This window comes from Amphiura filiformis, chromosome 5, assembly GCF_039555335.1.
Source record: "Amphiura filiformis chromosome 5, Afil_fr2py, whole genome shotgun sequence".
Lineage (NCBI taxonomy): Eukaryota > Metazoa > Echinodermata > Ophiuroidea > Amphilepidida > Amphiuridae > Amphiura > Amphiura filiformis.
In genome coordinates this window covers 64169573-64289537 of record NC_092632.1, presented here as the reverse complement: position 1 = coordinate 64289537, position 119965 = coordinate 64169573, and the positions used below count along the sequence as shown (strand labels likewise).

The window sequence follows — 119965 nt, the reverse complement described above, 5'->3', positions numbered from 1 at the left end:
CCCATGCATGGATTACGTGCGTATTTATAAATACGTATTTTATTATAGTCGAAGCCTACTGATTCAGTATAAATTTACTATAGGCAATAATTATCATGCTCACATATTCTGCCATTATTTCAATAATATTCCTCGATTCACAAGTAGGCACTATTCAACATTAATCAAAACAGGATGTAATATTATGACCTTGAAATTTTTAATGCATATTTTAACAATTTTCAGCCGATTTTAACATGACATTATTTTGGTTTTAATGATCTGATGGTAGTGACAATTAAAATTTCATGTTTTTGGTGGATTGCCAAATGAGCATTGTGCAGTATTTTTAACAAATTGTTTTAGCAAACATTGGACAGTCTTTAAGCATATTTGCATTCCTTATATACATACACATATATGTTGCATAAAAATATCATTAATAATGAAAAATAATTTGACTACGAATGTCAATTTTAATTTGACGGTCAAAATACCGGCTGCTTCTATATAGTGTAGATAGAACTCGTTATAATATTGAAATGAATTATGACGGCATGTATAGCCGAATTATTCGCCAGGTGTCACCAGATGTTACGAAGGGTAACCTTGAATATCATCATCTGATACAAGAATAACTGATAGGCGAATAACACACTAAACGTTATATGGTCTATTAAAATCGCATGTGGGGAGGAAATATTGATAGATGTAATATTACAAATATTTATTTCAGGTGTTCTCCTTTGTTATACATATTATAGTGTAAACAAACATCAAAACAAAATCTCACCAAGAAATCCCTCCCAAAACGGTGTTGATGAGCAAGTAATTTTACAGCAGGGTGAAAGTACTACACTTTTTAGTTAATAAATACACAAAGATCACTTTCTAGGTCAATATTCCTACTCGACAGGGAGGAAAAATACTGTATAACGGGATTGGAATATTCCAGTTAAAATACATAACACACCCGGGATAACACACCCCCACCATGGAAGACATGACCTTAATCTCCCACACACAGCATGCACAGGGGGTTCATATTTCAAATGGAGTCAACCATTCAGGCAACCCCAATTGAAATTCACACTCCCTGTGTAGAGGATTATGATAATAGAGGATGTATGGATTTCAAGTGGAATAGCATCATTTGAATATTTATGACTTTTCATGCACCAATATTTTATGTTACTATAGTTTAATCTGTCTGCCCTCTTAAACTGTAATTTAAACATGCCCGGTAATAATTTTGCTCAGTCCCGAATTTCACCAAATGCTATAGAAATAGCCATGCAGACGGGGTAAAGCCATTTATTTAGTGGTAGCTCTCGGATAGACAATTGAGACGATATTGATACATTTTTAAAGGTTAAGTTTTTGTGAATGTGGCCTGGTGCAAAGTTGCAAAAAGTTGCCTAAACACTTTGCAAAATTGCCCAAAACCTTTCATAAAGTTGCATAAAATTGCGAAAAGTTACTGGAGGTAAATGCAAAGTTGCACAAAATTGCAAAAAAAATTACCAAAGTCGAATGACAACTTTGCACAATTTAGCACAATTTAGCGATTTTGTGTGTGTCAATTTCGACAATTTTTGACGACTTCCCCTGTGACACAGGGCTTATAAGCTTCCAACATTAACAAACAGTTTTAAAAATCCCGTGTGCTGGATTGCCACAATTCAAATCGCCTCCAATTACTCAACTACAGTATCATTATTGCGTAATTTGTGTATACTGAAGAAATCGAGCAATTTGTGGCAAATGATTATTATGATATTATTTATTTCTTATTTAACCTGGGGTGACCAGGTCAATGCAATTGCGGTGTTCTCCTTTGGTCCCCATAAGTGTCTACTTACGTGTGGGGTATTTGATGTTCCTTATTTAAATATTTGAAAATTTGGCCATTTGAATATGTTAATTCATAGTGTGTATTTATTTTATATGATACTTTATCTGTAGCATACAATTGCATGACGTGTGGTCTTCCTGTCCCGGTATTAACCGAATTTAAAGCGCCCTTCCTAAGAACCTGTACTTAGTGTAGATATATTTATATTTTTATAGAATTGTAAATAATGATAATTCTATTATGAATGTGAAGTGATAATATTCATATATTTTCCAGCGTGTTGTGTGATGACGTCAGTTCTTATAGAACTGCAATATGTATACTGTATATATTCATTCTGTGTCACCTTGCGTACCTTGCCCTTCGAACAAAAATGGCCAAGGGATCAAATCAAAACTCGACCGCCGGTTGACCGCCAGTTCCGAGCGGTTTCCGGCGGTTCTAAAACTCTACGGGAATATACACAGTAATGAGATCAGTCGTCACACCCTGGTTCACATGGCTGCGCAATACAATTTTCAAGTGGAGTGATTTCAAGTGGTTTTATACAAATGTAGTACAATAAGAAGAATTGATTTTCCTTTCCTGGAGTTCTTGTCATGTTACTCATGCATTCTTGAATATTAATATAACATTGACCTCTGACAACCGGACGGAACCGCCCAGAACCGGTGGTCAACCGCCGTTCCGAGTTTTGATTTGATCCTCAAATGAATCACCAGTCCGTGAATGATAAGACTTAAATTTTGGTATTCTGCCTGACATAATATTTACCACAAGTTTAGTGCGTACGTGTTCACGACTGAGAAGGGCAGCATCTTCTCCAAGATTCCCAACCACTTCCACTGTGTACGAAAAATGTAACCTCAGTCAATGTATTTTATAGGCCTATACACTAAGCCAAAAAAGAACATTTTTCACAAGGTCATATCTTAAAATCCTGTTCATCAAACCAAAATTACTGACACGACAGCAAAATGCACAGACATGGAACAGCTTCCTGGACCACATTCACAGTCCAATAATTGGCACCCAGCACAAGAAATCTATGCAAATGTGAACAAGGTCCTTGCACAGATAATTCCCAAAGAGTAGTGGAATAGTGTGGAACAAGACCTATTTCTTCAAGAAAGTGCGTGAAAAGCAGAACTGAAAGCAGCGCCGTTTTTTAAATTCTTATCTGTTCAACGATTCTCACAGATTTCTTGTGCCAATTAATTAAGTATTGGGCTGTGAATGTGGTCCAGGAAGCTGTTCCATATCAGTGCATTTTGCTGTTGTGTCAGTTGGACAACTGCTTGGTTACTGGCATGTGTTTAGAGTAGAGTATTGAGGCAATCCTGTGTGTAATTTTGGTTATTTTTGATGGACAGGATGTTAAGATATGACCTTGTGCAAAATTATAAGTTTCTTTTTTGGCTTAGTGTATAACAAGCGGCATTGTCTTGTGAAATACAGCCTGTCTCAAAAAAAATTGTGCAAGTGAAAAGCGCTCTCTTTGGCAATTAGAAAATACCGTTGTGACATAATGCTTATACCATTGTCAAGGGGGTAATCTTAGCTCTCAAATGCCGTTTGTTTTGTTCAATTTGCTTGTTTTAATCTCGAGATATGTTTAGTTAACAACGAAAGGGTCAAATCACAATTGTGCCACTTTTACTTGGGAAGAGGGCTGTACATGTAAATCAACGATAACATCAAGTTTATCATGAATTTGTGAAATCAAAAGAATGCATCAATTTATACACAACAATACAAATTGTTTTTACCGTTTTTACCATGGTACAGGTAGTAATGATTCCCGTTTTCCACTTATTAAACAGATTAAAAGATAAATACATATTTCACATTCTGCTGTAAAATTAAATACATGTGCATGCCGATGATTTTATCACGGTAAATACTGTTCTCTTTGTCACTCAAGCCATGTAAGAGCTTTTACGCATAGAGCTTGTAAACGTACGTGTGGTAGAAGTGAATAGAGAGATTGCGATTTCCAAACATACATATCGAACGTTCGTGGAGTCTATTCAAAACCACTCTCCTGTGTCGGGATTTTGAATAGATTCCACGTACGTTCGATGCTACGTTTGGAAATCGCAATCTCTCTATTACTTGGTTCAGTTTTGATAAGTCAAAGTTTTAACCAATCCTTGTATCTTATGTAAGTTCAAGTTTCAACTAATTCTTGTTGTACCTTGTGCGACCAATTACCTTGACATCAATTGACACACAAAAATGCTAAGAGAGGTTGGCAAATTAAATTATCCATGCATATTGGATATAAAAATGGCGTCGTTGAGCAGATGGTTTATAGCAAAATGAAAATGTATAATTAGTGTGGGCGTTATTGGAAATATTACGTGTTGTGAAAAATTGCCGATTGTTAAGATATAATTTATCGAGCAAACCACTGCAATTAAGCTAAAAATAATGTAAACTGCACACGATTATTTTTATGTGGATCGTTTTTACCGCACACCAGTCACACGAAATAATGGACAATTGGAGAACTGAGCTTAACATTTTTTTAAGAGAAGTAAAGTGGTATTACTTGCTTTATTGTAATTTTTATCATAGTATACATTTTTAAAACACATTTGCTATATTTTAGATAAGTAAACAACCAATTACAAAGTTTTAGAAAGTATTGTAAAGTTTGAATGCACGAATCAAATTTGTGATTTTTAATGGTTAGGGTACATATCGAATGCTCAGTGCCAGAAATAAGTAAGTGCAAATTACACGCATCATTTCGGCAACAAGTGGACGGTTAATTCTGCCCTCCATAATAAATGTAAGTGAATTTTGGGTCTAAGCATGGTCACTTGCGTCTATCTGTTTGGACCATGCATATACCCACATGCATTTATTATAGATGGCAGAATTAACCGTCCATTTGTTACCGAAATAAGTAACATGTAATTTGCAATTACTCACTTCCGGCACTGAACAGTCGAAATATAACTTCAATTTGATTGAAATTTGGATTAGTTTTTAACGAAAATGTTATCAATATGTGGAGTGTGGTGTTCAACCTGGTTGTTTTGTAAAACAAGTTTCAACATGTTAGGATAAATAATTCATAAAATAAGCCACAATTCTCTTGTCATGCTCGTATGAGTAAGTCAACACCTACGCAGCATTACAAGTCCACATGTCATATATTTTATGGATGCCATTTGGCAGTAAGTGATCATTACATAAATATGGGCCACGCATATCCTTCGCGCGCAAATGCTTGCGATTGTACCACGAGCGCGCGAAAACGTGACATACAAGTCAATAACGTGTGTACTTTAATTTCAATAGTGAGTTTTTGAGAAGTCGGACTTACATATATGAATAATGACATTAATACTAATGGGGTGTATTCTTCAAGTGGCCTTATATAAAAGAAGACAGAATTAACTAAGACTAGTTTACGTATGACGTATGACGTAGGTCAGCAACCAATCACGCCGCACCTCTGCCCTGACGCCAGACGCAAACTAGTCTTTTTTAATTCCGTCTTTACGTTTTATTGGTACAGATTTTAACTATGCGTACGTCAGTGTCAGTATCCGACTCTATAAAACCTTACGTTGATTTCGTTTTACTGTATTTTTTCTTAAATACTAATTTCTATTAGGCGCCAACATTATTTGTAACACATTTTATCCACAAACCCTGTTGTCCCTTGTCGATGTCCTCGACATAATTATTTTCAAATGAAGTCTTTATTGTGCAATTTATTTTTATCAGTAGGTAAGCCTTTGTATAAAAATCAATGTGTACATAAAATGTATGTAAGGTAGCATGTATGTATGTAACTCAGGTATGTAAATTTACGCTATAATGTTTTGTGCTATATAATGAGAAGAATGAATGGTAGAATGAAAAATTAACCCTTGTATAAAAGTATATTAGAACGAATAAATGCGGATAGTTTCATAGAACATTGCCGTTTCTTCCTTTCTTAATTCTAATCTATGTGATGCAATGGCCAGAGTTATCTACTCTGGTGTGTATACGAGGTGTGTTTTCAATACTTGTGGAAACCCATAACTCCAAGGTCAACGTTTTTTATACAGGGCTCAAAATTCAAAATTTAAAGTTGCTCAAATTTTGTTAATACCAATTCCGAAATAGTTTGACCTATCTGCGACTTACCGTTCCGGAGTTAAATTTATGAGCAAAAAGGTCAAAGGTCAATATTTGGGTTCCATATAGGTCCAAACAATGAATAAGGAATAGTTTGCAATACCTGAGAAACTTTGTTACCTAGATAATATAGTGAAATGGGTCAATACCAATCAGTCTATTGGTTGTGACCTATTTTGCTGTGTTTTCTAGGTATCTAGAAGAACTCTTATCTAGAAGTGTCATAGATAGTACAAACTAATCTTTTTCTTGGTTGCTATTAAAAGACAATTTTTTTTACCCATGTGGAGCACAAATGTTGACCTTCGACCCTTTTGCTCTTAACACCGGAACGATTAGTCGTAGATAGGTTAAACTATATATATTCTAAATCCTTATGACCAGAGGAATATTTTGGAATTGGGTTTTAACCAAATTTTAACAACTTTGTGAAATTTGACCACTGTATAAACTTTGAGCTTGGGAGTATTTCCCTAATAATTGCTTGCATCACTTTGGGCTCAATTGTGATACCAAAATTGATTAACCCGGTACTATCCGGTGACTCATAAGGCTGCGTTCACATAGAAGTATACTATTCGGGTACACGGTGCACGTTTTACAGGTGCACGCGTATATAGTTAAATCGAGCAAGGCAATTTCATAGTACCGGGTCACATAAGGCTACGATCGCATAGAAGTATACTATTCGGGTATACGATGCACGTTTTGCAGGTGCACGCGTATAGATTAAATCGAGCAAGGTAATTTCATAGTACCGGGTCACATAAGAGCTATTTGAAAAGGCTGTATACCTGCGTATAGTATAGTATAGTGGGAATCGCGCGTGTTTGATTTTAGTGCAGCGTATACCGTCCAAATTTTAAAAACCTAAACCATATGTGGGCAAATTCATTTTTTTAATAGATGCACATTATGACACTCATTGAATCATGTGACCTCAAGAAGTAAAGTTACAATGCAATGTGACATTTGATCAGGCTGAGTTCACATAGTATACCGCTATTCGCTAGAAAATTAAACGCATGCTATGAACGCTCAGCATTGAACTGAAGTTACAAGCTCCTATTTGATAAGTATAGTTGTATAGTATACTTCTATGTGAACTCAGCCTAAGAGTAGAGAACCTTGGGATTAGCGAAAAATAGGACTATTCACTACTTGCACGGTTCTGCCATTATGTACTATGTGCAAGGAGAGCCTCGAACTGATATATCATGAAAGGAATAATTACATAACTTTACACACAATGTAATATGACTGGTTCGATTCGCATTCATGTGTGCTGCCAGTTCGAGGCTCTCCTTGCACATTGTACATAAGGCTGCGTTCACATAGTAAGTATACGGTATGGGATTAGCTATAAAATAGGACTCATTGATCAGGCTGAGTTCATATAGAGTAGTACTATGTGAACTCAGCCTGATCGAATGAGCGTATTTCGTATAGCGAACAGCGAGTATGTCAGTTTACCCATTTTCTTCGTCTTATCAAATGCTTGTAACTTTACTTCTTGAGGTCACATTGCATTCAATGAGGTGTCATAATGTGCAGAATTAGATAGTGCATCTATTAAAAAAATGAATTGACCCACATATGGTTTAGGTTTTTAAAATTTGGACGGTATACGCTGCACTAAAATCGAACACGCGCGATTCCCACTATACTATACTAAACGCAGGTATACGGCCTTTTCGAATAGCTCTATGTGACCCGGTACTATGAAATTACCTTGCTCGATTTAAGCTATACGCGTCCACCTGCAAAACGTGCACCGTATACCCGAATAGTATACTTCTATGTGATCGTAGCCTTATGTGACCCGGTACTATGAAATTGCCCTGCTCGATTTGAGCTATACGCGTGCACCTGTAAAACGTGCACCGTATACCCGAATAGTATACTTCTATGTGAACGCAGCCTAATGGCGGAACCATGCAAGTAGTGAATAGCAGACCTATGGACTGGCAGATGTAGACTGTTAAATCTCCACCGAGGCCACATGCTATTATTAAACGTTCTATTTTTTTGTGCAGGTACAATTTATTAATTGACGGGCTCACTGACTTCACACAATGCAGTTGTTAGAAAGAGATCAATAATACCAATTTTCTTTAACCTTTTCCTAAAGCAGTATTCAGACTTTTTATTGTACGTACAATATTGTATGCAACATATCTACGTTGTTTAATCTATTGCCATTCTATTTCCAGTAATGTTTAAGTTCTAACGAATGTTTGATGACGTAAAATCGATAATATATTTCTACTAGATATTACATGTAACATATTATCGATTTTTCGTCATCAAACATTCGTTAGAACTTAAACATTACTGGAAATAGAATGGCAATAGATTAAATAACGTAGATATGTTGCATACAATATTGTACGTACAATACTCGGAGTCTGTGGAGCGCTTAACGTTCCAATGTATTATGGAATCAATTATAATCAATGTTGAAAACATCTAAACGCACATTTAGAATAATTGGATAATTGATTCACGGAAGTGTTCCATCCCCGATTGTCTTAAGCAATATTGTCTTGTGCCCTGAGTAATTTAATTTGAATATTTATATTTGTTTACAACTTAAGGGATCTGGAATGAGCGTTTTGAGCGTTTCGACAGTATTTTTTGTGGGACATGAGAGCACCTCAGACGTATCGAATTGCATTCTGAATACGAAGCATGTCTTTCTGATATCAAATAATTTAAATTTTTGAAATTCGCGATATAATACAAATTTTATGACAAATTATTAAAATTTGATATTTTTCAAATTTTGATATATAACAGTCCTCGAAGTACATTTTATAAATCTAATGATATATTCTCAAAGTGTATGTAGCTGGGAGGAAAAGCCGACGATCAATTGAAAATTTTGACCTTTCATATTGAAGATATGGATTTTTTTGCTGTTTTGGGAAAAAATCCACATCTTCAATACGAAAAGTCAAAATTTTCAATTGATCGTCGGCTTTTCATCCCACCTACATACACTTTAAGTATAAATCATCAGATTTATAAAGTTTACTTCGAGTACCGGTAAATATCAAAAATATCAATTTTAATGATTTGCCATAAAATGTGTATTACATTGCGAATTTCAAAAATCAAAATTATTTGATATCAGAAGGCCATTCTTCGTATTCAGAATGCAATTCGATGTCTGATGTGCTCTAATGTCCCACAATAAATACTGTCCAAACGTTCATACCCCTTCCCTTAAAGCTATGTCATGAGAAATACTAGAAAGGGCAAAAACCAAGAGTTTGTGTGTTATGACATGTTTTTGGGAAAACCCTTTTGGTTACAATAAACAAACTCAATCAGAGTTATCAATAATCTTGGAAAATCCCCACTATTCCAGAATGTTCATTGTTTTGCACAATTAGGAAATCCCCAAGATTGTAATGTGAATATGACATCATTTTGGGAATCCCACAGGAAGTGAATGTGACAGAATGGTCTATTAATAGATATGAAACAATTAGTTTGGTCTTTGCAGAATATGAAGAGATATTGTAAACTCTCTATATGTGTGTTGGTCGTCGTTGTGCTTCACAAGGAGGTACATTTGAACCAGTCTGCATAGCCAGTAATGTGCTATTTTAATAGAGCAACGAAGGAGGTTTTGAGAGATTTGCCGGAGTCTCGTTCTTAAAACAACACGTCTGTCAATAAAGGGGAGCAGTGCATAAAGAAGCCCGTTTCTTGGAGAAAGAGAGTGATTGGTAAAAGAAGCATAATTTTTGGAGATAGTCATCAGTGCAAGGAAATAAAAGTATTTGGAGAAAGCAACACCATTTCTGTGCGAGGATGTTATACGCAAAGGATTACAAATGCACGTGTACAGTGGACTTCGATGTGCAGTGATTTTCGAAGGACAGGTGAATAAGGATATATACATCAGCTGTCCAGAACATTGCAGTAGAACTCTGTGATCACCAAGAAGAAGAAGAATGCCGGCTGCCTTGACCACCTAAAGCAGGCAGATCTAACCCTTGCAGCACTCACGACTTCAAAACGTAACAGGAACTCCCGTGATTCGTGATCCACAGCCTCATCCCCCACTTTTCTCAAAAAAAGTTGAGATTTTTATATCACTGGAAACCTCTGGCTACATAATGTTTATGTACAAAATATTTCTTGCAGATTAATTCGTTTAGCAAAGATATCGTGAAATTTGAGTTTCGTTCTGGTGCACCAGAACGAAATTACAACGTATTGTCTATGGAGCAGTGTAATACACATAATCATGCATAACTCGCAAACGCAATACCGGAATCAACTGAAATTTTGGGAATATGCTTTGTTCGTGGATATGTACTGAAAAATGTCATAAAAAGAGGATGCTAGGATCACGAAATACTCCTTTAATACATACGATATAGAAAGAGACTGTATTTGGAGGTATGTGTTTGGACAAGCGTCCATCTAGGAGGTACAACAGTAGATTCCGTTTAACATTTTCGGAAAATGAGAATTCCTGCAATTCATAGAATAATAGTTCAAGGTCTTACACTAAATACAATAATGAACATAGACAGTGGCCTGCGAATCCAGCACCAAACACCTTTTTTTTCCTAAGAAATAGCCAGTTTCGCTACATAATGGTAGTCAGTTTCGCAGCTTAAAATAGCCAGTTTCGCTACTTAATGGTAGTCAGTTTCGCTGCTTAATGGTAGTCAGTTTCGCTACTTAATGGTAGTGAGTTTCGCTGCTTAAAATAGTCAGTTTCGCTACTTAATGGTAGTCAGTTTCGCTGCTTAAAATAGTCAGTTTCGCTACTTAATGGTAGTCAGTTTCGCTGTTTAAAATAAAATAGTCAGTTTCGCTACTTAATGGTAGTCAGTTTCGCTACTTAATGGTAGTCAGTTTCGCTGCTTAAAGTAGTTTCACTGCTTCAAAATAGACAGTTTCGCTACTAGCCAGTTTTCCTGTTTAAAAGTAGTCAGTTTCGCTTACCGTACACCATGTACACAAAAATGTATTCGACAAAAATGTCGTGAATAGTGCCTAATAAAACATCTGTCTAATCATTTCAGAAATTATCAACTTTCTGGTCCATCTACAGTGATCTACCTCTTCTACACTACCAAAAACAATTAAAGGATCAGAAATTGACAATCCTGATTTGAATTATTTCTTTGTCTGTTCTCGTGCTGACCAATGCGGTTTTTTTAGTGTCATTGGACTTTGGTACCCGTTAGTGCAAATGTCCTGAATGACATGATACTCATATGATTAACAATGTTAATGCTGTTTTTGAAAACTGATGTCAACAAGTAAAGTTTGATCCTTTAAAGGAGTATTTCGTGATCCTAGCATCCTCTATTTATGTCATTTTTCATTAGATATCCACGAAAAAAACCTATTTCCAAAATTTCAGTTGATTCCGATTTTGCGTTCGCGAGTTTTGCATGATTATGTGTATTACACTGCTCCATAGACAATGCGTTGTAATTTCGTTCTGGTGCACCAGAACGAAATTCAAATTTCACGATATCTTTGCTAAATGAATTAATCTGCAAGAAATATTTTGAACATATACATTATGTAGCCAGAGGTTTCCAGTGATATAAAAATCTCAACTTTTTTTGAGAAAAGTGGGGGGATGAGGCTGTGGATCACGAAATGCCCTTTTAAATACTTTGAGTAGTGTATGATTGTCATCATATTATATGTGGCAGCGTGGCAGGATATGCGGTTGTAGAATCGCGGGGGAATCCCTATAAGCATCAGATGTAACAGATTCGGTACAAGCTGCGTCCAACAAAATCCTTGAACGTTTGCCGGATTATACTAGAACTCTGTATTGTCTTTGAATGCTGGCTAAGCCACACTGTGTAAAGTAAGAGTGTCCGGCTGTGCCTCAATATTGGGGTTATTTTCGTCTGCGTCTTCTGGACCCATATATTCAGCATCAATCTCTCCTTCAAACATATTCTGAAGAGAAACAGTAACAGTTCTTGTTCCTGAAAAAAAAAAAAAAAAAAAATTAAAATAAAAAATTATATTTGAATAATTATTTTCAAAAAATAACAAACCATATGTTGCATTTGAATTTACGAAACAACAAGACTTGTATCATAGATAATTAATTTCATCTGCCTACGTAGCCGGAAAAAACAAACCCCACGAACTCAGTACCGGATGTGGACATTTAGATTTATGAAGGTCGGACGGACGGAAGGTCGGATGAAATAAAGGGTATTTGAAATTACAATAATATAAATCATGATAATGGTACAACGTTTAGTACTCTGCTCTGAGCTCATAAGGAAAATAAAATTACTCTCTGAAAGCCCATCATAACATAGAACTGATTTTACAAACGCTTACACAATTGTTTGGTGATCAGAGCAAATTGAAATGAAACACAAGATTAAAAAGAAACATGCATTTCACTTGTCTTGATTAAAAATGTAAATAACTTTAGCAATTCTCACATTTGACTATTTTCTAAGCTTGCAACCATTTATTTTCTTAAATTCAATATCAAGACTACTCTCCTCATATACAACTACAAAAGCACACATATTTAGGCGCCTTTCTAGAAAAAATAATGTCTGAAAAGAAAGAAAGAGAATAGTTTACCAATCCAAAGTGTTACAATTAAACAAGACAACAAATAAAAACAAATCCCGACCGGCACACAACCCAACTTAAAAAAAAGCAAGGGAATTTGCCGGCATGGGATTCGAACCCACGACCTTCCGATCTCTGTCTGAAAATTGAATGTTCACCAATTATAGTAATCGTCCCATGGTATTAAGAAAACGAACGTTACGTTTTCAAAGGTGATTGTCGAGTTGAATAACTTTAATGCCGAGACCATCAAGTCGAGTTGAATTGAGTCAGCATGGTAAGTAAATAGGGGAGTTAAGTGTCGAGTCGAGTCTTCTCGTTCTTGAAAATAATGTTGAGCCGAGTTTGCGTTAGTATAGATGAACGCGTCGTTTAACTCGTATTAGAGGGCACTTACTTTCCCCCAGCCTGAATCGGAGGCCTGTGTCCTTTGGTTCAGCTTCTTCCATTGCATCTACTATCGTAACTGCATCTTCCACCACTGGTTTACTGATATAGCCTGGATCATCCTCTCTGTAATACATACCGTAAAGATATGACAATAAGCATACAAAATGATTAAGAATAATGTAGAAGGTGTTGCATGCATTCGTTTTAGGATTGACACGTTCGTCGCAACAGAGAGTTCGGTCTATCAATAGTTCACGAGCAATGGCGGAAAAGGGGCAATTGGTCAACTCCTTTATCAGGTAAGTTTCCTCCTCTTTCTTCTTCTTCGCTTTCTTCTTTAATACATAAAAAGCGGACAGAAATGAGACGTGTCACACAAATTTATTAACACATTAAATCGTCGACTTAGCGAAAGTATTACATGAAAGAGGTGCCGCCACTGGTTGTCAGTGCTAGTTTTAGCGTTAAAATAAACTTACTCAGTCGCCAGAAGTCCCAGTTCTTGTATTTTCTTCTTTAGAGCACTTTCATGAACACTCTGAGACAGTGAAAATTCTACCATGAATATTTCCAGTACAAATGCAATGAAGATACTATGTAGGGAAAACAAATGCGATTTTTTTCTTAATATTTATCATCATGATTATTGTAAAAAAGGTTAAAGGAGTCGAACCTGCATTTTTACAAGACGTAGTGGTCATCTCTCTTTCTTTAGCGATTAGGCCAGACTCCACCGTGAAATGTTGCTGTGGGGGATCGCCACACCTCCTCCACAGCGAGTCGGTTACCTTCACAGCACTTAAAAGAATACCGGTACCCATTTATACACCTGGGTGGAGAGGAGTAATCGAGATGAGGCGCCTTACTCAAGGGCACAACACGATGGCGTCGCCGGGGCTCGAAACCGCAACCTTCTGATTATGAGCCGGACGTACAGCTCGGCCACGGTTTTCACAAAATGATTGTTGACAATGGCATCATTGTTATATTTTGTTTTATTTCTTTGATGTTCCGAAGCATACGCCCTATTGCATTTTAATCTATATACAGCAGAAGGTTCTCGAACAATTAAACGTATGCTCTATTTTATTATACAGGTACTCACTTGATAATGACAATAACGACAGTCATGTGGAAGAAGATAAAGTAGACCCTTGCAGCAGCATTCGTGATAATTACAAATCCTTCACTGATAAGTAGTTATCAGTTAAGGAATCATATCATTAGCATAATATTGTACAAATGCAAACCTATCCTTGACCAGGACTTGGACTTGGAACCTGCGGGTAATTTAAATTGACCCATATGGTTACCATCTGGCCTGATCTGGGTATCTTGTACTATTGTTGCCATCAGGTCACATAGGTAATCTATGTAAAGGTTAACCCTATAGACGTTTTTCGTAATTGACCACTTCGTTGCCGTTGGCGGCGTTTGGCTCTGCTAACTCCAATTTGGCCGAGCAAGAAAACTGAAAGCGAGGCCAAAAATTAAATTACATAGCCTACGCCTAATTATGTAACGTTAATTTGCCTAGTAACTGCAAGGAGACATGGGATTTCCGGGAACTTTTGATGTGTTATTAAATATGCTTTTCTGAAATGAATGGTGATTAAATTATTTTTCTTAATTTGACTACAATCCACGAACAAAAGGTTGGCACACTTTGCCTGTCTTTTGGTATATCTCTGCCCCCGCTCCCCCAATTCAATGTTGGACCAAGCCATGTTGTCAACAGGTCCGTGAGACCCTCCAACATTGAAAGATGGGGAGTGGGGAAGGGTGAGATATAGGGGGGAGTCTGTACTTCAATTTTAATAGGGCACGCATTTTCCATTGTTTAATGCAAGTGTGCCACCTATTAATTTCGCGGATTGTAGCTTATATGGCCGTGTAGCTCCTTTGCCCACCCGGGTTGCCCACACTCTCATTCCCGGACCACTACAGCTTGACCAATAACCTTAGTGTGATTAAAACCCGGATTAAAATGACTTCATCATTAATAAAGAAAAAGGATATCATGCCATTGATTAACAACAGTAAGTTCGAAGAGAACAATGAAAGCCTTCACGACGTCGTTGAAGTTATTGTTGCAGTAGTGGTCTCGATAAAAATCTGAACCTTCTAGTTTCTTATTCCCACAAAAAGGAAGGAATACAGGGTCATCTTCATAGCCGTAATAATCGAAGAGTCCGGCGTAAAGTTCCATTCCAATAATGGCGAACACGTAATATATTACCTGCGTGAAATTCAAAGCGAAGTTACGAGTATGACGTAAAAGTACGAGGACGTTAACCCCCTGAGCACTACCTGCCGATCTAACATTGCCACTGGTTGGTCAATTACATGATATCTTCACTTTAATCACCAATCAGAATGGAGCTTTGCAAATAATTCACCCTAATTTTTTGTGTGGTGAAATTATTCTAACAATGTTGGTGATTGGTCCAATCGATAATGAAAACTTCTTTCTGGCCAATCGGCAGGTAGTTCTCATGGGGGCTTTACACTTGATATTTCCCATAAAATGAAAAGGAAAGAATTTTTACTCAGTTAAATGATTCTTTAGACACTCAATTATAAACCTCTTTCTTTTTACTTACAAATATCACCCCTCCAAAAGTAACTATAGCTGGTCCGATGTTGCTTAATGTTGCAATTATAACCTGAAATCTGAAAAGAGAATTTGAAGAATTAGAAACAACCGTGACAATATCATGTCACGAAGCGATTCGCATACGAAGGGAGACAGCCAAAAGAATTTTGTACATAAAATATTTTAATAACAGGACAATACAGACAATATTGTATATTATCATAAACATCGGACACTGATAAGTTATTATTTATTTGATTGTCACCATGAACGCCAGAAATAACGAGAGAGATAGCGGCGAGTTATAGTAAAACTAGTCTACTTCACCGTCTAGAATATTCTCTATTTTAAAAACAATGTGAAACCCCCTACAATGAACAATGCAAGATGTTGACAGTTGACGTAAAAGTCGAAGTAAATGTGAAACGGCATTTCGCAAACTCCCCATTGTACAAAGACATGGCAACTATATGTAAGCTTATGTAGTCCAGAAGGAATGTGCCCAGGTGATGTGCGCCTTCACTGGTAGATGTCTCATTTAAAGGAGTATCCTAGCATCCTATTTTTATGATATTTTTGAGAAGATATCCACGAAAAAAAGCTTATTCCCAAAATTTCAGTTGATTCCGATTTTGCGTTTGCGAGTTATGCATGATTATGTTATTATTTTTGTTTTTACAAGAAATGTTTTGTACATAAACATTATGAAGTCTGTGGTTTTCAGTGATATAAAAATCTCAACTTTTGGTGGGATGATGCTGTGGATCACGAAATGCCCTTTTAAGACAGACCATCACGATATGCTAATTAGGGTAAGTGGTTACTTACTGGTTTGGATTAGATTTTCAGTTAGGGTACGGGTTAGGATTAGTAACTCCCGACCCTAATTAACATATCGTGATGGCCTGTCTTAAATGAGACATTTACCCCTTCACTGTCGAAATTACGTATGAACTTCTGGGTGCGCATACCCTGTTCGCATAACGTCTCAAGCTATCGTCCGCATTATCGATCTCAGTATATTGCCTAACGGGGCAGTTAGGACCTATAGCCTGGGAAGTTCTAGGCTACGCTGTGTATCCACTCGACTCTGCAATATTACCTAAAAGTCTTTACTGAGTGTAAGCTCTGTTCGGAGTACCTAGTATCTAATTAATAGCTAGAAATGAGGTATAATGCCTGTAAAGAGGTACGTTCAACTTGCTTGCCTTTATGAATTGACTCGCATTGCTGTTTGACGACAGACATTACCTCCGAGTCATTTCCATTGTGGTTCTAGTCTGAATGGGAACTACTGTACAGCAAGAACTGTACAATACTTAGATTTGTCATCGTTAATTATTGGTTTATAATGTTGTAAATTGACAAGGCCGGATTTACCTTTCTGGGGGCCCTCGGCGAGGCCAAAATTTGGAGGCCCCCAACTCACCGTGAGGAAGGCATGTGCAGTAAGTGGCCAAGTTTTGGTTTAGATATAAGAGAGATTGCGAAATTTACGTGAAACGTGACACGGGAACGCGAACAGCAAGCTACATTAGTCGAAAATCGGTTATTATGCCCTCTAGAGGGTGAAATCTATTGTGAATTGGTCAATCGTGGAATTACCGTAAGGCGAGTACGTTCCGGTTGGTAGTAAAAAATGACGTTCCAAAATGACAAAAAAACGCATTATAAAATGCAGAAAAATGTTATGTTTATCATGTTATGAAACGAATCAAAGTATCCTAAAAGAACAAGTAGAGTCCGACATGTAATAAAATCCATTTTGGGGTTAAAATTTGATCTCGTATAGACAAGAAGAAGTGAACAAATTTCGATTTTTTTCGACGCGAATTCGAACGGGCAGATTGCCTATTCATTTGTGTGTGGAAAATGCCGTCCAAAAATCAGCTTGCGAAGAGGCGTTTTAGGCAAGATTGTGTCGTGTAACGGCATAAATGCGGTATAATTGTCTGTTTGGGACGGTGAACAGAAGTTCGTGCAACGCTATTTTTCGTTCTGCATTAAACAGCTGTCAAAATGTTTTGCTTATGGATACTATTCAGCAAACTCCAAAATGTTTTTAAAACATGATAATGCATGTGTTTTTGGTTTTAGTTAAAACGTTTTGATAACATATCGATGTATGTTTATATAAAAATCATGAAAACTCGTGTTATACTGAAAAAATAATACAACAACATTTTAAGCCAAAATTCGAAATGCTATAGTAAAATATCATTTGGCAAACATATTTAAGTGTCTATTGTGTTAGAACGTTTATCAGCAAGTTTAGAACAAAGGGTTTTTTGAATGTTATTAAAACTTTTAATGCCCTTGACCCTCACATAACCTTGAACGTTTTCTGTAATATATTTGTGTTTGCTGGGTAGTAATCGAACTAGGCATATTAGATTATCTATTTTCATTTTGCTTTAGAAAGTAAACAGGGTATTATTTATATGATAATGGAGTTTGTTTCTTGTTATTCGAATAATATACACCAAAACTTATAGGCATCCAACACCAAACTCTGTTTAGATTATGTAGACAAATAGCATACACGTGTGAACATAGGCCTATGCTCATTTTCCAATAGCCTGCAAAACTCAAATATGGACTGAATGTTTAGAGCATTATAGATACAGCCAGTCGTATTTGCATATCAATACCGAGGAAAGTAGTTCGATGAAAGAAGATAATCTTCTCTGGTTCGATGCACCCAAGGTGAATCAATGGGTGCTTCCTATTACCTTTAGATTATTTGTCTCAGCATAGTGCCATCATGATTGCAATTGCGTTTACACGTAGTCTTGGTTCAGACTCTATGCGGCTATCACGAACATACTAGGAACGACGAGCGTTAGGACCGACACAAACTGGCTGTGTAGGAGGCTAGTTTGGATGTGAACGGGACTATGACGTTCTACCGCAAAATGCAGAAATCCGTAACCCGTATGGCGTTTGCAGTGAACGCCTCTCCGCAATCTCTCTATTGATCGACGGTGTCGGCGGGAGCATTATAATTCAGAGAGATTTACCTAGGACATTTGCGCGCGAAAAATTCCAATTTCAGACTATTTTAGCCCCAAATGAAGGTGAATTTTGCTATATAAAGGAGTATTCTAGCATCCTATTTTTATGATATTTTTGAGTAGATATCCACGAAAAAAAGCTTATTCCCAAAATTTCAGTTGATTCCGATTTTGCGTTTGCGAGTTATGCATGATTATGTTATTATTTTTGTTTTTACAAGAAATGTTTTGTACATAAACATTATGAAGTCAGAGGTTTTCAGTGATATAAAAATCTCAACTTTTGGTGGGATGATGCTGTGGATCACGAAATGCCCTTACGGGTTAGGATTAGTAACTCCCGACCCTAATTAACATATCGTGATGGCCTGTCTTAAATGAGACATTTATCCCTTCACTGTCGAAATTACGTATGAACTTCTGGGTGCGCATACCCTGTTCGCATAACGTCTCAAGCTATCGTCCGCATTATCGATCTCAGTATATTGCCTAACGGGGCAGTTAGGACCTATAGCCTGGGAAGTTAAGCTACGCTGTGTATCCACTCGACTCTGCAATATTACCTAAAAGTCTTTACTGAGTGTAAGCTCTGTTCGGAGTACCTAGTATCTAATTAATAGCTAGAAATGAGGTATAATGCCTGTAAAGAGGTACGTTCAACTTGCTTGCCTTTATGAATTGACTCGCATTGCTGTTTGACGACAGACATTACCTCCGAGTCATTTCCATTGTGGTTCTAGTCTGAATGGGAACTACTGTACAGCAAGAACTGTACAATACTTAGATTTGTCATCGTTAATTATTGGTTTATAATGTTGTAAACTGACAAGGCCGGATTTACCTTTCTGGGGGCCCTCGGCGAGGCCAAAATTTGGAGGCCCCCAACTCACCGTGAGGAAGGCATGTGCAGTAAGTGGCCAAGTTTTGGTTTAGATATAGATCGACGGTGTCGGCGGGAGCATTATAATTCAGAGAGATTTACCTAGGACATTTGCGCGCGAAAAATTCCAATTTCAGACTATTTTAGCCCCAAATGAAGGTGAATTTTGCTATATAACAGGCTAGTGCGCGCGGAGCGAGCAAAAAAGTGGCAATTTTACCCTATTTTGGCCCAAATCTTGGTGTTTGGGGGCTAAAAAGTAAGATGTACAGGCCAAATTTGGGAGCCCTGGCCCAATGGTAAATCCGGCCCTGTAAATTGACTCCCGGTCTTCAAAGATTTAAGTAAGAAGCAAGGAATCTGACATACCTCTCGAGATTTGCGGGAATTCTGACCAATCGTAAGACTCGAAGAACAAGTAGGAAATCTAAAGTGTACTCTGTGAATTCCTCTGAAATGATATTGCAATGTTATTGTACTCAGTATGTTTTGTAGATGTTTTGCAGATGTTTTTACAGGGTTCCGGCTAGACCAAGTTTTGGGGGCTTTTGCAGAGCTTTTTACAGTAAAATCGTGAGCATGGTGAGGGACCCTATCTTTTTCACATTTAAAGATTATGGGGTTCACCTGAACCCCATAATTTGAGACTATAAAACTTGATAACCACGTCAGAATCAGTGTGTCTATTATAGAGACCCCAAAATCATCTTTGGGACCCCATAGTTTTCAAATTTGGCGGATTATGGGTTGGCAAGATAAACCGCCTTCGTAGCCATTCATTAATTGCATGGCACCATCAGTCATTCGTAACAAAAACTTGTTTGAAAACGGTAATCTTTTCTGTAAGTTTTGAAGACTATCCTCCTTTTGTGTACGACATACTTCGAAAAGGCTATAATAATAATAGCCTTTAGCTTCGGATTTGCAGAGAAAGAACAAACAAATCACAGTTGATTATGAACATTACAAATGAATATTTCAATACGTAATCCTTTCGTTGGATATTCAATTAAGTCAAACTATAGACTTACACTTTGCCAATGTGATCCTAATGTACTTAAAACATGTCCATTGCGGGGATCAGCTAATAGTATATACTTACTCTTTTCCGCGATAACTTCAAATATACTAGCCACCCAAGCTGCAGTAATTACCGTAAAATCAAATCTGAAACGAATCGCGTAAATACCAAGGTATGATATCAAATTATATAACATTTATTCCAAAAATGTGTTAAGGAATCGGATAACAACGTTTGCACAGTATTTTTGTGGGACCTAAGAGCACATCAGACATATCGAATTGCATTCTAAATACGAGGAATGTCCTGATATCAAATAATCAAGTTTTGATTTTTTGAAATTCGCTATTACATTATTAGGCCCTATATATTCTATTTTATATTAGATGTTAGTACAGGTTTGGGATTTTTTATTCCTACATTGGTGGAACCAATGTTTTTTTGCATCCTTAAACCTGAAATAATAAAAATTTGATTCTACTTTTTTCTATGCCCCCTGTGGATCCCACGAGGGATCGGAGGTCGCAGTGGGGGGAAAACTTAAAAATAGTCCCATCATGTTGTAATGTATCTCAAATTGTTCCTCTTATCACACGAAATAAAAAAGTCGATTGTCATATTTTTCTACGATGCTTAGTTCAGGAATTATAAGGTCGAATAGGTCAAATGTCAAAAATATCATACACAGAGGTCAAAATTAAAAAATGGTCCGATTTCATGGTCTCAAATTACATTATTTTTGTAATTACATTTTATTCGTTGTCGTTTATCGCATGCATCACTAAACCAGCATGTGTTACTAATAAATTGCACATGTTACATTATAGTAGATCAATAAAATGTGCATTAAAGATATGTTTTGCAATAATATCTCTCAAAATCCTGTTCAAATATAGGATGGTGGTCCTAATTACCAAACCACACAAAAAAAGGCTAAAAACTATCTTTGAATGACAAGTAGTTTCGGACATTTTTATTTTGAGTCCGAACACAACCACACTTGAGTAATAATATTAAATGATATTCCGTATTCTTTTTAAAATTAGTAAAAATCGACCCGTCCCCGTTTTTTGTTTTTGTTGTTTTGTTTTGTTTTAAATTTTTAATTTGTATCATAATTATTTGTTTTTTATAACAATGGACAATCATATCTCGGTTGAATCAATTTCGCGAAACAAAGAAAAAGTACGTACATTGAATAATACACCATCCATTGAACTTTCAATCAGTGATACAAATTTACCGAGAAATTTACATACTTCAGTAATTAACGCGTTTTATTTATAAGTGTTACTCAGTATATTTTTTACAGTGACGTAGATAATGATTTTGATGACGTAATAAAAGTGTTTGTTTGTCAGTTTATTTTTGGTTGTTTGTTTGTTTTTGTTTGCTTGTTTAAACGGTCACTCCGTGTGGAAACACACTTGGGTCCTGATGGGACTGGGCTCAAGCAAAATGCTCAAGCCAGGCGCGGCTAAAAGGCTGGCCAATACGGGATGAAAGAGAGATAATATTTGACAAAAAAGATCACGGAAAAGTAGGACCATTAATTATTCTCATGCAGCCTTTTTCTCAAGAGAGAAGGAACTCTTTAATATCCAAAACTGCCACGGAGGCGTGTTACAATCATAATGGGATATTGCAGTCAAAATCCATACTCCCTTGTGGAAGATATTGGAAATATCTGCCAAAGGGGGAGTGTGAATTTCAAATAGAATGAACACATTAGGCAGCTCCATTTGAATTTCATACACCCTTTGAGAGCTTCTAAGAAAGATTCAACTTGAATCTTTCCTGAGGGAGAGTGATTTTCAAATGGAGCTACTAATGTGTTAATTCCATTTGAAATTCATACTCCCTCTGTGGAAGATATTTCCAAAATCTTCCACAGGGGTAGTGTGGGTTTTACATGGAATGGCCCAATGATACTTACAAGTCCCAGGGATTCCTGAAGTAAGCCTTGAATCCTATAGCGTACATTCGTAATAAGATTTCCACGGTGAATATGGACAAGAAGAACCATTCCGCCTCGTCAATATCAAGACCAATCAGAATGGCATTGATTATGATGATTGTGTCAAACGTCCAACGAAAGCCTCTGAAAGAGAGGATTTAAACCAATCAAAGGCCAATATTCTCTTTCTTTTCAATACATGGGAATTGGGACGTTGGTTAAGCTGATAAGTTCACCAAATTCAGTACACTACACTTGGGCCCCGGCCCCCAACTCAACACAAAAGTTGACAACCATGAGAGTTACCAAATCTTTCAAAGGCCCCCTTTGCAATGATTTTTCATCAAATTTACCCCCCTTTTTCATGCAAAATCGAGGGCAAAATTTGGCCAAAAAAACCCCCTTTTTTGTGGTTTTCAAACACCCCTTAACAATGACACTAAATATTGACATAAAATTTCTGGATTTTCTCAAGTACCCCTTTTATTCAAATTTCACGGACAGTGCAAATTAAATAACCCTATTTTGCTGATTTCACTGTCAAATTTCACGGACAGTGCAAATTAAATAACCCCTATTTTGTCAATTTCGCGGTCCTTGCTACTGGTAAGAAATTTACCCATTTTCCGCGCAATTTGGTAACTCTCATGGTTGTCAACTTTTGTTGAGTTGGGGGCCGGCACGCGTTATTTCTTTCTGCAACCATAATGGGCCGCAATGCGATAACACATAGTACATACATGTAATTAATAGGCCTATGAGGCTAGATATAACACGAGTTTATTACCATTATTATTTCCTCTTACTTAATAAATAAAAAGAAATCGATAGAATTAAAATTCTATAACGGTTTACCTGGGGTTCGAACCCACAACCTTCGTATCCATAGTCTAATGCCTACACGACTGTGCTATGATTCGTTGTGCCAGAAAGGTGTTTGTTTATGATACTTATTGATTACGGAATAAACTGCATAAACACAATATACTATTACTAGTATAATAAATACGAATATAATCCTAACCCTAACCCTAATCCCTAACCCTAACCCTTACCCTAACCCTAACCCTAACTAACCCTAACCCTAACCCTAACCTAACCCTAACCCTAACCCTACCCCTAACCCCTAACCCTAACCCCTAACCCTAACCATAAGACCCTAACCCTAAGACCCTAACCCTGACAATAATGAACCTTGCCTCGGACTATGCGGTTAGTGATATATTGCGGCCCATTATGGTTGCAGAAAGAAATTACGCGGCCGGCACTTGGGCACTTTTAATAGTGATAAAAAGCATGATGAGTTTCCACACATGAAGTACATACGGTTATTTTAAGATCAGGACCCCTAAATAACTATTGTTTTCAAAAGTATAGTTTGTACTATCTATGAGCTATTGTTACAGAGTTATTCTATACAAAACGTCCTATTGTGTCAAAATGACATTTTTGATTGTGCTCCGTATCATTAATTAAACTGGTAGAGAAAAGACGAGCAACATTCATGGCGTCTACTGTTTGACAGTGGCCTTGTGCATTTGAAATGTTTTCAGTATCTGCCACAGCGCCATCTTTTATGCGATATAAAACTTTTTGCGTGTTGACATGATTGAGGACAGTATAAAACTGCCAATGAAGAGGACTTTTCAAAATGACAATCGAATTTTTACCTGTGTTTTACTATTGTTCGTACTATTGTACTAAGTTTTGAGTTGAAGCATGTTGGCATCCATCTCTGGAAAAACGGCTGCTGGTCTTTGATTTCAAGTAGCTCTACGTTGAGAAGGTCAACCACCTTCAAAAATTCCCTTTTGCCTGAATACAACATGGAGCAGAATAACGAGCTGATGTTAAGGGGTGGGGTATGAACGTTTGTACAGTATTTATTGTGGGACATCAGAGCACATCAGACATATCGAATTGCATTCTGAATACGAAGAATGTCATTCTGATATCAAATAATTTTTGAAATTCGCAATGTAATACACATTTTATGACAAATGATTAAAAATTGATATTTTTGATATTTAACAGTACTCGAAGTAAACTTTATAAATCTAATGATATGTACTTAGAGTGTATGTATGTGGCCGATGAAAAGCCGATGATCAATTGAAAATGTTGACCTTTCGTATTGAAGATATGGATTTTTTCCCAAAACACCAAAAAATTAGGTCTTTTGGGGAAAAAATCTATATCTTCAATATGAAAGGTCAAAAGTTTCAATTGATCGTCGGCTTTTCCTCCCAGCTACATACACTTTAAGAATATGTCATTAGATTTATAAAATTTACTTTGAGGACTATATCAAAAAATGTGAAAATATCAAATTTTAATAATTTGTCATAAAATTTGTATTACCGTAAAACCCCGTCTACAAGCATATATAGTGTTTTTAATGAAAGCTAAATTAATTCGAAGCAAGCGTAAATATACCAAAACAATAGATTGGTCTTAATATAATACTTGTTCGTATATGCTTGGATCCGTAATTTATTTGCTCAAACTCCATAATGGCGCCTGTATGAATGTAGCTTTCATCAGAAGCATTCTATATGCTTGCAGACGGGGTTTTACGGTATATCGTGAATTTCATAAAATGAAAATTATTTGATATCAGAAAGACATTCTTCGTATTCAGAATGCAATTCGATATGTCTGATGCGCTCTCATGTCCCACAAAAAATACTGTCGAACGCTCATTCCAGATCCCTTAACATATTTGTTAAGAGACAACACACGTTAGTTATGTAATTACACCATTCTGCTTGGAATCTTTTTCGTTAAAAAAAATGATCTTCTATCTGTGTAGCCATCCCTCCATGAAGATCTGACTGGTAGATGGATTGATTGAAACTTCTAAAAAGTAACTCTTTTAAAAATCAATTTGTTAATCATGATGCTTTACTGATATTTTTTTTAATTCGTAAAGCAAGTGGTTGACCACTTTGTATATAATAAGCCCAATCGCCATTCTAACTTCCGGTTTTTGAGAGCAGTTTTGGGACACTTTGACCTCTGACATATCGGAAAAATTTACGTAATTATTATTAATTTTCTTATTATTGTTATAATGTTGATCATTAAAAATACTAAATAATTAATTTTTAAAATGCTAATATTTTTTATACTTGTTTTAATTATTGTAAAACATTTTAGATTATATTGTGTACGTACAAAAACCCAATATTTCTGAATTTTCTGAAAGGTCAAAGGACAAAGTGTCCCAAAACTGCAAAAACTGCCCTACAATGCATTGCAAACTTCCAATGCCGATTTGGCTTATTATTGCGGTGGCTGAAAGCTGCTGAAAGACTTTTATCATTCCCACAAAGTTAACAACTGATGCAATGACGGACCTCAGGCAATTTTAAAAGCGGACTCTGTGGGGCAAAAAAAGTGAAAATATCCTATTTGTGGAACCAACCCGAAGATGATATAACCAACCCGAAGATGATATAACCAACCGTCAATAATTTTATGTTAATGTCCTTTCCGGAGTTATTTTTGTATTCCGGGGGTATTTTTAGTGGCAACAATATCATTTGTATACCGCCTTTAAAGGAAATGGCTAATTCGCTGTCGAATGCTACCATAGCAATAGATGAATACAATTTTGACTATATCGCACGGCACTACAAGCAGGTTGCACTCAACACCTGTGTATGTCTGCATGCAATTGTAGATTGAATACAATACCGCTCTTTTCAAAGATACTTATCTTACAGGTGCGAGTGATCATAATGATATGGTTCAATACATAGGCACCGCGTCAAAGTTGTAGGGTAGGGCGATAGAGTCAAAATTGTATTCATCTATTGCTATATGGTAGTTAATCCGAGTATATTACGTCACTCTCTGGCAGTGTCAGCGACTTGCTGATTTGATTTTAGGGGTCTCAATCATAGGTGCCCGATTTTAGTAACTTTTACTCACTGACAAAGTCATCTGAGTCTTCATCCAGCACACGCCATATTAACCTGATTTGGCTCAGGCTTCGTTTGGGTTCCACTTGCTGGAGTAATATGCAGAACCGTTTCCAAGGTAACACAAAACAATTATCCTTCCACACTTTGACGATGTCCCATGCTTTGGCAAGTTTACGCCGCTTCATAAATACAGATCTTTGTACTTCATTCTGCAATCAAAAAATGCGACATGTTGATGGGTTCAATCGTATTTCAGCGATATCGATGTTACAAATTCGCAATTCATTGTGGATTTGACCTATCGGGAAAATTAGTTTAGTTATATTGATTATTTATTTATTACTGTAATGTTATCATTAAGGGGATACTACACCCATGCCCAATTTTGTGCCTATTTGTGCATTTTTCTCAAAAATTATAGCGCATTGGTGACAAGTAAGATATGTATATTATAGGGGCAAGGACTACAACTACTCCATTGGAAATTTTAATTTAGCACAGACAACAGTTGTGGAGTTACAGTCAAAAATGAGGGAAAACCAATATTTGATCAATAAATCAATAACTACTTGCCTTGAGTTGCTGAATTTTCAGTGCAATAGTTGTAGTTCTTGCCCCTATAATATACATATCTTACTTGTCATTAACGCGCTATAATTTGTGAGAAAAATGCAAAAATAGGCAAAAATTTGGCCAGGGGTGTAGTATATTAAAGAATATTTTCTAGCCATACAAAGGGTTCGGTTGTACCAAATTTGCCAAAACCGTTTAACAATGCATTAGCATTTGTAATGCCGATATCGCTAATTATTGTTAATCACATTCTCTCTCGCAAACCATCTCTACAAACACCCTCACCCCCACACCACACCCCCACACAAACGCACAAGGTATAACAATTATTTCGGATTTGCGGCAAATGGTAGGACCACGTTTAACATGCAAGGTTTGCTTTAGCAGTAACAACGGCGCTGGCAATGTAGTATTTCCGGATTCGCAATACCTCTGAGAAATAGTTCAATTTTATTAGAATCAGCGTTATATTCGTCCCCACACCAAAACACACGCCACCAACACCCTAGCATACATGCCCACACAGACACCCTACGAACAACCCTCTCCCGTGATATACGCTACTGTTAGGCCTACACTCCAAATAAAAATTGCTGTAAAATTATATGTTAACATAGCGCCCTATACATTGAATTGCCTTACGGTAGCAATGCGGGTACCAACTAATATAGTTTTTCCTGGTTATGCAACACCTTTGGGAAATAATTTGTTTAGACGGTTTTTAGACCCAACGTTATATACTTGTTCACACACCCAAATGCACCCCAACACGCCACCCTAATCAACCCCACCCCAACCCCACACACCCCCACCCCATTGCAAGAAATGGTACCACGCTACACACCCTATTCATTCTTTGTAGTGCAACATGAGAACCGTGTATCCCCGGTTTTCCCGTCTTCGTAATACCTTCGTATATTAACTTCGTTAGAAAAAAGAAAACCCTGTTCTACGGGCCCGACCGACCCAGATTTTACCAAAATTGGGAAACAAATTTTCCCTGTTCAAATGAATGCCGACCCAAATTTCAAAAAATTCAGGAACAAATTTTTTTCTGATATTTCCCCAAATTGCAAAATATTCAAAGATGTTGGTAATTTTAGGGTCATTTATAGAAAAATAAAGAAAAAAAAGAAAAAAGAAAAAAAAAGAAAGAAAGAAAGAAAGAAAGAAAAAAAGAAAGAAAGAAAGAAAGAAAGAAAGAAAGAAAGAAAGAAAGAAAGAAAGAAAGAAAGAAAGAAAGAAAGAAAGAAAGAAAGAAAGAAAGAAAGAAAGAAGGAAGGAAGAAAGAAGGAAGGAAGGAAGGAAGGAAGAAAGAAAGAAAGAAAGAAAGAAAGAAAGAAAGAAAGAAAGAAAGAAAGAAAGAAAGAAAGAAAGAAAGAAAGAAAGAAAGAAAGAAAGAAAGAAAGAAAGAAAGAAAGAAAGAAAGAAAGAAAGAAAGAAAGAAAGAAAGAAAGAAAGAAAGAAAGAAAGAAAAAAGAAAGGAAGAAAGAAAGAAAGAAAAAAGAAAGAAAGAAAGAAAGGTGGGTTTTTACACTAACCTTGAGATGCATCCGATAGTTCTTGTATATGACAGCAAGAAAAATACCGATGAATATATAATTGCACAACATTACAAATATGATAAAGAACAGCATATACCACGGGTTTTCGTCATACGCTGGCATCCTGGAAAATTATAAAGTTGAAAGTTTATTTTATGAGGCTTTCATTTGACACTAAACATAATTATCCGAGAGCACGTTTTCAAAATACCTATTAATGCTTTCAATCATTGTCATGATTGTGTTTAAGTAGGCCTACTATGCTATACCATTAGAATTTTGCATGTTTGTCTTTTTGTAAGTAATACAAACGGTTTTTTTAAATCTATACCGAAGGTAAATTACGAATATGGTAAAATCAAGATATCCCCATAGCTGCTATTATGAAGAGCTTATTTCCAAACCGTTTAAGTCCACAACCCCATGTGTCTCATTTACTTGTGATACAATCACAATTACTTTGACAAGTTTGACATTAGCTACAATGAGTTATACCATCAACAAGTCATTACCGTATTTACCATAACAATGCTGGATAACAATATGCAGACTATTGTTCTCATTTGGGAAACAAAGCCTCACACAGTATTGTTACTGTGCATCCATCCACTGTTTGCTTTGTAATGGTGCATCTGAAATTATAATACCTCCCATTGCAATATTGCACAGGTAAATCAGAAACATGGGTTTGTGGACTTAATACGGTTTGGAAATCAGCTCTTCATATGTCAAACCTTCATAGATATCTAAGTCTAAGTTTGTTTCTTTTAACCTCTCACCTTACAATCCAAAGGATGTTCCAAAATGTTTATCTTATATAGTACCTCCATACATATACGACAACATATAAAGTTCAATGTCTAATTTTTTGTATACAGTTTATAGCACAGGCTTAAATATCATGATAATGCATCTTGCTATCTACTGAAGATAGCGCGTACTATATAGATTGTACATTCTATTGAAGATATCTCTTATATGATCAAGTGGTAATCCTTTTGTGACACCTACACCTTATATCCAGAGAAAAGATGCTTAGAATTGCATACATCCACGATGTTTCATAGAGTGTTGCTTTATATGTTGTGGCATAAGTATGGAATCTACTCAGACCCTGATCGTTCGGGGCTAATTTTAGGAATTATATAGTTTGGTTTAGTGTACACTGGATGATCAACCGATAAAAAAAAGTCCTACTGGTCGGACTACTTTAGCTTAGGTCATTGATAACAACAACATTAAAGGGAGGTGACCTGATATATTTGGAAAATATAATTCTTAAAACTTATGTATAACATAAACTGTTGTCCCTTTCAAGCATTCATGCAAAAAGATCATGTAAATGTTCATTGTACTTCTTCATGGCATTACTGACATTAAATACAGCGTAAAATTGGTAGTCTACAGTGTTTTTATTAATGATAACCATCATGATCATGTAATAAATTGATATCAAATGAAAGATTCTATTTTTCTCATTAACATACTGAAATTAGGAGTTCCAAATTGGTGTATTTCCGAAGATATCATCAAAAAACTGCTGAATTAGTCAAAATGTGGTATACCACATTTGAGACTAATTCAGCAGTTTTTGATATTTTCTTCGGAAATATACTGATTTGTAACGCCTAATTTAGATATGTAAATCAGCATTTTGATAAGGTGAAGTTGGGGATGAGGCTGTCAATCCGGTCACCCACCTTTAATGATTGGTTTGAGTATTGAAACTATGGTACCTACATGATATCTGGGCTGTTGGCCGTAGTAACTAATACATAGAGATCCCATACGTTTTTAAAATAGTCGAGGAAATAACCATCATCACCGTTGATGTAATTTAAACCACTACAAAATAATAAAAAGGAAATAAGCAATAACATCGAAACGATAAAATCACCAGAAAAATACCGTTTTATATGGAAGGTACTTTGATGAACAACAATAAGAAATATGTTAACAATATTGATTGCAGTGCTTTGAATTACTGTAAATTTTACATTATATAAAAAGGCATGATTTGAGCCGTTGAATAGTTAGTACTACCATTATGTTACTTTTAGATAAGTCCATGACTATACTTACTCGTATTTAAAGAGTTCTCGTCCCAGAAGAGCAAACAGTGCAATAATCATGAATAGAAGAATGAGCACATTGATGATCTCAGGAAGGGTTCGTCGTATGTTCCTTACAGCTTGCCGTAACTTTGTAAAGAAAGATTAATTCAGTTTATAGCGATCGCAGTTACCAGATTTGCACGTTTGCCAATATTCAGTCAAACGTTGTTATCGGTGAAATCATAGCTATTTCAGTGAATGCTAAAGACACATCACCGAGATTCACGATCTATTCTCCTTTATACAAAAACAAAATCAAACTTTCTGACGTTGTGGTACAGGTTTTTGTTGTACTAATTATGAACTGTGATCCTAAATTAGCTTTCAAAATAGGCCTATAATTGATATAATTAGGATGCTTAAAAGTATCTTACCAGTCTCATTTCGGGAAAATTTATTAGAAGAAGAGGTCTGAGAACCCTTGAACCCCTGACGGCAACGTGTGCTCCTGCAAATTGTGCCACAAAGATGTAGATGATCATATCAAGGATGGTAAGCTGCATAATATCAAGCAAATACACGAAATGATCAGGTGAATTACTCTTATAATGTTAGAAACTTGAGTCAGAAACAAGTTACAGAATACCATGTATATTTCTTGCAACGAAATATTGATTATGATCAATGTCAGTATTAATTTTCATTGCAAGAAATATACAATACTAAATATTAACTGACAAAGGTAATGGGTATAATGCATTAATGGGAATAGGTAACTTTTCTTCATTCTTATATTAAAGGGCTCTCAAGTTCTAAGTTCCCCTCTAAGACTTTCTAAAATAAATCGAAAAGCGTTTAACGAAATGTTGGTCACCAGCTCCAGTGGTGATTGGCTGTTTCCATCACATCTGTCTGAATCGCCGGGTTGCTGCTAGGACGGCAGTAGATCTTACCAGATTTATATACTCCAGATTTATATATATACCGTACCAGATTTATATACTAGATTATATACCAGATTTATATACCAGATTTATATTGGAGGGCACGGTGGCTCAGTGGTTACGGCCTTGGACTCATAATCTGCGAGCTTGCTCGACGTGCGCGGGTTCGATTCCCCGTCCCACCACCGTGTTGCGCCCTTGGGCAAGGCGCTTTGCCTCGCTTGCCTCACCCCACCCAGGTGCAATGGGAAGCTGTTAGGGGTAGTCACAGTCGTTGTACTGATGGACCCTGCGCCACTTGTAGGCTGCAAACGTGGTTCCGACATATTCTAATGACGGCGGAATAAATGTAAAGCGCTTAGAGGCTGTTTACGGCATAAAGCGCTATATAAATGTCTACATTTATTTTATTTATTTATTTATACCAGATTTATATATACCAGATTTATATACTCCCACTTAAAAGTGGGAGTATATAAATATTCTACATGTAATTTTTTCTGTTGCGTCGTTTTTTTAAAGGAAATTCCTTCTTATATTGAACTGTGCGTTTCTACTTTTTACTCTTGGGTTTTCTTCACCGCAATAGGTATCTGCGATGCAAATTGCGCTCTTTACAAATGTTGGTTGATTATTATTATCCCCGGCTTATTATCACACCTGAATCTTTTCTACCAAAAAACTTACAGCAATGATTCCGATGACGACGAGATGCTTAGCGTCTTTCCACCAGAGCCTCTCTGAAGAGAAGGAATAGTTGTGTACCAATCTGAAGGTATAATAGCACATACAGGCTACCTCTAATAGCATTGTACCCTGTCAAACAAGCAACAAACAAATTAACAACAACAACAACAATAAACAAAACAAAAACAAAATGCATAATGTGTTATGGATATTTAAAAGATCATGAAGATTATTACATGATCAGGAAGTTTTACCAAGTGTAATAGTTTTTCCATAAATATTTATTCGGTCAGTACGCACCGTTCTCGAAATTACAAGAAGGTGTTGCACTCTAAAAAAAAGTTTGCAAAAGGTTGGTTAAGGAGATTACAGCCCAAAGTTGGGTAATGTTTTGCCCAATATTGGGTTTGGCTATTGGAATTTACACAACATTGGGCAAAACATTATCCAACATTGGACAAAACATTACCCAACTTTGGGCTATAATCTCCTTAACCAAGCAAACTTTTCTGAGAGTGTGGACCATTTTCTAAGTATAGTTCGGATCTGATTAGTTCAGATCGGAATAGTTAGTGGTTAGATACATATGATTTTGATTAGTTTTAATATTATGTGCAAAAAGGGTGTGTTTAGATTGACTTCACAACATTGTACAGCAAAATATCAAATATGATATAAGCAAAACAACATAGCGAAAAGCTTATCAAATAGAGAAATGAAAACTTGTCTGACGGTAATTTATCTCGTATATCCTACATACCCAATACGGTATTTCCCAGCCCGGAATGGCGGGCTTTTCGAACATTGCTAGCAGAAGGTTTAATATAACAAAGAAATACAACATCCATGATAAAATACGTTGGTTGTACAAATGGTATAATCTGTTGAAAGGAGCAAAAGTACAAATGTTTAGATCACTAATAAAGTCTACATAAAGCAATAACAAAATCAGATTAATAATCTAAATTAATCAGCAACAGCATGTACTTTAGCGTTCTGTCCACGTTAAATAAAGAATATTTGTTGTTGCTGTTGTTGTTGTTTATATATCCAACTAGTTAACTAGTTTCATATTAATACATTAATTGATTAATTAAACAACGGTTGTTTATTATAGGCTTACCTAAGGCTCCTAAGATCAGTTTTGAATTGGAAATTTCTATTGTATTTGGCATCTATGACGTAGGTTGCTGCTAAATATAATGACTGAAATTCAAGAAGAAACAGACAAACAGATAAACTTCGCGAACAAAATGTATGAAACGGAACAATCACGCCAATATTACAATATACCTCGTTCACAATAATTGGGAGAGCGTGGCCTAATGGTGAGGTCCCGGGTTCGACTGCGGTGGAGATTTGCTGGGATATTAACTTGGGAAAATATGTCTGAAATTAATTGGCAACCTCTGTAGATTAAATTCAGACTTCCGCTTTCCCCATGGTTCATCTAGAATTGGGTAAATGAATCATGAAAATACTCCGTCCTTCAGAGGGGACGTTAAGCCGTCGGTCCCGTGTACAGAGAGCCATACCTGTACATGTATCTCGCAGCCAGTTTCGAAAAGAGTAGGATGTAAAGCCCTGACTGTTCCCCAGCAAACACAAAACGTTTTCGACATCATTCGCAAAATGTCATAAAAGGTTGTCAGAAAACGTTTAAATGTCGGGTTATATAAAGGGTACATTAATGGTATAAAACGTTTTCATAACATTAAATAACAGTTGTTGGTAATTTACTGCACAGCAAACTCAAATGTTTTACAGAAAACATTTAAATGTCGGGTTATATAAAGGGTATAAAAACGTTTTAATAACATTCCGAAAACATTTTTGAAAACTTGGTACAAATCATTCTAAACAGAATGTTATTTTGGGGTTGAAAAATATTTTGCAAAAAATGTTTGCCCAAAATATTTACAATAACGTTTTTAAAATGTTTTCACGACCTTTATACCTTTATATAACCCGACATTTAAATGTGATTAAAACGTTTTGTAAAAAACATTTTAAGAACATTTCTGTGTTTGCTGGGTGCAAATATTTTAACATAATGTTATTTAAGTGTTGACAAAATATTTGGCCAAAAATGTTTGCAAAAATAGTTTAAAACGATTTCATGACCTTTATATAACCCGACATTTTAATGTTATTAAAACGTTTTTACCAAAACCAAAACCCAAAATATAACTTATTTAAAACAATAGAGGCTTTCTTGGGTTATCCAGGGTCATCAAAACCCGAACAAATCAAATCAAATCAAACGTCAGTATTATATGAAAGATAATTAATCTATACTGCTAAAACTAAATTACCAAATAAAGTAGGCAGTAGTTGGTAGATGGAGAATTTTATTTTCGGTATTTTGATCATACCTCATTCGGCACGGTGTGACTTTATTTCCCACAACTTATAAAAAAAGAGAGCATTTTAAAGTTGACCAAATTTACTTTTCCTTCAGACACGCTGCAATGAGCCCGTTACAAAACGGAGGAAAAGGCAATTTTTTTTATTTTTGAAACTCTATTTTTTCGTCATTAAATTGTGTATAAGTAATAAAGTCGCATAGTTACGAATGAGGCATTACAAACGCAGAACACAATTCTCCATCTATCGATCACCGTTTTATGTTGTAATCTAGTTTTAGTGTCTTTAAGGGATCTAAAATGAGCGTTTATTGCGTTTCGACAGTATTTTTTGTGGGACATGAGAGCACCTCAGACCTATCGAATTGCGTTCTGAATACGAAGCATGTCTTTCTGATATCAAATAATTTTCATTTTTGAAAATCACAATATAATACAAATTTTATGACAAATTATAAAAATTTGATATTTTTCAAATTTTGATATATAACAGTCCTCGAAGTAAATTATATAAATTTAATGTTATATTCTTAAAGTGTATGTAGCAGGAGGAAAAGCCGACGGTCAATTGAAAATTTTGACCTTTCATATTGAAGATATGGATTTTTTTCCCAAAAAGACCTAATTTTTTTTGGTGTTTTTGGGAAAAAAATCCATATCTTCAATACGAAAGGTCAAAATTTTCAATTGATCGTCGGCTTTTCATCCCACCTACATACACTTTAAGTATAAATCATCAGATTTCTAAAGTTTACTTCAAGTACTGTTAAATATCAAAAATATCAATTTTTAATGATTTGCCATAAAATGTGTATTAAATTACAAATTTCAAAAAATCAAAATTATTTGATATCAGAATGACATTCTTCGTATTCAGAATGCAATTCGATATGTCTGATGCTCTGATATCCCAAAATAAATACTGTCCAAACGTTCATACCCCAGCCCTTAAGAAATCACTTCTGTTTTCATAAGTGTACAGATACAGTATAAGCTAATTTCACTCGATTTTGAGGTCAATCATTGTAAAGTACAAAAAAAAAGTAAATGGTATGTGACAGGCAAAAAGTATGCAGAAAACTTTATATTATGTTACAATAATGTATAACTTTGATTCTTCAAATTCAACTTAAAGAGTGTTAAGTGCTATGACTTTGAGGTCGACGTTTGGCCAGAGAGCTGTCAGTGGCTAGTGGTATAACAGGCCATTTTAGCGCAGAACGGAAAGACGCAGTGCACCCGGCGGTCAAAACGCTACGTTTCAGTAACGCTCCCCCTTCTACGCAAACACCCTCTCCACCCCCCACACAAAGGAATTTAACAAAAATAAATAAAAACCATGCAGCGGAGTATTTACATGGCCCTTCAGTCTCGCTCGGTAAGTACCAGTATCAGTGATCAATGACCTTTGCTCAAGGTTCATCGTCAATCTTTAGATCTTCTTATCAATACAAACCGTTTAAACATGTGAACTATTTCCAAAGGTCTATGTTGTACGTTTTGAAGAAATAATAAACATGATGATAAAAAAAACAAAAATGCGATTCTCGATCATATTATTCTGATCAAATAAGAACTGATAAGTGATTTTCAAAATCAATTTCTGAGGCAAGTGACAATAGACAATACGTTAGTCTTACCGTATCATTGATAGGTGTTGTGTGTTGGTTAGTCTTACCGTTTCATTGATAGGTGTTGTGTGTTGGGTAGTCTTACCGTTTCATTGATAGGTGTTGTGTGTTGGGTAGTCTTACCGTTTCATTGATAGGTGTTGTGTGTTGGGTAGTCTTGCCGTTTCATTGATAGGTGTTGTGTGTTGGTTAGTCCTACCGTTTCATTGGTAGGTGTTGTGTGTTGGTTAGTCTTACCGTTTCATTGATAGGTGTTGTGTGTTGGTTAGTCTTACCGTTTCATTGATAGGTGTTGTGTGTTGGTTAGTCTTACCGTTTCATTGATAGGTGTTGTGTGTTGGGTAGTCTTACCGTTTCATTGATAGGTGTTGTGTGTTGGTTAGTCTTACCGTTTCATTGATAGGTGTTGCGTGTTGGTTAGTCTTACCGTTTCATTGATAGGTGTTGTGTGTTGGTTAGTCTTACCGTTTCATTGATAGGTGTTGTGTGTTGGTTAGTCTTACCGTTTCATTGATAGGTGTTGTGTGTTGGTTAGTCTTACCGTTTCATTGATAGGTGTTGTGTGTTGGTTAGTCTTACCGTTTCATTGATAGGTGTTGTGTGTTCGTTAGTCTTACCGTTTCATTGATAGGTGTTGTGTGTTCGTTAGTCTTACCGTTTCATTGATAGGTGCTGTGTGTTCCCTATGTTCAGGGTTCGTCGGTTGATTAGCGAAATCTATATTGATGGAATTCGCGGCATCCTTATGGAAACTAACAGTCTGTGGTTTGATAATATCTGCATGGTCCTCTGCAACCTTGGGTGGCTTCGTTAAGGCCGCTATAATCTTTACTGTTCTGACAGTTTTTATGAGATCCATATCAGCGGAGTGGATGAATGATAGCAGCTAATTTCCTTAGTGTGAGTAATTTGTCTTCTGCTTTTAGATGGCTTTAGAGCCTGTTACGTCTTCACTTCATGTTCTCATGTAACAGAGGTGACTGCTTTTCTGATCAAAATCTGTAAGATAAATGCAATTACTTCATGACATCTGTAGTAAAAACTGCATCAAATGATTGGTATTATCAGTTCCCAGTGCTACGGACATGATGGACAAAATGCATGAGAAAAGTTATAACTGGGTTGCAAGCCTTAATCACAAAAATCGCACGTCCTTTTATGCTCCTTTTTTGGTTTTTGGTCCCAAAAAGTTCGTCCCACAGATAAAAAAAAATCTAAAAAGAAAAAAAAACCCACATATTCCGCATTAAGTTTTTAACTTGGGAAGGACTTTGAGATGAACTACTAAATTAAGATGGCCTAATGTATGCTAGAATGTTATTATACATTTCCACTTACTAAGACATTCTGGTCGTCTGATGTGCAAGGGGTGTGCAAGTTCGGCGCATCTCGTTAATGAAGTAGGTGTTGTGTATTTACATCTGACTGCAGAGTGCAGAAGCAATAGTTCCCTATACAAATTGTAGCGGTATTCAGCAGCACTTGTGGAAGTTTCAGAAGAAACAACGTGCAGCATTTGACGTGGTGTCAATTTTCTTTCAATGCGAGTGATGAGCATATAGACAGAAAACTAATGAAAATGGATGGAACTTACCTTAATTCTTACCAGTCTGTCATCATATTACCGGTCAATGAACACACAAACACATTACTTGATAACCGTGTTATGTGTTTATCTTAACAGCATAATGAGAGGCACTGATTTGCTGTGTGACTGGTAGCCACTGGTGCTTGGTTTGAAGTGAAGATGGTTCCATCACTGATAACACACAGCTGATTGGTAGCTGATAAGTTGGCAAAATGTACTTTGATCGTGTAACTCCCGTCCAAAGTAAACAAAATACACGTGTTGTAGCAGGTATATAGTAGCGATATACAGACGTCAGGTAGATGTTGGAGACGGAGTACCAGAGATCGTTTAAATTTATATATTATTAAATATAATTTATATGAATTAAGTCCGACTTATAGAGTATTCGTAATGAATGTTGCCGACGTGATAATGTATTAATATGTTGTTAGGACTGGTTGAAAATAATTTCAAATGTATTACATTATAATCTTATCATTTTGACCAACTGATACTTAACACCGTGTGTTGGTACAATCACAGCATTCCTCCAGTAACGATAACATCATAATATGAAACAAATCTAAGTGATGATCAACATACAACAAAGACTCAAAGTTACAGATTAAAAAAAAGAATGATTTTACCATTTCACTATTTTCAACTTCAACTTTATTTTTCACAATCAAACAAACAGACAAATACTTATTAGGTACATTATTACAAACAAAGATTAGACGAAACGATTATGGAGGGAATGATTGAAAGGCCAATAAGGCCAGAATTGACCACCCCTTTTATAAGACAGAAAAAAGAAAAGCAAAATGAGAGACTATCACACAAGACACATACAACTTAAAGACTTGCTCCAAGAATTAAATGTATGATGAGAAAAGTTGCAATTTGTTTTGTTTTTTTCGAAAGTTTTTCAATGATTTAGCTTCTTTGATAATTTAAATGTCGGGTTATATAAAGGGTACAAAAACGTTTTAATAACATTCCAAAAACATTTTTGAAAACTTTTTTTTTTTTTTTTGAAAAATATTTTGCAAAAATGTTTGCCCAAAATATTTACAATAACGTTTTTAAAATGTTTTCACGACCTTTATATAACCCGACATTTAAATGTTATTAAAACGTTTTGTTTGCTGGGTGCAAATATTTTAACATAATGTTATTTAAGTGTTGACAAAATATTTGGCCAAAAATTTTTGCAAAAATAGTTTACAATGACATTTCGAAAACATTGAAAAAATATTTTTGTAGTGTGTTTTCATACAAAACGTTTTAAAACGATTTCATGACCTTTATAACCCGACATTTTAATGTAATTAAAACGTTTTTACCTAAACTAAAACCCAAAATATAACTGATTTAAAACGTTTTAAAAACGTTTTTTGTGTTTGCTGGGAAAGTACTAAGGAGATAACCTTCATGAGCCATGAAAGCACTTTTAAGTGCTTAAAAGCACAGTCCCTTGTAGACAGCACCTGTCAGCACCATATATCCAGCTCTATCTAATGTATGTTTAATGCCACATTTGATCATTACCATATAGTGCTTTTTACTTGCCACAAGGTGATTCTAATACGAACACTAATACTATAATTATTACCAATACTATCGTAATACTTAAAGGAGGATTTCGTTATCATAGCATCCTCTTTTTATGACATTTTTCAGTCGATATCCACGAAAAACGCTTATTCCCAAAATTTCAGTTGATTCCGATTTTGCGTTTGCGAGTTATGCATGATTTTGTGTATTACACTGCTCCATAGGCCACTGTTGTAATATCGTTCTGCTATACCAGAACGAAATTCAAATTTGACGATATTTTTGCTAAACGAATTAATCTGCAAGAAATATTTGGTACATAAAAAAACATTATGTAGCCAGAGGTTTCCAGTGGTATAAAAATCTCAACTTTTTTTGAGAAAAGTGGGGATGAGGCTGTGGATCACGAAATGCCCTTTTAATACTATACAACTAGGCCTAGTACTAATTATAATACAACTAAGTGGCGTAGCGTCATAGGGGCACGGGGAACGTGCCCCCCCAATCGATCTGAATTTTTTAAAAATCCCATAGGAAAATGGCCGAAAAACGGCTTGTGCCCCCCAATCAGACCCGGTGCCCCCCTCCCCAAATCGGATGATCCACGCTACGCCACTGATACAACCAAAACTAATACTAATATTAATACTGATATTATAATACTGTTTAATTAATATTATTGCTAATACTAATACTCGATATGTACGTATAAATGCTGACTATTGTCCGATTTGGTCTATTCCGACTTTTTGTCTTTGACGACCACTGTATCCTTTAGAACATTAAGTTAGAACATGAAACCTCGCCTTTCATCATCAATAACAAGCTACGACACATCCTTATACCCTCAGGAGAAGGGTAGGAGTATTATACACGATGTTGTTTGCTTTCTTTTATCCGTTCTTATGGCAGAATAATAAATCTATTATACTAAAATGAAGGGACATACAGTGATTTTGGCAGCAAAATAGAATGTAAATTTGATATTACATGAAAACCAAACATTAGAGCCTTTTAAGGATATTGAGATGAGGTTTATTTTCAAAGCTAAATGTATCTCGAAGACCTGGGAAAAGACCAACGCGTATACGGTATGTGTACCAATCTATCAATGAGTAATATAAAAACATTCAAACATGCATAAAGCTACCTACCCTTTGTTTTTTCTGTGGCCGTTATTTCTTAATTTAATGTGTATTTTTCAACGCCGTTTTTGCACCATTGATTTTGTATCATAGTCTTGGAATATCTTAAAACAATTCAACATCCCTAATTTTGAGAAATCTGCCTTTGAAAAAAGTGTAAACCTTTTTTACCGTCAGGATGCAGAGAGCACTTGAGCCTGGACAGATTAATCGTGTTATCTACTGTAGATAGCACCATAAGACAAAGTATAGTCATAGGTGCTATTGACAATGATTGCGACATATTAATCGAAAGTGCTATCTACAGTAGATAACACTTTCGATTAATATGTCGCAATGTGCTATACGATTAATATGTCTCAATATCTACTGTAGATAGCATATTGAAACATATTAATCGTAAGTGCTATCTACTGTAGATAGCACATTGAGACATATTAAATCGTAAGTGATATCTACTGTAGATAGCATATTGATATATATTAATCGTAAGTACTATCTACTGTAGATAGCACATTGATATATTACTCGTAAATATTAGCTACTATAGATGGCATATTGAGATATATTAATCGTAAGTGCTATCTACTTTAGATAGCACATTGATACTTATTAATCGTAAGTGCTATCTTCTTTAGATAGTACGTTGAGACATATTAATCGTAAGTGCTATCTACTGTAGATAGCACATTGATATATTGCTCGTAAATATTAGCTACTATAGATAGTATATTGAGATATATTACTCATCTAAGTGATATCTACTGTAGATAGCACATTCAGACATGTGCTGAGGCTTGTGGATCAACGTCTAGGCGTTGTGCCTGTGCGTAGCGCATAAATCACTGCACTGCCCTTTTTTTTTAAATCGTAAGTGCTACATTGAGACATATTAATCGAAAGTGTTATCTACTGTAGATAGCACATTGAGACACATTTTAAAAATCGTAAGTGCTATCTACTGTAGATAGCACATTGAGACATATTAATAAGTGCTGTCTACTGTAGATAGAACATTGATATATATTACTAGCTACTGTAGATAGCACTTTCAGACTATAGTACATGAGACATATACTGTAGATAGCATATTAAAACATAATCGTAAGTGCTATCTACTGTAGATAGTACATTGAGACATATTAATCGCAAGTGCTATCTACTGTATATAGCATTATTGAAACATATTAATCGTAACTGATAAGTGATATCTACTGTAGATAGCACATTGAAATATATTAATCGTATGTGCTATCTACTGTAGATAGCACATTAAGACATATTAATCGAAAGTGCTATCTACTGTAGATAGCATATTGAGACATTAATCGTAAGTGCTATCTACTGTAGATAGCATATTGAGACATTAATCGTAAGTGCTATCTACTGTGGATATCATATTGAGACATACTAATCGTAAGTGCTATCTACTGTAGATAGCATATTGAGACATAAATCGTAAGTGCTATCTACTGTGGATATCATATTGAGACATACTAATCGTAAGTGCTATCTACTGTAGATAACACATTGAGACATACTAATCGTAAGTGCTATCTACTGTAGATAGCACATTGAGACATATTAATCGTAAGTGCTATCTACTGTAGATAACACATTGAGACATACTAATCGTAAGTGCTATCTACTGTAGATAGCACATTGAGACATACTAATCGTAAGTGCTATCTACTGTAGATAGCATATTGAGACATTAATCGGAAGTGCTATCTACTGTGGATATCATATTGAGACATACTAATCGTAAGTGCTATCTACTGTGGATATCATATTGAGACATACTAATCGTAAGCGCTATCTACTGTAGATAGTATATTGAGACATACTAATCGTAAGTGCTATCTACTGTAGATAGCATATTGAGACATTAATCGGAAGTGCTATCTACTGTGGATATCATATTGAGACATACTAATCGTAAGTGCTATCTACTGTGGATATCATAATGAGACATACTAATCGTAAGTGCTATCTACTGTAGATAACACATTGAGACATACTAATCGTAAGTGCTATCTACTGTAGATAGCACATTGAGATATATTAATCGTAAGTGCTATCTACTGTAGATAACACATTGAGACATACTAATCGTAAGTGCTATCTACTGTAGATAGCACATTGAGATTATACTAATCGTAAGTGCTATCTACTGTAGATAGCATATTGAGACATTAATCGGAAGTGCTATCTACTGTGGATATCATATTGAGACATACTAATCGTAAGTGCTATCTACTGTGGATATCATATTGAGACATACTAATCGTAAGCGCTATCTACTGTAGATAGCATATTGACACATAAATCGTAAGTGCTATCTACTGTGGATATCATATTGAGACATACTAATCGTAAGTGCTATCTACTGTAGATAGCATATTGAGACATTAATCGTAAGTGCTATCTACTGTGGATAGCATATTGAGACATACTAATCATACGTGCTATCTACTGTAGATAGCATATTGAGACATTAATCGTAAGTGCTATCTACTGTAGATAGCATATTGACACATAAATCGTAAGTGCTATCTACTGTGGATAGCATATTGAGACATACTAATCATACGTGCTATCTACTGTAGATAGCATATTGAGACATTAATCGTAAGTGCTATCTACTGTGGATATCATATTGAGACATACTAATCGTAAGTGCTATCTACTGTAGATAGCATATTGAGACATAAATCGTAAGTGCTATCTACTGTGGATATCATATTGAGACATACTAATCGTAAGTGCTATCTACTGTAGATAACACATTGAGACATACTAATCGTAAGTGCTATCTACTGTAGATAGCATATTGACACATAAATCGTAAGTGCTATCTGCTGTGGATATCATATTGAGACATACTAATCGTAAGTGCTATCTACTGTAGATAGCATATTGAGACATTAATCGTAAGTGCTATCTACTGTGGATAACACATTGAGACATTAATCATAAATGCTATCTACTGTGGATAGCATATTGAGACATACTAATCATACGTGCTATCTACTGTAGATAGCATATTGAGACATTAATCGTAAGTGCTATCTACTGTGGATATCATATTGAGACATACTAATCGTAAGTGCTATCTACTGTAGATAGCATATTGAGACATAAATCGTAAGTGCTATCTACTGTGGATATCATATTGAGACATACTAATCGTAAGTGCTATCTACTGTAGATAACACATTGAGACATACTAATCGTAAGTGCTATCTACTGTAGATAGCACATTGAGATTATATTAATCGTAAGTGCTATCTACTGTAGATAACACATTGAGACATACTAATCGTAAGTGCTATCTACTGTAGATAGCACATGGAGACATATTAATCATAAGTGCTATCTACTGTAGATAGCATATTGAGACATTAATCGTAAGTGCTATCTACTGTGGATATCATATTGAGACATACTAATCGTAAGTGCTATCTACTGTAGATAGCATATTGAGACATTAATCGTAAGTGCTATCTACTGTAGATAACACATTGAGACATACTAATCATAAGTGCTATCTACTGTAGATAACACATTGAGACATATTTATCATAAGTGCTATCTACTGTAGATAGCATATTGAGACATTAATCGTAAGTGCTATCTACTGTGGATATCATATTGAGACATACTAATCGTAAGTGCTATCTACTGTAGATAGCATATTGAGACATTAATCGTAAGTGCTATCTACTGTAGATAGCACATGGAGACATATTAATCGTAAGTGCTATCTACTGTGGATATCATATTGAGACATACTAATCGTAAGTGCTATCTACTGTAGATAACACATTGAGACATACTAATCGTAAGTGCTATCTACTGTAGATAGCACATTGAGACATTAATCGTAAGTGCTATCTACTGTAGATAACACATTGAGACATACTAATCGTAAGTGCTATCTACTGTAGATAGCACATGGAGACATATTAATCATAAGTGCTATCTACTGTAGATAGCATATTGAGACATTAATCGTAAGTGCTATCTACTGTGGATATCATATTGAGACATACTAATCGTAAGTGCTATCTACTGTAGATAGCATATTGAGACATATTAATCGTAAGTGCTATCTACTGTAGATAGCATATTGAGACATTAATCGTAAGTGCTATCTACTGTGGATATCATATTGAGACATATTAATCGTAAGTGCTATCTACTGTAGATAACACATTGAGACATACTAATCGTAAGTGCTATCTACTGTAGATAGCATATTGAGACATTAATCGTAAGTGCTATCTACTGTGGATATCATATTGAGACATATTAATCGTAAGTGCTATCTACTGTAGATAACACATTGAGACATACTAATCATAAGTGCTATCTACTGTAGATAGCATATTGAGACATACTAATCGTAAGTGCTATCTACTGTAGATAGCATATTGAGACATTAATCATAAGTGCTATCTACTGTAGATAACACATTGAGACATACTAATCGTAAGTGCTATCTACTGTAGATAGCACATTGAGACATATTAATCGTAAGGGCTATCTACTGTAGATAGCATATTGAGACATATTAATCGTAAGTGCTATCTACTGTAGATAGCATATTGAGACATTAATCATAAGTGCTATCTACTGTAGATAACACATTGAGACATACTAATCGTAAGTGCTATCTACTGTAGATAGCATATTGAGACATTAATCGTAAGTGCTATCTACTGTAGATAGCATATTGAGACATTAATCGTAAGTGCTATCTACTGTAGATAGCATATTGACACATAAATCGTAAGTGCTATCTGCTGTGGATATCATATTGAGACATACTAATCGTAAGTGCTATCTACTGTAGATAGCATATTGAGACATTAATCGTAAGTGCTATCTACTGTAGATAGCACATTGAGACATATTAATCGTAAGTGCTATCTACTGTGGATAACACATTGAGACATTAATCATAAATGCTATCTACTGTGGATAGCATATTGAGACATACTAATCATACGTGCTATCTACTGTAGATAGCATATTGAGACATTAATCGTAAGTGCTATCTACTGTGGATATCATATTGAGACATACTAATCGTAAGTGCTATCTACTGTAGATAGCATATTGAGACATAAATCGTAAGTGCTATCTACTGTGGATATCATATTGAGACATACTAATCGTAAGTGCTATCTACTGTAGATAACACATTGAGACATACTAATCGTAAGTGCTATCTACTGTAGATAGCATATTGACACATAAATCGTAAGTGCTATCTGCTGTGGATATCATATTGAGACATACTAATCGTAAGTGCTATCTACTGTGGATATCATATTGAGACATACTAATCGTAAGTGCTACCTACTGTAGATAGCATATTGAGACATTAATCGTAAGTGCTATCTACTGTGGATAACACATTGAGACATTAATCATAAATGCTATCTACTGTGGATAGCATATTGAGACATACTAATCATACGTGCTATCTACTGTAGATAGCATATTGAGACATTAATCGTAAGTGCTACCTACTGTGGATATCATGTTGAGACATATTAATCGTAAGTGCTATCTACTGTAGATAACACATTGAGACATATTTATCATAAGTGCTATCTACTGTATATAGCATATTTAGACATTAATCGTAAGTGCTATCTACTGTAGATAACACATTGAGACATACTAATCGTAAGTGCTATCTACTGTAGATAGCATATTGAGACATTAATCGTAAGTGCTATCTACTGTGGATATCATATTGAGACATATTTATCATAAGTGCTATCTACTGTAGATAGCACATTGAGACAGATTAATCATAAGCGCTATCTACTGTAGATAACACATTGAGACATTAATCGTAAGTGCTATCTACTGTAGATAGCACATTGAGACATATTAATCATAAGTGCTATCTACTGTGGATATCATATTGAGACATATTTATCATAAGTGCTATCTACTGTAGATAACACATTGAGACATACTAATCGTAAGTGCTATCTACTGTAGATAACACATTGAGACATATTAATCGTAAGTGCTATCTACTGTAGATATCACATTGAGACATACTAATCGTAAGTGCTATCTACTGTAGATAGCATATTGTGACATATTAATCGTAAGTGCTATCTACTGTAGATAGCACATTGAGACATTAATCGTAAGTGCTATCTACTGTAGATAACACATTGAGACATTAATCGTAAGTGCTATCTACTGTAGATAGCACATTGAGACATATTAATCGTAAGTGCTATCTACTGTAGATAGCACATTGAGACATATTAATCGTAAGTGCTATCTGCTGTAGATAGCACATTGTGACATACTAATCGTAAGTGATATCTACTGTAGATAACACATTGAGACAGACTAATGGTAAGTGATATCTACTGTAGATATTACATTGAGACATATTAATCATAAGTGCTATCTACTGTAGATAGCATATTGAGACATTAATCGTAAGTGCTATCTACTGTGGATATCATATTGAGACATATTAATCGTAAGTGCTATCTACTGTAGATAGCACATTGTGACATATTAATCGTAAGTGCTATCTACTGTAGATAGCACATTGAGACATATTAATTATAAGTGATATCTACTGTAGATAGCACATTGAGACATATTAATCGTAAGTGCTATATACTGTAGATAGCACATTGAGACACATTAATCGTAAGTGCTATCTACTGTAGATAGCACATTGAGACATATTAATCGTAAGTGCTATATACTGTAGATAGCACATTGAGACATATTAATCGTAAGTGCTATCTACTGTAGATAGCACATTGAGACATATTAATCGTAAGTGCTATCTACTGTAGATAGCACATTGAGACATATTAATCGTAAGTGCTATCTACTGTAGATAGCACATTGAGACATATTAATCGTAAGTGCTATCTACTGTAGATAGCACATTGAGTTATATTAATCGTAAGTGCTATCTACTGTAGATAGCACATTGAGACATATTAATCGTAAGTGCTATCTACTGTAGATAGCACATTGAGACATATTAATCGTAAGTGCTATCTACTGTAGATAACACATTGAGACATATTAATCATAAGTGCTATCTACTGTAGATAGCACATTGAGACATATTAATCGTAAGTGTTATCTACTGTAGATAGCACATTGAGACATATTAATCGTAAGTACTATTTACTGTAGATAGCACATTGAGACATATTAATCGTAAGTGTTATCTACTGTAGATAGCACATTGAGACATATTAATCGTAAGTGTTATCTACTGCAGATAATACATTGAGATATATTAATCGTAAGTGCTATCTACTGTAGACAGCACATTGAGATATATTAATCGTAAGTACTATCTACTGTAGATAGCACATTGAGACACAATAATCGTAAGTGCTATCTACTGTAGATAGCACATTGAGATATATTAATCGTAAGTGCTATCTACTGCAGATAGTACATTGAGACATATTAATCGTAAGTGCTATCTACTGTAGATAGCACATTAAGACATATTAATCGTAAGTGCTATCTACTGTAGATAGCACATTGGGATATATTACTCGTAAGTGCTATCTACTGTAGATAGCACATTGAGATATATTAATCGTAAGTGCTATCTACTGTAGATAGTTCATTGAGACACATTAATCGTAAGTGCTATCTACTGTAGATAGCACATTAAGTCACATTAATCGTAAGTGCTATCTACTGTAGATAGCACATTGAGACATATTAATCGTAAGTGCTATCTATTGTAGATAGCACATTGAGACACATTAATCGTAAGTGCTATCTACTGTAGATAGCACATTAAGACACATTAATCGTAAGTGCTATATACTGTAGATAGCACATTGAGACATATTAATCGTAAGTGCTATCTACTACTGTAGATAGCACATTGAGACATATTAATCGTAAGTGCTATCTACTGTAGATAGCACATTGAGACATATTAATCGTAAGTGCTATCTACTGTAGATAGCAAATTGAGACATATTAATCGTAAGTGCTATCTACACTGCAAATAATGTTGGTCAAAAAAATGACCAACAGTTTGGTCTATATACAACACATGAAACAGTTGGTCAAAATTTGACCAACAAGAGTTGTACAAAAATTATGACCAACAGTTGGTTTACAAAAACTTGCTCAAATATTGGGCAAAGTATTTACCCAACACAGTTGGGCAATTTGTTTTACCAATTATTGTTCAAAATTTGAACAAACTGTTGGGCATTTTACACGGTATTGGTTCATATGTTGGTTTATTTTTGCATAACTGTTAAGCAAAATATTTGACCAACATAGTTGGGTAAATATTTTTCACTAAATGTTGGGCAATATTTAATAAAACTGTTGGGCAAATAGTTGATTGTACCAATTGTTGGACAAAATTTGATTAAACTGTTGGGCATTTTACACATTATTGGTTCATATGTTGGTTTATTTTTGCTTAATTATTAAGCAAAATATTTGCCAAATTAGTTGGGCAAATATTTTTCAATTGTGAGGTGAGTTTTCTCTAAATTAATTATAAATACATACAATATTACACGGTGTTACTTGCCTCATTTCATTCTGAACACTGTGTATGAAAAAATACTGAGAAATTTAGTGAAGTTATTTTCAAATACTTGATTGATTAATAAAAACTGATACGTAAGCTTATTAACTGCTCAGTACAGACTGCCATCATGCATGCATGGCTATGCGTGCATATCACGAGTGTCTGACTCGTACATGTCGTAAAACAACTTCACTAAATTTCTCAGTATTTTTTCATACACAGTGGTCAGAATGAAATGAGGCAAGTAACACCGTGTCATAATATATGTATTTATAATTAATTTAGAGAAAACTCACCTTTAAAGGTGTCAATTAGCTGTGCCAGCCCCACTCTGCCAGCACCCATGTCATCCGCCATTTTACGATAAGATCGAAAATGTGCTTTCCAGAACCGAACCGCGCGAATGTTGACCAACTGTTGTTCAATGAAAAGACAACAGTGCGCATGATCGAAAACTTTGCTCAACATTTTACATCTTTTTGCCCAACAACTTGTATTTCACGCAATTTACTACAAAGTTGCCCAACTGATGTGATTTATTTTGCACAACAGTCGTAGGCTATATAAATTACGTGGCCAAAAACTTAACCAACTTTACTCCTCTCGTAGTAAAATAAAGATAAATAAATGGTCAAAATGAGAGGTTGCCCAATAAGAATTTAGATTTAACTATTATTGGGCAAGCCGTGACCAACAAATAAGTAAAAGAGTTTGCCCAACCAAATAGGTAGAAAGATTTGACCAACTTTTTTGCAGTGTACTGTAGATAGCACATTGAGACATATTAATTATAAGTGATATCTACTGTAGATAGCTCATTGAGACATATTAATCGTAAGTGCTATCTACTGTAGATAGCACATTGAGACATATTAATCGTAAGTGCTATCTACTGTAGATAGCACATTGAGACATATTAATCGTAAGTGCTATCTACTGTAGATAGCACATTGAGACATATTAATCGTAAGTGCTATCTACTGTAGATAGCACATTGAGACATATTAATCGTAAGTGCTATCTACTGTAGATAGCAAATTGAGACATATTAATCGTAAGTGCTATCTACTGTAGATAGCACATTGAGACATATTAATCGTAAGTGCTATCTACTGTAGATAACACATTGCGACATATTAATCGTAAGTGCTATCTACTGTAGATAACACATTGAGACATATTAATCGTAAGTGTTATCTACTGTAGATAGCAAATTGAGACATATTAATCGTAAGTGCTATCTACTGTAGATAGCAAATTGAGACATATTAATCGTAAGTGCTATCTACTGTAGATAGCATATTGAGACATTAATCGTAAGTGCTATCTACTGTAGATAGCACATTGAGACATATTAATCGCAAGTGCTATCTACTGTAGATAGCACATTGAGACATATTAATCGTAAGTGCTATCTACTGTAGATAGCACATTGAGACATATTAATCGTAAGTGCTATCTACTGTAGATAGCACATTAAGACACATTAATCGTAAGTGCTATCTACTGTAGATAGCACATTGAGACATATTAATCGTAAGTGCTATCTACTGTAGGTAGCATATTGAGACATATTAATCGTAAGTGCTATCTACTGTAGATAGCACATTGAGACATATTAATCGTAAGTGCTATCTACTGTAGATAGCACATTGAGACATATTAATCGTAAGTGCTATCTACTGTAGATAGCACATTGAGACATATTAATCGTAAGTGCTATCTACTGTAGATAGCACATTGAGTTATATTAATCGTAAGTGCTATCTACTGTAGATAGCACATTGAGACATATTAATCGTAAGTGCTATCTACTGTAGATAGCACATTGAGACTATATTAATCGTAAGTGCTATCTACTGTAGATAGCACATTGAGACATATTAATCGTAAGTGCTATCTACTGTAGATAGCACATTGAGACATATTAATCGTAAGTGCTATCTACTGTAGATAGCACATTGAGACACATTAATCGTAAGTGCTATCTACTGTAGATAACACATTGAGACATATTAATCGTAAGTGCTATCTACTGTAGATAGCACATTGAGACATATTAATCGTAAGTGCTATCTACTGTAGATAGCACATTGAGACATATTAATCGTAAGTGCTATCTACTGTAGATAGCACATTGAGACATATTAATCGTAAGTGCTATCTACTGTAGATAGCACATTGAGACATATTAATCGTAAGTGCTATCTACTGTAGATAACACATTGAGACATATTAATCGTAAGTGCTATCTACTGTAGATAGCACATTGAGACATATTAATCGTAAGTGCTATCTACTGTAGATAGCACATTGAGACATATTAATCGTAAGTGCTATCTACTGTAGATAGCACATTGAGACACATTAATCGTAAGTGCTATCTACTGTAGATAACACATTGAGACATATTAATCGTAAGTGCTATCTACTGTAGATAGCACATTGAGACATATTAATCGTAAGGGCTATCTACTGTAGATAGCACATTGAGACACATTAATCGTAAGTGCTATTTACTGTAGATAACACATTGAGACATATTAATCGTAAGTGCTATCTACTGTAGATAGCACATTGAGACATATTAATCGTAAGTGCTATCTACTGTAGATAGCAAATTGAGACATATTAATCGTAAGTGCTATCTACTGTAGATAACACATTGAGACATATTAATCGTAAGTGCTATCTACTGTAGATAACACATTGAGACATATTAATCGTAAGTGCTATCTATTGTAGATAGCACATTGAGACATATTAATCGTAAGTGCTATCTACTGTAGATAGCAAATTGAGACATATTAATCGTAAGTGCTATCTACTGTAGATAACACATTGAGACATATTAATCGTAAGTGCTATCTACTGTAGATAGCACATTGAGACATATTAATCGTAAGTGCTATCTACTGTAGATAACACATTGAGACATATTAATCGTAAGTGCTATCTACTGTAGATAGCACATTGAGTCAGATTTATTATAAGTGATATCCACGAAGATAGTTAGACATGTATATAGTGAGAGCACCAGTTGATCATCCGTGGACAAAAATCTTTTTTGATGAATTTGAGGAAATCGTTGTATAATGATTTCAAAAGGATACTATATTGGTAAACCACATAGGCTACTTTGTGTTTCTGCGTTTCAATTTGGATTGAACTTAAACTATCTCGCGGGATACCATTATTTAGAGACACCCTATTTCTGACGTGAACCCAATTTAAAGCCTCGCCTGTCTTACGGTGGTTTTGGAGCGTATTATCCTACTGATTTTATGCGGTTTTTTTGAAAGACAAAGTGAAAAAGTTTTATTATGGGATCAAAGATCAACTTTCATTACATATGAACCGTCTCTTAATGTAATTGAGTGAAAACCTCACTCTACAAAAAGCTTCAAAGAGAGAGAACAGTGAAAATCACTCCAAAAAGCACATTGTCGGCGCGGCGGAAGCATATATTAAAATTCAGGGGGCGTCGGGGACGAGCATATTTGGTTCCGGTTTATAATACTGGGATTTTTTTACGCGAAAAATTTCAATTTCAGACTAGTATTAGCCGCAAAATGAAGATGCATTTTGTACCTGGCGGGTTAGCGCGCGCGAAGCATGTAAATTTGTGTTTACCCTATTTGGGCCAAAACACGGCAATTTTTGTGCCAAAAAGAAAGGTGTACAGGGTAATTTTCTTCTATTATGATATTTCCCCTTGCAAATAAATTAGGTGGGGCGTGTCCCATCGCCTATGCAAAAGCGTGAAACTCTCTCAAAAGAGTGAAAATCATCCACAAAATGTAGAAACCACTCTCTCAAGATATTATTACACTACATTGCTCTTCTTTTAGGAGTGGTAGGCCCTACACACTCTTTTAGGAGTGATTTTTACTCTTCTCACTCGTTTGGAAAGTGAGTTTTTCACTCTAAGTTTTACCATGCTTAAAATCCCTTTAATGTTAAACCTGTCGTTTCTTAAAGACGTTCTTATATGCGTGCCATTGGCGTGTTATACGGTACAATGAAGATGCTATTGAACTAGCCAATGATGACCTTGGCCTGTTATTGTCATCAATATAGCACCGAGCATCCTGTCAAAAAATATATCAATATCATCATTTCATCGATTTGTCTCAGACAACTCTCATATTACCAGGTGGTGTACAATAATCGATCCAGTGAAATATATAAAATGTATATAAATAAAAATACACTGTCACACACACACATGGATGGCAACAGCCAAAATGTAAATAATTTAGTATGCAGGTATATGCCGATTAGAATATAAACGGTAGGCCTATATACAGTTGTGCAGGATTTTATATTTTCCACAGAACACCGACTCTCCGACGTGAATTAACACCCCGGTATTAGATGGAAATATCAGATGTTCAGGTGGCAACGAGAAAAAAACGAAGTCATAACTGCTAAGACGTAAGTCGGTGAGTAGAAATGTCGACATAGCTTGTACTAAAATAACAGGAAAATGTCACAAAAACCTTTAACCAAATGAAAACATAGATATGTTAATATAATACCTTGAACCCTAACCTGGCACGGTGTTGGCAGCTGTTTTGTGTTATTAATAGACAAAAAAACCTTCCATGAATCCTACATGTGTAAATTTTGTTAATAATACCTTATTAATATTTCTCTCTCAACGGACATTTAACCATATACACAATTAGCTACAATTTCCTTTTGTCTGCTTATTAATTTAACAACGTTTATTTCTGAATTTGACAAACTCAAAAGCTATCATATGTTACGTATAGATAGTTTTATTGAAATTTGTCATATCAAATTACCGGTATTTCAATTCAAATTCAAATACAGTCAACTTTACGCGCAATAAATCAAAATTTAATGGTGTTTTTTTTTTTCTTGTTGAAAAGTATCCCCAAAGAAAGACAAATCCTGGTCAAAGAATGTCCTTGAACACCCCTACAAATAAGAATGGAATAGTCACCGGTCTATTCTTTATTCTGCCTTGAACATGTTGAAAAGGCACACAGAATTTAATACGAGACGGGACTATTGTGATCAATAGAACCTATCAATAGAACCTCTCAGGCTTCACTGATATATCATCAATACATAGTTTCATGGTTCACTGTCAAAATAGTGCTAGCAAATCATGCAAATATTGCGTTAATCGCACCACATTAAGGATGGGATATATTTATGTAACATGGATTTGACGGTACCAGACGAGGCAAGAAATACTGAGTAACGGAATATATTAATTGTCTTCTAGTAAGTTCCGTAAGTTTAAGCAAGTCATCTTGAGTCGAGGTCAGTGCTTATACATCATACTCTCTGATCATACATGTGTTCCTCATCTCATAGCAGTGTTATTTTCATATGTGATGGAGATACATTGGTTCTGAATATCTGCTGGAATCTATATAATTTGTGTATAAACATCTTTATCACTGTTTATGAGTGCAGTTGGCGGGAAACGATTGTCAAGTAATTTGTGAATTTTCAGCAATTTTCAATGCGTTTTGGACAACCTTATTTATATGATGGTATGTTTTGGATTTTGGTTGATTTGGTGAAGTAAAATGTGACGGACTAGACGGGAAGTAACATTGTCCACCATGTCCACTAGAGAACTTATTATAAATTCCATTAGGCGCTATGGGGTGAGCATTTTTCTGGTGAGGGAGGGTTGAGGGTCCGGGGTTGAGGGGTGGGTATGGAGTATATTGTGTGCGTAGGGTGTAAGTGTGCCAATGTGTGGGTATGCAAATGCAATGTATAAATGCAGCGTGGGCATATGTGTAAAAATCATTTGTATCAAAAATTACTATATTTAGTTGAGTTCATTTGTGAGTGTGGTAGTTACATACAAAGGCGTCGATGTCACGGTCTGTTCACAGATTTTGGCCTGATCTCTGTTTGCATTTTTAAATACCTTAAATACCTCAAAATACATGAACCAGTCATGAATTAAATGTGTTTGAAAAGAAGAAAGCACAAATTAAACACACCTATGACTTGGTGACTAAGTGATCAAATTTACAATGACCATGATGACCTGCCTGCACCTAGCACACGATGTAAACTATGGACTAGAAAAAAAGTAAGAAAAATATTTGTCTAGCTCTAATAAGGTGTAAGGTTTCTCTTCAATGTATTCAGGCTATAGAAAACTCTAGATTTCCGCTGTAATTGTGGCGATCCGTGTATTCCATTTAGGCCTATATCACGGATTTATTTCATTTTATCATGGAGAGTTTATATAGAAGCATTTCTAGGAAAAGTGATTTCCTGGTTTATCAGTTGACAGCAGCATGATGCAGTACCGTAAAAGCTCGATAGTTAGCATATGTGCTTATACTATCGAGCGCTTTTAAAACATGCAAACATGAAGTGCCCCATCCACAAAAGTGTAAAGGGTTTTGAGCAAATCATCGATACACATAGTTATATACGAACAAGTAAACTCCATTAGCTCAGTTGGTAATGCGCCGGTAAAATTTCATGTTTTCAAAAGCGCTCGAGTAAGCACATATGATAACTATCGAGTTTTTACGGTATGTTGATATGGAAATTTGCTGTAGACATATGTCAGCACTGCACTACAAAATTATGTATCAGAATAATTTGAATTGTCAAGACATTCTGAACAATCATATTGAAGTTTATTCAATGTGTTTGTACACACGATGCGGAGGGCAAAATAAATCGGCTATACAACAGAAAATGTTTGTGGGTACAACAAACCAGGGTTTGCACTTCCCTGAACAAACTGAATACATATTATGTAATACAAGTACGGTATATCGATAAAACGTGTTCCATCAGTGAAACTGATATTGCCTGCAGCCTCTATCACTCAGCTGGATATCAGCTCGTCTTTCTTCAAGATGTCAGGGTGTCTCAAATAATCCTACATGTCATAACTTTTATTAGATATCCTGGTATGATATTCTTATCGGATGATCAGGGCTGGGATGTAGGCTGGATGAGCGACAGATTTCGGGCAGTACACTCTTAAAATTAACTCCTCAAAAAATGAATCTATTCAAATTTGACAAATATGACTATTCCGAGGGGGATATAAACAGATTTATCTTCAAAATGAATCGAATATTCTCATCAAAATGAGTAGAAACTCATCAAATTTGATAAGATTGCCTTGTCAATTAAAAAATGAATAGTATCTTGTCAAAAATGAATAGGTTCTTATCAAAAATACCCCCCAAAAGAAAAGAAAAGACATTTGAATAGTGTGTCTTGTCAGAGGGGACTTAACAGAATCTTGTCAAAATGAAATGGGTAATCTTATCAAATAATGAGTTGGAGATTTTGTCAATTTGAATAGTTACTTGTTAAAACAAACTGGAAACTATTCATTTTGATAAGATTGTCAGCTCAAAGTGATAATATACCTAATAAAAATGAACAGAACATCTCATCAAAAGAAACAGTTACGGGATAAAAAATAAATGACTTTTTCGTACTTTTTTGCCTATGTCACATTTTGCTCCCCCCTTCTCACCCTAACCCTTCCCCGTTCTGAAAAAAGTCCTGTCTATACAACTGTATATAATTATTATAATTATGGACAGATCTGTATATTTGGGGACACCCTGTATATCCAATTTCAATCTAATCACCGGACTGTGTCCGACTATCGGAGACCTATGTAAACGTGTAAAACGATTTGTGTATATTTCTGACGGGAACAGTTTCAATTTTACTGTCAGTTTCCAATACTGCAATGTAAACAGACATCCTTATATAAACAAGATATATATTTTTTCAATCCAAACACGCCTTTTCTATCTCGCTTTTCGTTTACCACAGATTTAATTAGTTGGAGCCTTGATCGAGAACAGCGGAACAATATATCTCATGCAGCACTGAGGACTGTCATACATCGGTACAAGCATATGCTGAAAATGTAAGTTCAAGTTCAATTTCAATTTATTTTAAAAAATAACTTCGTATTAACATAAAGTATATTGATCCGTGTTTTGTTTTTGCTACTATCCCTACAATTTACTGATTATTACATAACCAAATACCGAGTAAGACTATTAGGGCGAGTTTCCCGACAGGAGTCTTATTAAGCCGTAGTCTTAAGGTGGCCTTGAGGCTACTAAGCCTAGCCCGCTCTCGAAGCCCGAGTCTTAACTCTAGCCGGATTTCTTCAACGCAAATTCAACCCAGTCTTAGTGGCCTTGCAGGCTTAACGCTTGACAACCTCGTCCCTTTCAACCAACGACTTAATTGTATAGGCTGTTGGAGGTAGATGTACATAAGCTGTGGTCCTCACGGTTTACCGTACTAACAAGGTTGCCGTCTCATTATCGCAATGTTCCCGACGCAAAGACTAGCCTGGACCCGCGGTCTTGTGCTTGGGCTTATACCGCACACAACTAACTTGATGCAAGAATATTGTGTCTGTTTTTGTGTCTTTTATGTATTATTTTATTTCCACTTGACTTTTTATGAGTCCAACTTGTATGAATGATACATCTATGCTTTATATACTCGTGATTTTTTCTTTGCATACCAAAAAAGGTAAACCTGTAAGCCTAATGGAAAGGAATCTGTGATTCCCCTAAAAAGGAAAGCAACCAACGTGCTATCTACTGCTGATATCAGTAGTCTTCTCAGATCTCACATGAAGTTATCTGTTGGTACAATATTTATAATTATTGAAGTAGAAGATATAGCAATATTATATGCATCTTATCCGTAAATTCAGTTTTAATACTGCATGCATTATTGTTTCGTGTCAAATATTTACTAATACTATATATATTTACCAATTTTCTTCTATTGTATTAAATTGATGTCCAACCTCAGACCTGGTATAATATAGGCACTCCAAAATAATATTGTAATAGGCCTACTTATGAAAAGTACGAGTATCAAACTATTAAGGCTTGGATAGGGACAGGTGGTATCATATAGGTCTTCATCATGATGATGATGATGATGATGATGATGATGATGATGATGATGATGATGATGATGATGATGATGATGATGATGATGATGATGATGATGATGATGATGATGATGATGATGATGATGATGATGATGATGATGATGATGATGATGATGAAAGATTTAAAAAAAATTATATTCGTTGTTAAAACAAAATCATTCAAAATGAGTAGGTCTTATGATAGCAACAGCTATAGGCCTATACTTAAAAAAAATTCAACTAACTCAAATGAACACTAAAATAAAATGCTGAAATGTTCAACTAAATCGAACAATTACTTACCCACAGTGGCGTAACTAGACATTTTCATTTGGTGGTTGGGTGGGGGAAAGCGGGGGCAACATTATAAATGAGGGGCAGGCATCGTTCATGCTGTTTGGGTTTGTAAGGGGTGGACTGAGTGGGACGTCTGAGGAGTTGTGGGATCTGCTTGGAATGTGTCCCCGGAACATTTCTTTTTGACATGGGGGGGAGGTGGGATTGAAAAAAATTATGGTACAAATGCCATATTTAAGCTATTAAAGCTGATGGTGACATATAGGTCAATGGTACAAAAGTTGGATAAATGCAAATTATTTAAGGTTAAAATGACCAAATATGAGGTTAATTAATAACTCTCAGAAGTAGGCCTAATTATTTTTTTTTCATGGGGGGGCGGGGCAAGAGCTCCCCCGTCCCCCCCCCTAGTTACGCGACTGCTTACTCATGTTAATTGAAAGACCGTCAAAAATATGAAAGATAAACTTTGCGTTACAATTTAAATAATTTGTAAATTGAAATAGACCAAGGCTTACGACCTAAGACCTGCTCTGAGGCAGGGCCAAGAAAAGCCGCTGTAAGCCTGGTCTAACAGGCTTGTGTAGACTACGGCTACAGAAGACTGATTTCGAGAAATGCAAATTTTACTGAAGCCTGGGGCTAATCCTACAAGCCTGGCCCACGGGCTAATGAAGCCTCGAGGCTATGGTAGCCGTGCTTCGGGAAATACGTTTTCAGTTAAGCCTGGTCTTACGACCTCTTAAGCCTTGAGGCTAGACAAGCCAATTGCTAAGCCACCCGTCAAGAAATTCGCCCTTAGAGTGGTTTTATCAGGGAAGTGCCCTGTTTTTATGCTATAATTTCTCCCGGTATTACTATTATATCCTTAGAGCTATCATCATCAAAGAAGTAATTTGACGGTTGTGTTTCCTCTGTTTGGTAATACGATGTAATCAAACTAGAGCTGCATGTTATTAATTCTAATTGAATAGACTAATTAGTCACTATGTCGCAGAAGGGGTTCACGTAATTGTAATTATTTCAATACATGGGAATATTAATTAACAAATCGGTGATTGATGGTCATTTAAATTGGTGAATGACGTGGAAAACATATCCATCTTTAGAAGCATACGAACTTGTGTGCTTTTAATTTTTTTTCTTGCACCATAATGCCCATCAAACACAAAATATCTTTTAAAACGTCTTAAAACATTTTTTTACAAAACTTATCTAACGTTTGTGGCAACTTCTATAAATGCTTTGAAATTGTTAGTATCTCGACATATAAATATTTTCTGACAACCTTTGTGAGCCCTTAAAGTGAAAATATGACGAAAATGCTTTTGTGTTTGTTGGGTAGGCCTACGTATATCTTGGGATATTATTAACTTTATCGGTGTTTGTTTTTCAGTGCGTCATTCACGTCTTAGAAGTATTGTGCACCGGAAACCCGGGCCCGGAAAGTACACCATAGAAAGATTTGTATTAAAGGTAAGAATATTATTTGTTATACCTGCGTGGCATGGCGCGTATTTTTCTATCAGCTATAGTTAGCCTATATCATATCAAAATGTATGCGACAATTTCAGCTAATTTCACTTGGGTTCTAATGATATGACATCGATAATCAATTTTACTTTTGAATAGTGACATTTGATACGAGCACTTTCTAACAAAGAATATTGAAATTATGACTCAATATTTGTATTCAAATAAGTTACACAAACTTATGGTGTCTTCAAACAAACACCCCCGCAAACCACGAAAACCATTATGTGACATAAATTCCTGCGCACAAAAAATTGTCCGTAAAAACGGTTGACGGTATGAAAGATTGTTCCAAAAATGTTAAATATTAGTGTGGCCGAAGTGTGTAGCCATTAGTGTTATTGATGGGCCTACTACTCTCAGTGTTAGGGTTTTTTTTTTTGGGGGGGGGGTGTTCATTCAGACCAATGCATATTATTTTCTGAAGGGATCATGTAAACGTTGGCGTTACCAAAATATTGCATTTCATGTAGGACTACAAGATCAACGTTGAATAATTATTCCCCTTTGTTAAACAAGCGCACTAATTCAAAAGACAAATTTTATAATTCAAAGGAAAAGGTCTCATTCCTGTATCAGTTTCGTGTATCAGTTGCATGTCTTCGAAACCTCCACGTCTGTGATATTGTGAAAGAAAGAAAGAAAGAAAGAAAGAAAGAAAGAAAGAAAGAAAGAAAGAAAGAAAGAAAGAAAGAAAGAAAGAAAGAAAGAAAGAAAGAAAGAAAGAAAGAATAAAAGAACATAATAAAAGAATAAAAGAAAAAAAGAAAAAAAAAAAAAAAGAAAGAAAGAAAGAAAAAAGAAAAAAAAAAGAAAAAAGAAAAGAAAAGAAAGGGAAAGAAAGAAAGAAAAAAGAAAAACAAAATGCACACATACGTGACACACTCCATCACATACATTTCATGTTTAATGACAAGAGTGATCAAATTATGTTTTTTTATAATGGATATCAATTTGTAAGCGCTCTTTAGCAAAGTCATAGTTCATTGAATGTACTGATACATAGCTAGTATATGGCCAATATAAATGTGCTTTCATTTAATGACATAAAAGTTGCAAAGGAACACGTGAGGTTTTGACTTTTAAAACCGACATTTTGGTCAAAAAATGTGCCTGGATAGGTATAGTTTTCAACAGATTTACCACATTCGCCGTGCTATAACATTGAATTGCGTTATCTGTTGACCTAATGTTAAAAAAAAAAAGAGTTTTTATGGGGAAGTGTTAACTTTCGTTCTATACAAATAAATGTTCTGATTGGATGAAGGGAACACTTGAGGTTTTGGCAAAAACCAATCACAGATGTTTATTTTCCACTTGATCTCACACAGCTCTTATGATGCTATGCACTCAACCGTGTAGTATAACACAAGATTGCGTGGAGACTAGACTCGCTGTGCTGGAAATATCTGTGCTGGCCCTACTCGGGTGCATCGAGGTGGAAAATGCATTGATAAGAGAATCATTATTGTAGTCAAACCCTTTCATTTGTTGCGAGAAACCTTTGACAACGACAAAATCAAAACAACAAATATGTTATAATCATATACACGGCTTCAACTTAACCATTTACTAACGGATTATTCCATTGTTTGTGTGATATACAGGGTGGAACACCATTTCATCACCGAGTCTTCATTAATTTAGTGACTGTATAGGGTGCTCCAATAACGTCCATCATGATATCCTGGAAGTCCATATCCCTTCTCTTCGTCGTCTTACAAATCTACCTTATAATTGGGATGATTGCATTCCATTTCCTAGAGTCTGACAACGAAACGGTTGTTCGTGTCGACACACGACAATATAAAGAGAGAATACTAGCTAATTTTACTTGCTTAACCGAAGAGAACCTGGAGGCACTTATATCGGTGATTTCAACAGCTATAAGTAATGGTATAGATCCGTCTAATAATGCAAGCAGTCCGTCTAACTGGGAATATCATCAGGCTTATTTCTTTTCGGGAACAGTCATAACAACAATTGGTAAGATCGAATTTATTTCATTGTGTATCCACAACGTATTTTAAGGGGAGTTAGTGGCTGATTGATGTTTTTGGTTTTTTGAATTTGTTCGATTCATAGGTGAAATATCGATGGTTCTCAAAAACCCACAGCAAGATATTTAATCACTCTGATGAACCTTTCTTTAAGGGTCGGTTTCTCGAAGCATGACAGTTGTAGGGCTTCCTAAGCCATCAGGCTTAAGCCCAATTAGTCCTATATACCAGTGCTTACAATTTCACATCGTACATCATCTACAAAGATAAATTTTAAAAAAAATGGATCCACATTGGTAGGGCCATCCTACTGGCTTAGGAAGCCTATGGTGACCACTGGCAAAGGTTCGAGAAATAGGACCTGAAAGGCTACACAATCTGGTTCTCCGAAGGCTTCGTATTTTCAGGAGCCCTTTTGTGGGTCCAAGTGCAAAGATTCCTCAGCTTTTACACTGTTTCCCCATGCATCCTGGGGACAATTTGCATTAACAGTAACGAGGTAGAAAGAGTGTATCAACATAATTATATTAAATAATATATGTAGTAAAAGTGATAAATTATCATCTTCACAATACTAAATCATTTTTAATTAACTTTCTATCAACAGGTTATGGACACATCTCGCCTAGCACCCGATCTGGTCAATCATTTGTCGTGTTATACGCTTTAATTGGAATACCTATATGCGGTATCTTATTATCGGCAATAGGTGACAGGTTTAACAAATTTAAAGATAAACTTCTGATGGACGTAGTATACCAGAAGTTAGAGATGAAATGGCAGAGGAAGACATTTAGTTTATTATTGATGTGTGGAGTGGGGATGACCTTCTTTATACTTATACCTTCAGCTATTTTCACAGCGATAGAAGGTTGGTCCTATCATGTAGCGGTATACTATTGTTTTATATCGTTGACAACTGTTGGTTTTGGCGATTATGTTGCAGGTAGGTATTACTATGCAGCAAACACAAAACGTTTTACAAAAAAGTCTTTAAGGTCTACACCCCTTGATAAATTTGCGACTATTTTTGCATTTTTCTCAAAAAATAATAACACACTGGTATCAAAAGGTATATTATAGGGGTAAGGAATCCGGTTACTACATTGGAATTGCAGTGACTCAAGACAAGCGGTACGTTATTTATGACAAGAAAAGAGGTAGGCCTACCGCTAGAATGTACCACATTTCTTAACATATACGAGTTGAAATTTCAGTGAAGTCATTGGATTCCTTGACCCTATAATAAACATAACTTTTGTTACCAGTGTGTAGTTATTTTTTGAGAAAAATGCAAAATTAGTCACAAAATTTATCAAGGGGTGTAGTACCACCTTAAGTGGCCGAAATATGAAATAAAAAAGACCAAAACTACATAAAAATCTGATTAAATCTCAGAATGTACATGTACTATCAAATTTTACATGTTTTATATACACTTTTAAACATCAGGTATAGTTTTCACAATAATAGAGTCCAAATTAAATATGGTAGACATCGGATCCATTGCTCGATCGCATTACATCACTACCATTTTATATCCTTTTAACACACATTTGCCAGGGCATTTCCCCCCATTTTACCATTTATATATCGTCAATTACATGACCTAATTATATCAATCTATGATGTTAATGTAATGAAACTCATATAGCACATAATTGCGATGCATTAGAGTGTCCTCGAGTTAATTTGGTAACAAAAAGCATCGTAAAGCGACGAAAAAAACCCACCAGGGCCCGACCGACTCAGAATTATAGTTTTGGAGAATCTTTTTGGTTTTTTTATCTTTTAATTTTGCTAAAATCATGTAAAATCAGCCGTTTTGGGGCCAAAATGTTGGGCCAAAATTTATTAATTTGGGCTGAAACTGTTTAGAAAATATGTTTGCAAAAAATCTTACGATTTTTTTTCAGATTTTTGTGAAATTTTAGGGTAATTTTAGCCTCCAGGAAATTAAATTAAACAAAATAATTAAGTTGCCAGCTTTTACGGGAACTTACCGCTAGATGCTTAAATAAGCACAAATTTCCAAAATAGAACCAGGCTATACATGGGGCCAACTGTTTTTATTTATGTTAGGCCAAAAAAAACATGTTTGTTTCCAGTAGCAGGTCAAAAAAGTCAAATGCGAAATGCGTTTTTTTTTAATTGTTTATAATCCATCCCTTTTTGCTGCAAATTGGAATGGGAATTTACAGCGGGTCTCTCCGACACACACACAAAAAAAAATCATATTTCTTCATATTCAAGAATATTTATGAAAATGAATAAATATTTATGATCCCCTTTCAACCTGCAGATTAAAAAAGGTATTTAAAAATATGATGTGATGTTTTCTCCAGTAGTTTTTTACTACGCTCGATTGTTGTGTGATGTGTAAATGTTTTCTCCAGTAGTGTTTTATATTATTTTTTTGCGATTTTCCGGCTTTTTTAAAATTTTCTTTGAAAGTGAAAAAAAAATCTAATGCGGAAAATAAGCCGTCAAAAATATAATGCGCGCGCTATACATGAAACAAACTTGTTTTTTGGGTTTTTTTTTTGCCTTATCCTCTTTCTTTTTCTCTTTGAACAGGTCAAAACCCTGACATCCGCTATCCAGCAGTCTACAAAATCATGGTATTCTATTGGATCTTATTCGGACTGGTCTACCTCGCCATCATCATACAAGACATTTCAGATGCATTTTCATCTTCTGTGGAGAACTTTGAAAAGAGACAATCGAAAAAATTAGCAGGAATGAATGGAGCCGAAAAAGGCTTAGCAGAAAAGAAATCGGACTTGTCGGATGAAAGTGACGATAAAGAAAACGATAAAAGTACTGAAAGAAATAACAAAGTAATCATAAACGGAGACAATGGAGAAGTAGGGAGCGATACATATATGTAATATTGCATTTGATATTTTGTTCTTAACAAACAGTGGAGAAGTCGGAATCGATACATATTATTATGTAAGACATTTCTGATGCACTTTCATCTTCTGTGGACTCGATAATCAAGGAAACTAACAGGAATGAATGGAGCCGAAAAAGGCTAACCGGAAAAAAATCGGACGTGTCGGATGAAAGCGACGATAAAGATAACGACAAAAGTACTGAAAGAAATAACAAAGTCGGAACCGATACATATATTATGAAAGACATTTCTGATGCATTTTCATCTTCTGTGGACTCAATCGAGGAAACTAACGTAACAGGAATGAATGGAGCCGAAAAAGGCTAACCGGAAAAAAATCGGACGTGTCGGATAGGGTGCATCTCTTGCCCCTCATGTTACCCAAATTTCTTGTCCCTAGTCTCAAAACGTTCCATTGGTCAAAATATTACTCCATACCAAATTTAAAATTATTCCGAAGTCGTTTAGGGGGGCCTCCGTGACGTTGAAATTGTTGGTCAATTGCCATACCATATGCATAAGGCAGCTATTTTGTTTAGATGGTTAACATTAGAAATTACTGCTGCCTTATGTATTTTGTCCATGTATTTAGGACTATTATGAATCAAGATGTAAAAAAAGCCCATGTCCCAAAATTAAACATAAGGGAGCTATCTACAAGGACCAATTTTATGTAAACATAAATGGCTGCCCTTTGCTGTCTTTACTGTGTAATTGTGAAATTACTTAAATATTCATAACTTTCCTGTTTCCATGCCAACTTTGAACCGTTAGGCTGATAGTTACGACTACAGACTATAATGATCACACACTTGCATCTAGACCTTGCTGAATTTGATGAGACAACACACACAGGACTGAGGTTCTTCAAATCTTGATATTGGATATCTCCGACTGGTACTGGCATGATCATTTTACCTTATTCGGCTTTATACATTGTCTTTGTTGTTGCCGTTTAAGCCAGTGCTTCTCCTGTGTTGGTACTTTGTCAATTGTCACTGCAGAGTGCAAAATTCTGCAAAGTGTACCATTTTGTTTGGTTTTACATTGCAACTTTCTTTTATGTGCGATGATTTAACTGGCATTGAAATTATATGATTCACATACTTAAGTAACCTTTGTAGGCCTATGAATATTTCCATGAGAGGTACATGTAGTTCTTCTTGGATTGGAACCTCAATTCAAGTAAGCAGATCTTTATGGGGAACAAAAGTTTTGCCATTCGTCTGGCCTAGCATCTACACTGCTCTGGAATCTTAAACTTAACTTCTGAGTTTGCTCACCACTACCTACAATAATGCAATTCACAACTTCGCGAAATCATCTCTGCTGAGAACTCTGATCTGAAGATTTGAAGAACCTCAGCCTTCCATTCTTTTTAACGTATAACATGATGCTGTCTCATCAAATTGAGCAAGGTCTATAAATGTGCAGTGTGCGATCACTCTTCTGTAGTAGTATCAGCCTAACAGGTCAAAGTTAGCACGAAAACAGGAAAGATATGTATATCTAAGCAAATTCACAATTACACAGTAAAGACAGCAAAGGGCAGCCATTTATGTTTACATAAACTTGACCTCTGTAGATAGCTCCTTATGTTTTTTTTTTTTGAGTTAGACTATTTTAACATCTTGATTCATTAATAGTCCTAACTACATGAACAAAATACATAGGGCAGCAGTCATTTCTAATGTTAACCATGCAAAACAAAATAGCTGCCTTATGCATATGGTATGGCCATTGACCAACAATTTCAACGTCACGGAGGCCCCCCTAAACGACTTCGGAATAATTTTAAATTGGGTATGGGGTAATATTTTAACCAATGGCACATTTTGAGACTAGGGACAAGAAATTTGGGTAACATGAGGGGCAAGAGATGCACCCTAGTGTCGGATGAAAGCGACGATAAAGATAACGACAAAAGTACTCGAAGAAATAACAAAGTTATCATAAAAATTGAGACAATGGAGAAGTCGGGAGCGATACATATGTGACTGCACACCACGAATCAGCCGTAAAGTCGACCCCGGTCAATTTTGTTTTATTTAGCGTTTAGAAAATATTTATCATAAGCTTTAAAATGGTATATCATTTAACTTCAAACGAGATCCAGAAGCGTGGTCATGATTTGTTGAAATCTGTTCCTTCAACAAAATTGTACTTTTTTCGGTTCTACATGTGTCTCTTTTTCCACATTTCTGGTAATAAATGTCAAACAATCATAATTGGCGGTCACTTCAAATCATCCCCAAGCCAACGAGGTTCAGGAATGTACCTATAGACAAAATACAATGCTTTGTTATCCACCAATTGAACTGGATTTAGCCAAAGCAAACAAAGACAAGAACTTTTCAAGGATTCTATAGAAATAGGTATAGAAGCTTATTATCCTTTTCAGCAATAGGATTATTGATTGGTTTAAACAGTGTTTGATGAGATACTTGTCGCACGGAATTGATATACCTATGAATACGACCTTCACGCACATTTTACACTGTAACTCAGAATACAATTTGCCGAGTTTACGGCTCATTCGTAGTGTACACTCACATACGATGTAATATTGTACTATGTTATTTGATATTAACAGACAATGCCCGGGAGACAATGGGAATTCTTGTTGGGAATTTTAGAGGAGCGAGCTCTCTATTTGTACATGAAGTTTACCCCAAAGCAAAGGAGCCCAGGTGCGCCATTAGGCGAACATTTACGATATTGCATTGTGTCACTCGCTTTATTGGCTGCTTTTATACAACATAAAAATTAGTGTTGAGAAAAGAACCGTTTTACGATTATCATGATTATACCTTAAATAATGAAATCAGTTCATGCTGCTTAAATTTTAAACAACCTGAACAACTTAACGGTGTAGGCCTACTGAGCAACGGTTTGAAATTAAAAATCAGTCAAATGTGCAAGTTTACTTTTTAGACGAGTTATTTCAACTCATTACCAACCTATATATTTGTTTTAATATTTCGCATCTTACCCCACTCATCAACTTAGAGAAAGCAGACATTTGAAGGAAAAATATAATAACGTAAATGATAGATGTTTTACACTGGAATGAAACCAACTTGCATTATGGTGGTTTGATCAAATATGTCCAACTCTTTTTACAATCGCATCTTCTTTGATATTTAAATAAATTGTCACGACATTTTAAGTCTCGTACAACTAAAGTGATAGTAATTGCCTGAATCCTATTCATCCATATACACACACTGGCTAGAAGTATTGCAACATCGCTAGCGCTGAAAAAGACGACTTCATCAAACTGTAAATTGACTATACAGCCAGCCAATTTCGTTTTCACATTACGTAATATTACGTAATAACCAGTCATAAGGGTACGGCGGGGTGGGGCGCGTGCCCACAATTGATTTGAAAATTGAGAAGATCCCGTAGGAAAGGTGCCGAAAACGGCTTGTCCCCCCCCCCAATCAGGCCCGGTACCCATAATCATGGTTGGTTCCCCGCACAGGATGTCCCACGCTACGCTAAAGCGCTCCACAGACTCCGAGTATTTGACGTACAATATTGTATGTAACATATATACGTTATTTAATCTATTGCCATTCTATTTCCAGTAATGTTTAAGTTCTAACGAATGTTTGATGATGAAAAATCGATAATATGTTACATATAATATCTAGCAGAAATATATTATCGATTTTTCGTCATCAAACATTCGTTAGAACTTAAACAATACTGGAAATAGAATGGCAATAGATAAAATAACGTATATATGTTACATACAATATTTTACGTGCAATAAAAAGTCTGAATACTGCTTAAGTCTGATGACAACGTGTTAGTACACAAAATGTCCAGATGCCTTTGCAATGGTCGACAATGGCGGTGGAAGAATGATGCATGAATGTCGGATGGAAGAAATTACCAGCTTTAGAAGCCAAGGTCCTTCAATTAGGTGTGGGAGCGGGGACTCGAAGGAAAGCTACCTCATAGGCACTTTGAACCCCGGGACAAAAATCATTAGCTATCGTGGTCTTGAGTGTTCATTACATGTAAATGTCATTATGACCTTTGTGGAGTAACATGTGGTCTTTATTGCTATTGAAATTGAGTCCTCCAACCCTTGCAAGACCTTATTTCGTAACCACTTTCCGGAAACCTTGCAGAAATCAATTAAGCCAGATGGCGACCATTCTAAAGGTATCTGGACAATTTGTGGTTTTAAGTTTCTTCGTCTCTGCGCTCACTCGAATTTCCATTATTCCGCCATGTAAGCACTGGAGTACGCTCATGATGTTATCATATAGTTGACACCTTCACCCATCTTCCATCCTATTGCAAGAACATGGCCATCTTTGGCCAGTAGCATGTGTAGTGCTGCTATCAATGAAAATGAATCGCAATAATTAATACCCGTAACTACTGTTTGTAAGAATCAAGCTCAACTTATTTCAGTTTAGGCATTCTGATTTTGTTTTGCCAAACAACTTACCCCTTCTAACCATTATTATAATTAAGAATAACGATTATCAGTCAAAGACCATGAAAGATTCCGAATGCTGAACTTTGTGCCAGGCCAGGTCTTAACGAAATTCTACCACTACCATTTAAGACTATAACATTTAGCCTTTATAAGCCCTGAATGTACAACGTTTGCGAAAACGTCTAGAAAGAACTTTTTATATTGTTATTTAGGCCTAAGGAAAACGTAAAATAAGGTTTTTGCTAATTGTTGTCAAACAATGGCCAACTATTTAAAGACTTTTTATTTGCAGTAAGTTTCCTATCCAGAGATATTGCAAACGTCTAACTTCATTCGTATTTATCAAATTAAACAGTCAGTATTACTTAGGGGTTGATTTCAACGGATAATTAAGATTTGACGTTTCAATGTGGGTGAACTTGTTGCTGATCAGTTTCTTTAAAATATTGTCAAAACTTGTGTACCATGACGACCACTGTAAGACTGGGAGACAACAGACATATATACCTGTATACTCCTTTTTATACAAAATACTAATTTCCAAAACGATGTTGCTTTCACCATTCACTCACTTTCTTCAGGAACAGTATTCCTTGTTCTGTTCACTTAGACGAGTTGTTTCGTAAACCAGAGTTCAGCATGTCGATATACGATCAAACAAATTCCCTTTCTGGGATAAGAAGCGCACTTTTGGCGTACTTTAAATACCTCCGTTCTAACTGGATTATAATTGAAGACCGAATTAAAAAAAACCTTGTTTGCGTCTGACGCCAGCGCAAAGGCGCGACGTGATTGGTCGCTGACCTGCGCGGTGCAGAACGTCGTACGCAAACTAGTCTTTTTAATTCGGTCTTCAATTATAGTGGCACAGGCACATTGGCTACGCAAAACAAATGACTGGTTCGCAAGAGTGGTGATTGATAAGAAGTCAGTGTGAACCTTTTCCAGGTAATCAACCAGTAGCACTGCATGCCAGAATATGGAGGCTATCACCTTGCTTGCGGACTTCATCGCCTTAGCTTTCCTGGAACATGGAGAACCTATGTTCTTTTGTCTCTGATTGGAAGTGATGGACTCAGGTCTCGTAGTTCCCATTCTCTCGGGATCCACCTCAAATGGCACATGGTCCGTTGACATGTTGTGCCGAGTCCGTTTTATCTCAGGTCCAATGAGCTTCGTGACCCACTAACTGACACCTTGGACATTTGGAGTTCGTTGTAGATGACTGACGCCTTAGCTTTCCTGGAACATGGAAAGTGCAAAGGCGCGACGTGATTGGTCGCTGACCTGCGCGGTGCAGAACGTCGTACGCAAACTAGTCTTTTTAATTCTGTCTTCAATTATAGTGGCACAGGCACATTGGCTACGCAAAACAAATGACTGGGAGATATCTTGCTCGGTGGCAATGTAACGCTCGTCTATCTGCCATGATGATGTTAAGAATCTTGGCAATAGGCTCGTCTGTGCATGTGGTGACGGGAACTGACCTTCTTAGACAAAGACGGGAGTAGTCTTCGAGGCTCTTGCTGCCATGTTTGAACTCAACAGCTCATTTCTTTATACCATACCGTACGAAGGGACATACTCCTCAGGTGTGGCTACAATGTCTTGTTGGATCTTCTAGGGTGTTAAGCCCTGAAGATCGAAGTAGCGGATGACGGATTTTTTCATTTTTTTTCAATTTCAAGGATTTAATTCTCCGGAACCGCGGCTAACTGTCAAGGATTAATTATCAGAAAAACGTTTGAAAGACAATAACTTCAAACTTTCTGTGTTATCATCAGTTCTACACGTTGATAGCTCAGCTCCTTCTATACCTGAGGCCGGTGTATCCAACTCTAATCCTAACCCTACCCTAACCATAATTCTTAACCCTAACCCTAACACTAATCCTTTTAGTATTTCGTGCTCTCTTACACTAAGGATATCTCTTAGGCCATGTAGGCCGCGAACGCATCACACACCGACATCGCCTGGCTAATAATTACTTGGTACACCAGAGATACTAAAATCAATACCCGGAACACGTGAATGTGCTATGCACGATTTTGATATTCAGACGAAAATCTTTGGATACCGGGGTAGAAAATGATGAATATCTCCCATAAATGATTTCGTCTAAAGAACCCAGATGTGGTTCCTTGCACTTGAATATATGTGTTGAACAGATATGATAGTCGTTAGCTTGCGTCTTGAGAAAGAAGCTTGCGTCTTGAACTCAAAAACTGACAATAATTCGGATTTTATATGTGCCGAATTATATAGCGCAGTGTATAGGCCAATCGTGGGTAGTCTAAAAGCATTATGACCTATGGCGTACCATGCTCGACTCACACACAGCGAGGTCAGTCACCGGGCAATTGTCAGTAGCCTTAGTCAGATGTCCTTCGGCCCATTATGCGTCTCAAAACTATTAAACAGATCGGAACAAAATGGACATGCGTGGCGGTGGATTCAACCTACCATGGCGATTTCTGCCATGAAGATATCGGGGCGATGACACTGTGCATCAATCACCCCTCGTACAATTGGAATAGGGATTGTTTTTCTTAGAAAAAAATAAAGACCTGGACAACCTTGATTTTTAGAGGATAAAACGTTGATTGTGTTTTTTATCCTTTTTGGGGGCAAAGTACGTCGAGAAAACCTTGACCATCATTTGACGTTAATAGGCGGTGCGTGTTTCGCCCAAGTATCAATGCAATACAAATGGTTTCATGGTGATCATATGATGCGCTATGATGATATCATATTAATTTCTATATTCGGGTGTGTAAATATCATGACATAAATCACAATCCGCAACAGCTTGTGTAGCTTTGGAATAGACCGATTACAATAGCACTGATCAATGATCACTTAATTTGTATATTCAATTATGACATTTGTCATTTTGTACATGCAGTTTTATTGCTCTCTTCCGCGGAATAACGATGATAATGTACATCGTATGCATATGAAATAACACGAAAAGCAATTGTTTTGATTTAAAAGTCGGATGTTTTGAATCATGAAAATGTATGAGATAATAACGTGGTGAGTCCAATTGGTGAGATAAGTTACCATCATGGTTTCAAGCGCAAAAGAGAAAGTTATCATCGATTGACGAACTGGAAAACTTGCCGACCCGCTTTTACAGACTATTCTTCTTAGTGGGTGTGATTTTGAGTGGAAAACAAAATGTGGCGGTGAGTATAAAACGATGTAAACAGGTAAATATCAACACTGACGCACAAAATAAAGTAGCTTAATGTAAAGGTCATGCGTGTTGTAAATCGTAAAATGGGCAATGATGAATATGATGGCACCATGCGATTGTAACAACAACATGTTAAATTTAACTGATAAAGCATAATATATACGCTATAATAAGAATGAACGGTAGTTTCTCTGTGTGCAGTTTAATTGGTTTCAATGGTTTGATGATATATTCCCGGGATATATTTTGAAGAAATTCGATTCGTCTCGATGGATGACAGTTGGTGGGTTTCACCATACTCTCACCATATATTCTACTGGTTTTGCAAAAACAATCTTTAGCATACAATAACAAATCGTACGAATATATTCTCTACAGTTATGGTTAATTAATATGACTGATTGATATGGGTACAAAGTAGTGATATCTATATACTGAACATATTTTGAAATTATGGTAACTTGGTGTTGTATGTAAGACGCCGGGATCGGACGGTGGTTCACTGAGTACGGTGTCATTATGAAGTCATGGGTTCAGCTCCCTCTCTCCATTAAATTGTGTATGACACAAGGCCAGCCTCAAAGTCAGTTCCGATCAAAGTTCTGAAGAGTTCAATACTCATTCAGCTCTTTTAACTATGATCAATTTTCCGATGTTACCTATAGGCCTAAACATCCAATCAATCAATCAATCAATCAATCTTTATTTTCATCAATCTCATACAAACATTATAGCATTATTATATACAATTATTGTGTATTAACAAGATTTGATGAAGGTAGGTACATCACAAAGCCGAGGCCTGATAACGATGTACCACCTTTTAACTAACAAATAATTATAATTTAATCAAAACAACGAATATACACATAAACATAAATAAAAAACAAAGAACCCATCTTAATTTACCATAATACAATTTTAAGCAAACAAATATTTTAGCAGTAGTATAATATCAAGTAGTATAGTGAATAACATAGAGTCAGCACAATATGAATTATAAGAACCCATCTTAATTTACCATAATACAATTTTAAATAGGCAAATAGTTTAGCAGTAGTGTAGTATCAAATAGTATAGTGCATAACATAGATTCAGCACAACATGAATTATATCATTATTTGGTATCTTTTAGATACCTTAACATACTATTTTTGAATTCATTTACCAGTTTAGCTTCTTTAATTTCACTTGGCAAACTATTCCACAGCCTAGGACCAAGTGTTAAAACATCAGTGACTTTATGGATGTCAGTTCGATAATTCTCTTTCTTTCTGGTATTATAATTGTGAATAGACTTCATGTTTATGAACAAGTTGTCAAATGAACTTGGTAATAGACCCTTATGATATTTGTACATAAATATACCCAGTTCTTTATTATACAGATGGCATATATTAAGTAAATTGTACTTTTCAAACAATGGTTTGGTGTGGCAAAGATACGAACTATTATTTATAATTCTTACTGCTCTTTTCTGGAGCTTCACAAGTCTGTTTAAATTATACTTATTAGCAGAACCCCACAATATTATACCGTAGCTTAAATATGGTAAGATTAGCGTACAATACAGCTGATACAGACTTGTTTTTGGTAAAAAAAGTTTAAGCTTGTTTAGGACACCAATATTTCTAGAACATGTTTTACTAATGTTGTTAATATGTGACCTCCAAGTTAGGTTGTCATCAAGTGTAATGCCTAGAAATTTAACGTCATATACACGTGAAAGTTTGCATCCATCCAGAAATACATTGTGGACATCAGTTATATTCTTTGTTTGATGAGGTGTTCCAATAAACATAAGATTTGTTTTACTGGCATTCAGGGATAACTTGTTACACTTAAACCAGTTAACAATCTCCTTCAACTCTTTATTCATATTGTCACAAAGCCTTTGGATATTGTTATCAGAAAGAAAAACAGTTGTGTCATCTGCAAATAATATAAACGATAGAAGTTTGGATGTTCTGCTAATGTCATTCATATATATAATAAATAGTAATGGCCCCAAGATGGAGCCCTGTGGCACCCCACACTTCACACTGGTACAAGATGATTTTAAGGAATTAAAAGATACATATTGTTTACGGTTTGACAGATAGTTTTCAAACCAGTTATACGGTACACCACGAAAACCATAATGGTACAACTTTTGTAATAAGATGTCATGATCAATAGTATCAAAGGCCTTTGAAAGGTCCATGAAGACACTTGCAGTATACATATTTTCATCAATAGCCTTGTTTGTATCTTTAATCAAGTCTAGTACAGCCATATACGTAGAATGTTTATGACGAAACCCATATTGCCTATTGTACAGTGAGTCTTTGGCATTTAAAAAGTTACTACATCTTTCATGAACAATTCTTTCAAGAATTTTTGAAAAACAAGGCAACACAGATACTGGTCTATAATTACCAAATAATTGTGGAGAATCTTTCTTATATATAGGTACAACCTTTGCTATTTTCAGAGCATCAGGAACAATTCCTTCTGTTAGTGACTTGTTGAAAATGATTTTCAATGGATATAAAATTTCAGTGGCAACCAATTTTACCACGTCAGACTTTATTAGATCATAACCTGGACTTTTTCTATTACCTAAGTTGTTAATAATCTTCAGGATTTCATTTTCGTCTGTCGGTTTGAAAAAACAACTAGTGGCAAATGGTGGTCATAGACCACAAACCTAGCTGGGCATGTTGGTGTTGTGGAGGTATCTGACCCCTGTAAAATGTTCCAAAAATGTTCCCTTGGTCATGAGGTTTGTTGTCACCGAGTTTGAGTCCCGTACACCTTACATATGTCCAGAAAATGCAATTTAAAGATTTGACCCCATAATGACCTTTGCCCTGACCCCTGCAAAATGTTCCAAAAATGTCCCCCTGGTCATTAAGTTTGTTGTCACCAAGTTTGAGCCCCGTATCCCTTACAGATGTACATTTCTAAGATTTGACCTCTGCATGACCTTTGACCTGACCCCTGCAAAATGTTCCCCTGGTCATGAGATTTGTTGTCACAGAGTTTGAACCGCGTACCCATTACGGATATCGCAAAAATGAAATTAGAAGATTTGACCCCAGATAACCTTTGACCTGGCCCCTGCAAAGTATTCCAAAATGTTCCCCTGATCATTAAGTTTGTTGTCACCAAGTCTGAGCCCCATACCCCTTACAGATGTCCAGGAAATTCATTTCTAAAATTTGACCTCTGCATGACCTTTGACCTGACCCGTGCAAATTGTTCCTCTGGTGATGAGATTTGTTGTCACCGAGTTTGAGCCCCATACCCTTACAGATGTCCAGATAATGCAATTGGAAGATTTTACCCCCTTAATGACCTTTGACCCCAATTCTGTAAGCAAGTTATAGGCGTGTGGTATAGCCGATGCATATATGCAAATGACATCATTGTACTATATAATATGTGGCAGAAGATGCATTTTGAAGATATTTGGTTAAATACCGGAAATGCCCTTTAATGACCTTTTTCCCCAATTCTGTTTAGACAGTATGGGCACTGGATATAGCCAATACATATGTGCAAGTTACGTAACTGTAGGGTGTAACATGTAGGAGTAGAAGCATTTTGAAATAATTGCCAGAAAGAAGAAGAAAGAAAGAAAGAACTAGTGGCAAATGGTGGTCATAGACCACAAACCTAGCTGGGGCATGTTGATGTTTTAGAGGTATCTGACCCCTGCAAAATGTTCCAATAATGTTCCCCTGGTCATGAGGTTTGGAGTCACCGAGTTTGAATCCCATACTCCTTACAGACGCCCAGAAAATTAAATTTTAAGATTTGACCCAGATAACCTTTGACCTGACCCCTGCACAGCTTTCCAAAGTGTCCCCCTGTTCAGTAAGTTTCTTGTCACAAGAGTTTGAGCCCTGTATCCCTTACAGATGTCCAGAAAATGCATTTCGAAAATTTGACATCTGCATGACCTTTGACCTGACCCATGCAAACTGTTCCCCTGTTCATGAGATTTGTTGTCACCGAGTTTGAGTCCCATACTCCTTACAAATGCCCAGAAAATTAAATTCTAAGATTTGACCCAGATAACCTTTGACCTGACCCCTGTACGGCGTTCCAAAGTGTTCCCCTAGTCAGTAAGTTTCTTGTCACAAGAGTTTGAGCCCCGTATCCCTTACAGATGTCCAGAAAATGCATTTCGAAAATTTGACCTCTGCATGACCTTTGACCTGACCCCTGTAAAATGTTGAGATTTGTTGTCACTGATTTTGAGCCCCACACCCCTTACAGATGTTGAGATAAGGCAATTGTAAGATTTTACCCCTTAACGACCTTTGACCCCAATTCTGAGTGCAAGGTATGGGCACTGGGTAAAGCCGATGCACATGTGTAAGTGACGTCATTGTGCTATGTAATATGCGGTAGAAGAAGCATTTTGAAGGTATTTGGTTATATACCGAAAATGCCCCTTTAATGACCTTTGATCCCAATTCTGTTTGCACCCTATGGGCACTGGATATAGCCGATACATATGTGCAAGTTACGTAATTGTAGGGTGTAACATGTAGGAGGAGAAGCATTTTGAAGTTTGTTGCCAGAAGAAGAAGAAGAAGAACTAGTGGCAAATGGTGGTCATAGACCACAAACCTAGCTGGGGCATGTTGGTGTTGTGGAGGTATCTGACCCCTGCAAAATGTTCCAAAAATGTTCCCCTGGTCATGAGGTTTGTTGTCACCGAGTTTGAGTCCCATACAACTTACAGATGCCCAGAAAGTTAAATTTTACGATTTGACCTAGATGACCTTTGACCTGACCCCTGTACAGCATTCCAAAGTGTTCCCCTGGTCAGTAAATTTTGTTATCACAGAGTTTGAGCCCCGTACCCCTTACAGATGTCCAGAAAATGCATTTCTAAAATTTGACCTCTGCATGACCTTTGACCTGACCCCTTCAAACTGTTCCCATGTTCATGAGATTTGTTGTCACTGAGTTTGAGCTCCATACCCCATACAGATACCCAGAAAATGATATATGATTTGACCCCAGTTAACCTTTGACATGACCCCTGCAAAATGTTCCAAAAATGTTCCCCTGGTCATGAGGTTTGTTGTCACCGAGTTTGAGTCCCATACAACTTACAGATGCCCAGAAAGTTAAATTTTACGATTTGACCCAGATGACCTTTGACCTGACCCCTGTACAGCATTCCAAAGTGTTCCCCTGGTCATTAAGTTCGTTGTCACAGAGTTTGAGCACTGTACCCCTTACAGATGTCCAGAAAATGCATTTCTAAAATTTGACCTCTGCATGACCTTTGACCTGACCCCTGTAAAATGTTCCCCTGGTCATGAGATTTGTTGTCACTGAGTGTGAGGCCCACACCCCTTACAGATATCGAGATAAGGCAAAATAGAGTTTACCCCCTTAATGACCTTTGACCCCAATTCTGTGTGCAAGGTATGGGCACTGGATAAAGCCGATGCACATGTGTAAGTGACGTCATTGTGCTATGTAATATGTGGCAGAAGAAGCATTTTGAAGGTATTTGATTATATACCGGTAATGCCCCTTAATGACCTTTGACCCCAATTCTGTTTGCACCCTATGGGCATTGGATATAGCCGATACATATGTGCAAGTTACGTAATTGTAGGGTGTAACATGTAGGAGGAGAAGCATTTTGAAATTAATTGCCAGAAAGAAAGAAAGAAAGAAAGAAAGAAAGAAAGAAGAAAGATCCGATAGCAAAACAGTACCTAGCTCGGGGGGTTGGAAACCCCCCAGCTAGGTAAAGAGGAATCGGATAGAAAAACAGTACCTAGCTGGGGCATGTTGGTGTTTTGGAGGTATCTGACCCCAGCAAAATGTTCAAAAAATGTTCCCCTGGTCATTGAGGTTTATTTTCACCAAATTTGAGCCCCGTACTCTTTACAGATGTCCAGAAAATGCAATTCTAAGATTGGACCCCAGATAACCTTTGACCTGACCCCTGCACAGTAGTCCAAAATGTTCCCCTGGTCATTAAGTTTGTTGTCAAAGAGTTTGAGCCCTGTACCCCTTACAGATACCCAGCAAATGCGTTTCGAAAAATTTGACCTCTGCATGAGCTTTGACCTGACCCCTGAAAAATGTTTCCCTGGTCATGAGATTTGTTGTCACTAGTGCGTTTGAGCCCCATACCCCTTACCAAGGGTGAAAATAAGAGAGCTTGAACCAGGGGCCACGTTGGCCAACAAATGGTACCAGGTTCACCAAGAGTGAAAGGATCCAGGGGCCATTTCCACTTAAGAGGGTCAATAAAAATAAAGATGTCCTGGATGAGTAAAATTAAGCACTTGTTGCTTTGAATTTAGTTCACTATCCAGGGGGCTAGTTTTGTGAGAAAAGTGTCCCCTGGTCAACTACAATTGAGATAGAACCAGGGGCCATTTCAGAGCTTCTGGGGGTCAAACGGCTCCCATCACCCACTTAATTTCACCCTTGCCCATTACAGATATCCAGAAAATCAAATTATGAGATTTGACCCCAGATAACCATTGACCTGGCCCCTGCAAAGTGTTCCAAAATGTTCCCCTGATCATTAAGTTTGTTCTCATCAAGTTTGAACCCTGTACCCCCTACAGATGTCCAGGAAATATACTTTTAGATAGCAAACACATAAATGTATCAATGTGGCCAAAATCTTGTGGCCACATGTGGATAAATACTACATGATGAAACATGAGGACACAGACACTCACAGGTTTGTTATTATATCAGCTATATCTTTTTTTTTCTTTCTTCATTTAAAGGGTTAATAAAATATGCAATCACCAGCACAAAAGTTTATAAAGCCCCAGCTGATAGGATACTGTTTCACCCCGCTGACCCCATATGACCTTCGACCCCAGTTGACCTGTTGGATGACCTTTGACATTAATTAATTACCGGTAATTAATTAAATTTATTTATTTATATATTTATTTATTTTACTGACTACTCTTTCTTTCTTCCTTCATTTAATGGGTTAATATAACCCTCCCCAAGCCATTGGATTCATAGAGCAAGTGTAAGTTACCCTACTCATACATACAACATTAGCAAAGTTATAGTTAGACTGCTTTGCATTCCCTTTTAAATAAAAGTTCACACTCCTATGTCATTCCATGCATAAAACACATCCCCCACTGAGTGATTGCTCTGCCCAGAGAAAAAAAGGCGTTTTTTCTTGGTGGCGTGGCTCTCAGGGGACAGCGGTTTTCGGAGTGGGCTACCAAGATTTATAGCTGTTGGATCAGAAGAGAATACAGGGATGATAAATTAAAAAGGTCTACTAAAGTAGACTAAGTTATAATCAATGAACTTTCAGATAGGAAACATAACTAAATATCCATTTGGCCAATACTATAATAACTAAAGACCAACTGGCACTTTGGATACATGATAACAGGTGTTTTACTACTAAAGGCACATTTAAGAATTAATTTTCGCTATTTAATAACTGCACTGTCCATACCAAGCTTAAATTAGCATGACCCGCCAACATGAAATAAGTACAGCTTGTCTGTACGCAGTACGATAATACTCAAACATATGAGGCCAGCACTAATAAGGAAGAAGAATTTACCACAACCATTTTGTCTCAGCATTTTGTACCACATTTTCCACCCCCTCCAAGTATTTAATTTATCATATTTATCAAATTGTTTTTTACCAACATTCTTTTTATGTACAATTGTACATGACTCAAGTATAATAATGTAATACACTTTAATATCATCCTTATCATCCTTTATACCTGGGCTTTAATATAATACACAAGTTTTAGCAATGATATGTTAAAACTTCAGCAAGTTATAACTGTGCCTTTAATGAAACCACTTCTCTGAAGTGTCAAGGGTTAGCCATCTAACAGGTGATAAGAGATTTACTATGACATGTGATGTAGTACACAAAAGCATAATTCTGGGGTTGATAGCCAGAAATGCTCCCACAAAATGAGCACAAACTCGCCAGGGCACTATAGAAGATAGAGTCCATTATTAATCACAAAACACATTATGGAGGAAATATATTTTGAAGACCAAAGCAAGGAGCCAACTTTATGCTCATTTTGTGAGAGCTGGTCATACTGAGTTACAACTTTCTGGTTCTGAACCCTCGATATGAAAGTTTAGATTACCCAAGTTTGTCCCTTGCATGTGGAAAGCTATGATTCCTATCTACAAGGTGTCCTGAGGTGTCACAAAAAAAATTGCAGTAAGCAAAAACGGATAAATGCTTCAAATACTGTCTTTAACAAGTGGCTATTGAAAAATTTAACCTTTGACCACAAACACTGGCCAGTGACCATGCATCAGTGCAAGTTGTTATCAACATACTATGTTGCATGTAGCAGATATAAATTTTAAAGCTTTTTAAACTCTGACCGGAAATGACCCCTTAACGAACTTTAACCCCAATTCTGTGTGCACCCTTTAGACACTGGGTATAGCCGATACATATATGCAGGTGACGTCATTGTGCTATGTAATTTGTGGCACAAGAAGCATTTTACAGGTATTTGGTTTTATACCAGTAATGCCCTCTTAATGACCTTTGACCTCAATTCTGTGTGCACCCTATAAACACTGGATATAGCCGATTCTTATGTGCAAGTGACGTCATTGTAGGATGTTGTATGTAGGAAGAAAAACAATTTTAGCTCAATTCACATTTTGGCTTATTTGACCCCTCAGTGACATTTAACCCATTAAAAGTCAGGTGACATGTATGGTTGTGGTCAATGATGCTTGTGACCAAGTTAGGTCAAAATCGGCCGAAGCATGTCTGAGCTAGAGCAAAAAAATGTGCATTTTGTTGCCAGAAAGAAGAATCGGATAGCATAAGAATACCTAGCGGCGGGGTGTAAACCCCCCCAGCTAGGTAAGAATCGGATAGCAAAACAGTACCTAGCTTGGGGGGTTGAAAACCCCCCAGCTAGGTAAAGAAAGATCGGATAGCATAACATTTACCTAGCTCAGGGGGTTGAAAACCCCCAGCTAGGTAAAGAAAGAAGAACTGACCAAAAACAGAACACTCGCAAATTGGAAATGTGCGATTGTAAAGACTTAAAAATTTACATGTCTCAACTAATATTTCAAGTCTTTCTAATTGAGAGTGTACACCAATCACTGTCACTATTATTCAAGTTTTTTGCAATAACCTTTCAATTCCCACTGAGCCCTTCCAAAATCATATTAGCCATCAATCCTCTCATACACACATTCCCTGGGCTTGGATGATGAACAGATGTTAATTGCGGGCAAAACAGACACATCATTTATCGGTATGCCCTATCTATCTACCTATTGTGCAGAGCTACTACGGTATGGGTTCCTCGTACTAACTTTGTTGCCAGCGGAAGAAAACGGGAAGATTACAGTGGTTTGTTGCCAGCGGAAGAACCAAACGATTACAATACCTAGCTGGGGGGTGTAAACCCCCCAGCTAGGTAACTAGAGTTGCAACTATTAGTTAGATACTCATCAAAATTTTTACCTTGGTGTTTTATAGAGGCAGCTAGTGTAGGTCCAATGCTGGCAAAGAATTCATTGAATTTGTTTGCTACTTTTGATGGATCATTATAAGTTTCATTGTCACTTACAAACTTTTGAGAAGATGTCTTTTTTGGACATCTGAGTACAGAATTTAGAATTTTCCATGTATTTCTCATATTATACCTTTCTTTGTCCAGTTGTGAACTGAAATAATTTTGTTTTGCCCTCCTCAATAAGGAGTTTAACTTGTTACGATACATCTTATATTTATGTACATTCGCATCAGTAGGTTTTTGGATTTGTTTTTTGAACAACTTGTTCTTTCTACGAATACATTTTAGTAGAGAATATGTTATCCAAGGTGCCCTAGGCATCCTATTTTTAGTATGAGATTTCTTAACTACCTTTTTTGGAATACATTCATCAAAAACTGCTTTAAATTTATCAATAAACTTGTTGTATGATACATTGGCATCATGATTTTCACACACATTGTCCCAGTCAACCTTGCTAAGTTTATCTTTAAGTGCATCAATGTTTTGTACACTCATATCCCTAATTTCGATGACAACATCATTGGTATTTTTACCATAAACACTTAAGTTTGTAGACACAAATATAGGAAGATGGTCACTTATATCAGTTAGAATAATGCCAGATGTTTGATTTGCATAATTGTTGGTAAAAAAGTTATCAATCAGAGTTGCTGATTTTCTAGTTATCCGAGTCGGTTTAGTTATACTAGGGTATAGAGAATATGATGTTATAACATCTACAAATTCACCAGTTGGTTTATGAACATCGTCATTGAGTAGGTTTATATTAAAATCACCCATTATATATAGGAGCTTATTTTCCTGACCTGTTATTTTACATAATACAGCATCAATATATTTATTAAATTCATCAATAGTTTGGTCAGGTGGTCTATATACTACACCAACTACAATGTTTTGCGAATTACTTTTTTCAATTTCTATAAACAACGATTCAGTATACTTCAACTGATTTAGATCATTAATATCATGTCTAACATTATAAGCAATATTCTCATCAACATACATAGAAACACCACCGCCTCTCTTGTCATTTCTATTACACAATTCGAGGTTATATCCTCTTAGATGATAGTAATCATGAGGCTTTTCTTTCAACCAAGTTTCAACCAGTCCAATGATTTGAAAGTTGACATCAATTTCTGAGAGTAATTCCTTTAATGCATCAACGTTTTTAGTTAGACTTCTTACATTGCTACAAAGTAATGATAAATTGCTGTTTTTTATACCGGCTGTTTCTTTCAGGTTGTCTGTGGAAAAATATTGTGTGTTACTGTTACAATCATTTACTTCAAATGCATCATCATTATCAAAAGGATTGTATTTCATGTTATCGAAATGGGATTTCATATATTCAGTATCAGCCGACATGTCCTCAAAACACCTATACAATTCAAGTTGGAATTCGCGTTCGTCAGTAAAATGATTAAAAGGCAGTGTCAAATTTTCATTACAGCTGGAGCAATGCCAATATTTTGTATAGTCATTGCTTCTGAATTCCTTTGCAGATAGGTCACTACAACATTTGTGAACATATTTCTTACATAAATTGCAAATTAACTTTCTATGATTTCTTTTTACAAGATGGGAGCATATAGCACATAAACAAGACATAAATAAATAAAACAACAAACAAATAAAGTAAAAAAATATATATAAAGCAATAACCTAGTTATGCTGTAAACACAGCAAAATATTAGGGTTTCACTTAGATATTACTAAGCTTGCATGCCAATATTATAAAGAACATATTTATAAGAACATATTTATCAAAAACAATTTGCGAATTAAGTCACATCCTAGCTGGTACAAACTATTCTTTATTTGAATTCTTTTTGCAACACGACCGATTTGAAACCATTTTAAAATTATTAAGTCGGGGCATTTCTACGATGTTAATCCTTGTAGTCCACCTTTAACTTGAGAACGTCGCATCACAATATCCCTTCTGCATCCCGCAGTGTCTATTACTTAGAATATGATCCCATTCTCAAGTAATTATCCCCTTTAATATTAGACTACCCCGTAGTCCACTTGCCCATTATGCATATACTCTGGATATTGTATTTAAGCTTAAAACTCTGATTTAATTAATGTGTGTACAATTGATAGATTTTCACATCTGATCTTTTCAGTCACCCTACACCCTCTGTTTGTTAGCTCCCCAAGTGGACTACTGACATTGGATTGCGGTCAGAGATGCTTAACACAGCTGTCTATGAGCTTCTATGGATGAGATTGTCGGAAATCTGGCCTACTAAAATTGGCCATGATGTAATGCATCTTTAAATGGATCTGGCTTGTGATTGGTCGCCCAGATCTCGTTATGGTTTAAATCCTCCGGGTACATATCATTACCATTAATAACTACATGGTACACAAGTATGCCGCCATTGTGTTGTGTAATTGCATGAACGCGTCAATAAGTGCATGAGCGCGTATTGTATTTGCTTGCGGTTAAATTTGATTGATAAACAAGTATGATTGACAGTGTGAGTGTTAGGGACTTTGCCCGCTCAAAATCCCGTTTTAAATTGAAAGTCCATAGTCTATTTTTAACCTGGAATTTCGCGATTAATAAACTGGAAGATTTTAAAATCAGAATTGTTCAGTGAAGTGCCAATACAATCATGACATTATGATATGTTGCATTCAATAATATAAGCCTACGTACACTTTACTTTTACTGTCACTAATATAATTATATAAACTTTTTCATAACAATTTTATACTAGTATATATTTTGATGTAATAAATATCAGTATAATTTCGAGTTCAACTGAATGCTTTCATCATGATTAACATTAATAACATGCTTTTATTTATCAAAAATAGACTATGGCATAGTCTACTTTAATATGAGATAACAACTAAAAATATATGCATCAAATTAAAAAAAAAACCCAAAGAAACGGCGAAGTAACAAAAAGAAATCCAGTTATGGTCTGCGAAATTTTGATACCGCATGATTTTCTGAAGTTGCACTGAAAGTCACCAAGCCAGTGTAACATATATTTGACAGTTCTGTTTCTTCAAAATTTGGATAAAATTATAACGTATTTTTTCCCGCCAAAATTTTCGGTCCACCATATCTAATTACACCTACACCATTACACGTCTAAAAGATATTTAAAAAAAATAGAATTTTATTGTTCTAGATTAAAATATCTTAAGTTACGTACTTCTTTCTCAAATTTGTGATTTTATTTTTTTTAATTTTTTGATTTTGTTGTTGTTGTTGTTGTTGTTTTTTAATGGGAGAGTAATATTAAACAAGACGTTTCTCTCTAGATTAATAACATACAATTTTGCTTATTTGGAACTGTGAAGGTAACTAGTTTATGAAGGACCGACAAAATTGGGTGGAAAATTGTGTTTTTAGACCTTCTTTTTTTATAAAAAAAAAAAGAGGTAATTTTTTTCAAAATTTAGAAGTTTAATTCCTTTGTATTATTTTCATATATAAATTAATCTTTGTTACTTTAATTAAAGATAAATGAAAATAAAGTTAATAAATTTCCCACCAAAACCATCGCTAAGGTCATCCTTATTTGAAAATGCATCTTTCACAGGATCACTATGGCAACAATATTAAGTTTAGAATAAAAGTTATAAACCAGTTTAGGAAGCATTTTAACCCGGTCTTATAAGTGTGTCAGAATGCGGAAGTAAAGTGAACGTCATCGCAGTGAAAGTGTTACTGACCTGCAGAGCAACCCACGCAAAGACACAAACAAACCAAAACACACGCCCGATTTCAGCAAATGCATTGATACTGTGTAAATTCAAACGCAATCACAACAAACTTTTAAAGTTTAGTTTAGTTTAGTTTAGTTTAGGGTAACAATGTCGACAGCTTTAGGGGTAAATGATGGTGATCCTGATGAAGAAATGGAGATGGTCACTGAAGGCGAAAATGGAGTTCAAGTAATTCGGTATGTATTTTTTGAAATGTGGGATAATTTGCTAGTAGCAGTACGTATTAAAATGCATATGTTTTCATAGCTATAATTTATAGATCAGAAACCCTGGACCAAAAATCAATTTTACTATATTGTTTAATTCAATTTTTACACCACGGTGACCTTGAGCGTGTGTTTTATTCGGTTGTGTTATGTGTATAGGCATATATAGCCATAGATCGTCTATGATATGGCTCTATAGGACATGGAAAAGTCCCGGTTTTAAATTAAAGTTTGAAAAAAAATTAAAAACGTTCTCAACATGACAAATGCGACAAATGCTCTCTAAATATGTCAAATAAGTGTCGGTCCGCTAAATCCATCCTGCTAAATCCATCCCGTATAAGGCGTATTTAAATTAAAATTTAGTAGTCCCGGTATTATAATATTCCATACCATGAATACAGAAAGTCCATAAAATTATTATCATAAACGGCCATGCATTTTGATAGGGTTTGTCATTTTTGTGCTTTTAAAAAACGTAAAGGACCCATACCTAGAACCGGTCGCAAGTTGTGTGTGCACGTAAACCTCCTTTTATGCTTTTACAGGTTCATTAAACACAAAATCATTGTCGCTATCGTTTGAGTCTGTCTTAACAGGAGTTCGTGTTGTCAGGGCATTACAGGTATAATATTTATGTTGAAAATTGTTGTGTGTGTTATTGTGTTAACGAGTTTCCTCTGTAATAACTATATAATCAATACCAATTTCAGCAAACACAAAATCAAGGTCATAAAACATTCTGTATGCGAACAAATATCAACACTTTGCAATGTTGTCAAAATGTTGTTGTAAAATGTGTTTTTGTAAACATTTACAAACATTGTGTCAAAACTTAAATAAATAATGATTTGCATTTAATATTGATTAGTTGTCACCTTCACCGAATTGGAATGCTAAATTGGCCCGGGGGATCACTCACATAAATGGTCTGTACGCATGTGTGACCAAAAAAAAGATGAATGACCAAATTCCATTTTTGGACATCCTGTAGTAAACCAAACAACTAAACCAAACTCAAGGTTTTAGGCCAATAGGAAAAAGACCCTCACAGACCAGTATTTGTCTTTCACATCCCATCATTAACTTTATCAAAGAAAGGGAGTTGTTCAGACATTTGTGACAGGAAAGACAGAATAATAACAGAAGTTACCAGACAAACCTCTTTTAATATGCTGAAGGTGACAACTCACCAATATATGAACTCTCCAAATTATTAGTCACCATATTTGAACTCTCCAAATAGTCCTCAGTTCAAAGTACAAAATGCCAAATGACATTGACATAGCACACCACATCCTAACTTTACCAAACAAAACTCTTCCAATTTGCTGAAGGTGACAACTCACCATATTTGAACTCTCCAAATGATCGTCCCCACTTCAAATTACATACATACCCAATACATTAACATAAAACACCATATCCCAACTTGACCAAACATAATACTTCCAATTCTGTGATCATGGTGATGGTGACTCACCAAAATTTTAATTCTCCATATAACCGTACCCCACTTCAGAGTACAAACATCCCCAAGACATCAACATAAAACCCAAACAACAGAAGTAACAATATTCACCTGGGTCACATGTGTCACAAAATGGCCCAACCCACTTTTTTCTCGTTATATAAAAACCTCACAGTTTGTATACCACCTAGAATGACTCCTATATAGGCAACACAAAAAACATTTTTCCAATACATTAGGTAAATCATTTTACATACCCAAAAAAATATACACAAACATTTGCTTGATCCATGGAGCAAACTGTCAAAAATGAAAGAGGGTGGATGGGTGGTATTAAAGGGTAATAACCTCTATCCCATCTAGTGCCCTACATATTTGAAATTTATTCCATATTCATTATGTGATGAAGATTTAAGGGAGTAGATCCAGATTCAGGTTCCCCAAAATATTTATCTTGTCCCCCAGTTTGGCCCCCTCCCCAACTTTTAAGGCAACCGCCCCCCCCCCCAAAATATATATAAATATTTCCACTTTTTGTGACAATTTTGTGCAAAATTGGTTGATTTTGCCCCCCCCCCAAATTCACTTTTCCCCCAGATATCCCCCTCCCCCCTGGTGCCACCACTGATCACATTGCCCACCAATGGGAATACCCACATCAAATACCACCACATACCAAAATTATAAACATTTAAAAATTAAGATGGAGAACTTGCTTACATACATGTATTAATTACTAATTATAATCTATTATACAATAACATATCTTATACTTTAGTAAGTAATATCATATCAATACCATGCTGCGTTTGATGACCTCATGTAGGTGACCTTTTCATAGGCCTGTCTCATCCACTCACAGCTCATACTTTGCATTTCTACCTGGTGTTTGTTTTCAAACAGTGTTTCCATCTGATAAAACACTCATTTTTATCTCAGTTCATTATACCATGTGGAAAGTAGATCAACCTGATTTTAATTGTCAGAGCAATCATCTGTCTTCATTGCATTCCAATCTAGGTAATAACATAAGTGGTTTATTTCGTGCAAATTCAAGCAGTAAAATGGAAGCATATTCTGATGACTAGAAATGACCATCTGGTATTTAAGAGGAAGCATGGGATTCGATTTCACACTAGTCCGAGTCCTATGTGGTGACTGACCACATTGAAAAGTGTATTCTTTATAAATGGACTATTCCAGAATGATTAGCACGTAAAGACAACTATAACTTTTGAACCACTATTAAAAAGGCAGATATTAGAAATTCTGTTTTAAAAAATCACATGTCTTCTTGAGTGAGTGCCACTAGTTTCTTGAACAGCCCAATTTGTCTTCTGTTTACTGATTTGGTTATTGTATTATAATAGTTCTATAGTCTTGCATGCATAGTTCTTTAGTCACGTCAAATATCTTGCAATTTTACATACAATTTAGCAATCCCAACAAATTTTACTGAAAGTTGCAAGTGCTTGTTTCAAAATTGTACAAAATATCCCCTTTATTTAACTCGTTACTTTTGTTGGAATTTTTATAGGAAGATCAAGTTTTGATAATAAATACTATCATCTACAATGTCCTCATGTCAAATGGTGCAATTCATTAACTTCTATTTAAGAATCACAGCTTGAACTTTGACTTCAAAATGTGGGAGATGAGTTTGTATACCTAATGCATCCAAAGTTCATTCTATGAATGTACAAACGTATTAGGAAAAATGAACTTGTGCTGATAGATGAGCATGTTTGGGATCCAACTTGTAGAATCAATATTTGAACATCAGACAACAACATAAATTGTCTCAGACTAAATTGAGTATCATGTATACCAGTAAACACTAGTCTACACTTTTACTTCTACACGTAGCTTGCGTAGTATTTTTTTGCGCATCAACTGGAGTCTGCACATTCAATAATGTTTCTAAACAATGACTTATTAAATTTGTAAATTAATTTTTGCAGAGTTGACGTACCAGGCAACAGCAAGTTGAGCAAGATGAAATGGAAGAAGCTCATCATCTTATCGGTTGTTTTCCATGTCTACTTGATACTTGGTGCTGGTATATTTCATTACTTGGAGAGCGGACAAGAGGATGAAACAAGGAATAATGTCCGGCAGCTTAAGGAGGGTATTCTTGCTAATTACACCTGTCTTGATAGTGATACATTGGAGATGATAATTGATGTTGTTGTTAAGGCAGCCGGTAATGGTATAAGTCCTGCGGGCAATGTGACTAGCCCATCTAATTGGGATTTTGGCAGTGCTTTCTTCTTCTCTGGAATAACAGTCACAACTATAGGTAACTTTTTCTTTAATATATATATATTAAATTTCAAAAGAACATAATATTATTTGTAACTTTGTAAAGTTTCATTATCGATTGATTTGTTGCTGGGGTATATCGTCCATTCAATCAAGTTGAAAAATTGTTTCATATCTCAAAATGCAGTAGTATTGCAAACAGTGTGCATTTATTTTATAGCTATAGGAAGTGCAATAACTACTCTCTCCATTCAGAGTTCTGTGATGAATCAAAGGGATCCATAATTCCTTTGTTTCAATGTTTTAAGAACTTTATCCACTCAAAATAGTATGTAACTTTGATTTCTTATTTTCAATATAATTTATAAAGCCATCTACATGTAGCAAGCATTTGATTTACAAAATCTGTTATATAGCAATCATATTGGAAGTCTTTGTTCAAGTTTTTTAGAAATGAGCAGCGAAATAATGTGTTATTCAAGTACGGTATCTAGGAAAATGGTCTTTGCCATGTTTCAATGAATCTGGTGCTTAAAAATCACCAATTATCAACTAACATTAAAAAATGTTAGTTGATTTTATAGAAAAAGTTAATTTTAGACTATGGAAAAGAAAAATGGTATATTTTTAAGTAATGAGCATTTGAGCTTAAAGGGGTGTGACCTAATCGACAGCCTATCACCCACTTTCTTCATTAAAACTGAAATGTTGGCATCAGAAGGAGCTCATTTTTCTCATTATCCCAGTCAAATTTAATACCCGGATTATGTATGTTTAGTTTATAGATGGTGTGAACAAAGATGTAGTGAATTGTGGTAACCACACCTGAAGTGATGTACTATCCTATGGGGCATTGTTATACATGTTTGATTCCCATATAGCAAAACTACTGGAGCAATACAACTTACAGTGGCGGATTTAGAGGGGGGCGCACCCGGCGCGCGCCCCCTCTATTTTTTGCAGAGCGGTGCCTGACTCTGTGTATTTTTGCAGAACGGCGCCTGACTTTGTGTGGGCGCCGAGCCGTGGTGGCGGCGGTGTTGGCTCGGCGCCCTCTCTATTGAAAATTCCTGGATCCGCCCCTGACTTAAAAATTCAAAAAAGAATCAAACATGTATATTAAACAATGCCCCATAGGATAGTGCATCACTTCAGGTGGGTAACTACAATTCACCACATATTTGTACACACCATCTAAAATATTGCTTTATTGGTACATGTAGGCCTCAAATGTAAGATAAAAAACAGAACATAAAAAGATTCGACCATGCCCCTTTAACAGAGACTTTCATCTGGCCTAAATAATGTGTAGTTTGGATTTAAATTAATAGTACAAAAACCTTCTGTGGAATTTAATTTAATAACTATTAACTGGCAGTACGTTGTAACCAACACTCTTAATTTAGAAGGAAACTAATTATTTTAAGCATGGTTGTTTGAGCATGAAGAATAAGCATGTTAATCAAGTAAATCAAGTGTATTGTGCTATTCCATTTAATATCCATACCCATGTGGAAGATTTTGGAAATATCTTCCACAGGGGGACTGGGCGTATGAATTTCAGTAAATGGAATGAACACATTACCTAGCTCCATTTGAAACACACCCTCCCTCTGTGGAAGATTCATGTTGAATCTTTCAAAGAGGGTGTATAAAATTCAAATGGAGCTGCCTAATGTGTTCATTCCATCTGAAATTCATGATACTCCCTCTGTGGAAGATATTTCCAAAATCTTCCGCAGGGGTAGTGTGCATTTTAAAAGGAATGGCCCAATTGCAATTGACTTACTTGGGTCAGGTACAAATCGAACTGCAAAAGCTGCGGAAGTAATTATTAAGGTCATTTGAATAAGGAAAATAATAAGAATTTGAGATGCTTTTTCACTTATAAAATATGAATGCCTTGATCAATTTTAGCAACTGAGGTGTCATTTTAAAGCTTGCAAAATGCTTTCAAAGCAGAAATAATTAACTAAAATTGACTTCACCTGCAAAGTCCACCCTTTTGATGTCCTGCATCACATATTTCATGTTTTATGTTCTTTGATTAAGATTTGATACTGATTGAAAATACCAAGATGTGCAGGGAATTCTAAACTATCAACTCTTGGTATGCATAAAAACTCCTTCAGTCTTCCCACTCTGCACAATAAGCATGATAAACCCATGTTACAAACCCTCAGATTTTACGAACATCAGATTTTGCATAAATTATTTGAATATTTGGACTACTTTTCTAAACTTTTTAGTGTGTAAGGCCTATATAAAGGTATCCATAAAAAAACACCACACAATTTGTGATGAACAAAAAATTATATCTTCTTTGGCCCTTAAATTCGACCTCCATAGAAATGTGTCACATTTCAAAAAAATTAATGTGAAATTGATTTAATACAAAGGAACTTCATTTAAGGACACAAAACATAACATTGAAAAATTTACATAATTTGTTAGTTAGTATGCATGTTGTTGTTGTTCATTCGTTTGTTTCTATGCTTTAATGTAAATGAGCAATTGCCCAATTCAAACACCATAAAAGGTACATATGAACACAGACCACAGATGCATCTGATGTGAATAATCACAAAGAGTAATTACATTAATTTGATATTGTTGGTATTGTTGCTCAGTTGCTACCTGCACATATCATCAACACATGATCTGTAGTTGCTTGGTCTCCCCATGATCATAATGTGTATCATGGTTCCATGATACCATAATCATACAGCAATCCCCACCCATAGAGTAGATCGGTATAGCACTGTTGGCAATGACACATGTTGTACTTTTGTATCAGATTAGAAACTATCTTTAACCCTAACCCTAGAACTACCGAGCCATATTTGGTAACACTGACTACAAAGCAGTGGCGAATCCAGGGGGTGCTTTAGGGGCTGAAGCCCCCCGCACGTTGTTAAAAATCATGTAAAATCAGCCGTTTTTGGGCAATTTTAGCCATTAAGCCCCTGAGCCCCCGCAGGAACAGATCCTGGACACGCCGGTGCAAAGGGTGGTTACTGCACCCCCAATTTTCAATTATAAACATCATACTGTTATATTTAGAACCAATATATAGCTATGGGTCTCTTCTATCCAGTGATACCAAAATAAGTACAAACATTCCCCACATAATGTCGCTATGACATCATAATGTGATTGTGCCCACTGATTTAACTGTAGAAACAAATGGTGGGCCTCACCAACCCCCCCCCCTGGTCATTTTTGATGGCTGGTCCTACCCCAAGTAAGGGACCGTCCATAATTTTCACCATTTTCACTTACGTACAAAGCGTACGTAAGAGGGAGGGAGGGGGTAAAAATCCTGGGCATGTGTACGTAAGAAAAATGGCGATTTATCTGAGCAATAAAAAAAAATGAAAGTGATAAATTATGATTTTTTCCAATATTTTATTCATATAAAATTGACCTAAAATTGTACAATTTGTTTTAACAATTTCTAACAACCAACAAAACTAACTTTGAAATAATTATATGACTGTTTACTAAGTGCTGTGTGAAAATGAGAGATTTCCATGACTTCAGGGCTGAATGAGCCTAAATTGAAGGCAAAAACTGCCCTTTTCAAAAGTCACAAAGTAGGCTATGCTTGTCACAAAAGTTGATTCATGGCTTGTTACTAATGGAAAACCCCATGTGTTTGAGTGCAGTTTAAAATCCTCACCAAGTGAATATTTACTGTAATGTGTATCAATTCTTGATCATTCAGCCATGCAAATCCCCTTGGTGCAGAGTTCAGCACAGTGAGTTGTAAGATGGTCAATTCCATTCCTTGTCCCAATACGCCTTGCAGTTAACATGCATAGGCCTACTTTGTGACTTTTGGAAAGGGCACTTTTTGTCTTCAATTTAGACTCATTCAGCCCTGAAGTCATGGAAATCTCTCATTTTCACACAGCACTTAGTAAACAGTTATATAATTATTTCAAAGTTAGTTTTGTTGGTACAAAACGAAACCTTACGGTGTTATGACGACATGTTCAGAGGGGGACTTATTTCTTTTGAGGTGTTTATATGGCATCAAAGGCTCAAGTTTGGATTGTGTGCCTGCACTGTTGCGACAAAAGACATGAAACCCATAGTTTAATTGCAAGAGCATACATTAAACATGCCAAAGGGATGTCCCCCTGGTACTGGTTCCCCATATATATGATGTGATTCCGGGGGTTCTTAGTGGAAAAGAGAGTATTGGGTTTTCAGCAGATTTTGGGGTACATTGAGTCATGTAGTTTAGATTCGGGCTGCATTTTAAGCTGATATTTTAATTTATTGATGGCTCTCGTTTTCATGAAAATATGGTTTTTCACCATCTTGCAGGTTATGCGCCTACTGCCCATCTAGCGCCACCTGTAAAAAAAGTAAACATACTTTTGAGACCATTTTTGGACCATAATGTACATAAGGACCAGTGATTACACTGACAAAATTCATCGATATAGCTCTTTTCCTTCTGGGTGATGTCAAAAACTTTTGGATACCCCCTCGTATATGTAGTACTCATGGAAATCCTTCGCCATTTTATTTGTACGTAACTCGAGGGAGGGAGGGGGGTAAAAAGTTACGTACGCTTTGTACGTAAGTGAAAATGGCAAAAATTATGGATGACCCCTGAGGTACTGGGATAAAAAAAATTGTGATTACAATAAGCACAAAGGATGGATCTACGATTAGCTTAGGTCGTTTGGGTGTAAACACACGCATTTTATGATGGATAAATAATTGGGGGGTACAACCCCTCTTTGTAGTTATAGGGTTAATATGAGTCAATATAAAAATTAGGAGTAAATTGAAGAAAATACATACAGGATATACAATAAGAGTATAATTTCAATATATATTTGTTGTCTTTTTCCCACCCAGGGTACTACTACGACCAGCAGGCACTAGGATCCACAACATGCTCATCTATCAGGGCACAGTCCTTTAACCCCAATACATTTGTACATTTATTGAATGACCTTTGAAAATATGGGTACAAAAACTCATACTCTGCAACTTGAGGTTAAATTTTGCAGTATGATTGCTTAATTGAGGTTATTGAACTATGTCTTTGGGATGAGGCCGTTGTGGTTCAAAGTGAGGTAACATCAATATGTCAATAGGACAGTCTTCATATAGATAGTCTCTGTTTTTGTATAGATTTTGTTTGTTTGTGGGGGTGTTTGTGTGAATGTGTGTGTTTTTGACCTATTTAATTTTCTTTTGTCTTACTTAAAGGGCATTTTGTGATCCACAGCCTCATCCCCCCACTTTTCTCAAAAAAAGTTGAGATTTTTATACCACTGCAAACCTCTGGCCACAATGTTTATGTACCAAATATTACTTGCAGATTAATTCGTTTTGCAAAAATATTGTGAAATTTGAATTACGTTCTGGTACACCAGAACAAAATTACACCATATTGTCTATGGAGCAGACGGTATAATATTATACATAAGGCCAAAAAAAATGCGAAATGCAGTGGGTTTTTTTTTAACTTGTGTGATTTTAAAATGCGCGCAAGCTTTGAGACAAACCTTCTTTTTTTTTTGCCTAATCATGCATAATTCGCAAACGCAAAATCGGAATCAACTGAAATTTTGGAAATGAGCTTTTTTCTTGGATATCTACTGAAAAATTTCATAAAAAGAGGATGCTGATCACGAAATCCTCCTTTACTGTGTGACAAATGCTCTAGCTTTATGCTTGTGTAAAATAATCAATTCAAGAAAATACAAGTATTGATACTTATTAATGTTTCTTCCCCGCAGGATACGGTCACATAGCACCGACAACCCCGGCGGGCCAGACATTTTGCATTGTTTTTGCTCTCATTGGAATCCCAGCCTGCGGTATCATGCTGACGGCGATAGGAGAAAAGCTTAGCAACCTAACTGAAATGGCGGAGAGGCCATTTAGGACTAGACTGAAGCAAAAATGGCAGAGAGTGCTTTTTCATCTGTGTATTATTGGCGGATCTATGTTTGTGTTCTTTGTAACGATACCAGCTATAATATTTACGAAAATAGAAGATTGGGACTTTCAAATAGCCTGGTATTATTGTTTTATAACTGTATCAACCATTGGATTTGGGGATTATGTTGTCGGTAAGACAATTTGAAAATATTTTGCAATAATCATAAAAATATTTATTTGAGTTAGTACTGGCAAAATACAAGACAATGACATAATAATTGCAATAAATAAACAAATAAGTATCTTAAAATAAATATTACAGTAATATTTACCCTGTTCAATTGATATATTTCAATCTTTCAATGGTTGAAGATAGGAATCTATTTTATAAATAGATTGAAATGGATTTGGATGGACTCTATCTCTTTTTGCAGACTCATTTCAGGGATTCAAATCCGAGGAGAACCCAAGAACAGGTTCTCCTGAAGGTTCTAGCTGGATTACAACTAGGAAAACCAAAATTGGTTCTCGTAAGCTTCCAAGTCTCAGATCGCATGTTGTGTAGCCTAGTTTTGATGAGAACCAAAGGTTCTCGCAAACCCCTGTATGAGAACCTAAACAGGTTCCTGCAATTGATTGCGAATTTGAACCCCTGCATTTCATCATGCAATCAAGTGTTACTACTAACTGCAGTCACTAAAAGATTTAGAATCACTTCTATTGGTTAAAAAGATTGAAAAACAATTTTGCAAATCAATCCTTTTTGACTGAATGTTAAATCGGAATAGATTTATCCCTAACTTTAATCGCTAAATGGGATTTGTTCCTAATTGCAGTTGGCAACAGATTGAAAATTCAATATTTTTGATTAAATATCCAATGGAAAAAAAGCAAATGAAGAAAGAAATTCATTGGACAAAAATATACATACCTTATACCATGTAATCTTAGAAGGACTATATTGAATGGGGTGCAGCCTGTCACTCAGAAGACACAGTATAGTAAGAAGACCTGCTATTCAGAAAACCCTTTATTCAGAAGGCCCACTAGTCAGAATTTTCTGAGTAGCGGGCCTTCTGAATAACAGACTTTCTGAATAGTGGGCTTTTTGTTGAATTTTATGTACCACTCAGAATTTTTTTCTGACTAGCGGGCTGTATCCAACCCTAACCCTAATCCCTAACCCTAACCCTGCAAAGAGCCTGTTAATCAGAAGGCCCACTACTCAGAAAATACCCACTGCTCAGAAAATATTTTCTGAATAGCGGGCCTTCTGATTAACAGGATTTCTGATTAGTGGGTCTTCTGGTTAGCAGGTCATTTAAAGCAATAATATGTGATTTGCATAAAGAATAGATTCCTATTTAAATGTTTGTTTTCACTGATCACATTATCCCCTTTTAATTTCGAGCCAAACAAATGAGGTATAACGAAGAAAATTGCGATTTCATTCCAGTGCCTACAATGCGTGTACTACGCTCGCCGATCGCATCATGCTTGACATGAACTCTGAATAAAACCGGGTCGACCCGGTTTTAATATAAAAAGTTAAATCTTACTGTTATTAAAGCACTTCAGGCTTAGTCTTTTACGTGGTATTTTAGTACACCACTGGGCATTATAATTATGCAAAAAGTAGAAATCTGAGTAAAATTGAGGGCGTCGCTGTGAAGCAAATCGCACATTATGGCTTTAAAATGAAAATAAGTCAGCTATTCAGAATTTGACAGATTTTTTGAATAGCGGGCCTTCTGAGTAACGTGTCTTCTGAGTGACGGTGCCCCCCATTGAATGTTATCATAATGATCACTATGCATTGAAACTCAATAGGCTATACAAGATAATATACAGCCAAAAATATGCACGGTTTCAGATTTCTATAATTGACTATCAATTGCATCTCTTCGTGTTTCTCTGTCAACATGAAATGAAATCCTAAAATTGCCATTTTTGTTGTTCTTTTTCCCCCTTCTTTCAGAACAAAACCGGGATATAGACTACCCAGATGTTTATGTAGTGATGGTATACTTTTGGATCATATTTGGCTTATCATACTTAGCACTCATCATACAACAAATAGGAAAGATTTTAACCTCAACTGGAAAAGTTGTTCAAGAGAGAGTCTCAACAACTGTAACTACCGTAGCAACTGCATCCATGGCAACCGGAAGGGTTGTACACGATCGAGTTGCTAAACAATTTTCTCATATCAAAGGATCTGATGCTAATATCAGATACAGTAGTTCGGATGATGAAGGAGATCCTGATCACAAGAGAAAGAGAAGACCAAGTAAAAGATTACATTATAGAGGCAGCAAGAGGGGGTCCTATCATGGGCAGGATACTCCCGAGATTATAATCTCACCATCGGATGATAAGATGCATGGGATTTTGACTGATTATGATGAAAAGCCAGTTGTTGCACCCTCAAATGGAACCATAGACGATGGAAATAGTAAGAATGGAAATTTTACAGTGGTCGATCCAGATGATAAATTGGAAACTGAGACTGTAACATCGGAGTTGTCGGTGGCAAATGATAATGAAGTGGAATTGAAAGAGGTGACGACGTAACCCTTGCAACTTGAATGTAGGATATATAGATATTTTTTGTCACAAGCGATGTGCTTAATAAACAATTCTGCTAAAAATGAGTAAAAAGCAGATATCTTACCCTTCCCAAAATCCTTTGCAATAGGATGCATCACCTCATTACATTAAGGGCTGCGCAATAATTATGTGTACCCCGGGATGGTGAATTCTAAGTGGTCTGCCAAAATTGCTTGCCCCCCCCTTTGACCATGCCAAAAACTTTGCCCCCCCCTGTTGACATGCCAAAACCTTTGACCCTCCCCTTTCGGACGTGCCAAAAAATCTTTGCCCCACCCTTTACACACTAAGATTTCTGGGAACCAGAATTTAAAACCTTAAATTGTCTTATCATATTATGCGAGCGCAGCAAGCAGGAAATTTTGCATATTTGAATGTGTTCCTAATGATTTCCTACACCTTTTTAGGGCGTAATATAGAAACGGTGCCCAAAATATCTGTGCCACTGAAAATTTGCCCCCCCCCCCTTTCGACCTGCCAAAAATCGCTTCACCCCCCCTTTCAACCTGCCAAAAATGTTTGCTAACCCCTTTTGGCCTGCCAAAAATATTTTGCCCCCCCCCTATAATTCACCACCCTGGGGGTACACATAATTATTGCACCAGCCCTTAAATAACACTCCTATTACTTTGCATAGGTTCCCTTTTGTTTTCGTGTTGAGAATAGACTGTCTAACTATCATGTATGTCAATGTGCCCTTTGTCCCTCTAACATTTAGCGTTCTCAGAACCTTTAGCCTTTCAAAATACCAGGCCGATATCAAATTGCCATATATCTCATCAAGCATAATCATAGACCAGCATAATTGTACTTACAGGCAACTGGCCAACTGCACATGATTATGATACCTATCATTTATCCATTTCCAAATGGGTGCACAGTGAAGTTATAAATAATCATGATGGACTAATCTTAAATCTTTTAGTAATCAAAATTCAAGCTATGCCAAACTTGTACTTGTTCAGTGCCAAGGGGACTGTAACAAGCCCTCTCTGATTACAAAATCCCCCAGTTTCTCGTGCTGTGTGCTCACAGGCTGCTTCGTGGCCAGCCACTGTACATCCCGGCTTCACATGCACCCCCTCAAAGGCGTGCTGCACACTCATAGGCTGCTAGGCTGCGATGTGAGTGCAACACCTCTTGAAGGACAGGAACTAGTTCTATCCCAAACGTTCACAAATCACCTTTTTGCATGACATACCAAAATGGACCAAAACCCAAATACGGTAAACATGTGCCTTCATGATGCTTGAATTTGACATTACTTTATATATCAAAATAACATTTCAGTTTAAAGTTTGCCAACAACTGAAAATAATTAATACTAAAAAGGCAACTCAACATTATGTTTATGTGAATCTCTTTTCAAATGTGTACTTAATTTGAAGAACATGTATAATCTATTAAAGAGCTAACGTGATTGTAAATTGTTCTGTATTTGATACAAATGATATATTTCTTTCAAAAACAAGACAACTTCTTGTAAGTCTTAAACTTGTAAAATATATCAACAATATATAGAGGATGGCCAAGTTGATACTCAAATGATGATGGTGAAAGAAGCATTAAAGGAGTATTTCGTGACTCTAGCATCCTCTTTTTATGACATTTTTCAGTAGATATCCACAAAAAAAGCTCAATCCAAAAATTTCAGTTGATTGCAGGGAGTTATGCATGATTATGTGTATTACACTGCTTCATAGACAATGTGTTGTAATTTTGTTCTGGAGTACCAGAATGCAATTCAAATTATTCAAAATATTTTTGCTAAACGAATTAATCTGCAAGAAATTTTTGTACATAAACATTATGTAGTCAGATGCTTAGATAGTGGTATAAAAATCTCAACTTTTGTTAAGAAAAGTAGGGGGATGATGCTGTGGATCACGAAATGCCCTTTTAATGCTCTGCATGCAAGTTTCGAGGTATTTTCTCAAAATATCAAGAGCTATCTCAAGAATCACTGGAACAATTTTAGGCTTTGTACTCATTTGAATGCATTTTTCATGCTGATTCCAAATATGTGATTGAGCTAAATCAGTTGGAAGTCGGAAATATTGATTTTGAGATATAGCCAAACAATGGATATATTTCCTTTCATTTCCTCTTGTTTTGGAAACTATATTAATTGCTCATATCTTTTGAACTGGTTGTTCAATTTCAATTGGGAGTTTCTGCAAAATATAGCTTTGCAAATGCTTTTTAGAATCCTAGAAGAAACTTACAAGGCACATTTGAGATTTTGAGAAAAAAGTGACTTTTGCAATCTTGCATTCATAGGGAAATATAAGAAAGGGTGTTTTCTTTTACTTCTAGCAGTAAAAGGGGACTGTTTACTACACCTTAGTAACTTCTTTGGATGATAAATAGAGGTCAGTAGGAAATTTTCACCTGAATATCTAAATTTGATCAAAAATGTGCCATACGCCGTTTTTATACTGAGCCACTCAATTGAATATGACTTACTTCAGACTGATTTTGCTTGATCACACCACATATAGTCATGATAATGTACAATTCTGAAAATTTTGAAGATTTTTTAAAGAAAATTTTCAACTTGTCGTCTGCAATCAACACCTGCGTGCAGAGTTTAAATGATTTGGACAAAATATTGAGCACAAAGATACGCTAATGATTTGTCCCAATGTTCAAAATTTGATCAAGGTTTGCAGCCTTTTCTGTGGAAGTAGCCTGCAGTGGCGGTGCTACGGGGGACTAGACCCCCAGTTTACTCCCCCACCTTTGAGGCAAAAAACAGTTTGCCCCCCTCCACTTTTGAGGCAAAACCCACAAAATCACGTAAATTTCCACTTTTTGCAGCAATTTTGCCCTCCCTGAAATTCACTTTGCCCCCCCATGCCCCCCCCCCTGAAAAAATTCCTGGCACCGCCACTGGAAGTATTTGTAGGCCTAAATGTATGATGATGTTCAACATGCTAATGCTAGTTAAATATATCACAGAAACCTCACAGTAAGCCACAATCTGAGCGTTATGAATGTAGCTGATCGATTAAATCAAATAATTTTTGCAGGAAAAATATTATAGAATGCATGTGGTTTTGGGACATCTATTCTGCTCTGTATTTGAATTTGAAAACCATAATATGCCTTAAAACCAATACCTAGGCCTTAAAGACACCAAATGTGCCTTGCATACCAATGATTTACTGTCAGGCCCATAGCCAGGATTTATTTTGAGGGGTGCTGATTTTAAAAAAGTGGACTTTTTTTACCAAAATTTGGACCTTTGTTAACTGTGGGCGGATTTGGACATTTTTTGGACCAAAAAGGCATAAAAAACCTTTATTTTTTCGCTCGCTATGCTTGCAAATGGAATTTTTTTGGTCAAAAAAGGGGACTTTTTGGGCCTTTGGCATTTTTTTGGGGGAGAGGTTGTTTCACCTGGCTACAGGCCAGTTTACTGTTATGGGTACAGCACTGGTAGGGTGCAGGGTGGGTGAAATCAGTGGCATACCTATGCGAAAAAGGCATGGTTGAACTATGGTTAACCATGGTCAACCATGGTTCAACCATGGGTTTTGACCATGGTCAAACCATGGTCAACCATGCTTTGAAAAATGGCACCACGGCCAGAGACCATGGTCAACCATGGTTAACCTTTTGACCATGGTCTATCTAAAGTGACCATGGTCAACCATGGTTAAAACTTAGCATGTTTGACCATGGTTGAACCATTGTCAACCATAGTTCAACAACCAGGGTTTTGACCATGGTCAACCATGTTTTGACCATGGTCAACCATGTTTTGACCATGGTCAACCATGTTTTGACCATGGTCAACCATGTTTTTGACCATGGTCAACCATGTTTTTGACCATGGTCAACCATGTTTTTGACCATGGTCAACCATGTTTTTGAAAAATGGCACCACGGCCAGAGACCATGGTCAACCATGGTCTATCTAAAGTGACCATGGTCAACCATGGTAAAAAATTTGCATGTTTGACCATGGTTAAGAAACAATAGGAAGAAAGGGAAATTATGGGGTAAATATTTAACAGAATAAACTGCATAATCATATTATTTAGATTTATTCTGTTAAAAATCTTATTTTAACTTATCAAATTACTAGTTTTTATATTCTATGGTGTCAAATATTTATTCACAACGTTGTAAATACGCATTAAATACGATTAATAACAACAGAGGGTGCTTTTTCTCATTCACTACCCAGAGTCAACCATGGTCAGGTGAGGTGATGACCATGGCTGACAATGCTCAGCCATGCTAAAGCATGGTCGACCATGGTATACTTAAAAGTGACCATGGTCAACCATGGTCAGGTGAGGTGATGACCATGGCTGACCATGCTCAGCCATGCTAAAGCATGGTTGACCATGGTATACTTGAAGTAACCATGGTCAACCATGGTCAGGTGAGGTGATGACCATGGCTGACCATGCTCACACATGCTAAAGCATGGTTGACCATGGTATACTTGAAGTGACCATGGTCAGGTGAGGTGATGACCATGGCTGACCATGCTCACCCATGCTAAAGCATGATTGACCATGGTATACTTGAAGTGACCATGGTCAACCATGGTCAAGTGAGGTGATGAACATGGCTGACCATGCTCACCCATGATAAAGCATGGTTGACCATGGTATACTTAAAAGTGACCATGGTCAACCATGGTCAAGTGAGGTGAAGACCATGGCTGACCATGCTCGGCCATGCTAAAGCATGGTCGACCATGGTATACCATGGTGACCATGGCAACCATGGTTGACCATGGTCAAGCCACCATGGCTGATCATCGCTGACCATAGTTAACCATGGTCAACCATGTTTTGACCATGGTTGACCATGGTTGACCATGCTAGCACGGTTGACATTTCGCCTAGGCAGCGTCCTAGGTGCACGGGAGGCATGTGCCCCCATCTATCTCAAAATTTAGAAAATCCCATAGAAAAATTGCCAAAAAATGTCTCGAGCCCCCCCCCCCCCAATCATGGTTGGTGCCCCCCCAATATGATGACCCATGCTACGCCACAGGGTGAAATTAAAATCAAAATCACAAGAAAAATCCATAGACGAGTAACAAAAAATCAAAATGCCTTAAGTAAAAATTCTGAGGTACACATCTTCCTATATCATTCTGCAATGCAGTCACCGGACGGTTCCAGTTGAAATCCATACACCCACATGATCTTAATCTTCCACACAGCTAATATACCTGAACACAGGGGTGTAAATTTCAATTGGAGTTACCTGAATGGGTGACTCCATATATGAAATCTACACCCCCTGTGTGGGAGATTAAGGTTATGTCTTACATAGGAGGTGTATGGATTTCAGTAAGCCAAGAATCACCTATAAGCCCCTCACATCTGATTATGAGTTTCAATCACATAATTATTTTCAAACAACAAGGTAACTTTTTCATTATTCATTATTTTCCCAAGTTTCATTTATCAGTCAAAATGTAGAATTAAACATATCATATTTCTGTACATGTACCCCAAATTACCAAATAAAGAAAGGAGGTACACTCCAGCGAGTGAAGCCCAGGGGTGAAGTGAGTTCAGAGTAAAAAATATATAAAAATTCTAGGGTTTTTTTCACCGCAAAAGCACTTTTTAAATTTTAATGTTTGAAAATTGGCAATAATTAATTCAAATACATGCTGCCGGATAACAGGAAACGCAGAAATCGATCGCTTAGAGTATGGAACCCAAACAAATTCCCAAAACCCAACTCCTACATTGTAGATCCCCTCCCACACTAGTCCAACGAGTAGGACCTTTTTTCTTGATTACCACTTACCAGTCTATACTCAGCTCAGACTATGATCACTATCTCTCATGGCGCAAGAAAGATGAATCGCGAAAGTTCAGTGACTGCGCCGCCCGGGCAGTTAGTGGATTTTCATGGTTAATCTTTCTTGAGCGATCAGAGTCTGAGTAATAGTTGGTAACTAGGAAAAAACAGGTCCTACTGGTCAGACTATCGGTGACATCCCGCTATCTCTAAGGTCCGCTATCTCTAAGGTTCGCTATCTCTAAGGTTCGCTATCACTAATGTGTAAAGTCTATGGAGATCAGAATCCCGCTATCTCTAATAGAGAAAAGGGTTCGCTATACCTAAAAAAGGTCCGCTACTTCTAAGGTTCGATATCACTAATTTAGAATAAGGTTCGCTAGTTCTAAGGTTCGATATCACTAATTATAAATAAGGTTAGCTATCACTAATTTAAAATAAGGTTCGCTATCACTAATTTTGAATAAGGTCCGCTATCACTAATTTATTGAAGGTTCGCTATCTCTAAGGTTCGTTATCACTAATTCCAATAAAGGTCCGCTATACCTAAGGTTCGCTATCACTAATTTTGTTTCAGGTTCGCTATCCCTAATTAATTAAGGTTCGCTATCTCTAAGGTTCGCTATCACTAATTTCGATTAAGGTTCAATATACCTAAGGTTCGTTATCACTAATCTTAAATAAGGTCCACTATCTCTAATTTTAAATAAGGTCCGCTATCTCTAATTTCAAATAAGGTCCGCTATCTCTAATTTTAAATAAGGACCGCTATAGCTAACCTTATTTGAAATTAGAGATAGCGAACCTTATTTAAAATTAGAGATAGCGAACCTTATTTAAAATTAGAGATAGCGAACCTTATTTGAAGTTAGTGATAGCGAACCTTAGAGATAGTGAACCTTAGAGATAGCGAACCTTAAAGATAGCGGACCTTATTTAAAATTAGAGATAGCGAACCTTAGGGATACAGGGATTGTTAAAATTAGAGATAGCGGACCTTATTTTAAATTAGTGATAGCGAACCTTAGAGATAGCGAACCTTCAATAAATTAGTGATAGCGGACCTTATTTAAAATTAGAGATAGCGAACCTTATTTAAAATTAGTGATATCGAACCTTAGAAATACCGAACCTTTTTCAAAATTAGTGATATCGAACCTTAGGTATAGCGGAACCTTTTTCATAATTAGTGATAACGAACCTTAGAGATAGCGAACCTTAGAGATAGCGAACCTTAGAGATAGCGAACCGTAACCAGACTATCATATCCCACACAAGCACTGTGGTTATTTTTGCGCACACAATTTTCGACAAATGGAACCTTTTGTGTGTGTTGGTATTTTTGCATAATTCATGCCTTAACGACGTTATTATATCACATGTCGTTAAATTTGTTATCTAACATTTGTGAAATTTGCGAAAATAAAACCTCATGAAAATGAGAACATATACTTCACACAGTTAGTAACACCCATTAGCAACACATGGTGGGGGATACTAGTAATACATGTTTTCATGTTACAGATGTTTTGTGTGTCAGTGCATAGACTGTAAACAACAAAACCTGAAATAAATTATTCTATTTTTATATATTATACCATATGCAATATCTAAAATATTATAAATACCATTTTCAGATGTCATTCTTTTTCATGATTTTGGGTGAAATGTCGATGTACTTTTTGATGAATGAATATCATTCAATTCAATGTTTATTATGTGGTTGGACAATTAAGCGAAAGGCTTATAATTATATACAAGTGCAAACAATCTTCAATTTAATTTTTGTTTCATAAACACACAAGCATAATATTTTACAGGGTTCAAAACAGTACAGAGCAGAAGTATAAGGTGTAGGCCTATTACAAAAAAGAGTGAACCCAGCAAATATTTTGTTACATAAGAAATGTATTTTAAACAAAGATATGTTTGTTTGTTTAAACGGTCGCTCCGTGTGGAGACACGCTTGGGTCCTGATGGGACCAGGCTCAAACAAAATGCTCAAGCCAGGCTAAAAAGCCTATATAAGCATGCTGGCCTGTATGGAAAGAGAAGTGAGAAACAGATTTGAAGACAAAGAACAAGGAAAGAAGGCCACTCCCAACAATCAAGTTAACAATTTTACTGTCAGCCTTTGGGTCAAGAGAAAGGAAGTGCTTAATCCAATCTCAACTGCCATTGAGGCTGAAAATGTTGTTTTATACCTTTGTGATTGTAATTGCACATCTTTCAGATAACAAAATACCAGAATTCATTTGATAAAATCTTTTTTGAGATATTTTAAAATCATATGTAAAGTATGTTACATTTAGTTTTGCGCTTTCATTTATTCAAAGTGAACTATATATACACACAACCAGCAAATCTCAACCGATGCAATGTTAAGTAACGTAATTGAAAAGCATATGTCATAGTTTATGGTAGTCTTGGTCCCAGCCGATTTGTGCTCTTCCGTCACTACATTGTTAACAACCCTGGTTTGGTTAGTAACAGAGAAGCACAAACAGGCTGTGATCGAGACTAAGTACATGGTTACAAGCTGTTACACCACAGACAAGAAAGAAACAGACTGCGTGCAACCAGTCAAAGTCCCCGTGTGTTGTATGCTGCCAGTTTTCGCATATTCATGAGGGCCGATTGTTCGATCGTGCCGTGTCTGACAATCATGCCAGCGTTGTGTGCCTTCGCGTATATACGCGATAGAGCGTTGCGTGCCTTTGCGATTGACCATAAAAATATGCGGTAAGTGCATAGCAGTTTTGCCTGTCGCATCATCACAATCGGCCTCATTACCGGATGCACGCGGTCTGTTTCTTTCTCGTCATGGTTACACATTCTCTACTAGGTCATTTCTCTAACTAGGTCAATTATTCATTGCTATAAAGAACATGAGGCCATAAAAATGTTTTGCCTCATGTCCCCTAAGAGATTACAAATCCAATGTGATATACAGTTTTTTATTTTTTATTTTATCAATGAATCGGCTGTTCGGGGGGTTACCCCATTAAAAACTCGACGATTTTGGCCCATTATGTTTTGCCAATGGCAATTTGTCTTCATTTCTTGAAAATGAAAATTGTGAAATAAAATTATATTTTTGAACATTTTCACCATCAGAAATTCAATGCATGCTGGAGACATGAGACAAACCTTTTTTTTTTTTTGGGGGGGCTGAAAACTTTAAATGATACTAACAAAATTGTCACCTTGATGTAAATATTGCCAGTACATTTAAATATTATGCTGCAAATATTACAGCTGATTGCACCGTTTTACTTTAGAGTTACATATCATCAGTTAATTATTTACAAGATTTATATATATTTGAATCTTGTCTCAAAAATGATTTCATCAAATGAACTCTGGTCTTTTGCTAAAGATAGCTAAAATATGTTGCAATTGCATACATGTATATAAGCATCAAATCTGTGTTTAAAACACATTGTAGTAGCACTTTGTTTGGGGTCTGCTTTTTTGGGGGATGCTGCGCATTTCTCTTACTTGCAAGCAGTTTGATTGTAGAGTGCAATTTTGATATGTTGCCAGATTTGTATGGACTCTCCAAATAGAAACTCTCATTATGCCATAAATTTGTGGTCACCACAACCAAATTGAAATAGATTTGTTCAACATAGTCATGACATTTGTGGGCTGTGTGTCTCTGATTGACTTTTCAAGTTGAAGCAGACAGATGCCTCTCTGTGATGACCATTGACAGCTATTGACAGATGAGATAGTTTCAAGTTGAAATAAAATTCCCTTTAAAAGGGAAAGCAGGCTCGGTTGAGAAAGAGTCTTGTAACTAAAAAAATCTTTTTTATCCTAATAATGATGGTTTTTCATAATTCACACCGCTACAGCCAGTAGGGTGTGTGTAGGGGTGTGACAAGCAAAATTCTTTCTTGCGTATAAGTGTGGTGTGTGTGTGCGCGCGCAAGTGAGGTGTGGGGGTGTTTTCCGACAAACAAGGACACACACATGACATTTCACATTAAAACTGTGGACCACACTGCAATGGGGGACCGTCCTCGGTTTCAGAAGTCTGCAAACAACCACAATTGGATGTGTAATGCATATGCGTCTGCGAGATACGCCCTCTATTGTGAATTAAATATACCGTCCGCAGTTGCTAGAGTAAAATTGCATCTCATACACATACACACAAAAAATGATGACAAAAACCGTGGTTTGTTGATTAAATGCGGTTTCAAACGTCCGTGTTTGCATAGTCCTAAATTGTGTCCACGTTTGGAGGCGAACACCCATGGGAGTGCAGGCCTTGCCGTCTAGATTTTAAAGGCGAGTGGTTAATCACTCGCTAGCATGATGCTAGGCGAGTGGTCGAATTTTCACAAATACCACTTATTTGGGTATAATCAAATAGAGCTTTGGTCTTAAAACGGTATTATGCATTTGTGGTTTCTCCTCTTGGAGGGGGCACAGAATCGATTAAATGCTGAATTGGCTGATTCGATGGCTTTGTGAGATTCGCAGCGAGTGATATTTATTTTCTATGGCGAGTTGAAAATCGCTCGCTAGAAATCAAGTTTAGGCGAGCGGTGGCGGGCGAGAGCGATCGCTCGCCTCAAACGGCAAGGCCTGGGGTGGGTGCAAGTGTGGGTGTGTGTGGGCATGTGCAATACATGTGTATGAGGAATTTTGAAATGGGTTAGTAGAATTGATTATTATGTATTTGAGATGTAACTTTATCTGATGATAAAAACTATTCTAATGTAACTGATATAAGCTTATTGGCATCTACATGTTTCAAATATTACACAAAATATTTTACTGATTCAATCAAATATAAAATGAATAATTATTTCATGTTCATGAAATTCTTATATCTCAAGCTTTTGATACATATGTATATTTCATATTTTAAGTAAAATCTTTTGTCTTTTTCAAGAAACTAATACAAATATTGGACTTGTATACTTATTAAACTGAAACATTTAAGTCACCAAAATGTCTTGATGTATTTGTTACCATGTGTGTTCAAACCATGTAGTGTAACAACATTTGTCCTATTTTACATGTAGTGTCTTGTAATTGGATGTGTCTTCAATGATAGAAATATGGAGTAGCTGTCTTGCCTGAAGACCTGAAGAACAGTAAATTTGAGGCATGCTCTCTATCAGCTTGTTCTAGGTATGTCTAAGGGCTGTGCAATAATTATGAGGAAAAGAATTTTTTGGCCAGCTGAAAGTAAACCAACATCTCGGGGGGGTCACTCCCATTGTGGCCTGTACACCATCCGCGATAATAAAAACGCGTAAAAAGGGTAGTTTTTCGTGGGTAGGCACGATATGTGGGTAACACGTTTAGGGTGTCAAAAACATGAAATATTGGAAAAAGGGTAGCAAAATTGCAATTGCTAATACGCGGAAATGAAATTTAGGGTATGAAATTTGATGCAAGGAATAAAATCCTTGTTTAGGGTGTGAAAACACCTGTTTAGGGTATTGTTTTAGCCAAGGGTAAAATCCTTGTTTAGGGTGCTTTTTAAAAGTTGATCATCGCGGATGGTGTACAGGCCACAATGGGAGAGACACCCCCCAGGCCAACATTCATGTGGCACCTTTTGAATAAAGTGCTCTAAAAAGGCTTAGGAAAACAGTGCGGAAATGCTTAAATATGCAAATTTTCCTGTTCGCTGTGCTCGCAATATATATCAATACCATTTAAGGTATTGCAAATTGAGATCCAAAAACAGTGCAAGGGGGGAGGGGGCAACAATTTTTTGGCAGATCAAAGGGGGAAGCAATTTTTGGCAGACCGAGAGGGAGCCAAGCATCTTTGCATATATTAGTAGGTCCCTCTAACTGATATTATCTGCTAGCATTGAGACATGAGTTTAATAGTATTAACTTCTTTTGTGTCTTCTCTCGTTATGTATGTGACTTACTAAAGAAATGACTCACAACTGGTTTCACAAAACATGTCTTAAATTGCGTCATCAGACAAGACACATGATGGTTATGCTTTATGTTTTTCTGTAATTTGCTGTAGGCTAGATATCTAAATGCAAGACACTGCATATAGCTTTAATATATTGATTGGTTATTTTCTTTACCAGATTTCTTTTCCCCCTTTTTTGTTGAACAGTTCACATTTGTATTTTCCGCCTTCAAAACTTTTTCTCACCTGTGGATTCTATGCTTGTAGTTGATTTAAAATGAAGTAAAATGTACATTATTTAACAGCTCCAGTACAACAGCATGAAATATTCAAAGCATAATGCATGGTTAAACTTCTGTGTCTAGCCCATATATTATTTCAGGTTGAATGTTTGGAGCTTCATCAATAAGACCAGAGTAAGCGTTTGTGTTACCGCTGAAGGAGATGATGGAGCGAGTAACGGGCAGGTTCTTTAAGAGGAGCATAAGTACCGATGACAACACACACACGCTAATTGTGAAGTTAATATATATTTATTTGGCCGGTGTTGATTTTCTTTGATAAACACAAATGTTCTTGATGATGAATAAAAATTGCAAGTCTTGATACAGATGATGATGAGAGAGAGGAGTCGGAGACAGGTCTTCTCCCGATGGTGGTCACAAATCAAAGACACTGGGATCTCCCCTGATTTTTCAGACCAGGGTGTGACAGGCCATCTCCTGATCAACTTTTGACCAATCACGATAGGGTACAGATCCCAGGGCCTAATTGCGGCCACCAATGTTAGTTTCATAATCCCAATTAAGATGATTTTGGGATTATACATTTTGATCCCTTCTCAATAAGGAGGAGAGAGAAAATCTCAGATTTTAGGATTCTTCTATATGATACCTGAATAATAATAGAGGAGGGGATGAAGGTGCCGATAAACGGTGGACAAACACTTGAGGAAATGGCTTGATTATGATAATATATTTTTTTGGGGTAAACAGAATGATTATCTCCCCGGTCTCTCTTTTCCAGATATTTCCTTATTAATTGTTGGTTAATAATTTAATATTAATTATTGGTTAATATTAATTATCCTAAAGACAATACCGTCCATTCTAATCTCCTACATTTGCTTGGCTGGCCTTCATGAAACAACGTTGTAAACAACAATGCTTTAATAAACCACCAAGTTCATTTTAAATATATTCCAACTCCCTTCTTGGTTGAGCACTTTACTGTGGATGATTTACCTTACTTGGATTTATTTAAACTCATAAATATATACGCGATGCACAAACCCTGGCCAGTCCAGTAGAATGAACATTCCCAGTTTGCCTGAGCCCTGTAGGCATTGTAGGGTCTGGGCTAGTTCTCAACCAGTACTTGGTACTGTGGGCCAAAAATACAAATGACTAGTGCATAACCCAGTAGTTGTGTCCATCATTCATCATTACATAAACATCATATTATCATAAAATTAATAGGTAAATACATGTACATATTGGATGTAATACATGTACATTGTATGTAATTTAATGATGGTGACATAAATTACAGTAATGATAATTGTATTTCAATAATTGCCAAACAGTTTACCAACACAAAAAACATGTATAGACTAGACATGGTAGTCCGTGAATGTTGTGTAGCATACACACATCTGTTAAAAATATTTATGAATGTGCCGGATACATATGTAGCAAGAAATGTACATGATATTACTAAGTTTGCATAAAATATAAGGAGAAAAAAGTAACAAAAACGGTTTGTCTCAGAAGACTGGGGCATACAGCAGCATAATTTGACTAATTACTTTTTTTAAAATAAAATTTCAGATTTTCATTGTTATGATAAAGAATTTTTTTTAAATTGGCCACTATGATGCAGCAAAAACTTGCAAAATTGCATATTTCAAAAAATAAAAAAATACTGTGCAAATGTTGCTATCCGATTCTTTAATAAGCTGATATTTTGGACACAATAAACAGTTCCCTACGTAAACAGTAAAATTCTAATACATATTTTTAGATGTGGTAATAAAAGCTAAACATTCAAAATTTCTGTTTAATTGGTGCTGATCAGAGAGTATTTTAATATTACTTGCTTGTTGCCAACTGCCATGCATCATGGACATCAGATGCCCAAATCAGATACAGACACAACAGCTTGTATTGCCTGCAATTTAATTCAATTGTTTTGGGCTATTCCATTTAAAATCCACACTACCCCTGTAGAAGATTTAGCTAAAGTTTAAGCTAGAGGGAGTAAGAATTTTGAATAGAATAGACAATTGGGTAACTTCTATTTGAAATACTCACTCCAGTTGTGAAAGATATAGGTAAAGCTATAATACAGAGGGAGTATGTGTTTCAAAATTATTAACCCAGACCAATTACATTTGAAAAACATACTCCCCCTGTGGAAGATATTTCCAAAATCTTCTACAGCTATAGTGTGTATTTCAACTGGAATGGCTAATTGCTAGGTACACGATAACCATACTGTAGCAAATCAAATTATTCTACTTCCATGATTATATATATGCAATTTGTGAGCATTTCATGAAATTTTTCAACCATAAATGGTGCCTGTCTGTTTGACATTGGATACGTTCTCACTGGATCTGCTACCACCAGGAATTTTGAGCCTTAAACTTCCCAACATACCAGCATCTGTCTTTGAGCAATTGCCACCACAGTTTAATTTGAATGTTTATTAATTAACCATAACCTAATTGAATCTCAAAAGCTCACTATGAAAAGCACTGTGCATGCATGCATATCATGTGATGCAATGATGCAATCAGTCTAAGTCATACTCAGGGAATCACTGGCCAGGCCAGCGAAAGTACTATGTGTACAGGCCTGTGATTTTGTGTGTTGCATGCGAGAGGGGCTTGAAGGTTCGGAGGTTCAAATTCCGGGGGTGCCAGGTGACTTCTTTGTTCATCTTCTCTCCTTTTTCATTTGTTCTTTAACTCCCGATAGCAAAAAAACATGGGTAGGATTCGGGTTCAATATTGGAATCTCCTATATAGCCCTGGTGGGTTCAGTCTTCACTGACAATGTGTACGCATGATGGTTCCAATTAGGGGTACTTTTCGAGAAATGTCCGCAGAATTTTCAAGGAGTGGTCATTTTCAAATCCTGGAACGGTCATACGTCCTACCTTTAAATACAAACTGAACCCACCGGGTATATAGCACTATAATATAAATGATATACCCGTACCTCTTTAATAGTGCTAATCAGTACCATGCAATCAGTAGATAGGAATAAGAAAGGATGTGCCTCAATGGCAGGCAAAGGTAGCAGCATCAAAGAGGATCAAGGGACCAAACTGCCTCGTAAATAACTACAATATGTTGACAAATTGCCACTTTAATCAAAACCATAACTCACTATCTCTCTTAATTGTAATTTGCGCTGCCTTGCTTAACCGACCAGAGCGACAAAATATCTGCAAAACTTTGCTATTTCCTATATCTCTATACTTTAACATGTTTCATTTTGTGTATAAATTTAACGTGCTCTTCCAGTATTTTTTTTCTTTCTTACCTCAGACAATTATAGTCCTATAGTTAATGTTTACTAGCCTGAACTCGATTGTAAATTGACATATAACATGCGCGTATTTGGGGGGGGGCTTTGGGCCGCCAGCCCCCTGGGGTCAAAGTAGGGGGCGGCCAAAACGAAGGGGCAGCGGAAGAAGAAGGGGAGGCCAAAACGAAGGGGGAGGCAAAACGAATTAGCAAAGAAAAAAGGGCGGAAAAAATTGAAAAGTATAAAAAAAATTGAAAAAATGGTACTATACATCAAAATGTGTTGCTTTTAGGGCGCTACATATAAAATCCTTTTTTTTTTTTGCTCTTCACTTTTTCAAAAACCGAAAAAAAAAAATGGGTTGTTGGGGAAGGTGGCAAAATTGAATTTTCTTCAGCCCCCGGGATAGGAGCGGCCACGGTACACCACTGTATAATATATGTTAACAATATCAGTTTGAAGATTTTAATGTTACATTGGTCCACCATTTGTGACAGTTTTTAAGATTTCAAGACTTGCAAATCATCACCAGGAAATGCAAAATAGCAGAATTGATGCTTAAGTCTACATTTAAGTTGATTCCGTTCTTCCATCGACTTTGATAAAATGAAAGATGCAGGCAATGACACATTACTTTGGCACACCCTCTCTCAGATTTTTTGAATATGTGACCAGGTAAATTATTGGGCTATTCCAGTTGAAATCCATACACCTCCTATGGAAGACATGACATTAATCTTCCACACAGGGGGTGTAGATTTGAAATGAAGTCACACACTCAGGTAACCCCATTTGAAAGTCACACTCCTTATGGTGAGGATTAAGGTCATGTCTTCCACAGGGGGTGTATGGATTTCAACTGGAATAGTCCACTGCAAGAAACACCTCACCAATTAACCACCGTTCCAAAGTCATACATTTTCATTTAAATCAAACTAGTCTCCCGGGACTAGTCTCCACCCTACATTTTATTACCAATCATCACTATTATGGCAATCACTTTCATCAATGTTTACCTGGACAACCAATCGTTTCCTAATGTTTACCTTAGTAACCAATCAAAGTCACTGGCAGCAAGCGAGGCAAGTTACCAAGATGTTACTCATTATAGTCAAGTAGCAACTGATGGTATGTTGACTCTCCTACTTGTCATAGATGGTTGCTGTATCATGTAATTGACTTGCCCTTAGCTAGCTGCTGGCCCAGTTATGTCATATACGATATATAATATATATATAAATTATAAATATATATATGTGACGTGCCATGTCAAAACTAGACACTTTTGGGCAGGATCATAATGATGGATGATTAAGATGGGTTTTACGAAACTAATTTGTATCAAAAATTATAAGAAGCAATTAAACCTAAATGGAACAAACTGGCAAAATAAAAAACAAACAAACTGTGCCTGGTCATGATGCTGCAGCCAAACAGCTCAGGCACATTGTTTTTGTGAATCTCGGCTTTGATTTGAAGCACAAGAGCAGAATATCATCATTTAATATGTGCAGGGCCGTTCTGACCATTAGGCCAGGTAAGGCGGTCGCCTCGGCAAACGCAGAGCGGCGCAAAAAAAGACAAAAACGGGAATGGAGAAAGAAAAGGGAAGCAAAAATGAGGGCGGATAAAAAGAAAACATGGGCAGTATTCAAATAGGTAAAAACTGATGAGTTTTCAAGGGGGTAAACCCCCCCCCCTTAACATTTTTTTGGTATGCTTTGGTGGGGCGGCAAGGCGGCAAAATCCCTAGGAACGGCCCTGAATATGTGACCACCATGTTTACCTCATCTTTTTATCAGCCTTTATGTTAATTTTGTTTCTTGGTATTCCATGTGTTTCCATAGTAACAGCATGACTACCAATACATTGGAATAATTCTAATTAGTTCCACTCCACTGGCAGTAACAACAAAACGAAATTAATTTCAAAAAACGTACAGAAATTTCATTTACAATATTAAATGAAATGGGTAAAATAATGGCTGGTCCAATAAAAACAAAAACAAAGCTGCTGATTTCTGTGTAAATACTTTCCTCTTAAAATTGAACCGAAGTAAAATAAATGTAAGCTGAATCAAAAATATAGTTAAATGAATCAATCACTGCCACTCCTTCGTAATTAATTTAATACAACAGATGATTCCTATTAAGTGGTCATATCTGCTCCATATGTGACGCAATCTAATCAGACTAAAGTTGGCAATAATGAAATTGAGAAACAGGTAAAAATCAGCAGCAAAAAACGATAAAAAAACATAAGAATATGTCAGGGACGTAGGGACTGCAGCATCGGTAAGCTTAGCAATGGTAATAACTTAATTTTCAAATTTCTGACTTTGGACTAAGTGGATCAGATTGTGTCACATGTGATGCGAAGAGCAAAAACAATGCTACGGAAATCAGTGGTAGAACTACCCACATTCACAAACCGTGATGCCTCTCGAAAAGCGAGCGAAGCGAGCACCAAGTGTAGGATTATTGGTGGAATATCTTGGATCAGCATACTAAGGTATCAGCGTACAGCACAGAGCCTGTCACTGTTGAGGTTCCGCCAGAATAAACATTCAGGTCCTTTTATTTATTTTGTTAATGAAAATTCATTTATAGGTTAATAAATGTGTATCACTTGTTGGGAGTGAAATTGTACGAAGTAATGCATGCGTATATACTGAGATGTTGATGCGTCTAATGCACTCTCCCCAAACCGATTTCATAAACGAGAAAAAAATCCAGTGATTTTTACTATTTAAAAAAAAAAAAATTGTCATTAAGGGATCTAAAATGAGCGTTTATGCGTTTCGACAGTATTTTTTGTGGGACATGAGAGCACCTCAGACCTATCGAATTGCATTCTGAATCTGAAGCATGTCTTTCTGATATCAAATAATTTTCATTTTTGAAAAGCACAATATAATACAAATTTTATGACAAATTATAAAATTTGATATTTTTCAAATTTTTGATATATAACAGTCCTCAGTAAATTATATAAATCTAATGATATATTCTTAAAGTGTATGTAGCAGGGAGGAAAAGCCGACGGTCAATTGAAAATTTTGACCTCTCATATTGAAGATATGGATTTTTTCCCAAAAAGACCTAATTTTTGTTTGGTGTTTTGGGAAAAAAAATCCATATCTTCAATACGAAAGGCCAAACTTTTCAATTGATCGTCGGTTTTTTATCCCACCTACATACACTTTAAGTATAAATCATCAGATTTATAAAGTTTACTTCAAGTACTGTTAAATATCAAAAATATCAATTTTTAATGATTTGCCATAAAATGTGTATTAAATTGCTAATTTCAAAAATCAAAATTATTTGATATCAGAATGACATTCTTCGTATTCAGAATGCATTTCGATATGTCTGATGTGCTCTAATGTCCCAAAATAAATACTGTCCAAACGTTCATACCCCAGCCCTTAAAAATGTTGGCAAATGCAAGCAAATATGATACATCCACACACAAGGAAAAATAACACGTCCGAAAGCACTGCATGTACTACAAAATTTTATTTTGCGATTCTACCAAATTTATGCACCTCGGATGTAGCTAATGTCTGCTCTGACTTGTTCTCACTATCTAGGAGTGAATGAGACCTGCTATCTGAGAAACTGAAATTGTATGTAATTTTTGACAAACTGTGAGGCTTACACATGAAATAAAAGAGACTCCTAAGTGCATATAGGCCTAATTGGAATCCAACCTATTTTGCATAATCAATTCGCTTATGAGTTTTAAAAATAGGTCAGCATAATTAATTATATAATAATAACATGTCCATTTATCTTATACCAGCAAAATTGATAAATAGCAATTTGCATGATCACGTCCCGGATCACGTCCTGTCCCTAGTGGAATGGACACTTCAGTGATATGTAATAGTTATTCCACGAGTGGCCTTCAGGCCACGAGTGGAATAACTTACTTGTACCAGCCCAGAGTGATACATGGCAAAAGAGACCACTGTCTGGCCAACACATGTTATTTATTACACTATTATGCTGTATGTTGACAATCTATGTTTACAAACATGCTGAGGTCATGGTTGTGTCCTCAAAGTATATACTCACATGGAACCCTTGTTGTGAGGTTACATAATGTTGTCTGGAAAATTTTAATTGAAAACAAGGACCACTCTCTGGGCACACCTGTTTATGAGGATGTTACAAGTAGTCTACCATGTCATGTGTTATGTCTGGAGCAGGTCATCTCTTTGGGTGGGTCTGTTTACTTATTGAAGTATATACTAGAGGGTGCGATAAGTAATCTCTCATGTGACTCCTTATGTCTGGAGTGAAACATGGGAGTGATACATGGGTTTTGACTCCACTCCTCAGGAGTGGTACTAGGCAATAAAATCACCAAGTATGGTACAAATTATGATGCAATGCATGATGACATAATAATATCTACAACAATTTAAGGGCTGGGGTATGAACGTTTGGACAGTATTTATTTTGGGACATTAGAGCACATCAGACATATCGAATTGCATTCTGAATACTGAAGAATGTCATTCTGATATCAAATAATTTTGATTTTTGAAATTGCAATTTAATACACATTTAATGGCAAATCATTAAAATTGATATTTTTGATATTTAACAGTACTTGAAGTAAACTTTATAAATCTGATGATTTATTTAAAGTGTATGTAGGTGGGATGAAAAGCCGACGATCAATTGAAAATTTTGACCTTTCAGATAGAAGATATGGATTTTTTTTCCCAAAACACCAAAAAGAAATTAGGGCTTTTTGGGAAAAAAAATCCATATCTTCAATATGAAAGGTAAAAATTTTCAATTGACCGTCGGATTTTCCTCCCTGCTACATACACTTTAAGAATATATCATTAGATTTATATAATTTACTTGAGGACTGTTATATATCAAAAATTTGAAAAATATCAAATTTTTATAATTTGTCATAAAATTTGTATTATATTATGATTTTCAAAAATGAAAATTATTTGATATCAGAAAGACATGCTTCAGATTCAGAATGCAATTCGATAGGTCTGAGGTGCTCTCATGTCCCACAAAAATACTGTCGAAACTAATAAACGCTCATTTTGGATCCCTTAAAGCTGCAATCTACTTCATTAAAGTGTCACTCAGTGAACAACCTGAATACATCAAAATTTCATTTTTTTTGGAATGAATTAGCAGTCACTGGGTTTAGCAGTTCTCTGGATATAGCCTGGTTTTATGATATACCCAGCAAACACAAAAACGTTTTTAAAACGTTTTAAATAAGTTATATTTTGGGTTTTGGTTTAGGTAAAAACGTTTTAATAACATTAAAATGTCGGGTTATATAAAGGTCATGAAATCATTTTAAAACGTTTTGTATGAAAACACACTACAACAATATTTTTTAAACGTTTTCGAAATGTCATTGTAAACTATTTTTGGCCAAATATTTTGTCAACACTTAAATAACATTATGTTAAAATATTTGCACCCAGCAAACACAGAAATGTTCTTAAAATGTTTTTTTACAAAACGTTTTAATAACATTTAAATGTCGGGTTATATAAAAGTCGTGAAACATTTTAAAACGTTATTGTAAATATTTTGGGCAAACATTTTTTGCAAAATATTTTTTCAACCCCAAAATAACATTCTGTTTGGAATGATTTGTACCAAGTTTTCACAAATGTTTTTGGAATGTTATTAAAACGTTTTTATACCCTTTATATAACCCGACATTTAAATGTTTTCTGTAAAACATTTGTGTTTGCTGTGCAGTAAATTACCAACAAATGTTATTTAATGTTATGAAAACGTTTTATACCATTAATGTACCCTTTATATAACCCGACATTTAAACGTTTTCTGACAACCTTTTATAACCTTTTGCGAATGATGTCGAAAACGTTTTGTGTTTGCTGGGTAGCATGGTTTTGGATCACCACAGTCAAAAGGCCCTATATACTAGTAGGGCTAATGATGAGTTGGTCAAAGATATGTTGAGTGCATAGAGACCTACATGTATTAATTGTTGTTGAGTACTTTGTGAGGAAGTTATCCCATTATCCCTTAATTGAGCTTGCCATCTTAACTGGCTATGAGACTTAAAGGAACCTTAGGAATAGTAGCAATCATATTGGACCCATTATCACCGTACTGACGCGAGTATAGTCCCACCCCGTTTTTGGGTGAACATTTGTCAAAATTGGGGGTGGGACTATACTCAATTTCAAAAAAAAAAAATAATAATAAGTTTTTATTTTTCGGTTTTGTAGTGTCCCTGGACCTAGACCTAAATGCTAGGATCATTCATGGTTGACCTAACAAAAAAAAAAACAAAAAAAAAAAAAAATCAAGATTTTTTGTATTTTTAATATGAAAATTGATAATTTGTATTCATGTCAGTCTATTAATGATTTCAAAATGCATTGAATTTGAATGCATTTTGAAATCATTAATAGAGTATGACATGAATACAAAGTATCAATTTTCATATTAAAAATACAAAACATCTTGAAATTTTTTTTAATTTTTTTTTAGGTCAACCATGAATGATCCTAGCATTTAGGTCTAGGTCCTGGGACACTCCAAAGTCGAAAAATAAATAACTTAAAAAAAAAAAAATAC

General features: G+C 36.0%; 3 protein-coding genes across 4 annotated transcripts; 2 read left to right on the top strand and 1 right to left on the bottom strand.

Annotated features, from left to right (window-relative positions):
- Positions 1–10924: 10924 nt before the first annotated feature.
- LOC140153544 (uncharacterized) lies at positions 10925–37125 on the bottom strand. The gene is made up of 19 exons (XM_072176324.1): positions 36813–37125; positions 33284–33366; positions 32921–33041; positions 32161–32289; positions 30964–31086; positions 30558–30676; positions 30216–30320; positions 28473–28599; positions 26366–26567; positions 24100–24244; positions 22409–22573; positions 20554–20618; positions 19821–19902; positions 15565–15634; positions 14981–15200; positions 14067–14157; positions 13441–13554; positions 12969–13084; positions 10925–11958 (listed from the first exon to the last, which is right to left on the bottom strand). Exons 1-19 carry the CDS (start codon positions 37014–37016, stop codon positions 11816–11818), a joined length of 2424 nt encoding a protein of 807 aa, XP_072032425.1. The 5' UTR covers positions 37017–37125; the 3' UTR covers positions 10925–11815.
- A 16275-nt stretch (positions 37126–53400) lies between these two features.
- Positions 53401–65045, top strand: LOC140153543 (potassium channel subfamily K member 2-like). 2 transcript variants are annotated; one of them, XM_072176323.1, is made up of 6 exons: positions 53401–53464; positions 56841–56937; positions 59666–59745; positions 61410–61788; positions 62410–62748; positions 64380–65045. In XM_072176323.1, exons 4-6 carry the CDS (start codon positions 61482–61484, stop codon positions 64691–64693), a joined length of 960 nt encoding a protein of 319 aa, XP_072032424.1. In that variant the 5' UTR covers positions 53401–53464; positions 56841–56937; positions 59666–59745; positions 61410–61481; the 3' UTR covers positions 64694–65045. The 2 variants fall into 2 exon arrangements, with proteins under 2 accessions (XP_072032424.1, XP_072032423.1); XM_072176322.1 differs by lacking the exon at positions 53401–53464 and adding an exon at positions 54042–54278.
- Positions 65046–85734: 20689 nt separating this feature from the next.
- LOC140153541 (potassium channel, subfamily K, member 16-like) lies at positions 85735–100354 on the top strand. Its single transcript, XM_072176318.1, has 4 exons — positions 85735–85847; positions 89310–89647; positions 95379–95714; positions 97502–100354. The coding sequence occupies exons 1-4, from the start codon at positions 85759–85761 to the stop codon at positions 98095–98097; spliced, it is 1359 nt and encodes a 452-aa protein (XP_072032419.1). The 5' UTR covers positions 85735–85758; the 3' UTR covers positions 98098–100354.
- Positions 100355–119965: the final 19611 nt, after the last annotated feature.

Bases quoted from the DNA above. Each gene is read 5' to 3' on its own strand.
- LOC140153544 (XM_072176324.1), bottom strand. From the start codon at position 37,016: ATGGATCTCATAAAAACTGTCAGAACAGTAAAGATTATAGCGGCCTTA. The intron at 33,042-33,283 runs GTAAGCCTATAA...TCCTTTCAACAG, and splicing joins ACTGATCTTAGGAGCCTTAG to ATTATACCATTTGTACAACC. The intron at 31,087-32,160 runs GTAAGTTTTTTG...GATATTATGCAG, and splicing joins TCGTCATCGGAATCATTGCT to CTTACCATCCTTGATATGAT.
- LOC140153541 (XM_072176318.1), top strand. From the start codon at position 85,759: ATGTCGACAGCTTTAGGGGTAAATGATGGTGATCCTGATGAAGAAATG. The intron at 85,848-89,309 runs GTATGTATTTTT...TAATTTTTGCAG, and splicing joins AATGGAGTTCAAGTAATTCG to AGTTGACGTACCAGGCAACA. The intron at 89,648-95,378 runs GTAACTTTTTCT...TCTTCCCCGCAG, and splicing joins AATAACAGTCACAACTATAG to GATACGGTCACATAGCACCG.
- LOC140153543 (XM_072176323.1), top strand. From the start codon at position 61,482: ATGATATCCTGGAAGTCCATATCCCTTCTCTTCGTCGTCTTACAAATC. The intron at 61,789-62,409 runs GTAAGATCGAAT...TTCTATCAACAG, and splicing joins AACAGTCATAACAACAATTG to GTTATGGACACATCTCGCCT. The intron at 62,749-64,379 runs GTAGGTATTACT...CTCTTTGAACAG, and splicing joins TTTTGGCGATTATGTTGCAG to GTCAAAACCCTGACATCCGC.